At 44.9% G+C, this 144,179-nt stretch overlaps 4 protein-coding genes across 22 annotated transcripts in view; 2 read left to right on the forward strand and 2 right to left on the reverse strand.

Annotated features, from left to right (window-relative positions):
• Positions 1–518, reverse strand: part of PLA2G2F (phospholipase A2 group IIF) — a 24,434-nt gene extending 23,916 nt beyond the window's left edge. The window contains exon 1 of the mRNA XM_033228017.1: positions 222–518. The gene's annotated coding sequence lies outside the window, so the exon portion shown is untranslated. The remainder of the gene's footprint in view (positions 1–221) is intronic.
• Positions 519–5,726: 5,208 nt separating this feature from the next.
• PLA2G2D (phospholipase A2 group IID) lies at positions 5,727–12,969 on the forward strand. Of its 2 annotated transcripts, XR_004441062.1 has the most exons (5): positions 5,727–5,838; positions 8,836–8,980; positions 9,699–9,805; positions 11,069–11,282; positions 11,598–12,969. XR_004441062.1 is itself a non-coding variant. In XM_033228022.1 (4 exons), exons 1-4 carry the CDS (start codon positions 5,751–5,753, stop codon positions 11,212–11,214), a joined length of 486 nt encoding a protein of 161 aa, XP_033083913.1. In that variant the 5' UTR covers positions 5,727–5,750; the 3' UTR covers positions 11,215–11,297. The 2 variants fall into 2 exon arrangements, 1 of the variants encoding a protein (XP_033083913.1); XM_033228022.1 differs by lacking the exon at positions 11,598–12,969 and having other exon boundaries at positions 11,069–11,297.
• A 24,884-nt stretch (positions 12,970–37,853) lies between these two features.
• PLA2G5 (phospholipase A2 group V) lies at positions 37,854–105,247 on the reverse strand. 18 transcript variants are annotated; one of them, XM_033228029.1, is made up of 10 exons: positions 104,952–105,247; positions 78,202–78,260; positions 75,372–75,418; positions 73,640–73,723; positions 70,652–70,712; positions 66,789–66,908; positions 44,920–44,969; positions 43,544–43,688; positions 39,904–40,010; positions 37,854–39,189 (listed from the first exon to the last, which is right to left on the reverse strand). In XM_033228029.1, exons 7-10 carry the CDS (start codon positions 44,957–44,959, stop codon positions 39,065–39,067), a joined length of 417 nt encoding a protein of 138 aa, XP_033083920.1. In that variant the 5' UTR covers positions 44,960–44,969; positions 66,789–66,908; positions 70,652–70,712; positions 73,640–73,723; positions 75,372–75,418; positions 78,202–78,260; positions 104,952–105,247; the 3' UTR covers positions 37,854–39,064. The 18 variants fall into 18 exon arrangements, with proteins under 18 accessions (XP_033083920.1, XP_033083929.1, XP_033083917.1 ...); XM_033228038.1 differs by lacking the exon at positions 73,640–73,723; XM_033228026.1 differs by lacking the exon at positions 66,789–66,908.
• Positions 105,248–141,085: 35,838 nt separating this feature from the next.
• The window catches only part of PLA2G2A (phospholipase A2 group IIA), a 4,254-nt gene continuing 1,160 nt past the window's right edge, over positions 141,086–144,179 (forward strand). Inside the window, exons 1-4 of the mRNA XM_033228044.1 lie at positions 141,086–141,214; positions 141,895–142,046; positions 142,256–142,400; positions 142,659–142,765. Of these exons, the coding sequence (XP_033083935.1) occupies positions 142,007–142,046; positions 142,256–142,400; positions 142,659–142,765 (292 nt within the window). The 5' untranslated portion in view covers positions 141,086–141,214; positions 141,895–142,006. The remainder of the gene's footprint in view (positions 141,215–141,894; positions 142,047–142,255; positions 142,401–142,658; positions 142,766–144,179) is intronic.

Genomic DNA, 144,179 nt, shown 5'->3' on the forward strand with positions numbered 1-144,179 from the left:
TGTGGGATTCATCCATGTCCTCGTGTGTCACTGTGGTTTGTTGACATGACTCTCCCGCCACAGGTCTCTCCATTCTGCTGTTGACAGGCGTTGGGGGGATTTCAGTTGTTTAACCCGCTTCCTTTGGTTCAGATGAAGAAAAGTGGGTCACTCTCCCACAAAAGTTAATCTCTCCCTCCTCCATCTTCCCTGCCCTGGGGAAGCCCTTCTCCTTTGCTTACCTCTGATCCTGCAAACCTTTGGGAACTTGGAGCTTCATACGCTCTGGCAGGCTTTCCTGGTGGATGGAATCCAGGCAATGGGACTCTTCTGGTCAATAGGGCTTTGTAGGGGAGGTCCCTTGCCATGGGCTGACAGGATATGCTGTCACCTCGTGGGGGTATTCTTAGGAAGTGAGAAAGAGGGTCCACTTTCTTCTGGTACGCAGTGAGAGTGGGGGCAGCCGATTTCTAGACTCTGCCAGCTCTTCTGGCTTCTACGACTGTCTATGCTGGGCGGGTAAGAGAATTCGTATGGCAGAGCTCCAAGATACAGTGACTCATCCGTGGAATGGAGATTATGACAGTACCTACTTAGATTTATTATATGTGGTGTTCTTAGGGCAGTACCCCCAATACAGTAAGGCGGGCTCCAGCAGAGCTGTGGTATAACCCAAACTCTGCCGTGTACCTGCTGTGTGACCCTGCTAACCTCTCTGAGCTCCAGCTTCCTCACCTGTAACATGGGAATAGCAGTGTCTTCTTCGTGGCTGTGAAAATCAAACGAGCTAAGAACTCAGGGCCTGATACACAGTAGAAACTCAGTCGGCAGTAGCTATTTTTAACAGAGTTTCCCCTCCCAGCATCTGATAGCCTTCCTGCTCCCTTCCATCCTCCACCTTGAGAGCTTGCCAGGTTGTGGCCTAACAGTATCATCAATGTTTTTCTGACTGTTGCCAGGGAAGTAAAAACACACAGACTTGCTGATGTCCCAAGAAACAACCAGGCCCAATAGATACTAAGACCTGCTGATGGGCAGAAGCAAGGGGGTTTCAAATTCACATAGATTTTCAGAGAAAGAAAAAGGCATGAAAACCTTTATATATTCATACTCATTGTTAATTATTCAAACGCAAATTATATAACGCCTTTTTTTCTTGAGACAGGGTATCGCTCTGTCACCTAGGCCGAACGAAGTGCAGTGGCATGATCGTGGCTCACTACAGCCTCAAACTCCTGGGATCAAGCAATCCTTCCGCCTTAGCCTCCTGAGTAGCTGAGGCTACAAACCCACATCACCATTCTCCTCCTCCTCCTCCTCCTCCTCCTCCTCCTTCTTCTTCTTCTTCCTCTTCCTCTTCTTCTTCTTCTTCTTCCTCTTCCTCTTCCTCTTCTTCTTCTTCTTCTTCTAGAGATAGGGTGTCACTCTGTCACCTAGGCTGGAGTGCAATGATTCGATCTTGGCTCACTAAAGCCTTGACCTCCAAGTGATCCACCCACCTCAGCCTCTCAAGTAGCTGGGATTACAGGCACACAAGACCATGCCTGGCTAATTTTTGTACTTTCGTAGAAACAGGTTTCACCATATTGGCCAGGCTGGTCTCGAATTCCTGGTCTCAAACAATCTGCCCACCTCGGTTTCCCAAAGTTCTGGGATTATAGGCATGAACCACCACGTCCGACCTCCCAGCTAACTTTTAAATTTTTAGTGGAAATGGGGTTTCACCACGTTGCCCAGGCTGGTCTTGAACTCCTGGGCTCAAGATCCACCCATCTCAGCCTCCTAAAGTGCTGGGATTACAGGTGTGAGCCACCACACCCAGACTCCAAAAATCTTTATGTCTTCTGATCCAGAAATTTCACTTCTGGAAATCTATACTAAAGAAACCATCAAACAATAGAAAAATGCCCAGTAATGACACAAATGATGGAAGTAGTAGATGGAGGACATTGAAAGTTAAAACTACAGTTGTTCTCCTTTATCTTCAGGGGGTACGTTCTAAGACCCCCAGTGGCTGTCTGAAAGAATGGATAGGACCCAACCCTATATAGACTATGCTTTTTCATATATGAGCCATACAAATCTATGGTAAAGTTTAATTTATAAATTAGGCATGGTAAGAGATTAACAACAACGACTAATGATAAAATAGAACAATTATGACAATATGCTATAATAAAAGTTACGTGAATGTGGTCTCTCTTTCTCTCTTGCAAAATATCTCAGTGTCATGGCTGGGCGCGGTGGCTCATGCCTGTAATCCCAGCACTTTGGGAGATCAAGGTGGGCAGATCATGAGGTCAGGAGTTCGAGACCATCCTGACCAACATGGTGAGACCCTGTCTCTACTAAAAATACAAAAATTAGCTGGGCGTGATGGCGCGTGCCTGTAGTCCCAGCTACTCAGGGGACTGAGGCAGAAGAATTGCTTGAACCTGGGAGGCGGAGGTTGCAGTGAGCCAAGACTGCACCACTGCACTCCAGCCTGGTGACAGAGAGAGACTCCATTTCAAACAAACACACACACACACACACACAAAACCTCAGTGACCTGTACACCATAGGTCACTGAAACCGTGGAAAGAGAAACTGCCAGGAAACTGATAAGGGGGAACTACTGTAGATTCTCTATGTTTAAGGATATAAAAGAAGCCAGGGACAGTGGCTGACGCCTGTAATTTCAGCACTTTGGGAGGCCAAGGTGGGTTGATACCTGAGGTCAGGAGTTCGAGATCAGCCTGGCCAACACAATAAAACCCCCGTCTCTACTAAAAATACAAAAATTAGCCAGGCATAGTGGTGCATGCCTATAGTCTCAGCTACTCAGGAGGCTGAGGCAGGAGGATTGCTTGAACCTGGGAGGTGGAGGTGCAGTGAGCCGAGATCGCACCACTGCACTCCAGCCTGGGTGACAGAGCAAGACTCCATCTCAAAAAAAAATTTAAAAATTTAAAAAAAAGAAAGAAAGATTAAGCATGTTAAGTAGAAGCACGGAAAATACTTAAAAGACCCAGATCTAATTTATAGAGGGACCAAATGCACTGAGATGGGAAAAAAACAATGGATAGGATGAACAGCAGATCGGAGAATACAGAAGAAAAGGTTAATTACTCCACTTATTTTAAGCAGTGATGATGAGGATGATCATAAGGAGGAGGAGGAGAATGATGGGGGTCACTGCAGCTGACATTTATTGGTCTCTAGCTGTGGACCAAACCCTGTTCATCTTTTCATCCTCACAGTAACCCTGTGAAGTAGGTACTGTCATCAGCCCTGTCTTACACAGGAGCAAGAGGAAGACACAGAGCTAATAATCAGCTTGCTCCAAGTTAAGCAGCCAGATGTCAGGGAGGCCAGGCTGTTAACATAGGCAGTCTGGGTTTGAATCCCATCTCCCCAGTCCTCTTAACCTCCAGGCGTGTTGTGGTTACTGTAATGGCATTCCCTGGATCGGTGAGACTTGGTGCTATGTGCTTTATGGACGTTATCTCTAAATCTCACAGCCATCAGGAAGGGAGATGCTGACCCCATTTTTCAGATGAAGAAACCAAGGCTCCTGGAGGTGAAGTAATTTGCCCAGGTCCCACAGTTGGTAGGAGAAGGGGCCAGGATTTGAACCAGATCTGTCTGATCCTAAACCTTGCTTGTTGGATGTGCCCTGGGGCTTCTGGAGGTGTCCGAGATAACTCTGAAGATGGGGCTTTTGAGGATGCTTTGTAGCATCAATGCCGTGCCTTCTCTCCCTTTAGGGAAAAGCCTTCTGGAATCAACAAAGGGCTTGTGGCTGCTTTTGCTCTCATCCTTCCATACCAGATGGAGGGTGGCGTGGGTTCTGACAGGCAGCCACGTGACCCACCAAGAGTCCCTGTCTAGAGGATTGTCTATAGCGTAAGATACCACACTGGTAAGTGCACAAGGGAAGGACTATTGAGCCTACATGGGAGGGGGTGCACCAAAAAATGTGCCAGAGACATCTACGTTGCTTGCTGTTGAATTATTTTGCATGTAGATTGTTGACACACATATGAGCTGGTCAGCTGGTTGACTGAGTCAAGGAACAAAGGCAATAATCAGATTTAAAAGGGAGGGAAGAGAAGAGAGAAGAGAGAGAGAGAGAGAGGGAAGCTCCTAGCAGTGGCTGTTGCTGGCATGTTCTTTCGGATGAGCTTTTATGCTGGCAGCAGAGGTCAGCCTGGGCATTCTGTCCTTAGACAGCCATCTAACAGGCATCAAAGCAAAACAGTTTCTGCTGTGTGGGAACAAGGTTCTCGGTGGAACCCTGGTGGTTGACCATCTCTGTGCAATGGCCGTGCATGTCCTCCCATCAGCTCCTCCACCCAGTTTGGGCTGGCTCCACCCCGTTTGCCTCATTAAGATTCTCACGTGTAAACTGGGGCAGACCTTCTGCAGGGTAAGTTGTCAACACACATCAATTGCCTGCCTTCAAATTGTGTGTGTGCTTTGACTCAGTGAGTCCGCATTAGGAGTAGATCCTGTGGAAGCAATTCTGGACATGAACTGACTGAAATTTGGCCTTCTTTCACTGTACAGTCTAGATTATTAAAAAAAATCAGAAGCCACCCATATATCCATCATTGGAGTTTCATTAGATAAACAGTATAGCACTATAATAATATATATAACAGTATAATGAAATAGGAACCTGCCTTTTTTTTTTTTTTTTTTTTTTTTGAGACGGAGTCTTTCTCTGTCACCCAGGCTAGAGTGCAGTGGCACAATCTTGGCTCACTGCAACTTCTGCCTCTTGAGTTCAAGTAAGTTTCTGCCTCAGCCTCCCTAGTAGCTGGGATTACAGGCACCTGCCACCACGCCCGGCTACTTTTTGTATTTTTTAGTAGAGATGGGGTTTCACCACCTTGGCCAGGCTGATCTTGAACTCCTGACCTCGTGATCCACCTGCATTCGGCTCTCAAAGTGCTAGGATTACAGGCATGAGCCACAATGCCTGGCCAGGAACCTACCTTTCACAATGTTACTAGAGAGGAATATTTAATGACATAGAAATATGTGCAAGTTATATCAGCAAGTGAAAAAATAGGCTATGAAGCACTGCATGTATAACATTTTCCTAATTTGGTGAGGGAAAAGTATGAAGAGAGAGAGAGACAGAAAGAGAGACAGGCAGCAACGGGACCACAGAAGGACGTACACCAAAATGTCAAGGGTGCTTAATAGGTTTACAGGTGATTTTAAGTTTATTATTTAGGTTTTCCAAATCTTCTACACTGAGTGTATGTTTCTTTTATCAAAAAGGGCGTGGAAGGGAAGCCAAGGCATGGTGCTCACACCTGTAATCCCAGCACTTTGGGAGACTGAGGATTGTTTGAGGCCAGGAGTTCGAGAGCAGCCTGGACAACATAGTATTGTCTTAAAAAAAAAAGAAAAAAGAAAAAGAAAAAGAAAAAAACTTGCCAGGCGTAGTGGCACACACCTGTGGTCTCAGCTACTTGGAAAGCTGAGGCAGGAGGATTGCCTGAGCCCGGGAGCTCGAGGCTACAGTGAGCTATGATCATTCTACTGCACTCCAGCCTGCGTGACAGAGTGAGACTCTATCTCAAAATATACATATATATGAATATAAATAAATAAATAAATAAAATAAATAGGAAAAAAATATGTTAAACAAAAACTCCCCAGTGCCAGAAAAGTGGAAGTGAAAGAAGCATGTGTTGCCTCCATGAGGGTGAGGGCTGGGAGGGAGGGCTGGGCAAACCTGGGTGGGGTGCATCTGATATAAGGGGGCAGCCCGCATGGAAAGAGACTTCCAGCAGCTGCCTCCACTGCTGTCTGCTGGGATCATGGAACTTGCCCTGCTGTGTGGGCTGGTGGTGATGGCTGGTGAGTTGGGGATGGGACTCAGGCTGGGAAGGGAAGGAGGGAGGACAGTGCACCCCTGTACGCTCTTTCCTAGATTAGGGGGCTGCTGCTCTGATCCCCAGGACCCTGGCCCCCACTCCCCAATCCTTCTGCCTCTCTGCAAAGAGCCTTCAGTGGCCGCCAGTCTCCTAGCATTGTAGCTTCAGCCAGAGAGCTCTGGGTGGCCAAGCTGCACTGCACGTCTCTGGACTGCTGTGAAGGTTCAAACTAGAAATCCAGAACTGAGGCCTGCTGGGCCCATGATGATGACGCCTTGGACACAGGTCACTTCACCCCTGCCTCTCCCACTGAATAAGAACAACCTGTACGAATGCATAGCACTCCATGCTTTTAGAGCCGTTTCATGTTCATGCTCTTCCTTGAACCTGGGAAGAGGGTTCCCTGGACCTTCGGTGAAGGGTGGGGCAGTTTCCATCTGATCTTAAGCAGACCAAATATAAAACGCAGTTGCTAGCAAATTGGCCTTTTTTTGTCCTTAATCCATCTCAAAATTGTGATTTGGAAAAGACTTGCATTTCAAAATATAGTTTTATATTATCTTGGGACTCTGAAATTCTCTAGAGGAACATGTCTCCAGGATTACAGCAAAAACCATTAGGAAATTTGCAATCGAGCTGCAAAAATTCATCTCTCACACGTAAGGAGGGAAGACACTGTAGAGATCAAATACACAGATGAACCTGCAGTCAAATGCAGGCCCGGCCATCTCTTGGCAGTATGACTTTAGCCAAATCGCCCCACCTTTCAATATCCTCATCTGTAAAATGGACATAACCCGCTTGGTAGGGCTGTTAGAAGGACTCTAATGAGAAAACAGATACTAAGCTTCACACACAGCACATGCATGAAAGATGGCAGTGGTACCTCCTCCTACCCGCTGTGCCCATCCCTTGGGAGAAGGAGCTTCATCCCCGTCAGTGGCAGCCAAGGGTGGGAAAAGTTACCCAGGCAAGAACTGCTGACAAGCGAAGCCAGTTCACCAACACCTCCCCAGCCACAGCTCCAGCTCTGCTTCTCAGGCTGGGTCCTCCTCACCTTAAAATTATGATAAGTAAGACCACCCGAAAGCATTCTGAATGTATTTCAAAGCTGAATATATTTCTCACATGGCAAGAAAGTGCTGCATCATTCAGGCGTGAGTTCAGTTCATGTGTTTCTGAGCCCAGATGGAAAGGGCTATATTTATGGCAATAAATAAATAAATAAATAAATAAGAGGACAGAGGTACCCTAAGAAAGGCAAGATTCTGAACACGGGGCTTTGGTTGATCTACAAGGTGGACTCTCTGTTTACAGTTGGGTTCCTTATCATGGAATCTAGGAATCTCTGATGGATTGTATACGATTCCAGAGGGCCCGGGATCCTTCACCAGTGCAGCCAAAGCTTAGCAAGGCTTCTCTTGTATATGCCTTAACAGCTAGAGCCACCATGTCAAACAGGCATGGCAACATGGACTCCCACACATCGAGGGGACACACTGGGGACACAATGGCCCAGTCACTTTCAGTTGCAGCCCAAGGCCACCGCGTGTAGTCTCACTCTTTGTCCACTGCATGAGTCCCTCCCAATCACCCTTCCCACCCCAGCGGCCCCCAGTGTGGGGCTCACTCACAGTGTACTATTGACTTCATTTGCCTGAGGTTGGGTGCAGATTCCATAACTAGGCTCACTTGAAGATTGGCTGCCCAGCCCAGTCTCCCTGAGACTCTGGGCTCTGTCTGGACGTGTGCTGCCTGCATTCTCGAATCATCTCTTGGAGTTGCACACAGGCACAGTTCCGTTCCTTTCTGTCATCTGTTTCTCCCAACCTCCCATTTGAATTCATGGACTTAATATATTTTATTTCTCCTAACTCAACATAATGCATTCCTCTCTTCCAGTAAAATAAATTACCCTTACTATCAATTCTAACCAGCAGTTATTATGAGTGAAATAAAATTATCCATGAAAAGCATTGATTTCTAAATCATGCTGCCTCCCAGGAGATCTACACACTCTATTACAGACTCAGATTTTTGTAGGGACTGGAGGTAAGAAGGGTGAGTTGGGATTATTCTTCCTGTTGTGGAGTGGGAAATCAATGCCCAGAGACAGAGAATGAAACCAGACTGTTTTAAGTGATGAGTTCTGGCTCCATTTACCAGCCCCTAAGACTTTGAGCAAGTTACTGAGCCTCAAACCGCTCATCTGTAAAATGGGGATTAAAAATAATATTCATTGTACCAATGATGGTTTTAACAAATGAATCACAAGTAAGATGATAACGTTTGAGGAAATTGACTGAGGGGTATACAGGAAACTTCTATCTTTGCAACTTTTCTGTACATCTAGAATTATTCCAAAATAAAAAGTTTATTTATTTAACAGTAATTATCTAGCCAGATGGAGTCGAGAAATCAATACACAAGAAGACCTATAGTAAGCACTCAGTAATTGTTATTTTTTCCCTTGAGACAAAGTCTCACTCTGTTGCCCAGGCTGGAGTGCAGTGGTGCAGTCTCGGCTCACTGCAGCCTCCACCTCCCTGAGCTAAGGTGACCCTACCACCTCAGCCTCCTATGTAGCTGAGACGACAGGCGTCCACCACCATGCCCAGTTAATTTTTGTATTTTTTGTAGAGACAGGGTGTCACCATGTTTCCCAAGCTAGTCTCAAACTCCTGGGTTCAAGCAATCTGCCCACCTTGGCCTCTCAAAGCCGAGATCGTGCCACTGCACTCCAGCCTGGGCAACAGAGCGAGACTTTGTCTCCCAAAGTGCTGGGATTACAGGTGTGAGCCACTGTGCCTGGCCTGTCACTATATTTCTAATAGCGGTAGTAGATGTCATTTTATTATCATCATTATTTGAGGTCACTCATTTGGTCTGGGCAGAGCAGAGTGCCATCCTGTGCCCACTGGCACGGCCCTGAAATTCATCTCCTCTCCTCTCCTCTCCTGGTTGCTGGGCTGCTTGGCAGGTGTGATTCCAATCCAGGGTGGGATCCTGAACCTGAACAAGATGATCAAGCAAGTGACTGGGAAAATGCCCATTCTCTTCTACTGGCCCTATGGCTGTTACTGCGGACTAGGAGGCAGAGGCCAGCCCAAAGATGCCACGGACTGGTAACTCCTTTCCCAGGGATGGCAATCCTATCCTGCCCCCGACTCCAGGACTCTTCTTTTCTCTCCACCCACCTATTCATTTAGTTGAGTTGAATCCATTTTGTTGAGTATCTACTATGTGCTAGAAAGTGCTGAGTGCCAATATGGTCCCAGCCCTCCCGGAGCTTGCCTTCCGGAAGGTTCCCCAGGGTCCCTGAAGGCCAGACACCCCCTTGCACTCCCATCCCCTACTCTAGTGGCAATGCCCACGTTCACTCCCCACTGCAATGGACAATGGTTTTAAAGCCCCGCCACCAACCGCCTTTTTTGCCGTTATCTCATTTGATCTTCATAATCACCCTGGGAGTCAGCTAGAGGAGCGGTGAGAGCCAGCCACGCCTGGGACACTGCCCCGATCTGCCACTTACAGGCTGTGTGACCTTGAGCAAGTGTCTTGACCTCCCCGAGTCTCAGTTTCTTCATCTCTGAAGAGGGGGTAATATGAGTACCTCCATCCCATGGTGGTTTTAAGGATTAAGAGAGAATGCATAGATAAAGCAAGTTTCTGGCACATAGGAATCGCTCAAAAAATGTTAGTCATCACAATCTTAAGGAAGACTGCAGCCCTGCAGGCCTTGACTCTTCCTAGGTGGGGACACGGGTTCTTCTCCGGTGGGGGAGCAGCCAGAGACCCCAGTAGGCTGGGGACCCATGCAGCTGTGCACCCTATCTGCTGCAGGTGCTGCCAGACCCATGACTGCTGCTATGACCACCTGAAGACCCACGGATGCTGCATCCACACGGACCATTACAGATACAGCTTTTCCCAGGGGGACATCCACTGCTGTGAGTACCCAGACCTCAGGGCTGGAGCTGGAGACCCCAGGAAGCGAGTTGTAGTCCCCTCTGCCTTCACAGTACAGCTACTTGACCTCTCTGTTTTTTCACGTGGGCCCACTGGCTGCAGTTGGGCTGTGAAGAGGCAAGAATGGGTACGGTGGTGTGGAGAGGGCCCATGGGAGGTTTGACCCCTTTAGCACCTGGAATTCAGGCCCATTACCAATCAGCTTGGTGACCGCATTGCTTAACCTCCCTGAACCTCAGTATCGTCATCTGTAATCTACCCCCATTAAGTTATTGCAAGAACTAAAATGAGACAGACAGAATGAGCCTCACAGGATGCTACACACAGGGCTACACACACAGTAAACTACACAGGGCTACCGATTGGCTATTCCTTTCTTCATTACCACATGGAATCACTCGGGCAGCCTGTCGAAGATCAGCAAAACCCTGATTATCTGCATTGTACAGACCAGGAAACCAAAACTATAGTGGGGAAGTGTCTGCCTCCAGTTGACAGAGCCTGGGCTGGAACCCAGGGCACCTGGCCTCTGCATCCTTTCCAGCATCACAAGCATAGAAATGTAGCAGGTCCTCAGGGCTGGGAATTGAAAGGTTTCATCACAGCAGCTGCTGTTCATTGAGGGCTTCATAATAATAGTAACAATAATATCCAACATTTATTGAGCACTTACTATAGGCTAAGTGCCTTGTCTTCTTACTTTAACTCTCATAGCAGCCCCCTAGGCAGCTCTTACCATGATCCCCACTGCACAGATAATGAAACTGTGATCCCTCCTGCATGGAGTCTTTGCATAGACTTTTGCCACCCCCACTCCCCAACCGCAGCTTCCTCCAGGAAGAGCAGACCCTTCCCATCTCAGCTCAAAAGGCTCTTCTACCCTGTTTTCTGATCTCCTAGCCCTGCATGGTTCCTCACTTTCACTTTGCATAGCTGTTTATTCCTCCCTGTGATGCTCTAATACCTGCCCCTCTCCCATGTCCCTATTGCTAAGTCCTCTCCTGCCAAGACACGGTAGGTGCTCAATAATTGTTTAATGAATGGGTGGATAAATAATTGAAGGTGCAATGGCACACAGGGAGGTCATGGTACGTGGCCAAGGTCATGCAGCTAGAATGGGGGTTGTTGGGACCGGTACCTGCATGGCTGAGTAGGAACTGCACTGCCTTCAGAGGCTGCTAGACCCATACCTGGCTCTGTCTTGGGAAAGGACAGACACAGAGCTCCCACTCCTCCACCCACAGCTGACAAGGGAAGCTGGTGTGAGCAGCAGCTGTGTGCCTGTGACAAGGAGGTGGCCTTCTGCCTGAAGCGTAACCTGGACACCTACAAGAAGCGACTGCATTTCTACTGGCGGCCCCACTGCCGGGGGCAGACCCCTGGGTGCTAAAACCCATACCCTCCACCCTGTTCCTCAGCATGGAGCTCCGGCATCCCCGCTTCAGTATCTAACCTGAACCAGCCTGGCTTTTCTTTTTTTTTTTTTTTTTTTGAGACGGAGTCTCGCTCTGTCACCCAGGCTGGAGTGCAGTGGCCGGATCTCAGCTCACTGCAAGCTCCGCCTCCCGGGTTTACGCCATTCTCTCGCCTCAGCCTCCCGAGTAGCTGGGACTACAGGCGCCCGCCATCTCGCCCGGCTAATTTTTTGTATATTTTAGTAGAGACGGGGTTTCACCGTGTTAGCCAGGATGGTCTCGATCTCCTGACCTCGTGATCCGCCCGTCTCGGCCTCCCAAAGTGCTGGGATTACAGGCTTGAGCCACCGCGCCCGGCCCAGCCTGGCTTTTCAAACACTCCGTGGGGAGGTAGTCCCAGCCTCCCCCGGAACCTCCTACCAATGCCTTCTAACCTTCTGAAGCTTTCCGAATCCTCCCAGTTGAGGCAGCAGCTGTGTCCTCTGGGGTGGATGGGAATCTTGGGAGAAGCCCAAGCAAGGGAGCCCTCAGAGATGGTATTTGGACCAAAGCATCGGGGTGGGGGGAGAGGTCTGCCGCTGTCCCTCACCTGCTGTCTCCCCAGTCCTTTCTCACTCCCTCCAATATAGTCTCGGAGCTACAACCGGAGCAGCCACTTTAAAGGGCAATATTGATTTTTCTGTCCATGTGACTCTCTTAAAACCTCAAGGAAAGCCTCTCACAGACGTTGGGGACCCCGCACAGTCCGGCCGTGTGACCCTCTCCCCAGGCAAGCTCTGAAGTCCCTGCAGGTGCAGGCCATGCCTGTCTTAAACTCAATTGCATCCCTGGTGCCCAAAGCAATGCTCAGAACCAAGGAGCTCCGTAAATCCCTCTTGGGTGAAGCGCTAGACAAAGCCGCCAGCTCATGCGGCTCCGGGCACCAGAGCCTTGAGTACTTTCTCCTGACTCCAGGCATTGGCTCAGGGTGAATTACAAGGGGCTACTGAATGGCTATTACTTTCATCACGACTGATCCCCACCTCCTCGGGGTCAAAGGGCTACTTTCTGGAAGTCTTCCCGGGATGAATCCTCCTCCCTGACGGCAAGGGCTCACTCCCTCCTCCAAGCTCCCACAATGCTTCATGACTCTGCCACTTACCAAGCTTGGCCTAGAGTGGCAAATGGAACTTCTCTGATCTCCCCCAACGAAACTGGAGCCCTGAAGGATGGAGGCCATGTCTGTACCATCTCTGTTTCCCCTGTTTTCCCACATACTGGGTGCTCAGTTCATGCATGTGAATGGAGTGAACCCATAATGGATACACAGAGGTTGCAGCAGATGGTGTGGGTACCCCACCCAGATTCCCTCCAGGCCCAAGGTCCCTCTTCCTGAGTGAGGCCAGGTGTTGGCAGCCAACTGCTCCAATCTGCCTCCTTCTCTTAAATATTGCCCTGGTCTACAGGGAGCTGCCTGCCCCCCGCCCCACCTCTCCCACCAAGAGGCCACCTGTCACTCATGGCCAGGAGAGTCAGACACTATGGAAGGTACAACTGCCAGCTCCCCTGCCTCTGTGCAGGATTGTGTGGGCGGAACAACACTCTCGAATTCCTCCTGGGATCGGGCTGAGGCCAGGCCTCTCCTGGAACCACCTCTCTGCTTGGTCGGACCCCATGGCCTATTCAGTTTTCCTGGTTCCCTCACAGGTTTCTCCAGAAAGTACTCCTTCAGTAAAGCGTTTGCACAAGAATCCTTGTCTAAGGCTCTGTTTCTAAGGAAAAAGACTGAAGAGGGATAACTTTTTCCTGTGAGGACTCCCAATCTGCCATTTGTGTGTGGTTAGCTGTTTCCAGCCAGGGGGCTGAGGCACCTGCCTTCGCCCACACTCTGGGCCAGTGGCACCACCTGTGCCTCAGCTGACTGAGCAGTTTCGAGATGTGGTGACTCATGTGAGGTGGTGTCATAGGAATGAAGGACTGTGGGCACCGGGTTCAAATTCCAGTTCTATGCACCACTCTGTGTGGGGATACCCATGGGGGCAGCTGTGCCTGTGTAGGGGAACAGGGTAGGGAAATCTCCGTACCTTCTCAATTTTGCTATGAACCTAAAACTGCTGTATAAAGTCTAGGCCGGGCGTGATGGCTCATGCCTGTAATCCCAGCACTTAGGGAGGCTGAGGCAGGCGGATCACCTGAGGTCAGGAGTTCTAGACCAGCCTGCCCAACATGGCAAAACCTCGTCTCTACTAAAAATACAAAAATTAGCCAGGCTTCGTGGTGGGCGCCTGTAATCCCAGCTACTCGGGAGACTGAGACAGGAGAATCACTTGAATCTGGGAGGCAGAGGTTGCAGTGAGCCAAGATCGCAACACTGCACTCCAGCCTGGGCAACAGAGTGACACTGTGTCTCAAAAAATAAAATAAAATAAAATAAAATAAAATAAAATAAAATAAAGTCTAGGTTTAAAAAAAAAATTCCACTTATATCAGTGACTAACCATGTACCTTACAGGAGTAAACATTCTCTGCTTGTAAAGTATAAATGAAAATAAGAAGAGACCAACCTGGGCAACATAGACCTCATCTCTACAAAAAATATGAATTTTTTGTTGTTGTTGTTGTTGTTGAGACAGGGTCTTGCTCTGTTGCCCAGGCTGCATGATCGTGGCTTACGGCAGCCTCGACCTCCATGGCTCCAGTGATCCTCCTGCACCAGCCTCCTGAGTAGCCAGGCACCCAAACGCCTGGGTAACTTGTGTATTTTTTGTAGAGATGGAGCCTCACTATGTTGCCTAGGCTGGCCTCAAATTCCTGGGCTCAAGTGATCCTCCTGTCTTGGCCTCCCAATGTGTTGGCATTACAGTCTTGAGCCGCTGCCCTCGATTGAAAATTTTTTAAAAAGAAGAAAATAAGAAGGTGTTTGTGTTTGAATTAAATAAGATTAGTGTAGATTAAATTCTTAGCACAGCAGGCACCTGGCACAGAGTGTTAACTTTAAATGTTAATGGCATGGTTACTGTTGTTATTTCGTAGTGACCAGATCTAAAGTCATCCCCAAGAGAAATCAGGAGGAGAAAGTGTCCTCCTCCTTCCCCACCAAGTCTTCTCCCAAGGACATTGGATGCATAATGTCCATTTATTCAAGAGACTCCATCGGGAGCTGACGACTCTTATTTGTTTATCAAATTTGGCCCAATAGCTCCCTATGGCTTTGCAGTAACATCTCTCTTAATATTAATGTGGGCCGACTTAGCCATTATGATCCCCATTTCATAATTAAGGATCCTCCTGAGGTCCCACAACCCGAGAAAGGCAGAGCCACAGCTTCGCCCCAGCCTCTTCTGGCTCCATTCCTTTGCCACATCATGTTTGTATTGGTTAAGAAGCTTCCAGCTAAAAACTGTGACTCAGTGGGCTGAAACAATGTGGGCATTTATGATCTTACACGATGAGATGATCAGAGAGCAGGTGGTTCCAAGTCTGGCTCTTCAGCGCTTGATATCATCGGGGCCTGATTTCCTTCCTGCTCCTGGCAAGCCACCCTCTGTGTGTTGGCTTTGCCCTCTGGGTGACTCCCCTCACATCTCCAAGCTGGCAACCATGATGCCAGCCTGCAGGGTGGGATGTGACAGCATCCAGCCAAGGAGATGCTGTGTCTTCCTCTCTTCCTGTGTCTTCTTTTCCTTTTCTTTTTTTTTTTTTTTTTGAGATGGAGTCTCACTCTGTCACCCAGGCTGGAGTGCAGTGGCGCAGTCTCGGCTCACTGCAAGCTCTGCCTCCTGGATTCACGCCAGTCTCCTGCCTCAGCCTCCCGAGTAGCTGGGACTACAGGTGCCCGCCACCACGCCCGGCTAATTTTTTTGTATTTTTAGTAGAGATGGGGTTTCACCGTGTTAGACAGGATAGTCTCAATCTCCTGACCTCATGATCCGCCTGCCTCGGCCTACTAAAGTGCTGGGATTACAGATGTGAGCCACTGCACCCGGCCCCCTGTGTCTTTTTAATAAGTCCCCCAGCACCACTCAGCAGACTTCCCTGTAGGGCAGGTTCCCCTAACCCAGAGGTTACCCAAGACAGTGGGATGAGACTGCTTGGTTTAGATTCGTTAGGCTTTATTTACCCCCAAGAGGGAACAGGATCAATGTCCCTGAGGGGTTGGGTAGCTGATGGAATTTGTGTTGGGTGAGCAAGCCTGGAGCCAGGGACTGCAACCCGCTCTCACTTTGGCCAGGAGCTGAGCTGTGCCTGGGGTGCTCCCATTTCTGACCACCTTACCACCAGGGCAGGCTTGATATGTAGTAGGTGATCAATAGGGATGTGTGGAGCAAATAAATGAATTATGAAAGAATGAATGAATGAATGAATGAACCTCAGACTGGCAAAGACATGGGATTTATTTAGATTAGGAGACTAGATGCACAGGTGGGACCTCAGGCAGCAGGACTTGGAACGTCCCACGCTGCAAGTTCTCGTCCTGGACCAGCGTTCAATGACTGAAACTGGACGAGAGGCAGCAAGGAAGGAGCGATTCCCAGGGGAGCCTCGGTTCTCCACCCAACCCTCTCAGTGCTCCTGGATGGCAGAGGCAGCTACTGTGCTTCCTGTTCCCTCTGAGGTTAGACTCTGCCCAGTGTGGGAGGTGGAGTGGACACTGAACAACTGTGGTGCCCATTCACCCCTCCTCTTACCTACCTTGAGGCGCTGGTACTGTTACTGCATTTGACAGCTATAGAAACTGAAACTCCAAGGCGAGTCACGGGCTGATAAGTGGCAGGGTTGGGATTCGAACCCAGGTATCTCTGGCTCCAGGGCCATGTCCCACTCTACCTCCTAGCCACATCCAGGGGCTACCAGGTGGGGGTGATGTGTGTCAAAGGCAGAAACCTACCCATTGGTGGGTGCAAGCCTCAGGCCACCTGGGATGCAGGATTCCACCTCCAGGGGGCCCAGCGCAGGACAAAGTGACAGGGACGACTTCTCCAAGCCCTGCCTGTCTTTCCAGCTGAATCCTGCTTCCAAATGCCCATGTTCCTTCCCCACATCCTCGCCTTGCTGTGATGTGCAGGAGGGGCTGGGCTCCTGCCACCCCTCCCACCCTATCTCAGTGTCCCCTTGAGGAGGACTGGGGGCATTCACACTTGGGCTTCCTGACTGAGGTCAGCCAGAGGGTCATCCTGACCTCAGGGCACCAGGCAGCTGAATAGCCCATGTCTCCCACTGGGTGACCTGGCTTGTTCTCTAGAGCTCAGAGTCCCCTGTGTGTGCGTATGTGTGTGTATATATATATATATATATTTTTTTTTAATTCAAAATAAAGACGAGATTTTTAAAGCAGTTTGTAAAAGCTCAAAGCAAAGTCAGAGAAGGCAGGCTGAGGATTCCTCTCTGGTCCCTTTCAGTTTTTGGTTCCTGGCCAAACCCTGCCCACCTTGGGGCCTCTGCTGGGGGAAGCCTCCTCTGGGTCTTGGCAAGATGGGCTCCTCCTTCACCCAGAGCTCAGCGGAACTGCTTCTCCCTCCGAAAAAATGTCCCTGCCCTCCCGACCAAAAGCAACCACCTCCCACCCTTGGTTACTCCAGTCTCCCTGCCCTGTTTTAATTCTCTGCTTTGCACTTTCTGATGGTTTTCTTAATCAGCACTCAGCAATTCACTTCTCTCACCCAACAATCGGCGAGAATATGAATGCGTTGGACACAGGAAGGACCACAACATCCCAGCGTCAAGAACAATGCTGGGGCATAGGACGTTTCTGATGAATGAATGAATGAATGAATGGGGATTGATAGGAAGGCTTCTCCTATTTCTTTCAGCTGGGCTACTTCCCAGCTGTGTGACCTTTGGGCTTGTGGTTTTGTTACAAGAAAGGGGTCTGGATCTAGACCCAAGAGAGGTTCTGGGAGCTCACGCAAGAAGAAATTCAGGGTGACCGCATAGAGGAAAGTGAAATCAAGTTCATTAAAAAAATAAAGGAATAAAAGAATGGCTTCTCCATAGGCAAAGCAGCCCGAGGGCTGCTGGTTGCCCATTTTTAGGGTTATTTCTTGATGATATGTTAAACAAGGGGTGACTTATTCATGCCTCCCCTTTTTAGACCATATAGGGTAACTTCCTGATGTTGCCATGGCATTTGTAAACTGTCAGGGTGCTAATGGGAGTGTAGCAGTGAGGACGGCCAGAGGTCACTCTCGTGGCCACTTTAGTTTTGGTGGGTTTGGCCGGCTTCTTTACTGCAACCTGTTTTATCAGCAAGGTCTTTGTGACTTGCATCTTGTGCTGACCTCCTATCTCACTCTGTGACTTAGAACACCATAAGCATCTGGGAATGCAGCCCAGTAGGTTTCAGCCTTATTTTCCCCAGCTTCTGTTCAAGATGGAGTTGCTCTGGTTCACACACCTCTGACAGTTTTACTTCTCTCATTCTCAATTTGTGATTAGTAAAATTAACCAATAACGCCTACCGTTGAAAGGGAATTTTTGGCCAAATCTTCATCTCTTTCCTACTGAGAACCTCCTACCAGGGAGAAGGTTGGGACAGGGTAGAAGGGGTGGGTGGGCAGGTAGTAAAGGCAGGGACGTTCTATCACCTCCCAGCCCTTCTCTCAAGATGATCAGAAATTAGCCCTTCACCTTCTGCCAGGAACACTCCCCCTAATTTCAGGAGGCCATTGAAGTGGGGTCAAAGTGCATTCTGCTGGTAAGCTGCCTCTGCTGGAGCCCCTTCCAGGATCCAGGGCTGGGCTGGGGTGAGAGGAAGCTGAGACTGTACCTGTTCCCTCCTCAGGATTCAGCCTTGAGATGATGCAGCAGCCAGCCCTAGCCCTGCGGTAAGCATCCCTCCCTGCCCCCAAACACCAGCCCAGGAACTGCAGAGCAGAAGGAAGGGAGGGAAATTCAGCCATAGTGGCTTCTGGCTTCCTGAGAGGGAATGGGAAAATGCCAAATTCTGGGTTCCCCTGTGCTAAGAACCTTATATACATTTTCTCACTTCCACTTCCACTTCATTCTGCACGACCCAGCAAAGTGGGTATGATTTTTTAAAAACTTAGGTGGATATGACTGGCCGCACAGTACAGATGAGGACCCAGGTTCTGATCAGTTAAACTTGCCTGCGGTAACTCACTCATGGAGAAGTGGTGGAGGCCACTTTGGGAGGCCGAGGCAGGTGGATCACTTGAGGTCAGGAGTTCAAGACCAGCCTGACCAACATGGTGAAACCCCATCTCTACTAAAAATATAAAAATTAGCTGGGCGTGGTGGCACGTGCCTATAATCCCAGCTACTTGGGAGGCTGAGACAGGAGAATTGCTTGAACCAGGGAGGCAGAGGTTGCAGTGAGCCAAGATTGCACCACTGCACTCCAGTCTGAGTAATAGAGCAAAAGTTGGTGCCCCCCCACCCACCCCCGACCCCAAAGAGAAGTGGTGGAGGCTGGGCAAAAGTGAGCAAAAGCCATGTTAAGCCCGGGGTCCTGGTGCGACCCTCACCACCCCAGGTAGTGTGCTCCCTATGCTAGAACTGTAATAAGTCTGTTGCCTGGTGCACACAGCAAGTTAATATGCTGAGACACCAGGTTGCAGCAGAGAAGGAGGTTTAAACTTAGGGTCACCAAACAAGGAGACGGGAGAGAACCTTAAATCCATCTCCCTGAGGAGTTTGGGGCTGGGGTTTTTAAGGGTTTTGGAGTGGGATGAAGTGTGGAGATCACTGAATGGTGGAAGAGTGCAGGGTGATGTCACAGGACAGGGAGAGGAAGAACATGCATTCGCATGCCGATCTCGTTCCTCTGAGAGAGGCTTCAAGCTGGTGGCTGGAATTTGGGGTTTGAAAAACACCCTAAACAATCCTTAAACAAGTTGATCTTGTGATTCTAATGTCAGAAATCCTATCTATAGGAACAATGAAAATACAAATCAATTGTAGTGTCAGGAATCTTATCTACAGTAACACGAGATGAAAGTGGGTCAGTATCTAGTGCTTTTGTGACTTTTAGCAACATGGAAGTGAGCCAACGTGCAGCCTGATTAATGCTTCATTATCACCATATTTCTGTCCAGAATTATTGAGGATGGCTTCAAAAGCAGCAGGTCTGAAACTTTATGGCAGACAAAATCACCCAGGGGAGCAAGTTTAAAATGCAGGTTCTCTGGGCCCCACACCTAAACAGTATGATTCTGCAGGTCTAGGATGGAGCCAAGGAACCTGTATTTTGTAAACTGAAAATAAAATTCCAAGGCCTAAGAAGTAAAACTGTCAGAGGTGTGTGAACCAGAGCAACTCCATCTTGAACAGAAGCTGGGGAAAATAAGGCTGAAACCTACTGGGCTGCATTCCCAGATGCTTATGGTGTTCTAAGTCACAGAGTGAGATAGGAGGTCAGCACAAGATGCAAGTCACAAAGATCTTGCTGATAAAACAGGTTGCAGTAAAGAAGCCGGCCAAACCCACCAAAACTAAAGTGGCCACGAGAGTGACCTCTGGCCGTCCTCACTGCTACACTCCCATTAGCACCCTGACAGTTTACAAATGCCATGGCAACATCAGGAAGTTACCCTATATGGTCTAAAAAGGGGAGGCATGAATAAGTCACCCCTTGTTTAACATATCATCAAGAAATAACCCTAAAAATGGGCAACCAGCAGCCCTCGGGCTGCTTTGCCTATGGAGAAGCCATTCTTTTATTCCTTTATTTTTTTAATGAACTTGATTTCACTTTCCTCTATGCGGTCACCCTGAATTTCTTCTTGCGTGAGCTCCCAGAACCCTCTCTTGGGTCTAGATCCAGACCCCTTTCTTGTAACAAAACCACAAGCCCAAAGGTCACACAGCTGGGAAGTAGCCCAGCTGAAAGAAATAGGAGAAGCCTTCCTATCAATCCCCATTCATTCATTCATTCATTCATCAGAAACGTCCTATGCCCCCAGCATTGTTCTTGACGCTGGGAATGTTGTGGTCCTTCCTGTGTCCAACGCATTCATATTCTCGCCGATTGTTGGGTGAGAGAAGTGAATTGCTGAGTGCTGATTAAGAAAACCATCAGAAAGTGCAAAGCAGAGAATTAAAACAGGGCAGGGAGACTGGGAGTAACCAAGGGTGGGAGGTGGTTGCTTTTGGTCGGGAGGGCAGGGACATTTTTTCGGAGGGAGAAGCAGTTCCGCTGAGCTCTGGGTGAAGGAGGAGCCCATCTTGCCAAGACCCAGAGGAGGCTTCCCCCAGCAGAGGCCCCAAGGTGGGCAGGGTTTGGCCAGGAACCAAAAACTGAAAGGGACCAGAGAGGAATCCTCAGCCTGCCTTCTCTGACTTTGCTTTGAGCTTTTACAAACTGCTTTAAAAATCTCGTCTTTATTTTGAATTAAAAAAAAAAAATATATATATATATATATATACACACACATACGCACACACAGGGGACTCTGAGCTCTAGAGAACAAGCCAGGTCACCCAGTGGGAGACATGGGCTATTCAGCTGCCCTGGTGCCCTGAGGTCAGGATGACCCTCTGGCTGACCTCAGTCAGGAAGCCCAAGTGTGAATGCCCCCCAGTCCTCCTCAAGGGGACACTGAGATAGGGTGGGGAGGGGGTGGCAGGAGCCCAGCCCCTCCTGCACATCACAGCAAGGCGAGGATGTGGGGAAGGAACATGGGCATTTGGAAGCAGGATTCAGCTGGAAAGACAGGCAGGGCCTTGGAGAAGTCGTCCCTGTCACTTTGTCCTGCGCTGGGCCCCCTGGAGGTGGAATCCTGCATCCCAGGTGGCCTGAGGCTTGCACCCACCAATGGGTAGGTTTCTGCCTTTGACACACGTCACCCCCACCTGGTAGCCCCTGGATGTGGCTAGGAGGTAGAGTGGGACATGGCCCTGGAGCCAGAGATACCTGGGTTCGAATCCCAACCCTGCCACTTATCAGCCCGTGACTCGCCCTTGGAGTTTCAGTTTCTATAGCTGTCAAATGCAGTAACAGTACCAGCGCCTCAAGGTAGGTAAGAGGAGGGGTGAATGGGCACCACAGTTGTTCAGTGTCCACTCCACCTCCCACACTGGGCAGAGTCTAACCTCAGAGGGAACAGGAAGCACAGTAGCTGCCTCTGCCATCCAGGAGCACTGAGAGGGTTGGGTGGAGAACCGAGGCTCCCCTGGGAATCGCTCCTTCCTTGCTGCCTCTCGTCCAGTTTCAGTCATTGAACGCTGGTCCAGGACGAGAACTTGCAGCGTGGGACGTTCCAAGTCCTGCTGCCTGAGGTCCCACCTGTGCATCTAGTCTCCTAATCTAAATAAATCCCATGTCTTTGCCAGTCTGAGGTTCATTCATTCATTCATTCATTCTTTCATAATTCATTTATTTGCTCCACACATCCCTATTGATCACCTACTACATATCAAGCCTGCCCTGGTGGTAAGGTGGTCAGAAATGGGAGCACCCCAGGCACAGCTCAGCTCCTGGCCAAAGTGAGAGCGGGTTGCAGTCCCTGGCTCCAGGCTTGCTCACCCAACACAAATTCCATCAGCTACCCAACCCCTCAGGGGCATTGATCCTGTTCCCTCTTGGGGTAAATAAATCCTAAGGAATCTATACCAAGCAGGCTCATCCATTGTCTTGGGTAACCTCTGGGTTAGGGGAGCCTGTACTGCAGGGAAGTCTGCTGAGTGGTGCTGGGGGACTTATTAAAAAGACACAGGGGGCCGGGTGCAGTGGCTCACATCTGTAATCCCAGCACTTTGGGAGGCCGAGGCAGGTGGATCACGAGGTCAGGAGATCGAGACCATCCTGTGGACCTCCTCCTCTCAGCCAGGGGCTTTCCAAAGTTAACCTGAAAAGCTATTTTCAGGCCGTGATGGGAAGGAGAAGCCAGACATGCTTCACTAAACCCTCCTCTCTTTTGGAATTGCTCATAAGACAGACTCTATTAAGCCTGATAAGAAACATTTACAGTCTATTAACTTTGATGCCTGCTATCTGGAGGCTTCATCTGCATGATAAAACCTTGGTCTCTACAACCCCTTGTCATCACCCAGATGTTCCTTTTTATTGATAATAACTTTTTCAACCAATTGCTAATCAGAAAATCTTTGAATCTGCCTATGACTTGGAAGCCTCTGTTATAAGAAAGGGGTCCAGATCCAGACCCCAAAAGAGGGTTCTTGGATCTCATGCAAGAAGGAATTCAGGGTAAGTCCACAGAGTAAAGTGAAAGTAAGTTTATTAAAAAAGTAAAGGAATAAAAGAATGGCTACTCCATAGACAGAGCAGCCCCAAGGACTGCTGGTTGCCCACTTTTGTGGTTATTTCTTTACGATATGCTAAACAAGCAGTGGATTATTTATGCCTCTCCTTTTGAGACCACATAGGGTAACTTCCTGATGTTGCCATGGCATTTGTAAACTGTCATGGTGCTGGTGGGAGTGTAGCACTGGGGGACAACCAGAGGCCACTTTTGGAGCCACCTTGCATTTGGTAGGTTTTAGCTGGCTTCTTTACTGCAAACTGTTTTATTAGCAAGGTCTTTATGTCCCGTATCTTGTGCCTATCTCCTATCTCATCCTGTGATTTAGAATGCCTTAGCCGTCTAGGAATGCAGCCCAGTGGGTCTCAGCCTCATTTTACCCAGCCCTTGATCAAGATGGAGTTGGTCTTGTTCTAATGCCTCTGACACCTCCACTTCCAGTTGTCCCGCCTTTCCAGACCGAACCGATACACATCTTACATGTATTGACTGATGTCTTATGTCTCCCTAAAATGTACAAAACCAAGCCGTACTCCCACCACCTTGGGCACATGTTCTGAGGATCTCCTGAGGGCTCTGTTATGGGCCACCAGTCATTCATATTTGGCTCAGAATAAATCCATCAAATATTTTGCAGAGTTTGACTCTTGGTCACCAATTTTTTAATTTTTATTTTATTATTATTATTATTATTATTATTAGAGATAGAGTCTCCCTCTGTCACCCAGGCTGGAGTGCAGTGGCGCGATCTCAGCTCACTGCAAGCTCTGCCTCCTGGGTTCTCCTGCCTCAGCCTCCTGAGTAGCTGGGACTACAAGCGCCTGCCACCACGCCTGGCTAATTTTTGTATTTTTAGTAGAGACAGGGTTTCACCGTGTTAGCCAGGATTGTCTCGATCTCCTGACCTCTTGATCTGCCCACTTTGGCCTCCCAAAGTGCTGGGATTACATGCATGAGCCACTGCACCCGGCCTTGGTCGACAGTTTTTAACAAGTGCTTCGCAAGATCCTGATGTACCTGGCCAGGGATTACATGCTGAAAGGCGTGTAGGCCCCCACTCCTCTATCACCCCCACTACCTCCACTTCCCCTACTCACAGCACCTGGAGCAGACAGAGACCTGTCTCCATTGCCAACCCAGTGACGGAGCAGCTGTTCACACCAAGGTTTGTCCATCCTGTGTAGACATGGCTCCTTAGGCTGCCAAACTGGAGACCACATTCCTCACCTGCGCCCGAGCCTCCGATGCTTCATCTGTCAAGTAAAATATAGGGGAGGACTATGCTCAGTGCTCAGCTTGCCACAGGCCACCTTCCTGAGGTCTGGTTGAATATTTGCTTTTGGGTTTGTTTTTCTTTTTTTTCTTTTTTTTTTCTTTGAGACGGAGTCTCGCTCTGTCGCCCAGGCTGGAGTGCCGTGGCCGGATCTCGGCTCACTGCAAGCTCCACCTCCCGGGTTTATGCCATTCTCCTGCCTCAGCCTCCCAAGTAGCTGGGACTACAGGCGCCCGCCACCTCGCTCAGCTAGTTTGTTTCTTTTTTTTGTATTTTTTAGTAGAGACGGGGTTTCACCATGTTAGCCAAGATGGTCTCGATCTCCTGACCTTGTGATCCACCCGTCTGGGCCTCCCAAAGTGCTGGGATTACAGGCTTGAGCCACCGCGCCCAGCGGGTTTTTTTTTCTTAATCTAAATTTATTTATTTATTTATTATTTTATTTTTTGAGACAGAGTCTTGCTCTGTAGCCCAGCCTGGAGTGCAGTGGCACCATCTTGGCTCACTGCAACCTCTGCCTCCAAGGTTCAAATGATTCTCCTGCCTCAGCCTCCCGGCATTCATCACCATGCTCAGATAATTTTCGTATTTTTAATAGAGACAAGGTTTCGCCATGTTGGCCAGGCTGGTCTCGAACTTCTGACCTCAGGTGATCTGCCTGCCTCGGCTTCCCAAAGTGCTGGGATTACAGGCATGAGCCACAGCACCTGGCCTAAATTTATTTATTTAAGGATTTATCTAAGAAGGAAATTTATATCCCTCTGGCATAGGGGAAACAAGTATCGCTTGTCGTAAACAGAGGGTGACCATAAAAATAAATATAATTTCCCTTCGAGAAATGTGTCCCCCACACCTTGCATCAAGGAGAGAAGTATGATTCTTATCCTTGAAGATGAGTTTGCACAAACTGACCTCACTATAGTAACCCTTATCTCACATTAGTTCCCCATGTTTTTCCTAGTGACTTCCCCACAATTCATTGTCCCTTGAAGCCCAAACCCACTTTCCTTTGTTAAAAGGCTATGGAAGCCCTGAGCCTAACCACTTCTTTGAGTTTTACTTATTTTATGTGAGCTCTCATGTGTCTAAATATTAATAGAAATTGAGTGCCCTTTCTTCTACTAATATGTCTTTTGTTAGTTTCATTCACAGGGCCCCAGTGCAGGAAAATAAGAGAATAAAGGCCAGTTGTGGTGGTCCACGCCTGTAGTTCCTGCTACTCGGGAGGCTGAGGCAGGAGGATTGCTTGAACCAGGAAGGTCAAGGCTGCAATGAGCAGTGATTGTGCCACTGCACTCCAGCCTGGGCAACTGAGTGAGACCCCATCACAAAAAGAATAAAAAAGAAAAAAAAAAAAAAGAGTAGAGGAAAAGTCTTTCTCCCTGACACTGACCTGCAATTCCCCATCAACACCAAAGTGACCAAAGTGAAAAAGCTCAGGTTACATGACAGAAAAAAAAAAAAAAAAAAAATGAGGCACAACAGTCTGTCCATCTTGACTGTCTGGGGAAAGTGTGCCATGGGAAAGTGGCAGGAGAAATACTATAGTGTAGTAGTCAAGAGTATGGGCTTAGGGTCCCACACACCAGGGTTGTCAGCTCTGGGGTCTCTTGACTCCCAGCTATGAGATCTTAGGTATAAGTCACTGAAACTCTCCGAACCTCAGTTTCTTTACCTATAAAATGGGGATTCTAGCGCTGTCTTCACACAGTGTTGTAAGGAAGGAATGACAGGAAGAGAGTACTGGGCAGCTCAGGGACCAGGGAGCTCAGGACAGCTGCTGTTGCCATTGTCGTGGTGGTCATGAGTGGTACCATTAGCAGCAGCAGTAATATTCACTGACATTTCCTTCTTTCCCTACTGGGCTTGTCCTCACCCATGGCAGCTTATTAGAGCTCTATGAAATGATCTGACAAGCCATGGGCAAGTGGCCTCTCCTCAGTTACCTCATCTGTGGCTGTCACTGTGACTTGGGGGACCGGGGCAGCCCACATTGTCACCGACTGGTAACGCTCCCCTTCTGAGACTGCAGCCAGGCTGGCTGCACTTTGAACGGAAGCCTTGCCTGGGCAGCTTTTTGAGCACGGGGAACCATGCTGGTTCAACACACATTGCCTTGGACAGAGAATCCAGGGTTCAACGCTTTCTATACAGCTTACCAGCGATGGCTCTGGGGCAAGCTCCTTAATCTCTCTGTGCCTGAGCCTCTTCATGCCTAGGATGGGGTGTTCTCAGGACCTCCCTCATAGGGTTAATGTGACAATTCAGGGGTCACAGGAATAGGTCACTGCCAGGGCATCGTGAAGGGCCCTTGGGACACTGTCCACATTGAGACCTGCTCAGTGGTATCCGGCAGTAGGAAAACCCTGGGACGCACAGAGGAGCCACAGTTCCCGTCCCACGAGAAGCTCTGTACCACGGCCGCGGGGAACCAGCTCAGGCTGGCGGGACTTGCCCCAAATGCCAGGATCTGAGAGTTTGGTTCAAGTTCTGGCTTCACTACTAACTTGGAGGCAACCTTAGGTGAGACACGTTTCTCTCTCTCTCTCGGTTTTCCACTCTGTAAGATGAGATATTGTGAGGTGCAAATTGGGTCATGGATTTGAAAACACTTTGAAAAGCATAAAATGTGAAAAGGTCTGTGTAGAAGAGAAGTCTTTAAACTGAGTCTTTAGAACTTCAACTAGATGTTCACTAGGACAGTATAGCTGTCTCTAGATAGAGTTTCTTAAGACAATCACCTGTAACCATTCTTGTAAATCCGTACAGAAGATGTAGCAATAACTTGCTTGCAACCCACGAGTTTATTTGAAACCTGAGTACTCTCAGCGTCCAGCAGCTGGTTCACTTTGATTTATGGGAAAACAATTATGCAACATTCTGAATTTACTGGATCAACAGTTTAGAACTGATGACTCAAAGAGACATGGTAACTAAAGAATTGTCAGGTTCTCTGAATCAGACTTGCCCTGATTTGACGAATGAGTTGTTCACTGATTCTCAGAACCGACCATTTTGGAATCGATGCATAAGTTACCTTGAGTTCCAACTTTTCTTTCTATAAGGTTTATCTCACTATCCCCCCAACTCTTTGCTGGGCCAGGAATAGGTCACTGCCAGGGCATTAACACAATGACCCCAAATTATTTTTAAAAGGTTAACCAAATTATAGGGGTTGTTTTCAGTTCAAAAAGGCAAAGAGGTGCATAACACATTGAAAGAAAACGTTCTATCAAAAGATGAAAATGTTTTAAATACATTTTTATTATTTAATTTTATATGCAGCAAGGTCTTCCTCTGTTGCCCAGGCTAGAGAGCAGTGCATATCTCACTGTAGCCTTGATCTCCTGGGCTCAAGCGGTCCTCCCACCTCAGTCTCCAGAATAGCTGGGACTACAGGTGCACACAACTAATTAAAAATTAAAATTAGCCTGGCTAATTTTTAATTTCTTTTTTTGTAGAGATGGGGTCTCACTATGTTGGCCAGGCCAGTCTTGAACTCCTGGCCTTAAGTGATTCTTCTCACTTGGCCTCTCAAAGTGTTGGGATTGCAGGTGTGAGCCACTGTGCCGAGCTTCAGTACATTTTTAAAGGAGAAAGCTATAAAATGTCCACGTTAGGGGGATGATGATGGTGATGTTTTGTTCTTTACTCATTAGGAAGGTGCACCTCTACCCCTCTGCCCCTGAGTGGTGCACAGTCCCACATTTAGAAACCTAAAAACTTAGTACCAGGACCAAAGCTTGTCTCAGTCTCTGGGGATGTCATCAAGTATACCTGCAGATATGTATGAATAGATCAAGTAAGCTTTGCTCATCTCTTGGCACAAAATAACAAAATAGTATGTGTGAGTGACCCATACGGCTCTCCAGGGATTGCACCCCTTCCCAGTGTCCCACACCTGACCATCGGTTGCATCACTGGGGAGCTGGTTGACAGATACAGATGTCCAGGCCCTAGACCATCTGTGTTGATTCCTTTCGGAGCTCTGGTCATTCTGATGCAGCCCTTCTACCTGTCAGTCCCTGGGACAGCCTCAGAATCCACCAGGTCCCAGCCAGGCAGAGCTTTCTCCTCTCCCCTAGGCCTGGATTCCTTCTGTCTCAGGGGAGGCTGTGCCGTGCCACTGGGGAGAGGTGCTCACTGAACAGGAGTCACGAGGTTCCCCCTGTGGGAGGACGAGGCTGAGTGATGGTAAATCAGACCCTTTACACACAGCACATGCCAATCTCTGCTGGCTTTGGTGGAGATGGAGCTGAGGGGCTCATGGCAAACTGCCACCTTCCTGCTTAGACATAGCTGCTTTCATTTTTGTTTTTGAGACAGGTCCTCGCTCTGTCACCCAGGCTGGAGTGCAGTGGCATGATTACAGCTCACTGCAGCCTCAACCTCCTGGGTCAAGCAATCCTCCCACCTCAGTTTCCTGAGTAGTTGGGATTACAGGTGTGGACCACCACATCCAGATAATTTTTAAATATTTTGTAGAGATGGAATCTCACTGTATTGCCCAGGCTGGTCTCAAACTCCTGGGCTCAAGCAATCTGCCCGCTTTGGCCTACCACAGTGCTGGAATTACAGGTGTGAGTCACTACAGCCTCTTGGTTCAACTCAAAATGCTTTCACCAGCTTCCTGTTCTCATCACAATGTGGAGTTCTTGCTTGTTGCATGTCAGTCCCTGGGAAACTAACAGGTGGTGGTGGTTGGGGAGTGAGGGTGGGGGATGTGGTGGTCTCAGTGCCTAGCCCAGGCCTGGCACAATAAATGTGTGTTGAAGCAGTAACCGCGGGTGTTTGAGCAGATGAATGAACAGGACAGTGTGGGAGCCAGAAGAGAAAGGAGGACCTCTGCTGGGGAAGCAGGGGAAGTGCATGAGGCAGCCTCCATGGAGGGAGGGATTTTGCCGGTGGGGTAGGAGAACAGGCGTTCCAGACAGAGGGCATCACCCAGGCAAAGGCTGGAAGTGTTAAGATGTGCCACTTTGGGACCGGCTGCAGGGCTGTGTGCCCTGGACCCAGCTTGGATCTCTCCACAGGTGCTGTCTCCCTGATGATTGCTGCTACTCCCTCTTGACAGCTCACCAGCGCTCCCTTAAGTGGGACTGATGCAATTCCAGCGTCACCAGTGGCCACATCCAATGTAGTCAGTGTTTCATGGGGCAGCCTGGGAAGACGAGATGAGGGGCCACCTTCTGCCCCAGACACCTGCCTTGGCCCCTAGGACTTGGGTTTAGGTTCGATGGTTGGAGTCAAAACTCTTGGGCTGGGGTTTGGTGGTCCTCTTCCATGACAAGTGTCATTGATTGAGCACCTACTGTATATCGGGCCCTGTACTGGGTGCTTTGTGTGCATTGTCTCATCAAATACTCCCAGCAACCTAGTGAGGAAAGTGTCATTAGCCCACTTGACAGCAGAGACCACTGAGACTTAGATAATTGAAATCACGTGTCTGAGCTCACACGGTGAGGAAACACACAGAATCAAGAGATGAGCCCTGATCTGATTTTAAGGCCCTTACAACACAAGCTCTGCGTGATTTAAACCCAGTGGCTTGGATGTCTGTCCCACATCCAATACCTGTGCTTGTGTGGCTAGTTCCTGCGCTGGCCGGTCAGTGAACGCCTTGGGACTGATGCCGTCAGAGCCTTGGAGATTCCAGGCCAGAAGCCCAGTTCCGTTTGTTTGTTTGTTTTGGGATTTTGTGTGTGTGTGTTTGTTTGTTTGTTTGTTTGTTTTTTGAGACAGAGTCTTGCTCTGTCACCCAGGCTGTAGTGCAGTGGCACAATCTTGGCTCACTGCAACCTCCGTCTCCTGGGTTCAAGTGACTCTACTGCCTCGGCCTCCCAAGTAGCTGGGACTACAGGCACCCACCACCATGTCTGGCTAATTTTTGTATTTTTGGTAGAGACCGTGTTTCACCATGTTGGCTAGGCTGGTCTCGAACTCTTGACCTCAGGTGATCTACCTGCCTCAGCCTCCCAAAGTGCTGGGATTACAGGTGTGAGCCACCACACCCAACCTCAAGGCCAGTTCTGATCTAATGTTTGAAGACAAAAGAGAAGGATGAGGGGGAGTCCAGGGACACTGAGCCCCAGGGGAGCCTTTGGGGGTTTGTTTAATTAAGGCTAAGACACTAAAGTCACTCAGACCCCTGCAACTTCAGAGCCAGAAGGGCCCTGAAAGGTTATGGGAATGAGGGTTTCTCAGATCCTTTTGAAGGCAAACCACGAAATGTATTAAAATTGACATCTGGACCCAGTCAACCCACACATACACAGCCAGCATAGACACATAATGTGCTGAAGCAGCACTTTATTACTTGTGATATATTAACACACACGTGCACACACACTGGATGCAACCCTCTAAACTGATTTCATGACCCACTAGTGGACGGGGACTGCAGTTTTTCAAACAAGATCTATCAATTCTTCTGTAAAGATGAAAAGCCAAGGCCCATGACAGGTAAGAAGGCTGCCCAAAGTCAGGACATATGCAAAGTCATGACTAGAGCCTGGTGTTCAGTTTCTTTTTACTTTTCTTTTCTTTTGATTTTATTTATTATTATTATTTTTTGAGATGGAGTCTTGCTCTGTTGCCCAGGCTAGAGTGCAGTGGCACAATCTCGGCTCGTTGCAAGCTCCGCCTCCTGGGTCCACTCCATTCTCCTGCCTCAGCCTCCCGAGTAGCTGGGACTACAGGCACCCACCACCACACCTGGTTACTTTTTTGTGTTTTTAGTAGAGATGGGGTTTCACTGTGTTAGCCAGGATATTCTTGATCTCCTGACCTTGTGATCTGCCTGCCTCGGCCTCCCAAAGTGCTGGGATTACAGGCGTGAGCCACCATGCCCGGCCCCGAGCCCGGTTTTTAGTTTCTAATACTTCTAGTTACCCAAAACTGTGGTTAATAGAATGTTAGCCCATCTTAGTATGTATGAGGTACTTGGATAATTTGGGGTACAAGACACTGGACTGGACCTCACAGCTACAGAGGGTCTAATTCTGTGCTTCTGAGGGAGTTCAGAAGGTGCTTGAAATGCCTCTGGCCAGTAAGAGACCCAGTGGGAGTCCTGGGGGCCAGACTTCCCCCAGACCAGGTTTTCTGTGTTAAGTTCCTGTTGACTTCTGCCTCTCATGTTGTGAAATCTGACTCCTGGGTGTGGTTCCCCAGAAGACACAGCTGTGACCCCTGCCCTCTGGGCATTCCTGATGGCAGTCATCATGTAGAGGCATGCATGGGATTTAACTCATGGACATTTACTGGGTGCTCCCTCTGTGCCAGACCCTGTGCCAAGCAGAGTGGAGAGTGGTGAGAGCACCGAGGCCTAGGCTCTGTGCCAGTGGGCCCAGCCTTGGGATTTGCAGGGACCCAGGCTCAAATCCCCACTCTGCCCATATCTGATTGCATGGCCTAGGGCACACGTTCAGCCTCAAATTGAAAGTTACTCCCTCATTAAGTGGGATGATTACATGTAGTTGTTGGACTGTTGGAAAGATTCAATGAGATAACCCGTAGGAAAGTCCCTGGCACCTGGTAGACAATCAGCAGGTGGTAGCTCTTATTATTGTTACTGATTTTAAAAATGCAATTAATAGCTAGAGATAGGGGATGAACATTCCAGAGGGGGAAGAAACAGCAAGAGCAAGGGCAGAAAGGTGGGAAAACCAGGGCAAGAGCAGAGGAGTGGAGGTTTGGGAGGTGGGGAATAATTGGGAATTCAAACTGGAAAGGCAGTGCAGCCACAGTGAAGAACCTTAATGTCAGGCTGAGGAACTTGGCAATGGGGAGCCATTGAAGGCCTTAGAGGAAGGGAGTGATGCAACTGGAGTTCATGAAAGAGAAGGTGGTCAGCAGACCCTTGATTGATAATATCAAACCCTTGCCAGGGAATACACTGTATAGTTGTGGGTTTTCTAAATTCAGCAAGGAAAGGGACTCTGGCACCATCCTGGGAAGGTCTTGACACCTGGGTCAGGGTAGAGGTGGGATGGTCTGTCTGGCCAGAAGTGAGAACTCCAGATTTCTTCCCTGGCTGGTCCAGGTTCCGGGAGCAAGTGCCAGAAGCAGATCTGCAAGTGTGACCTGAATTTGGCTTCGTGTGTGCAGCAGCACCCGGATATGTACAATGGTTGGAAGCTCATTTTCAGCAGGAAGCTATGCTGGAAGACACTTTCCTGTGGGATACTGGGGGACTGAGTTAAAGACTCTCAGCCCCCTGAGGACACCACCTAGCATGCCAGTCCTAATGCAATGCCCATCCCCTTACCCAGCCAAGCCCAGCCCAGGGAGACCTTAGGGGCAGGGAGGTCACCGGTGAGCCCAGCTCTCATCCAGACTGCCCACTGCAGATGTCAAAATCCCACAATCACTGTGTTGTCTGCTCGACTCATTGGTTTTCTCTGTTTCCACACCGGTATGTGAGTTCCCCGAGGAGCTGCGTCTCAGTCATTTACTTATTTATTCAGTCACTCATTCATTCAACAAATATTTTCCTAGTACCTGCTATGGTCCAAGCATCTTGGCATGTTGATACAGGCACTGGGAAGCCTGTATCAACCAGGATTTGATATAAGCAACAGAACTACTAGGAGATACCTATATATAAAATAAGGGATGTATTATAGGGATTTAGCTTGCTATGATTATGGGAGCCAGTAAAACAGTGTGGGTGGGGCTGTTTCTGTTTCATGTGGCCTGCAGTCCCATGTCCCAAGTGGCAAGGCAGAGTGGAACTACAAGGATGAGTAGAGCCCCACGAGGACAGACAATGACACCCTTCAGCCTCTGGCTACCCCCACGTCTTCCATGTTGATGATGCAGTGTCTTCCAAGGGAAGCCAGTGCCCTTCATCATGGAACCATGTATGCTCCTGGCTCCGAAGTAAGAGGATCTGAAGATGCTGTGCCAGGACCTGGAGTTGCTGCAGCTCCCAGTGCTTCCCCGCACCAACGCCATGAGCCAGCACATAAAGGCCAGCATGCGTTGGCTGCAACAGCATTTCATGCCCTGTTCCAACTATGAAATTGTAAAAATTAAGTTACTCCATACCAGTTTCCAAATCTTATGCAAGACATCTCTTGAGACCTATGCTAACCTGGAACTCCTCAGGGAAGGGAATTCTAGGAAATGGAACTTCGGCTTAATTAAGTGAAATAATACAAACCCCCGAGACTTGTTGACTTGGCACCTATATGCACCTCTTCCAGACAAAGGCAATAGCAAGATCATCTTCCTGCCAAGCATAATGCGATTTTCCCTGTATACAATCTAAAACAAGCTAACCTCTCCCCAAAGTGGATAGAGGATACAAAGTCCTTTTATCCATCTTTAGGCAATGTTCATTTCTATTCTAGTTGAGTGACAATACCTTTTGATATCCTCTGACCTGAATATTGAGATATAAGGTTAACAACACTAATACACCCTATGTAAACAGCAGCACCCCAGATGAGGCTGCAATGCTACAGCTGTCCACTGTCAGGGAATGGTAGCATATGTGGAGAGCCATCTGTAAAACAGGCCTGGGTCTTTTTCCTTCTCCTGCATCTGGCCACAGGGAACTTGCCATGAACTCATAGGTACAGGTGAAGAAGGAGGCTTGTGGCAGGCACTGGGGCCACAGGGATGCTCACACAACTTACTTGGGCCTTCAGAGGCTATTCAAGCCCGATTTCACACAGACCATTTCCATTTGACTTGCAATTGCTGCTATCTATGCTGAACTTTGTCTTGATGGGCCTGTTAACACCCAGTTCATGATAGGCAGCTCAGGACTCATGATAACTTGGTAACCTGAGGTCAAGCATTCAGTGTCTACCAAGACCTGCTGGCAAGCCAGATACTGTTTCTCAAAAGGAGAGTAGTCCTCTGCAGTTGACGGCATGGCTTTGCTCCAAAACCCTTAAGGTCTGCCCTATGCTTTACCCACAGAGGCCCCTCTGAGCTTCCATGGAGCATCTCTATGTGCATATACACGTCAAGCACCATTGCATCTTCTGGGTCATACCACCCAAGTGGCAGAGCCACTTGCATGGCAGCCTGGACCTTTTGGTTCTAGGCCCCACTCAAAACAAGCAACTGTTCAGGTCGATTGGTAAGTGGGTTGAAGTGGTACTTCATTGGTACCATTTGTAAATGGTACTTCAGTGGTACTTTAACCTGAAACATTAGCTATATCTCTAAAACCTGAAGTGCCCACAAGGCACTGTGCTTCCTTCTCAATAGATGGGAGGGCCAGATGCTGTGACTTGTCCTACCTTTTGAAAGGGATATCTCAACATGCCCCAGACTGAAGGACCCCCTGGAAAATGCCACTGCAGTAGCAGGCTCCTGAATTCTTGTGGGATTTTCCCCCCTAAGGCACACACATGTCATACATGTCATCACCAACACTGATGTCCTGTGGGATGCAAAGATAATCAAGGTCCCTCTGGACTAGATGATGGCATAGAGCTGGAGAGTCAATGTAGTCCTGCAGTTGGAAAGTGTAAGTGTATTGCTGTCCCTTCAAGCTGAGAGCAAATGCTTCTGACAGTTTTACTAATAGGTATAAGGAAAAAGTCATTCTGCAGTGGAATAATTATAAAACAGGTGCCAGGGGATGTGTTGATTGGCTGCAGCAACAAAACTACAGCAGCTGTGATTGGAGGCATTGCTTGATTAAGTTTGCAGTACTCCACTGTCTTTCTTTAACAGGCATCTGTCTTCCATACAGGTAGACAAAGAAGCATTCATGTCCTGTATGCCAATTTTATTTTGTAGAGGCAGGGCCTCACTATGTTGCCCAGGCTAATCTCAAACTCCTGGGCTCAATGAATCCTCCCACTACAGCCTCCCAAAGCATGAGGATTATAAATGTAATCCATCATGCCTGGCCCTGTCTGTGGATCTTGAGTGAGATTTTAAAGCCTTGAGACCATCACTTCCTTTTTCCAAGTTCTCCAACCCATAATAATTTTTCTGTTTCCACTAAAGCACTCTGTGCCATCAACGACTTGGTCACCCTTGAACAGGTGTGTACAGAGGTGATCATTTAAGCAGCTGTTTTATCTCTTCAGGCTGTGGTCAATCAATGTTCCCCTTACCACTAAAAACCAGTTGTTTATGCCTTTAATTCTAATCAAATAAGAAAACCAATTCCAGATGACCCAGAAGCAATTCAAAGAGCCCATCCTTCTGGCTCTGTTCCTCAGAAAACTCTCCTAGTACCAAATTCTGAAGAGGTTAAGGAGTTTAGGCAGAAAGGCAAAAGTACTCTCATACAAGAATATTTTTTTGGTAGAGATTTGACCTGGTACAGATGGGACTGCTGGCTTAGTCCTTCATAGGAGGCTGTTTCTCCTGTGCCAGGTGCTACAGCTTGAAGTTAGCAAGGCACACAGTCTGAAATGGAAGATGGGTGTGAAGGGGCAGGAGACAGCAAGGACAGATTGGAACCTGGGAGGATGCACGGAACCCAAAAGAACAAACAAGCACCAGATGGGTCGCAATACCGTCCAGCCTAGCTTCATTGCCTATGCACCCTGCAGGGGAAGCTGGTTCCCTTACTTACAGAGCTAAACACATATCTGGACCAAGAGTCAGAGAAGTTAAACAAAGAAATCCAGCAGGCTCGCCCCAGCAAGGCGAGCCAGCAGATCCATGATCCATGGGCCTGAGCCACAAACACATCATGCCCTGCTCCCAAGTGTAAAGAGAATATGACTGCACTTCCCATCTGCCTTCCAAATCTCAACAAAACATCTCTTTGGGCCCTAAACTACAGCAACTAACCAGAACCTAACCCAGAACTCTACAGGGAAAGGAATTCTGGGAAACATAGCTTAGCTAAAGTTACACAATCCAAACTTGCCACACCCACCCTGAACAAAACAAAATATGTTTTCCCTGGTGCCTGTTGCAAGACCTGGCCCCAGCTCCAAGCTTCCCCTGTGTGATGTTCTACTAAAAACACAGTTTTAGGCTGAGGTGGGAGGATTGCTTGAGGCCAGGAGTTCGAGACCAGCCGGGGCAACATAACAAAAGCCTCAGCTCTACAAAAAAATAAAATTAGCAAGGTGTAGTGGTGCATGCCTGTAGTCCTAGCAACTCTGGAGGCTGAAGTGGGAGGATCACTTGAGCCCAGGGGTTTGCGGCTGTAGTGAGTTATGATCGTGCCACTGCACTCCAGCTTAGGTGACAAAGTGAGATCCTTTTCCTGGAAAAAAAAAGAGACCACAAAACATGGCTTTGAGATTGACAGACTGCTTCCTTCCCACCTCTCTTCCTTATTACCTGTGCAGTCTCAAGCAAAACACTTCACGTCCCTGGGTGTCAGGTCCCACCCCTCACATGGGAATGAAAACAGCAGCCTCACTGGGCAGTTAATAATGTCTACATGGTGTCCCGCACAAAGAAGAAACTCCAGTCAGACTCGGTGGCTCAAACCTATAATCCCAGCACTTTGAGAGGCCGAAGCAGGCGGATCACCTGATGTTAGGAGTTCGAGACCAGCCTGGTCAACATCCACCTGGTTCACCAGCCTGGTGAAACCCTGTCTCCACCAAAACCACAAAATTAGCTGGGCATGGTGGTGCATGCCTGTAATCCTAACTACTCAGGAGGCTGAGGCAGGAGAATCGCTTGAACCTGGGAGGCGGAGGTGGCAGTGAGCCAAGACTACGCCATTGCACTCTAGCCTGGGTGACAAAATCAAAACTCCATCTCAAAAAAGAAGAAGAAGAAGAAAGAAAAGAAGAAGAAGGAGGAACAGGAGGAGGAGGAGAAGGAGAAGAAGGAGAAGAAGAGGAAGAAGGAAGAAGGAAGAAGAAGAAGAAGAAGAAGAAGAAGAAGAAGAAGAAGAAGGAGGAGGAGGAGGAGGAGGAGGAGGAGGAAGAAGAAGAAGAAGAAGAAACTGCATACACCTCCTACTTCCTCAGCCCACCTTAGCTCCGTCCTCCTCCCTTCCATCCTGATCAGTGGGCTTTACCTTTGAGGCCTTTTCAGTTTGGTAACAACTACAAGGGAGCTCCCGCTGCCCAATCCCTCTGTACATATGCTTATAGAGATCATTTTACTTATGTTTGGAGGCTCACATTTGTGCCTGAAGCCCAATTCAGATGACAGAAAAGGATCTGTTATGTACAGGGCAATCTGTCCATTAAGGATGTATAAAGATCTAGCTAGGGAGGCACTGCGATCTGGTCTGTATGTTTCACTAGCTCTCTTAAAAGGGTATGACCTCCCTGATGGTTCTCCTGCCAGCCAAGGGATCAGCAAATGCAATAGTCAAGGAGAACGCCTTTCCCCAAGTTTTGAGGCTCCCTTAGCTCTCATGTCCCCAGAACTATTCACAGCAGCCAAGGTGGAAGACAGCAATGGGATCTCCTCCACTGAGGATGAAGCCCAGAGCCATAGACTGACTGGCCACCTGGGGACAGCCTCCAGAATCCAAAGAGGCAGTTGGAGCAGAGAAGACATGGAGCTGGTCCTCAGCTGGAATCCAGGGACTCCCCCGATGAACCCCTAATGTGGATGAGTCCCTGAACTGCTTCTTTTGTGGGCTGGGATTGAAGGCAATGTGGGACAGTGGCCAGAGCCCAGGGTTCAGGGTTTAAAGCTAGGATCTGAGGTCGAATCCTACTTCTGTGTTGATGTGCTGTGTGACTTTTGGAGGGTCTCCTAACCTTTCTGTACCTCAATTTCTTGGTAGATAAATGAAGGTTCTCCATGATTCCTTCCAGCTCAAACCCATGACAGCCTATAGTGTTGCCTTCATAACCTCGTGGCATCCCGCTCCTGTGTGGATGCTGGGACTCTGAGCTGGGATGTGCCAATGAGAAGGGCCTGCCCACAGCCACCTCCTGCAGAACTTACCAGCAAAACACTGCCCTGCCTCCTACCTGACTCTCATGGGAGATGGGAGAGGTCTGGACTGGGTTCTCTTCTCTGTCATCCAGAATATCACGACTGAAGGAAAATGGAATTAGAGTGAAGCCTTCAATTTCCCCCACATACCCATTCAAAATTGGATCTGGGAAATGGCTTTGATTTTAAATATTTCATGAGCAAATTCGGCATTTAAGTCCCTCCCTGTGTGGCATTGTCAAATATAGACACCGAGTCTAAATCAAACTTTTCTAAAGCACTGGTGCATTCAGGGTAATCTCATAAAATTAAATTTTATTTTGAAAACATTCAACACTAGAGCTTTTTAAATATAGACCCTATTTATCATGCAGTTATTTTGGGGTATGTCGGAATAAAGAAGCCATAGGTACTTTCTTGGAAGGACGTTCCTTTGTTTTGGAATACATCCTTTCTTCTTGCAGTCTTGCTATCAGAACAAACATCCTTTCTTTTATGAATTGATAGACGGGTTGGTTTTTTAAATGTCCTTCCTTTGTAAAAAATGAACCCCATAGCTGACACCTGTTTCAAAAAAATTCCTGCTGTGTGAAATCCTAGAATCTTAGCATCCCCCATATCAGTATCAAGGTGGGCTTTAGAAGTCTCATTTTACATTGCAAGGAACAAGACAGTTTCTTTCTCAAATAGACTGAAAGTCAGAGAGGTTCAGTAACGGGTCCAAGGCCACACAGCTGAAGAAACCAGCACTGGGATCTCAATGCCACCCTCTCTGGCCTGGAAGCTGAAGCTGGCATCATCACCAGTTATCTTCCCCCCACCCCATCCAGGAAGAATGAGACCAACACTGGAGAGGACCCCAAGGTTTAAGGAAATAAGCCCAAGAGAAAGCCTGAAGCTCATCCCAGAAAACCCTGCATTTACTAATCTTCCTTTCTGTCTCTGAGATAACATAGATAACTTTGGGTTTATTACCCCAGCGGCAGAGAAGGAGGCACCAGCGATCCCCCACAGCAGAGGAAAATGTCTATGTGGTTTTTATTAGCCTTGAGAATGAATTTTATTTAATATCCATACACCAGATTTAGAGAGTCAATTTGGCTCTTCCTGTGTAAAAATTCTCTGGAGGGTGGCGGTGGTGATAATCTGATCGCAGAAGCTGAGAAGTAAGTGCATCTCAGGAAAGTGTTCCAACTGGAGCCAGGACGCTGTCTTCAGAGAAGAAAGGAGACGTGGCCAACCCTGAGTTGGGGGAGAGCTCTTGGCACCAGAGGGGCTGCCCTCGGAAGTAGAGGCCTAGGGACCCTGGGACCCTACCAAGTCCTATGACCAGAGTCACTCTCCTGGGACTTGCTAAAGGGTACAGTGTGGCCCTGGGGGTCCTCCAAGCTTCAAGAAAGACTGAGGTCTGTAACTTAGGAGCCTCTCTCAGGAACCCAGCAGTCGGAACTCTGTGTTGTAGAAAAACAGAGCAAAAGTCTTGGTCTGGGAGGAGCTCGCTGGGGAGGCCTAGGAGCAGAGGATGTTGGGAAAGTATTGGTACTGCGGGTTGTAGCTCCATAGGTTTCTCTTGAGGCAGTAGACAAGCTTCCGGTCACAGGCACAGAGCTGCACATGGCAGAAGGGCCCCGGCTCTGCAACAGGACACCAAGAGCAGAATGAGGGTGGGAAGAGCATGCTCCAGTCTCAGCAGAGACCCCATGGACTTCCTGCTCCAAGGAGCTTTCAGCCTGATGAAAGAGGCATGGCTCCTAAATCAGGGGAATAGAAAATCTGATGGAAGGGGCGCAGCTGCTGCTCAGGGTGAGGTTTCAGTCCAGGAGACAGTTCCTGCCCTCAGGGAGTTCCCAGTCTGATAGAGGAAGCACCCAGTCTGATAGAGGAAGTCTGATAGAGGAAGCACCTTCCTTCCTCTGGGGGACTCCCAGTCTGATGATGGAGGCAGCTGCTGCTCTGGAGGAACTCTCATTCTCACAGAGCAGAACCATCCCCAGACTTAGCCTTGAACTCAGAGGCCTTGAGCCTGAATCCTGCTCTGTGCACTGGCAGGCCTTCAAGCTTCTGTTTCCTGATGTCTAAAACGGAGGAGACTAAAACCTACTCTACAGGTATATTTGGGGGGAATCAAGGAAAAGGAAGCATGTCAAGCATTTGCACCCGGTGGATGCTAAGATGTATTCAGCCCTACCCCGGGGGCTGATACAGCTGCAGTAATCCTGCTCCTCTCATCCCAGTTTTGTACCCAACCCCTCCTCCCTCAGCAAGATACAGGCTGGCTGTCCTCTAGGGCAGCTGAACTTAAAGTCAGGTGCTCTTCCAATGGCCTGAACGGGAAGCCCCAGCCTTACCGCAGGTGACCAGGCCCCACGCAAATCTGTATTTGTAGGACTGTGTCCGAATGTTGCAGCCCTTCTCCTCCAGCCGCCCATAGCAGTGGTCATGCACCCAACAGCACCTGTCCATGCAAGAGACTGAGATCCTGAGTGGGAGGGATGCCCTCCTGACCCCCGTCCCTAATAGGAGCAAAAATTCAACCATGTCACTTTAGCAGAGGCCACCTTGGTGGACGCGATATGGCAGAGAGGATCTTGTAGTGTGACTGAGTAATTTCCTGTTCCTCATTTCGAGCCAGCAGGTCATGGACCCTCGTTTTCCTCCTGGTCTCACTATTAGACTACATTTCCCAGCCTCCCTTGCAGGTATGTGTGGCCACATGACTTGGTCCCAGCCAGGGGAGGTAGGTGGAAGTAATGCACTGAATCTCCAGACCTGCCCAGACAAACCTCCCACACTTTACTCCACTGTCCCTCTGCCTCCATCCTTTGGCTGGATGGAGATGACCCAGCATTCTGAGGATTCTGAAGCCATAGGTGATGGCAGAACTATAAGATGGGAGGAGCCAACGTGTGATTCATACTGAACTGTTATGTGAGCCAGAAATAAACCTCTCATATCACAGGTCCCGCATCTGTGGATCAACCAATATGGATGGAAAATGTAAGCAGGCCTATTTTCTTGTGTCTGTACTAAACATGTACATACTTTTTTCTTGTCATTATTCCCAAACAATATGACAACAACTTCCATAGCATTTACATTGTATCAGCTATGACAAGTAGTCTAGAAATGATTTAAAGTATATGATCACAGCCGAGTGTGGTGGCTCATGCCTATAATCTCAGCAGTTTGGGAGGCCAAGGCAGGCAGACTACTAAAGTCCAGGAGTTTGAGACCAGCCTGGGCAACATGGTGAAACCCTGTCTCTATTTAAAAATATACAAAAAATCAGCCAGGCATGCTGGCACATGCCTGTAGTCCCAGCTACTCAGGAGGCTGGGGTGGGAGAATCACCTGAGCACAGAAGGTTGAGGATGCAGTGAGCTGAGATCGCACCATTGCCCTCCAGCTTGGGTAACCAGTGAGACCCTGTCTCAAAGGAAAAAAAAAAAAAAAAAGCTTGGGGGGATACAATCACATAGGTTATATGCAAATACGATGCCATTTTATATCAGGGACTAGAGCATCTGCAGATTTTGGTATCCACGGGGATCCTGGAACCAGTCCACAGGATGACTGTATGTTAGGTGTAGCACACTGCATTTAAAAGGTTTTCTTGGTTTACAGAAAAACTGAGATCTTACAGAGGAAACACCTAGTTCCTCCTATTACTAACATCTTATATTAGTGTGATACCCTTGTTAGAATTAGTGAACCAATATTGATACATTATTAATGAAAATTATTCACTAAATAATAGTACATCATTATTATCTTACTAATTGTAAAAAAAAAAAAAAAAAAAAAAAAGCCGTAATCAGAGTTCCCTAGTTTTTACCTAATGTCATTTTTCTGTCCCAGGTTCCCACTGGGGATGCCATGTTACATTTCATTGTTTTGTTCCTTTTTTTTTGAGATGGAGTTTTGCTCTCATTGCCCAGGTGGGAGTGCAATGGCGCGATCTCAGCTTCCCACCGCAACCTCTGCCTCCCAGGTTCAAGCAATTCTCCTGCCTCAGCCTTCTGAGTAGCTGGGATTACAGGCATGCGCCACCACGCCCAGAAAATTTTGTATTTTTAGTAGACATGGGGTTTTTCCACGTTGGTCAGGCTGGTCTCGAACTTCTGACCTCAGGTGATCAGGTGATCCACCCCCCTCAGCCTCCCAAAGTGCTGGGATTACAGGCGTGAGCCCACCGCGCCTGGCCCATTGCCTTGTCTCTTTAGGCCCCTCTTGGCTGTGGCAGTTCCTCACGCTTTCCTTGTTTTTGACTGTTTTGAGGGGTACTGGTTAGATATTTTATAACATGCCCACTATTGGGACTTGTCTGATATTCTTTTTTCTCCTAAGACTGGAGTTTGGGGTTATTTTGTTGCTAAATTGTTCCAGTGTTGGCCACTGTGGGGGGGGGGGGGGGGGGGGCTCTGTCAATCGACACAGGTGCCCCTTGTCACATCACCATCAATGTGGGCTTTCGTTTTGTTTGTGTTTATTTAAGCACTTCCTTACTTTTTGGCACTAAAAGAAGTTCCAGGTTCATCTTGTATATTTCCTGCCTTGGTCCTAGAATTGGCCATTTCTTCAAGGAACCCTGGCGCTATATATATTTTATATATATATATATGAATATGTATATATATAATTTATATTATATATAATATATATATATATGACTTGGCAGGGGCCTTCTATTGAAGAATGATATTGGAAACTAGATCTAGGCATTCAGTGTGCTTGTTGCTACTGGGGTGTCATTTCTTTTAGACCCTCTCCACTGATAGCAAAAGAATGTTTCTATCTGCCCATGTGTATAAAAAAATTATATGATCACACAGGTTATATGCACATACTGTGCCATTTTATATCAGGGACTAGAGCATCTGCAGATTTTGATATTCACAGGGGTCCTGGAACCAGTCCGAGGGATGACTGTATGTTAGGTGTAGCAGATTGCACATAAAAAGTATTCTTGGTTTACAGAAAAACTGAGAAGATCTAACAGAGAAAACACCATTTTCTCCTATTACTTACATCTTATATTAGTATGATACTAATATATCCACGATAGCTATGCATACTGCTACCTATGCATACTTCCACATGTAAACATCTGCATCTACAAGAAGCTAAACAGGAGTCCATACTGATGTCTCCAACTCGAGTCCTTTTGCACATGGATCATTCTGGCTTCCTGCCCTGGCTTATCCCACTCCAACAGTGAGAAACTTGGCCCCAACCATCTGTCCTTCATTTGCTTAATCATCCCTTTCCTTTATATATGTCTAGCAGTATCGGAATTGTTAACCCAGCTGGGTATGCTTTCCAAGGAACAAAATCTCCCATTTCACACGTTCTTCTAGAACTTTAGCACTTCCCAATCAAGAGGTGGACTCTAGATCCCCTCCCTCTTAAAGCCTTTGTGACTGTCTTGACCAAGAGGACAGTGTAAGTGACACAATGGGATTTCTGAGGCTGACGATGAAACAGCATACTCTTTGGTCTTGCGGTTTGGGGACACTCACTCTTGCAACCCAAGAGTCACCATGCTGGGAGGAATCCTGAACATCCTTGGAGAGGCCTAAGTGACAGGAATTGAGGCCTCTGACCCGCTCCTAGGCCAGGAGATGCTGACCACTTGCCAGCCATAGAAGTGAGCCATCTGGAAGGTGGATTGTCCAGCCCCAGTTGTCCAAGCTGAAGCTGAGACAAGCCACCCCACAAGCCCTACCCAAATGGCAGATTCATAAGCAAAGTAAATGACCAGTGCTGTATAAGCTACTACATTGAGGACCACTTGTTATGCCACAGTCGACCAACTGAAACCTTAGGCCACTGAGATCTTGGGATTGCCAGCTAACTTCTTTCAGACTCAGTTTTCTTATTTGTAAAATGGTACTTTAATACTCATCTTCCAGAACTGATATGTATTTGAACAAGAAAACATGGGTGCAGAGCCTGGAGCCCAAAGGGCAGTTATAGCAATCAGCTCACCAATCGGTACCATCCTTGGGGGTTCCTCGGCCGCCCCAGCCGCAGTAACAGCCGTAGAAGCCATAGTTTGTCAGGGCATTCTTCCCTGTCACCTTCTCGATCATTGATTTTAGGTCCAGCAAGCCTCCTTGCACAGCAGGCACACCTGGAAGATAGCCCATGTCCCCAGGTGACACCCAGGCAGCTCAGCCCTGCTTTAGGCCCACTGCCCAACATCTCCTACCTTTTCTCCCACCCAGGGCTTGGAGGGACCGGTGTGTCTCTTTTTTATTCTCTCAATTAGTGGGAAGGGAGGTGCAAGCAGTATGGAGAATTGGTTCAGAGTTTGGAATTGAAAAATGAGCAGACCTGGGTTCAAATCCTGGCTCTGCCACTAATTCAAAGTATGGTATTGAATGAAGTCAGAGCCTCAGTTTAATCATCTGGAAAACAGTGACCCAAAATTAGCAGCTGCATCTTGGAGTTATCACGAGGGTTAAAATAAGATTAAGTATGTAAATTTTGAGCACGGTAGCAGACACAAAGTAAGTGACCATGACATATAAGGTGTAATTCATAATGTATCTGCTTGAAGCAGGCAGACAGGAGTTTCCTGTCTCTCTTGGCAATACATCCCTCTTCCCCACCACTCCCTCCCCTCACACCCTTTAGAACATAAGGCAGAGAATCTAAAAGCAGGATAGGACTCTTAAAAATCGCTGAAGCCAGTTCCCTCATCTTACAAATGGGAAACTGAGGCATGGAGGGAAAAGGTGCCCTGTCCAGGGTTTCACAGCGAGCCCAAGGCTCTCTCCTGCACCAGGCCTCCAGCTCCTCCTGGGATCTCCAGGAATCTCCAGGGATCTGGCAAGACATCAAAGAGCAGGACAGCCTGTCAGGGGGTTGTTGTATATACGGTCACAGGGCTGCAGGATGGGACTAAAGCCAACTGTACAGTCACTTCCCAGCTGGACAAGCCTGAGCTGAGAATGACCCAGGAATCATAGGCTGGGATATTTAGATAAGAGTTTTGATTTTTATTTGGATTGATTTGGGGATTTTTAAAATCTTATTTTATTTGCATACAAGGAAAAAATCTGCCTTGTACATTTGCCAGCCACGTAACTTCCATGTCCAAAACCTTTACACAGCTGAGGTACAATATCTCCTAGGACCCTGCCACAGCCTTATGCCTTAAGCATGGACTGCATTAGCCCATGCCAGACGAGGAAGCAGAGGCTCGGAGGCGTGAAGGTTCCTGCTGACGTCTATGAAGTCAGTGCAGAGCCAAGATTCAAACCCAAGTCTCTACAACCTCAATGGCTGGTGTCCTTTTCACTACCCTGTTACTCCCATGGGGTAGAAGTTCATTCGGAGGTCATGGGGCCAGCACTTACTACAAGCCAGGAACCAAGCCAGTGGGAGGAAGCCCTTCATCTCTAGGGTTCTGGAAAAGAAAACACATCCCACAACAGGTCTATCAGGCAATGCCCCTGTGGCCCATTCAGATCCCACCCCAGCTCCCCATCAAGCCCTGCCTATTCCACTCCCCATCATGGTGGGCAATAAACGAGGTGAGTCCAGCCAGAAAAGACGAGGCAAAAAAACTATAGGTCCAGTGAGGGCCCTGGAGGCAGAGGGGATAATGGAAGCATTTGCAGGTACACTGTCCCTGCTACCAGTGCACTCTTAGCCACACACACCCCAGACATACTCACCCTGTTGGCAACATGGCTAAAAGGGACCAGAGAATGGGCAGGATTCTTAAATGGAGATTTGGTGGCATATGTGGAGAAGCAGGACTTGATATAACCTAAACATGGCCTTTGATGAAAGATGCAAGATGGAAGAAACATTCCTGGACAGACAGCACTTGACGCCCACAGCAGGAGGGCAGGAGGAAAGCCGATGCTTCTATGTCTCATACTCCTTTTAGCTCACGGTGCTGTAGTTGCCTGTTTTCAAGGATGTTTACCCAGATGGTTCTTTGCAGGCAGAGGCTGGGCAGATGCACCCCTCTATTCTAACACTGAGAATAGTGCCTGGCCCAGAGTAGGTGCTCAGCAGTGAAGCCTGGGCACCCACAATGTGCCAGTGGCTTTCAAGGCCTGGTTATGGCTCTTAGGGGCCCCAAGCGCTTTTGCCTTTGTAGCTATCTTTCTGCTGTATCTTTATATTTATCTCTATATTCACATGATTATTTTTGACAACTATGCTGGTATAAAGAAAAACATAATCCAAGCTGGATTTATTATTATATGTTCATTATTATTATGTTCATTTCTTTCCTCTTGATTTAAAAGAATTTATAAAATTAAGACACTGTCCTGGGACCCAGGCACTATGTCTCCCTAAAGAATAAGTCAACCCTGGGGGCTCATGAGAGTGCTGCAGGGTAGGTATCACTGTCTTCATTTTGCCCCTGGGAAAATTGAGGCTCAGAAAGCTCTGGGACCTTGCCAGAGGTCACACAGCCATTAAGCAGTGGAGGCCGGATCTGAGCCCCATCCTTCTGTGCCCCTCACTGCACTACACAGCCTCCCTTCCCAGGGGCATGAATCCTTTGAGGGGTCTGTGCTTGTTCCTTCTCGTGCTCTACCTCTCAGGCCAGAGCCCTTGGCTTCACTCCTTAGAATCTGTCTTTGGTAAAAACAGCCATTGCCAGCCTAGAGTCCAGGAAATTCCATGTGTCTCAGGCCAGCACCTGATTCTAATTTGGCTTCTCAGCGGTTCCCTACCGGCAGCTGCCTGATTCCCTTCCTCCCAGGATCCAAAGTCCTTGTTTATCCACAGCTGGGAAGGCCTGGGGCTCTCCCCTTCAGTGCTCTGTTGTCTCAAGTCCCTGAGTTGAATGGTCGCTTGTGCCAGAGCTCTGCCTGAACTCCTGGCACCTCCCAAGACCTGGCCTCCAATATGCCTCAGACTCCCTGGGGCTCCCGCCATTGTCCAGTAGCAACTCTGAGTTCCAAGAACATTCCTGAGGGTTCTGTCCACAGCTGGCCTCCACGACAACCCTTGTCCGGCAGTAACTCTGAATCCCAAGAACATTCCTGAGGGTTCTGTCCACCCATAGCCTCTGCTCCAAGGGCTCCAAACAGGCAAAGAAATGGCCCCTGACACCATCATTCCACACCAATCTTTCTCTGCCGCTCCCTGGAGCCTGCAGCACAAGGACACCAACTGCCACTTGCTGGGCATTTCTGGTGTGCCAAACACTATGCATTATCTCTCTAAACCCATCAATGACCTTGGCAGGCCTGGTGTCTGTCCTTTTAAACAGCCACTTGTTGAATGAATAACAGTTGTTGATTTTACAGATAAGGAAATTGAGGCTCAGGCAGATTAAGTGACCAGGACTGTCCATCTATTTCCTTGACTGACTCTACTCCACTGCCTCTTAGCATCCTTGGGCACTAAACATGCTTTTGATTTTCTGTATTTTAGGAAGCTTTGACATCTTGGAGGCCAGAGACAGCCTGCTCCTTCCAGGGCTAGTTAATTCCTAGACACCTCACATGGCTTCTCTGTGAGCATGCCTTTCACGTGCAGACCGACTGTGACAGTAGGTAGCTGGTCAGACAGGAGCGGGACAGGAATGTCAGGCAACCATCAGGTGATGGGCAGGCAGTTGTTAACTGTCTCTCTAAAATAATAACTGGTCACAGCCAGCACCAGGGAAAGGCAGTCTCCCAATAAACAGGAACAGCTGAAGCTGGTGGTCAGCAGCTTCCAGTCAGATCTCAGGAGTTGGGTGAGTGGGCTCACACATGCGCATGAAGAGGCAAAATGGCAGAGTTTAACTGGTATATGACCTGCTAGGGATGTTCGGCTGGTAAGGGAAGAACGCCTCAAGGGAGCACGCGTACAACACCAGTAAACACACTGCGCATGCTCCCTCCCAAGTGCTAGCAGGTCGGTGGATAAGGAAAACAAGACCCCGGAAGTATGCCAATGTATAAAACCCCAAGTCAAAGGTCAAACAGAACCCCTGAATCTCTCAAGTTGCCTGGTTGGCCCCCCTTCCAACTTTACTTCCCTTCATCCCTGCTCTAAGGCTTTTTAATAAGCTTTCACTTCTGCTGTGAAACTTGCCTCAGTCTCTCCTTCTGCCTTATGCCCCTCAGTCAAATTCTTTCTTTTGTCTCACTCTGTTGCCCAGGCTGGAGTACAGTGGCACCATCTCGGCTCACTGCAACCTCTGCCTCCCGGGTTCAAGCGATTCTCCTGCCTCAGCCTCCCAAGTAGCTGGGATTACAGGCGCCCGCCACCATGCCCAGCTAATTTTTTGTATTTTTAATAGAGACAGGGTTTCACCATGTTTGCCAGGATCTCCTCCTGCCAGGATCTCGATCTCCTGACCTCATGATCCACCCACCTCGGCCTCCCAAAGTGCTGGGATTACACGCATCAGAATTCTTTCTTCTGAGGAGGCAAGAACTGAGGATGCTGAGGCCTGTATGGATACACCCCACTGCTGACACAGCCAGTCCCTTGGCACACCCAGGCCACCTTTCCCTCACCCTCACACTCTAAGCCAAGGTTTCTCCTGCCCTAAATCACCCCAGGGCCAGACACAGGACAACTAGAGAAGCCTGGAGTCCCGCTGACCTGATTCAAACTGGCCAGTCCTAAACTGTGTCTCCTGCCCTACCAGCCTTCCCCAAAGATCACAGCAAAGGCCCTGGGCGATGCTTCCCATGGCTCCTCCTGACCTGCCAACCTGTCACTTCCTGCGTGTCCCTGGGTGGGGATCACACCCTCTTCTGGGAGCTGTAAATAACAAGCTATCTTTTAAATGGCAATCATTTCTTGATCTGTTGGCCTTCCCACACATGGAGAAAACCAACCTCCCAGGTGCATTTGAGAACACCCTGGAAAGAGTAAAAAAGCAGTTTCATGGTGGTGGTGGTGGCAGAGGCGTGGAGTGGCTGCCCTGAAGAGTGGACAGCCATTCCACTCAGTCGAGCCCAAAGTGGGCCCCAGGAGGAGGACGTGGGCTCAGCTATTTTAATCAAACCACCACAGAGAGGAAGTGCATAGCCGCGAGAGAATTTCGGAGGAGGGCAGCGGTTGCAGTAATGAGAGGGGAGAAAATACAGACGGACAGCCCAAAGGAAGATGTGGAGGCTGGGACATGGCCAGGTCGCCAAGGGACGGGTCCCCCAAGTCCACATGCAGCAGCTCCAGGACCTCCCAGTTCACGTCTCCTGGCTGGAAAGAAGGCACAGTGCGGAGCCTCACAGCACAGACACCTCCTGCTGTCTGTGAGGGAGGTGATGGGGGTTCACCCCTCTCCAGGCCCTGCTCCCCTGACCAAGTGGGACAGGTGTTTCCTCTCATAGCCCCTCTCTCGGCCCTGCTCTCTGCCTCCCTCAGACAAAGCAACCCCAAAGATGAGATTCCTCACCAGTGAGACCTTTTCTCCGTCCTCAGGCCCACGGAAGAGGCCGAGGCTGGGCCCGCCTGGTTTTAAGGACCGCTCTGTCACCTCCCACACTCCTGCATGGGCCAGCTCCAAGATTCCTGGTAACTCGCATAGGAAGCTCTACTTCCCCTCACCTTGGCACGACCCCTGGGGAATTGTTTCCACTGCGTATTCAGAAGTTGTTTCTTTTGGTTGTTTTTTTTTTTTTTTGAGACAAAGTCTCGCTCTTTCGCCCAGACTAGAGGGCAGTAGCCCTATCTTAGCTCACTGCAGCCTCTGCCTCCCTGGTTCAAACAATTGTCCTGCCTCAACCTCCTAAGTATCTAGGATTACAGGCGCATGCCACTACGCCTGGCTAATTTCTGTATTTTTAGTAGAGACGGGGTTTTACCATGTTGGTCAGGCTGGCCTCGAACTCCTGACCTCAAGTGATCCACCCACCTCAGCCTCCCGAAGTGCTGGGATTACCGCCACAGAAGCAGCTGGTTTCTGAAGCAGGTCACAGTGCCCAGGTGGCTATCAGAGAGATGGTGATCAGTCGGGCTTGGGCCACCCATGATCCAGGGCTCTTCCCCGCCAAGAACAGGAACCCTGGAATCCCCCTCCAGGGCACGGCCTCCCTCCCACCCACCACACTAGGTCTTTGCCAAGTCCCCAAGCCCTGGGCTCCTGCTCAGATTTCATCCTGTCTCGCTCAGCCTCAACCCAGGAACGGCCAGGGAAGACAGGCAGCCCGGCTCCGGCTCCCGGACTTGAAGCTTTGTCCCCGTCCTCTTCCTGTTGTTCCTAACTTGCCAACCCCCAACTTTTTCTGCCCCATTCCTGAGCTGGGGTGACTCAGGTGATGCCTGTAGAAGCACCACAGAACGTTGCCTGCCACGTCCAGGTGGTAGCCCTTTTTTGGCACCTGATTCCGTTTCAACTTCCTACAGGTCTTCCCTCAGGGAAGGGAAAAGTGCCAGGCTTGCAGTTAGATGCAAGCTGGAGTCCCAGCTCAGCCACTTAGTATCTGTGTGAGCCTGGGCGAGTCACTACATTTCTCTATTCTTCATGTAAAGCATGAGAATTATGAGCCCCACCAGCCGCAGAGGCTCCTGGTGAGGAATGTACCATGTAAAACAAGGCACAGGTGGGTCAGGCACAACGGCTCACCCTGGGAGGCTCAGGTGGGAGGATGGCCCAAGCCCAGGAGGTCAAGGTTACTGTGAACGATGATCACACCACTGCACTCTAGTCTGAGCAACACAGCAAACCCCTGTCTCTATTAATGAATAAATGAATACATAAAATAAAAAAAGGTATATAAACTAATGTCAGTTGGGGAAGTGTGTGGCCCAGTGGGTAACATTACAGGTTCTGTATCAGCTCCAAGTCCTGGGTTCAAATCCTGGCTTCCTCACCACTGGCCACATTGCCTCAGGACTGACTGAAGCTCACCTGCCTCAAAGAGCTGTTGTTAGTATTAATTGAATTTATACATGTATAACTTAGAGCCATAGCAAATGCAGAGTAATGCTAATAAACCAATGACAGCTCACCTTCTAGAGTGTTTTCACAAGACATAGGTAGCTACTAGTATTCTCCATTTTCTACTTCTGTTAATTCCGCCCCTCACCCCACCACCCCACACACACTTTTTTGAGAAGACTTGGACTTTTTTTTTTTTTTTTTTTGAGACAGGGTCTGTCTCTGTCCCCCAGGCTGGAGTGCAAAGGCACAATCACAACTCACTGCAGCCTCCACCTCCTGGGCTCAAGCCATCCTTCCTCCTGCCTCTGCCTCTCAAGTAGCTGAGACTACAGTGGGCACCACCATGCCTGGCTAATTTCTTTGTTTTTGTTTGTTTGTTTGTTTGTTTTTTTTGTGAGATGAAGTCTCAGTCTGTCGCCCAGGCTGGAGTCTAGTGGCGCGATCTCGGCTCACTGCAAGCTCTGCCTCCCGGGTTCACACCATTCTCCTGCCTCACCCTCCCAAGTAGCTGGGACTACAGGGGCCCACCACCACGCCTGGCTAATTTTTTGTATTTTTAGTAGAGACGGGGTTTCACCATGTTAGCCAGGATGGTCTCGATCTCCTGACCTCGTGATCTGCCCACCTCGACCTCCCAAAGTGCTAGGATTACAGGTGTGAGCCACCACGCCCAGTCTCTTTGTGCATTTTTTATAGGGTTAGGGTCCCACCATGTTGCCCAGGCTAGTCTCGAATACCTGGGGTCAAGTGATCCTCTCACCCGTGCTTCCCAGAGTGCTGGGATGACAGGCATAAGCCACTGTACCCCGCCAAAGACTTAGATTTTTGGGTCCTGCCTCTCCTTACTGTTCTCTTCTTTTTCTCTCCCTCTCTCTTGTCCTGGTAGCATCAGAGAGGAGTCCTTCCTTAAGGCCCCCATGAATCCTTCTCTTCCTAGGACTAACAACTGGGCTCCCAGAAGAACCCTGTGAATTCAAGTCAATACCAAAAATATTTATGAAGTATCTCCTGCGTGCCAGGCACTGGGATCCCACGGTGAATGAGACAGAACTTGTGCTTTCACAGAGCTGCCCTCGTGGCTGGTGGGAAACAGATAGTGAAGACAGAAGTAAACATAGATGACGTCTGGCGGTGATCGGAGCCGTGGGGAAGCATCCTTTCCCCATCCTGTATTTTCATTTCTCCTTCTCAACCAGTGTCCTCCCCCACCTACGAACACACACCTGCCCCGCCATTCTCAACCAAACAAAACCAAGCCACAAAAAGGAAAAAAATAACCCCTTGCCTCTGGTGACAATTCTACCTCTTTTTTTTCTCTAAAAGCCAAATTTCTAAACAGAGAAGCCTGCCCTTTATCATCCCCCACTCTGAACGCTTCGATGCCTGGCATCTGCTGCATCCTTGAGCTTGCTCTCAGGGACCCCCAAAGCCTGGCATAGCCCAAGCTTGGAGGTCACCCCCTCGGTCCCTCAGGACACTCATCTCGAAGTCCATCTCCTCCTTCTCAAAACTCTCTCTCCCTCTGGGCTTCACAAGGCTGCACTGTGCCAGCTGACCTCCCGTGGCTAATCCCCCCCTCCCATCTCTGTTGGCCCCCCAAATGCAGGTGTGTTTGTGGGACTTGACCTTTGGAGTTGCACTTCTCTGTCTCAGCCACTCTCTGGCTGAGCTCATCTGAGTTCAGGGATTTAGCTCTTATTTCTATGCAGGCATCCAGGGGTGTCCCGGACAGAGCAGTTTGACCCTAGCTTTGACTCAGTAAACAATGCTTAATGAAGGAATGACTGAATACAGGAACCAGGAGAAAGCACAATGTCAGATCCAAGATCCAACGTTGGAGAGACGTGTATTCAAATCTGCGTCTCAGCTGTGACCACCTGTGTCCACTTGAACCAGCTTTTTCACCTCTTTGGGTCTCAGTTTTATCTGAGTAAAATAGGATAATCATAGAACCAGCCTCGCTTAGTAACGCTGATAAATCAATGAGATAAGTCAGGCAGAGGGGCCCAGGACAGTGCCTGGCACCCTGTAGGTGCTCAATAAGTCGTAACTACCATAAATATCATTGTGATTATGTCTTTCCAGTAAACTGAGAACTCCATGACGGTAGGCTCTGTGTCTGCTTCACCTCTGTAACCCAGCACTTGGCACATAGTAGGTGCTCAGTAAGAGTTTGCTGAGTGAATGCATGACTCCTCTGGCTCCAGCTCCATTCTAACCCCATTGCCCAGTCCACACGTTAAATATGATTACACAGAAATAGATATATAGATCGATAGGTAGATAGATAGGTAGATGATAGATAGACAGACAGATAGATAGATAGGTAGATGATAGATAGAGTCTGATATTCTATCCCAATAACCCTTGGGAACCTCAGAACTAAACTCACTGTCCCCTCAAAACTCAGTCCTTCCCAGTTCCCCTTTCTTGGTAATGGATTCAACCATTCACACTTCAGTGATTAAAGATGCCCCAGCCACTTCCACCTCCAATTGAATGGAAGCTTCTTGAGGGCAAAATTCTCCTCTGATCCATTTCTGATCCCAGCACCTAGAACAATGTCTGACCCATTATAGATCCCCAAGAAGTATTTGTAGAACAAATTAAACATCACATAAACACACTTGTTCTCTGTCATTTGCTGGGTCTATCACGTGCAGGCTCGCCCCAGGGCTAAAGCCCTGCCAAGGGTAGCCATGGAAACCTGGACACTCCCTCACCCTGAGAATCCTAGCTGCTGAGATATCCCTGGCCTTGTCAAATGGTTTGCTGGCACATGGAACAGGATTACCCAGGGCTCACTGGCAGAAAGTCTACATCAAGTCCTCCTCCTTCAGGAAGTCTTCCATGATCCCTCCTTCCACAGGGAGCTTACCTGTCTGTGGAATGTTATAGAACTCATCCGATATGCTGTCCACTCTGGCATTTCCTGTTGGAGGGGATTACAAGGCTGATGGCTCAGAAAGGAATGAGGGAAGAACTCGGTCTTTAAAGAACATTTGCTATGCCACAAGTGCAAGGCAAGTTCAGCATTCATGGTATTCCTTAATTCTCACAAAATCTCCTGGGGCATTATGATCCCAGTGTGTGAGCAAGGAAACAGAGGAGTAGATGTTATGTAGCTCGTCCAAGGTCACACAGCTAGTAAAAGGAGGACCCAGAATCATACACCTGACCTGTCTGTCTGTCAAATCCGTGTTCTTTACAAAAAAGGGTTGAGACGCAATAAGGATATAATGATTGGGATTTTCACAAGACCTCTAACCAGAGAGTCACGTGGTTTCCTCGTAAACAAGGCGGAAAAGTGAGAGCTGAGGTACAGTTGGTTAAGTGGGTTCAATGTTCCAATAACTGCTGATGAGTAAAACTGGATTTTTGGTTATAAACTTTCAGGCCAGGGCTCCATACAGCCCCAGGAAATGCTTTGCTTGGTCTACACGGTGCTTTAAAAAGACAAAATGGAATTAGCTGCCAATGTATAAATGCTAAGAGATCTTAGACAGAAATCCACATTTCTAGGCCAGGCACAGTGGCTCACGCCTGTAATCCCAGCACTTTGGGAGGCCAAGGCAGGCCTGAATTGAGGTCAGGAGTTCGAAACCAGCCTGGCCAATGTGGTGAAACCCTGTCTCTACTAAAAAGTACAAAAATTAGCTGGGTGTGGTGGCAAGTACCTGTAATCCCAGCTACTTGGGAGGCTGAGGCAGGAGAATCGCTTGAACCTGGGAGACGGAGGTTGCAGTGAGCCGAGATGGCGCCACTGCACACCAGCCTAGCGGAGAGAGTGGGTCTCAAAAAAAAAAAGAGAGAGTGAGAGAGAAAGAAATCCGCATTTCTACATTTCCATATTTCCATTTCCAGCTTCTCTTTAAAAGATCTAGCAATCCTTGCTCTGGACCCCTACATGGCAACAAAACTAGCCATTGCCGAGAAGTAGCTGTCCCCATATACAGGGTGTGTGTTTTGCTCTGCCCTAGTCCTCAACCACTCTTTCCAGTCTTAGGTCCAGTCTGCCTCACAATCGCTCTCTGCTGGAGGAATCTCTGGTCAGCCCTCATAAACCAATACAAGCTACACACCATGGACTGAGGCTGAATGCATGGTGCTGGTGCCCTGGAACCACCACTTATTAGCTGTGTGACCTTTGGCAAGTGTCTTAACTGCTCTGTGCCTTAGTTCACCCTCATGAATAATAGGGTAAATAATTTGGCCTGTCTCATCTCTATGTTCTGAGTTGATACACAGCAGGTATTTAGGCACATAGCAAGGTCTCAATAAATGTTGGGGTTTTTTTTTTTTTCATTTTGTTTTGTTTTGTTTTTTGAAACACCCAGGCTGGAGTGCAGTGGCACCATCTTGGCTCACTGCAAGCTCCACCTCCTGGGTTCACGCCATTCTTCTGTCTCATCCTCCCAAGTAGCTGGGACTACAGGTGCCCGCCACCACACCCGGCTAATTTTGTGTGTGTGTGTGTGTGTGTGTGTGTGTATTTTTAGTAGAGACGGGGTTTCACCATGTTAGCCAGGATGGTCTCAATCTCCTGACCTCGTGATCCACCCGTCTCGGCCTCCCGTAGTGCTGGGATTACAGGCGTGAGCCACTGCGCCCAGCCAAATGTTGGTTATTTTTAATGGGATGGTGGGACATGCCCCCAAGTGACTGCTCGGAAACTTTCTTCAAGTGTTTAGTAGGAATTCAGGAATGGTGGGAAGGACTGGCCAAAGACATGGAGCTGGGTAGGTCATAAAGGCCCTTGGGTGTCAGGCTAAGGAGGTTGGATCTTGATCTTGTCCTGATCTTGATCAAGAGCAAGATAACCTGAGTTCAGTAAGAAGAGAGTGAACAGGCCCTGTCCAAAGACCCCCAAAGCTGAAATGCACAAGGAGAGGGTGGGTAACACAGTTCAGCAATCACATGCGTGACCCCCAAACCCAGTACCTGTCACATCACAGAAGCAGTGGTTGTCTTTGGCAGTGATGGCAGAAGTGTGGTGCCCAGAACAAGGGCTCCTAGCAGCCCACACCCAGAGGGATGTGCCTGGTCCTGGCCCTGCATGTGAGCAGGCTTAGGAGGTGTCTGGATCATAGGAGACAGAAGAGAGGGAATTGGGGCTGACTTGGGTTTGGAAGGTAGCTGGGGGTACCCAGTCTGTCTCCAAATCTCTGAAGGGCTGTGGGGAGTAGGAGGAATCAGAAACTGTCCCATGTGGCTCCAGATTGCGGAATAAACACCCACCAGGCACGGACGCACTAAGCAGTCAGATTTTGGCTCAATGCAAGAACGTTTTTCTAACAGCTCATGTGTCCTGGGAATTGAATGAGCTGTCTTGGGAGTGGTGAGTTTCCTCTCCCCGGAAGGCACTTTTTATTTGCCACTTTTTAGGAAAAGAAATGTCGCATGGGAGGTGGGCACTGAGTGGGTGGGATATGCCCCCGCTCGACTTCTCAGGAAAAGGAATTTAATCTTTAAGTGCTGGAAACACCCAAAATGCAAACGAGATCTGTCAAAGCTCATGAAGTCAGCTTTGTCAGTTACAAAGCCTCGGTTCTATCCTGTAAAAAATGTTTTTAAAATTACATTTTGTCAAGGTTCAAAAAGAAAGAAAACTCATGAGCCCTTCAGTTGCTCCATAACGTGGAGACAGCTGTCCACTATTCTGTGCTCCCTGCCCTGTAGGGTCCCCTCCCTGCAACATTTTATGCAGGTCGGAGTCTTGTGCAGATATGTTGCCAAAGCAATGACCAGTATGAGAGAAGTGGATGGGCTCCAGGATGCCCGTGGGGTCTGACATTTTGTGCTCTGGAATTGACTTATTCTTGAACTCTCTGAGCTTTTCCAGCAACAGCTGTTGCATTTCCTGCTCCCCCGCCTAGAACACTTAGTCCTTGATTCTTTATCCTCCAGGTCTCGCCTTAAACGTCACCTTCTCCAGGAGGCCTCCCCTGACTACCTACCCAAGGTCACCCTGTTTTTCCCCTTCATGGCACCGACCATCATCGTTAACTCTCTTTAACTTACTTGTTTATGGCTCATGTACCTTATGCCTTCCCCTAGAATACAGGTATCTGAGGGCAGGAAACATGTTCATCTTGTTCTTTGTGATATTATCAGCAGGTAGCAGAGGGCCTAATATATATATACATATATGTGTGTGTGTATATATAAAAAATATTTATATATAAATTTTTATTTTATATAATTATATATAAATACATATGTATAAATATATACATATATATTTTAGATGGAATCTCCCTCTGTCGCCCAGGGAGTGCAGTGGTGTGATCTTGGCTCACTGCAACCTCCGCCTCCCTGGTTCAAGTGATTCTGCTGCCTCAGCCTCCTGAGTAGCTGGGATTACCACGCTGGGCTAATATTTGTATTTTTCATAGAGATGGGTTCACCATGTTGGCCAGGCTAGTCTCGAACTCCCGACCTCAAGTGATCCGCCCGCCTCGGCCTCCCAAAATGCTGGGATTACAGGCGTGAGCCACCACACCCGACCCCTAATGCATATCTGGTGGCTGATAATTATTTGTGGAATAAAAGAATGATGGGATGGATGAACCAATGAAATCTGGAAGTAGAAGCAGCCCCATGTGGGTTTCAGCCAGGCCATAAATTGGCGGCTTCCTGTAAAGATACACACAGCTAGTTCCATCTGTGTGTCAGCCTAGGATGCACATGCAGCTTATACATATGTTACAGCTGTTGGTTAATAACAGGCTCAATTTCAACTTTCACCATAACTTTGGCTAAGAAGGCAATCCACACACCAACTTCATAGCAAATACATGTTTTATCTTTGAAAAATGTAATCCATTAAACTATTCACTCTTAAGACATCTACCATGAACTAACCTTCCTTTCTGTCTCCGTTTCTGTTATTTTCCCTCCACCTAAAATTCTCTCCACTCTCTTTTTCTAACTGGTTAAAGCCTACTTGTTTTTCCACATGGTAATGTCCCTTCTTTTTCTGAGGGAGAAACCCTAGGAAAAGCTGTCACTCTGCCTGGCAAGATCACAGATGGTGCCCAAAGTTCCAGGCTCACGAGCTTGAATCATCTGCAATTCAAGGCCACTCCACCTGTCTCAATCCCAATCCAACCCAGCAAATGTTTCTTGAGCAATTTTGTGGGCAGAGGTCCCATTAGGCAGTACGAGGACCAAATGCAAAGTGAAATCCACCAGTGCAAGCACCGAAGAGTTTCTAACCTAGTTTCTGTCTGTTAGGACAGGGGACATGGGAACAGGCCTTCAGAATGTCCGTCACGTCTAGAATAACATTGAAACTCTTTCCCTGGACCTAAGAGGAGGTGCCTCCTCTTTTGAGACACCTTCCCTGATACCTCCCCAGCAGAGTTCATGGCTTCCTCCTTTTCTCCTGGGTCAATCTTCCTAACCTCTGTAACAGCACATAGCACATCCACCCAAGTCAGAGGCACCTGTCTCCCTTCACAGAACATGGCCCCGCACCTACTCCAGCCTTGCCTTATACCACCCCTAAAGCATTCTTGGGAAGAAGCCAGATGTGAAGGCTTTTAGTTCCTTAAACCCACTAATTTCAATCTCTCTCTTTCTCTTTCTCTGTCTCTCTTTCTCCCTCCCCCTCTTCCCTTTTCATCTGTTATTCCCTCCCTTTCTTCTCTTACTCAACTCCTACTCATCTTTGTAAACTTAACATACTTATCATTCGATAACTATTTAGCAAGCGCCTATTATGCGCCAGGTGCTGTTCTAGACCCTGGGGATACAGCAAAGAGCAACACAGCTGAGAACCCTGCCCTCATGGCAGAGCTTGCATTCTGGAGGGAGAAGACAGAAATAGACAAGCAAATAAGTAAAATGTACAGCTTGTTAGGTGGTGATCGATGCAATGGAGAAAAATAAAGCAGGGAGCAGGGTAGAGTGCTGAGTGTGTGTGTTTGGGGATGGGGACGAGGACTGTTGATGGTAGGAGTGGTTACTTTATTTATTTATTTATTTAGATAGTCTTGCTCTGTCGCCCAGGCTGGAATGCAGTGGCGTAATCTCAACTCACTGCAACCTCTGCCTCCCAGGTTCAAGCAATTCTCCTGCCTCAGCCTCCTGAGTAGGTGGGACTACAGCCATGCACCATCATGCCCAGCTAAGTTCTGCATTTTTAGTAGAGAGAGGGTTTCACCATGTTGGCCAGGTTGGTCTCGAACTCCTGGCCTCAAGTGATCCACCCACCTTGGCCTCCCAAAGTACTGGGATTACAGGCATGAGCCATCGCACTGGCCTGGAGTGGCCACTTTAAACAGAGTGACCGAGAAAGGTCTTGCTGGGGAGGTGACACTTGAGTAAAGCCATGAAGGAGGTGAAGGAGCAAGTCATGGGGACATCCTAGGGGAAGAAAGCTCCAGGCAGAGGGAAGAGCAAATACAAAGGCCCCAGTGTAGGAGCGCACCTGTGAGCTGGGAAACATGGAAGCTGGGTCTACCTTTGCCAAAATGTCTTGTGAATCCATCGCTCTGCCCTGAACTGGATCAACCCCCGTTCTGAGCTCTCCCAGTACCATGTGCTCTCTCTCTTCACAGCACCAATCATTGTGTTGCAATGTCTCTCCCACCAGGCTGTGAGCCACCTGTGGACAGGGGTAGTGTCTTTTATTAATACTTTGACATCTCCAGTGCTCAGCGTAGGGCATGATACATATTTATTGATGAAATCAATCAACGAATGAACAAACTAGACTGTGAATCCTTGAGAGTGTCTCATTTATCTCTCCCTGGCAGCATCTGGCACTCTCTGTGTCCTAGGAAATGGCACAGATTGTGTCCTAGGAAAAAAATGTTTGCTGAATGGCTAATAAAAATAGCTGATGCCTTATTGAGCCCAGATACCACACTAAGTTCTTTATGGGGCTTCTCTCATTTTATCCCTAAGGTGGCCCTATGAGGTAGATATTACTACCATATGCGCTTTGTGGATTAGGACACTGAGGCTTGAAAAAAAGAAATGGCTCGAACCTGTACTGAGCTGGTCAGTGACAAAGCTCGGAGTTGTCCTGATCCGTTTGACTCCCAAGGCCACGTATACTTAGCCCAAAGCTAAACCGCCTTCAGAGAGGGGAGCGAGAGAGAGACAGAGAGACTGAGGGAGGGAGGAGGAAGATCTCCCTATAAGGGCATCTCACCCATCTCGGTTTCTTTCTGTGTGTACCGAAGTGTCTGGCACACAGTGGATTCTCTCAACAGTTAAGGGATGTTAAATAGATGTTGGCGAGTTCTCTCCCTAAAGGGGAATATTTGCCTGTGGTTTAGGTTAAAAAGAAATCCAAGCAAGGCCTCAGATTAACGTAAACACAAGCCCTAACTCAGCCTATTCATAGCTCTCCCTGCTTTTGCCCGTAATTTTAGGTATGACCTTCTGGTAACCTCCATCTTCCCTTGAGGTGTGGCCTGGCTTCCTTAAGAGCCAGCTCTCCAGGCCTGACAATGACAGGTGAAAGACCCAGCAGCCCTAGAGAAACTCCTTCAACAGAGGCTGTGCCTGCCCACCTCCCCCTGGGCCTCCTCTTGGGCTCTCCACACACCCCCTTCTCCAGTCTCTCCCTCCCAGCTGGCGTCCCTCCACAACCCCCAATTTATGCAGCCCCCATCAGTAACTAACCTCTTTGGCCTGGCCTCAAATCCTGCTCTAGAGGTCTGCCCCCATGCAACCTCCTTGGGCAGACCCTGGAGCCCCAGGTCTCGCTGGCTCCCCGTCTCCAGTCGGAACATTGGGATCCACAAACCATGGATCCAGGGAGAATCAATTCTTGGGCGCCAGAATCTTAAAGCTGTGAGTGGGAGTGACCGATGATGAGGACAAACTCGGAGGAGGGGAGGAAAAACTTCTGCCTGGACCCAGCCGGGTAGAACCCTACTCAGCCCCCCACTGCCTTTGCAGAGGCAGGAAGTCCTGCACAATCAGGGCCTGTGACTGGCTGTCCTGCCAAAGGGGCTGGGCAGTCACCCAGAGAATTCCAATGACGGTGGATTTGAGTCTTGAAATATCCAGGTCACAGCTTTAGCCACTTCACAAGCCTCTGCTAATCCCCTCAGCCAGAAGTAACCCCTACCTCAGTCCTGGGCTCAGAACCTTCTTAAGGCTCTGACAACCTGCTAAGTATCTTGACTATCTGAGTCCCTGGGAGCTCATCAGTCTTGGCGGGGACAAGAACACAAACACAATACTGTTTCTAGTATACAGTAAATCTATCTAATATGCAAATTTCCCCTATTGTCCCAATAATGGTTTTTATATCCAATATGTTGACTTTTTTCCGATCCAGAATCCAAACAAAAATCAGACATTGCATCTAATTATTGTGGCTCTTTGGAGTCCTTTAATCTAGAAAGTTCTTTAATCTGGTTTGTTTATTTATTTATTTATTTGAGCTGAGGTCTCACTCTGTCACCCAGGCAGGAGTGCAGTGGTGCAATCTCAGCTCACTGCAGCCTCAGCTTCCTGGGCTTAAGCGATCCTCCCAGTAGCTGGGACCACAGGCACATGCCACCATGCCTGGCTAATTTTTTGAATTTTTTGTAGAAACGGGGTTTCACCATGTTGCCCAGTCTGGTCTCAAACTCCTGAGTTCAAGTGATCCATCTGCCTCAGCCTTCCAAAGTGCTGGGATTACAGGGGTGAGCCACCATGCCCAGACTTAATCTGGTCTGTTTTTTAAAATAACATTGAGGCTCTTGAATCCAGACCATTTGTCTTGCAGAATACTCACCAATTTGGATTTGCCTATTGCTTCCTCATGATTATCAGGTTAAATGTTTTTTGTAAGAATACTACATAGGCCAGATAAGGGGCGTGCACATTTTCAGCTTTACTAGTCATTCCCCAAATACTCTCTTCAATGGATGTGCCAGTTTACACTCCTAGTGGCACCATAGCCAGCACTCGATAATATCACATCTGTCGGTTCTTCTCTATCTGATGAGTATAAAATTGTGTATCATTGTTTTCACTTGCTTCCCCTGGCTGTTGGTGCAACTGAGCATTTTTACATACACCTTATGGCCACTTGGATTTCTTCTTCAACGAATGGTCTGTTGGTATCTGTGCCAATTCTGGGTCTCTTTGTCCTAACTTCCATCCGGGTCTTTCCTGGCTCTGCTCTGTTGGAGAAGGAGGTAGGGCGAGTGAGTTCCCTCAGGCTTCTGTATCAGCAGCTTCCAGGAGGCAGGACATTGGAGAACAAGACAAGTGTTTGCTATATATGTTGCAAATACATGCTGTAAGCATGCCAGTTGTCTTTTATTTATGGCATTTTTATAACATAAAAACTTTTGGCTGGGCTTGGTGGCTCACTCCTGTAATCCCAGCGCTTTGGGAGGCTGAGGTAGGCGGATCAGCTGAGATTGGGAGTTCGAGACCAGCCTGACCAACATGGAGAAACCCCGTCTCTACTGAAAATATAAAATCAGCCGAATGTGGTGGCACAAGCCTGTAATCCCAGCTACTCCGGAGGCTGAGGTAGGAGAATTGCTTGAACCCAGGAAGCGGAGGTTACGGTGAGCAGAGATCATGCCATTGCACTCCAGCTTGGGCAACAGAGTGAGACCCCATCTCAAAAAAAAAAACGACAAAAAAAACCACTTTTAACTTTCATGTCACACAAGTTATCAATCTGTGATGTTTAGTACCTTGTTTGCAAAGTCCTGCATGACTCTCTGATTGTGAGGTTAACAATATTTTTCTGAATATCTTTCTTCTATTGGTTCTAAATTTGGGGGTTTTACACTTAGGGCTTTAATCCTTTAATCCATTTGGAGTTTATTTTCATGTGTAGTATGAGGCTGAAATTTAGTTTTATTTACCCATAAGGAAAGTCAATGATTCCAACACCTTTTCTTGAACAGACCAATTTTTCCCCTCTGACTTTATTTTATTTTTATGTATTTATTTGTTATTATTATTATTTTTTTTGAGATGGAGTCTCACTCTTGTCGCCTAGGCTGGAGTGTAATGGCACGATCTTGGTTCACTGCAACCTCCACCTCCCCGTTTCAAGCGATTCTCCTGCCTTAGCCTCCGGAGTAGCTGGGATTACAGGTGCCTGCCACCACGCCCTGCTAATTTTTGCATTTTTAGAAAAGATGAGGTTTCATCATGTTGGCCAGGCTGGTCACGAACTCCTTACCTCTGCGATCCACCCATCTCGGCCTCCCAAAGTGCTGGGATTACAGGCGTGAGCCACCACACCTGTTTTTTTTGTTTTTGTTTTTGAAACAGAGTCTCGCTCTGTCGCCCAGGCTGGAGTGCAATGGTGCAATCTCAGCTCACTGCAACTTCCACTTCCCAGGTTCAAGGAATTCTCCTGTATCAGCCTCCCAAGTAGCTGGGACTACAAGTGTACACCACAATACCCAGCTACTTTTTTGTATTTTTGTAAAGATGGGGTTTCACCGTGTTGCCCAGACTGGTCTCGAACTCCTGAGCTTAGGCAATCTGCCCACCTCGGCCTCCCAAAGTGCTGGAATTACAGGTGTGAGCCACCATACCTGGCCTAATTACTATAATTTTTTTTAAGTCTTCATATATACTAAGGAAAATCCCTCTTCTCTCTTCTTTAGACATGTTTTGATTATTCTTTTTTTCCAAGAGATAGGGTCTTGCTGGATGGGATGGCTCACATCTGTAATCTCAATACTTCATTTCAGTACTTTGGGAGACTGAGGTGGGATCACTTGAGACCAGGATTTTGAGATTAGCCTGGGCAACACAGGGAGACTCCATTTCTACCCAAAATTCAAAAATTACTTGGGCATGGTGGTGTGCACGTGTACTCCCAGCTACTTGGGAGGCTAAGGTGGGAGGATCACTTGAGCCTCACTGGTAGAGGCTGCAGTGAGCCATGAACACGCTACTGCACTCCAGCCTGGGTGAAAGAGTGTGACCCTGTCTCAAAAAAAAAAAAAAAGAAAACAAAAAAAAGACAAGGTCTCACTCCGTCACTCAGGCTGGAATGCAGTGGTGTGATAATGGCTCACTACTGTCTCGAACTACTGGGCTTAAAAGATCCTTGCACCCAGCCTCCTAAGTAGCTGGGACTACAGGCACGTGCCACCACAGCTGACTAAATTTTTTTTTTTTTTTTTTAAGAGTTGAGGTCTTGCTATGTTACTCTGTCTGCTCTGGACCTCCTGGCCTCAAGCAGTCCTCCTGTCTCTGCCTCCCAAAGTGCTGGAATTATAGGCATGAGCTACCATGCCTTGCCAAGAGCAATTAGATCAAAATAAAATAAAATAAAATGCCAATATCTTACACATGTATACAAAACAAAAAGCTTCTCTGGTACATAAAAAAACTTATAACTAAAGTAATAGTCAGACCAACAGGAATGATTCAATAGAAAGTTCGTAGGAGGCAGTCATGTGCTATAAAATGGTTTAACAATCACCTCTTGTAAGGAAGAGGGAAATCCCTGGTTTGTAGAGTCTGCCAGTTTCTTCAGTATAAATGCCCCCAATATGGCCTATTCCAAGTTACCAACATGATAACACTAAATGTGGAGCTGGGAAAGTAAATGTTAAGTTGGGCTTTATTAAAATATGAAACTTCTGCTTTGTGAACAATACAAAAGTCACAGACTAAGAGAAATGCTTCCAAAACACATATATGATAAAGGACTTGTATCCAAAATATACAGTGAACTCCTAAAACTCAAAAATAAGAAATGAATAATTCAATTAAAAAATGAGTGAAAGATCTGAACAGACACTTCGCCAAAGAAGACACACAGAGGACAGGTAAGCATATGAAAAAGCACTCAACATCATGTATCATTAGAAATTGCAAATCAAAATAACCATGACCTACCTATGAGGATGACTAAGATCCAAAACGTTAACACCACAAAATGCTGCCAAGGATGTGGAACAGGGACTCTCATTCAATGCCAGTAGAAATTCAAAATGGCACAGCCACTTTGGAAGACAGTTTGACAGTTTATTTTGTGCGTGTGTGCAGTGGCTATTCACAAGTGTGATTATAGCATACTCCAGTCTCAAACTCCTAGACCCAAGAAATCCCTCCTGCCTCAGCCTCCTGAGTAGCTGGGACTACAGGTGCATGCCACCACACCCTGCTCCAATTTGACAGTTTCTTTCAAAGCTAAATATAGTGTTACCATTCGATCCAGCAATTGTAAGTTATTTACCCAATAGAGCTGAAAACTTATGTTCACTCAAACACCTGCACACAAATGTTTACAGCAGCCTTATTCATCATTTCCCCAAACTGCAGGCAACTAAAATGTTTCTCAATAGGTGAATGTATAAACAAACTGTGATACGGCCATACAATGGGATGCTATTTAGCAATAGTGTAAGAAATAAGCTATCAAAAAGAAATAAGATATCAAATCACAAAAAGATATGGAGGAACATAAAGGCATAAATGAATTCAATCTGAAAAGGATATATGCTGTATAACTCCAGCTACATGACATTCTGGAATAAGCAAAACTACGGAGACAATAGAAAGATCCGTGGTTGCCAGGGGGTTGGGAGGACAGAGGGATAAACAGGCAGAGCACAGAGAATTTTCAGGGCAGTGAAACTGTTCTGTAGGATATGGTGATGGTGGATACATGACATTATGTATTTGTCAAAACCCATAGAACTGTACATCACAAAGGTGAACCTTAATGTACACTAGGGGCTTTAATAATAATATATCAATATTGAGTCATTGATTTTAATAAGTGCACTACACTAATTCATGATACTAATAGGAGGAAAATCTATGCATGTGTTGGGATAAGGGGGCGGTATATGGGAACTCTATACAATTCTTCTGTAAATCTAAAGCTGTTCTAAAAAGAACCATCTATTAATTTAAAAAGAAATCCTATTGCCGTAAATGTCCTGAAGTTATTGCATGCATTCTCATTACATTGCAAGCATGGTAAATACTTTACTTTCTTCCTTTGTTTCAGGTCCATTTTTTGTTTGACATGTTTTGGTGCTCTCGGGCAGTACATCTCAAATTTTCCTGTGTCTACAAGTCAACTGGGGGATTTTGCTAAGATGTAGATTGTGATCTACCAGGTCTGGGGGAAAAGCCTGAGATTTTTACATTTTTAACAAGCTCCCTGGTGATTCTGATGGGGCAGGTACGACCACACTTGGAATAGCAGGACCTGCAAACAGATGAATAAGATTGGAGACCCAGACTCCACCCTTTGTACTCTTTTCTTTCTTTTTATTTTATTGTAGAGACAGGGTCTTACTATGTTGGCCAGGCTGGCCTTGAACTCCTGGCCTCAAGCAATCCTCCCACCTTGGCCTCCCAAAGTGCTGGGATTATAGGTGTGAGTTACCACTCCTGACCTTGTATTCAGTTTTCTTTTTTTTCCTTTTTTTTTTTTTTCCTTTTTTGACATGGAGTTTTGCTCTGTCACCCAGGCTAAAGTACAGTGGCACGATCTCAGTTCGCTGCAACCTCTGCCTCCCAGGTTCAAGCGATCCACCCACCTCAGCCTCCCATGTAGCTGGGACTACAGCTATGCACCACCATGCCCAGCTAATTTTTTGTATTTTTAGTAGAGATGGGGTTTCACCATGTTGGTTAGGCTGGTCTCAAACTTCTGACCTCAAATCATCTGCCCGCCTCAGCCTCCCAAAGTGCTGGGATTATAGGCGTGAGCCACCACACCCGGTCTGTATTCTGTTTTCTAAATAAGGAGGAAGAACTATCTAATTTTATGACTATGCTAACCAGTAGTTATTTTTTTTAAATCAATTTTGAAAGGTCTGTTTCCACTGATGTTTCATCCTGAGTCATATTCATTTTCTATTTCTAAAGGCATTGGGATTCCCTGCTCCAACTAAATGAGTCAGTTGAGATCAGAAGTTCATATGTCCAAGTGAAACTCAACCAAGGGTCCATAATGCTCCCTGGCAGTCAAAGGGCCACCAAGTAGTGTTTGTATTTGCATAAGTCAAGTGCATTTTGCATTCTAGAGGCTATCAAGGTCACTGCCAGAGTCGCCCCGACAGTGGCTACTTTGTGGTCAGTAAGAACACGCTGCTTACTTGAAGGAGAGTCTTAAGCGGGTGGCAGACATGATGAGAGAAGGTGGTTGCACTGGACAGATTTCATGTTCCCTGATAGCTATGGCTCCGGGCAAAGCCTTACAGAGGATTAGAGCCCCATTTCTGCCATGAACTTGCTGAGCCTGTTTCTCCATCAATACATTGGGATGATTGAGCTCCATCTGTGTTAAAAGCTCCTCCAACTCTGCATAATTATTTTTATTTTAAGCATATTCATTCCAAATCAGAGCCTGGCTCTTCATTTTCCAGGCAAGGGTTTCAAGCTTCCAACTGCAGCCTTTGCACCCACCATGTTCATCCTGCCTTTGGTCCATAGAACAGCGATCAGATGAGGTGTCTGTCCTTCCAGCTGCCTGACTTCACATCTTAAAGCCAAGGAAGTGTCCAGTTCCAGGGTGGGCAGCCTCTCCTGGGCAGGACAGAAATAACTCCAGGATGTGAGCCAAGATAGAACCCGCTCTTCCCCATCCCTCTCGCCAGTTTCCACTGACCCCAGCTGGCCTCAGAGACATTTGACTAAAGAAGATCCTGGCTCCATCCCGGAGCCAAAGGAGACTTTACTGCAGTTTGATAGTCTCAGAAAGTCAACTGAAAAAATGATGGAATGGGTGGCCAGCACTAACCAGGGCACTTATGTGTTGTGAGAAAATCAAATTCTTTTAGTTTTCTTCATTTTCATCTCCATTTTTATTTTTTTAGGGAGGTGGTCTCACTCTGTTGCCCAGGCTGGAGTACAGTGGTGTGATCATAGCTCACTGCAGCCTTGAACTCCCGGGTTCCCATCCTCCCACCTCAGCCTCCAGAGTAGCTAGAACTACAGGCACATGGCGCTATGCCTGGCTTCAATGTAAACCAAACACAGACTCTCTGAGGGAGCATGAGTAGGTGCTTCCCCACGTCCATGGATCTTCTCAGTAGTAAGGCTTGGGCTCTGGAAACTTTAGGCCACAGATCTCTCAGAGATCTGTCCAGTGACGAGTTGACTAAGGCCAGACAAGCAACTTGTCCATCAGCTCAGAGTCTCTCAAAGGCCAGGCCTAGAACTCATCTGCCTGCCTTACTACCTGGTGTCTGGAATGGGGCCCCTAGGCACACAGATGTACCATTTGTTCATCCAGTCCATCACCCAGCACACATTGACAGAGCTCCTTTCATTCCACAGGCCCTGTGCTACATGGTAGGGGAACAGGAAGGACAGCGGTGTGCCACCTCCCCTGTCCCCTCTGAATTTGGTTTTTTTGTTTTGTTTGTTTTAATACAAGTTTCACTGTGTTGCCCAGGCTGGTCTCAAACTCCTGAGCTCAATTCATCCTCCCACTTTGGCCTCCCAAAGTACTAGAATTATAGGCATGAGCCACCATGCCCAGTCTGCTCTGAGTTTTCAGCACAGGAGAGGAGTAGGGACTTGCTTTGATCCCCCTAAAGCCACCAGAGTTTTCCTCTCAGAGGCTGTCCCTGCTCATCTTCTGTGTCTGGGAACCCCCCATTTGTTGTAAAATGAAGGACAAGTTTCTTGCATCTTTCTGGCGTGTGATGGAGAGAGACAGAGGAGTATGAGGTGCAGGGAGTTTCCTGTCTGATGGGAAAGATCATTTCATATTCTCCAGGGATTCTCAGTCTGAAGGAAGAGACGGCCTCTGTATTAGGCCGTTCCTGCACTGCTATAAGGAAATACCTGAGACTGGGTAGTTTATAAAGAAAAGAGGTTTAACGGCCTCATGGTTCTGCAGGCTTTACAGAAAGCATGGCGCCAGCATATGCTCGGCTTCTAGGGAGGCTTCAGGAAGCTTACAGTCATGGCAGAAAGTGGAGACAGAGCAGGCACGTCACATGGAGAAAACAGGAACAAACAAGAGATCTCAGAGTGAGAGCTCACCTATCACCAAAGGGATGGCCCAAGCCATTCATGAGAGATCTGCCTCCTTGATCCAAACACCTCCCACCAGGCTCCACCTCCAATACTAGGAATTACATTTCTACATGAGATCTAGGTGGGGACAAACATCTGAACTGTGTTAGCCTCTATCCTTAGAGACACCCAGGCTTTGAGAAGCCCCTTGCGTGGGGGACAGATCAGATACACAAATAAGAATATGCAAAGAGGTACAATACTTTATAAAAAGGCAGAGGACTGGATTATTGCTGAAGGAAGGATAGGAGGTGGGTTACCCACAGGGAAGGCCTTTGGAGTAAGATATATGGAAAGAGGGATTCTTGTAGGCCTTGTTTAATTCAACCACAAAGGAGAAATTTGCTTTCATAATCGTGCTTAGAGATTTTTTTTTTTTTTTGGAGACAGGGTCTTACTCTGTTGCCCAGGCTGGAGTGCAGTGGTGCAATCACAGCTCACTGCAGTCTCAACCTCCTAGGCTCAAGCAATCCTCCGACCTCAGCCTCCTGAGTAGCTGGGACTACAGATGTGTGCCATCATGTCCAGCTTATTTTTAAAATTTTTTCTACAGATGGGGTCTCCCTGTGTTGCCCAAGCTGATCTTGAACTCCTGAGCTCAAGTGATCCTCCTGCCTCAGCCTCCCAAAGTGCTGAGATTACAGGTGTGAGCCACCACGCCTGGTATATGCTGAGAGATTTATCATATGAGTGGGGCAGTCAGGCCAGGGTGAGGTGGATGTGAGATGGCTATTCTGGAGCAACAATTCTTAAAGTAGAAAACAGCATGAAGTATGCTCTCTGGAAAAGATGAAGAGGTGGATTCATTTGTATCCCTGGGTCAAATCCCACAGAGAGGTGAGCACAATGGAGAGATGAGGCCAATCTGGGGAGGAGGTCCGGAATCACCAGGCTGCCTAGTCCATGAAGGGCCATCCAGTTCAGTTTCCTGCTGCAACGAAAGACTTGCTCTAGGCTGGGTGCAGTGGCTCACACCTGTAATCCAAGCACTTTGGGAGGCCGAGGTGGGTGGATCACCTGAGGTCAGGAGTTCGAGACCAGCCTGACTAACATGGAGAAATCTCGTCTCTACTAAAAATACAAAATTTGCTGGACATGGTGGCGCATGCCTGTAATCCCAGTTACTCGGGGAGCTGAGGCAGGAGAATCACTTGAGCCCAGGAGGCAGAGGTACGCCATTGCATGCCAGCCTGGGCAACAAGACTGAAACTCCATCTCAAAAAAAAAAAAAAAAAAAGAAAAGAAAAGAAAGACTTGCTCTATGTAGCCCCTAAATGGGTTGTTGGCCTCCTCCTAAAAGTCATTCTAACACTAGCCACTCGTTTCCTTTGGGTCTTAAAACCACCTGCTAAAAGGATGTGCTCTTCACATCTAGCCTAAACTGACCACTGCAATGTAATGTCTTTCTGTTGAAAACACTGAACTGGCTGGGCATGGTGGCTCATGCCTGTAATCCCAGCACTTTGAGAGGCCGAGGTAGGCAGATCACCTGAGATCAGGAGTTTGAGACCAGCCTGGCCAACATGATGAAACCCCGTCTCTACTAAAAATACAAGAAAATAGCTGAGCATGGTGGTGCTTGCCTATAATCCCAGCTACTTAGGAGGCTGACGCAGGAAAATCGCTTGAATCCGGGAGGCAGAGGTTGCAGTGAGCCAAGATTGCACCACTGCACTCCAGCCTGGGTGACAGAGCGAGACTCCACCTCAGAAAAAGAAAGAAAGAAAGAAAGAAGATAAGTAAGTAAGTAAATAGTGAACTGACTGAAGATAAAGATAAGAGCTGATTAACAGTACTCCACCTTCAAAAGCATGGCTTTATGAAGGCTGGTGGCCTATAGCAATCCGGCCCCTGCTGACCTCCAACCTACGTTTCACCCTTTGTGCTCCATTGGGCTGGGTTTTTCTCATTCCTCCAACATCGCATTTCCTCCTTGTGTGCAGCCCTAGTGGTTACAGTATTCTCCAGAATCCTTGGGTGTGCCGGAAAAGCAGGCCCTAGACTGAGTTTCCAGAAAAGACTCCCAGAGTCACGTCCCAGAACTGATCTGTTAAGGGAACGGCTTGCTTCTACCACAACAAGGAGCTGCTCATCAAATCATGAAGCTGTTGTTACCACTTCTATGCCCAGAGTCACACCTCCACTATGACAACCTATACCCGCAAATCCATGCTTTACGTCCTGCCTCTTTTCCCACTCACTCAATTCCGATAGGCAGAATCTTAAAATGGATGAAAGCTTACCTGCAAGGAAGTCTTAGTCATCATTTTTGGCTTTCCAGCCTCTGCAGAGTAGAAAGGTACACTAGAAGGAGATGAAATAGGTGTTGAGCAAGCCAGTTCATTGATAACCTCCACAGTTAGTAATCCCTTCATTTATCTGACTGATATGCATAACCCTCTTCCCATATTTGTACTTCACTTCCAACTAAGTGGTCCTCCTTTGAGCCTATTTTCCAGTAGCATGAAGACCCCAAAATGGCCATACGGTCTTTCTCTTTTTTTTTTTTTTTACAGGGCCTCACTCTGTCACCCAGGCTGGAGTGAGGCAATCAAGGCTCACTGCAGCCATGATTTCCTAGGCTCAAGCTATCCTCCCACCTGAGCTTCCTATGTAGCTGTCACTACAGGCATGTGCTACCACACCCGGCTAATATTTTTTAGTAGAGAAAAGGTCTTGCTATGTTGACCAGGCTTGAGTTGAACTCCTGAGCTCAAGCGATCCTCCTGCCTTGGCCTCTCAAAGTGCTAGGATTATAGGCATGAGCCACCACACTCGGCCATGTGATCACCTTTGTTGTTGTTGTTGTTGTTTAGACAGAGTCTCGCTCTGTCACCCAATCTGGGTGATTCTCTCACCTCAGCCTCCCGAGTAGCTGGGATTACAGGTGCATACCACCATGCCTAGCTAATTTTTGTATTTTTAGTAGAGACGGGGTTTCGCCATGTTGGCCAGGCTGGTCTTGAACTCCCGAGTTCAAGTGATCCTCCCACCTGGGCCTCCCAAAGTGTTGGGATTACAGGCGTGAGTCACTGCACCTGGCCCATGTGATCATCTTTAACATTTAGTTTAGTTGAACCAATTTTGCGTACCCTAGTAAAGGCATTCCTCACTTGGCTACTAATATCTTCAACCTCATGACTGGGCTGCAGAGGAAGCTGTTGGCCCTGATACAATCAAGAAACCAACTTGTCAAACCGAGAAGTTGCTGCTGGAGCTGCAGCTCCAGAATCTAACACCCCTCCTACACACCGTACTGGCAAAACCACTTCCTCCAGCCTTGACTCACTCGGCCGTTAAATCAGTTCTGAATTCAAGGCTCATATGATTGTGTCTTATTTACAAATCCTGACTCTCATTCAGAAACCTAGCTGCATGTTGTCTACAAGAAGTTCACTTTACATATAAAGACATATATAGATTAAAAGTAAAAGGAAGGAGAAAGATATACCATGCTAATACTAATCAAAAGAAAGCTGGAATAGCTCTGTTAATTTCTGCAAAGCAGATTTCAGAGTAAGGAAAATTATCCGGAATAAAGAGGGGCATTTACATAATGATGAAGGGGTCGATTCTTCAAGAAGATGTAACAGTCCTTAATGTGTATGCCACTCACAACAGAGTGTCAAAACACGTGAAGCAAAAATGGACTGCAGGAGAAATAGACAAAGCCACTATTATAGTTGGAGACATAACAGCCCTCTCAGCAACGAACAGAGCCAGCAGGCAGAAAGTCATTAAGGACATAGTTGAATTGAACAGCACCATCTAACAGCTGGATCTAAATGACATTTATAGAATACTTCTCCCAAACAACAGTAGAATACACATTCTTCGCAAGCTCATGTGGAACACTCACCAAGATAGACCATATTCCAGTCCATTAAACATACCCTAACAAGTGTAAAAGAAGAGAAATCATACAATATATGCTTTTAGACCACAACGAAATTAAACTAGAAATCAATAACATAAGATAGCTAGAAAATCTCAGAATAATTGGAGATTAAACAACATACTTCTAAATAACACGTGGGTCAAAAAAGAAATCTCAAGAGGAATTTAAAAATATTTTGAACTAAATGAAAAATGAAAATACAACATCAACATTTGTAAGATGCAGTCGGGTGCAGTGGCTCATGTCTGTAATCCCCACACTTTGAGAGGTCAAGGCAGGTGAATCACGTGAGGTCAGGAGTTTGAGACCTGCCTGGCCAACATAGTGAAATACCATCTCTACTAAAAATACAAAAATTAGCTGTGTGTGGTGGCACATACGTGTGTGCCCAGCTACTCAGGAGGCTGAGGCAGGAAAATCGCTTGAACCCAGGAGGTGGAGGTTGCAGTGAGCCAAGATTGTGCCACTGCACTCCAGCCTGGGTGACAGAGCGAGACTCTGTCTCCCCTCCCCGCCGCCCCATCCCTTTAAAACGGTATTTAAAGGAAAATGTATAACATTGAACACACACATTAGAAAAAACAAAAAAAGGACCTAAAATCAATAATCTAAGCTTCTACTTTAGGAAACAAAAAAAGGAGAGCAAATTAAGTCCAAAGTAAGTAGAAGAAAAGAAATAACAAAAATTAGAGTAGAAATAAATGAAATTGAAAATAGGACATCAATAGAGAAAAGCAATGACACCAAAAGCTGATTCTTTGAAAAGATCAACAAAATTAATAAATCTCTAGCCAGGCAACTAAGAAAAAGGACAGAATACACAAAAAACTAATATTATAAATAAATGAGGGGCCATCACCACTGATTCCATGGACATTAAAGGAATAAAAGGAATATTATAAACAACTGCATGCTCAGAAATTTGATAACCTAGATGAAATGGACCAATTCTTTGAAAGACACAATTAGCCAAAACTCACATAAGAAGAAATAGATCATTTGAATAGTCCAGCATCTATTAAATAAATTGAATCAATAATTAATAACCTTCTAAAATAGAAACTATTAGGCCCAGATGGTTTCACTGGTAAATTTCACCAACATTTAAGGAAAAAATCATATTAATTTTCTACAATCTCTTCCAGAAGGTAGAAGCAGAAGGAATACTCCCTAACTCATTCTATGAGGCCAGTATTATTCTAACACCAAACTAGACAAAGACATTATAAGAAAGGAGAATTACACACCACTATATCTTAAAAACATAAATGCAAAAATCCTCAACAAAACATTAGCAAACTGAATCCAATAATACATAAAAAGAATTACATACCACAACGAAGTTGGATTTATTCCACATATACAAGGCTGATCCAACATTTTAAAATCAATTATTGTATTCTATCACATCAACAGCCTAAAGAAGAAAAACAACACAATCGTAGCAATAGATACAGAAAAGACATTTTACAAAGTCCAGCATTTATTCATGATTTAAAACTCTCAGCAAACTAGAAATAAAAAGGAACTTTCATTGAGTTCCAAAGACTGAACCTAGGATAGAGGGACAAGATGGCTGACTAGATGCAGTCAGGAGGAACATCTGCCCCTGAGGGAGTGGGATATTGGGAAGACTGCCACACTCTGAGTAGATCTTTAGAGGGAAGGCATTGGGAGCTACTGCACTGGGGCAGGATGCTGATGATGCAAGAGGATGTGTATTTTGTGCAGAAGGGGTATGTGGGAACCCTTTGTACTTTCAGCTCAATTTTTCTTTGAACCTAGCGGTTCTAAAAATAAAATCTTTTAAAAGAAGGGGAAAGAGGGAAAAGGAAATGCAGTGTTTAGCCTTTTAGCCTCTGGAATTCAGGAAGAGATATCAGGTGGCTGGAATAAATGTTGAGTGAGCCCAGATGCAGCAAATACCCAGATAACTCCTAAACTCCCTGCAGACCTCAGATAAAATGTCATCTTCCCAGAGAACTTTATCTGATCCCCAGATTAGTTGAAGACCTTCTGTTCAACATGCTGTTGTAGCACTTGGTTCTCCACCACACGTGCTGCATGTATCGGTCAGGGTTCAGTGAGGAAAGCAGAAACATTATGAGCATTAAAGAATGAGAGATTTATTATGGGAAATAGACCCCCTGCAACTTTAAGAGGAGCTAGGGTAGCAAACGTCTAAAAGAGCGAGTGAGACAACCAAAGAAGGGTCACTGCTAGTCCCAAAGCACTGGGTAGATGGACAAGTTGGATCTGCAGGGAAATCTGAGAAACTGTCTCCAACTGCCAGATTAAGATGGCAAATGGAAGCTTCTGGAGAGGTCTACTAGAAGGGGTTATCCCAATGCAGCTACCAGCTCTACGGTTCTGCAGCCTAACATCAGGTAGTGGACCAGAGCTGTAGTTGGTCATCAAGACCAGTGGGCAGTAAGAAAAGCTGGGCGCAAAGCAGAGGAGAACGGGAACAATTGAAACCACCCCAGAAACCCAAGCACCAGTCCATCCAGAATTCTGGCTACAAGGACTTGCAGAGAATAAAGGTCACTGATTTATTTCCACCCCTAAAAGTCTTGGGCAGATTTACCTGTTGGCCCACTCTAATCTAGAACAATACAGGAAAGAGGATTGTGGGAGACACAGTTCCCAGATTAACTGAATGGATCATGGAACAATCCAGCATACAACATTCTGTGACTGTGTGGGGTTTCATCATCTGGCATACATTTCTCTGTGTTGCCAGATTGAAATGCCATCAGGGAAGAGACTGTTTTTGTTTTGCTCACAGCTGCATTCCCACATAGTACCTAGATTATTGAATAGGTCCTCAATAAGTATTTGTTGGAGGAACAGTGATTTTTCACCAGGATTTCAGCAATGACTTGGAAAAATTATTTTTTCATTAAAAGAGGGATGCCTGCAAAATGGAAAGTCTAATAAAACATTTTGTTGGGGAAGGCATAGTGGAAAAGGCAGTCTCGTACATTACTAGTGAGAATGTGAGCTAGTTCAACCATTCTGTAGGGGAATTTGGTATCACTTAACAAAACTACATATGCACTTACCTTTAAGCCAGTAATCCCATGTCTAGAAATCTGTCCAGAAGATACAACTGCAATATTATGAAAACACATATGTACAGGTCACTGACTAAAGCAATATTTGTAATTGCAAAACAGCAGAGAAACCCTAAATGTCTATCCTGGGAGAATGGTTGGAAAAATTATAGTACATCCCAACAATGGAGGACTGTAAAAATGAAAGAGGGGCTTAGACCCCACCGAGACAGCCACCAGAAAAGACCTCTCCAAGTTGGGAGGAAAACAGTAAACATATTTTGAAAAAAAAGAAAAAAGATTTCTATCTGCTTGTATGAAATGATTTCCCACATCTACTCCTAGGTGAAAACAGCAGAGTACAAAATGATCAATCATCTCCTATTCATCATATAAGAAAGAAGAGGCTAAAAGAAAATATATGTGTATCTACACATTTATGCAAAAGAATTTCAGGAAGAACCAATCAAAAACAAATGCAGCTAGTATGATAGACACACCCTAGAGGGACCTCCACTGAGTTCACCTTTGAATAATCCTTCCTCCTTGAGTATAGGAAGAACCTCTGAATTGCTTCTAACTAATGAAATACAGCAAAGGATGTGGGGTCGTCAGTCACTTGATTATATTACATTATAGAAGACTCTGGCTTAGTGGATTGAATTGGGAAATTCTCCTGGTGGCCTTGAAGAAGGTAGCTGTCTTGTAACTGTCTATGGAGAGGACCTTTAGGAGTTGAGGCCATGGAGGAGCATGGGGGAGGACCAAGCAGAGGGTTATGATCTTTACATAAGAACATAGCCCAAACAACATCTTGTTTGCAGTCTTGTGAGATAACAAATCTATGTGGTTTTAAGCTGCTTGATTTGTATTACATTGTAAGTTTCTGAAAACTTATTACGCAGCAATAGATAACTAATAGTGTAAATTAGTTTGTACGGTATGGTACTATAAAGGTGGAAACACATCCATATACATTTGACAAAATCCATGGAATATACAACACAAAGAGTCAACCCTAATGTAAACTGTGAACTTTGTTTGATAATGTGTCAACATTGCGGCATTAATGGTAACAGAGGTACCGCACAGAGGTGCCATTAACAAAAGATAACTAAATCTGCAGGAGGAGAAGGGAATTAGGTGGAAAGAAGAAGAAAGTGGAAAGAGAATAGTAGAGACAAGTGAGAAGCAACACTCTTCTGAGTATTCCTTTTAGTATGACTTTCATCTTTCACAAGGAAAAGTTTTACATAGTGCCCCCCCCAAAGTAATACATAATTAAAATCAACTAGGAGGTGAATGAAACCCAAAATAGAATACAATCACAAATAAATATAACTATATGAAAAATAAATTTCATAATCACACTTCAGGGAGGCAGGAAAAAAACTAAAAGACTGACCTAAATAACTTCAGAAAACAGTACTTTGATGGTATACTATAAGGCTAAAGATAAAAAGAAATGTACACAAACACTACCTGCTAGTTAGTAAAATTTTTTTCTCACAGAGGTATGGGTTATCAGTTTTGAAACTTCTTTATTTGTACTACAATTGAACAAATAGGTAAAAATATTGTAAATAAAAAAATTACTGTCAGATAAAAGAGTTATAAATTGAAAAAGGGAAGGTTTGGAATTGTGAACCCTGAATATCGGAGACAGGTCTCAGTTAATTTAGAAAGTTTATTTTGCCAAGATTGAGGACACACACCCATGACACAGCCTCAGTAGGTCCTGATGACATGAGGCCAAGGTGGTTAGAGCACAGTTTGGTTGCACACATTTTAGGGAGACATGAGACATCGATCAACATATGTAAGATGAACACTGGTTTGGTCCAGAAGGGTGGGACAACTCGAAGAAAAGGCGGGACAACTCAAAGCTGGGAGGGGACTTCCAGGTCACAGGTAGATAAGAGACAGATGGCTGCATTCTTTTGAGTTTTGGTTTAGCCACTCCAAAGGAGGCAATCAGATATGCATTTATCTTAGTGAGCAGGGGTGACTGAACAGAATGGGAGGCAAGTTTGCCCTGAGCATTTCCTAGCTTGACTTTTCCCTTTAGCTTAGTGATTTGAAGGCCACAAGATCTATTTTCCTCTCACATTTACCGCCTTTTCTTTTTTAAAATATTTTGGAGAAAGAATTTCAGAAGAAAATGAGTCTCTAGTCTCAGGTTTTGTCTGATTACTCATGGATTCCTAGATGAGTAGGCCCAGAGTTATTATGAAAGTTCATTTTTAGCAGGTTGTGAAATCTCATGTCCTCTGAAGAGAACATAGGGAGAGGAAAGGAGAAAAACAACAACAAATGAAAGAACAATCCTGGAAAATAGACATAGGCCACATTACTCTGAAGTCCATACATCAGTAGGCAGTATGAAAGTTGCTTATGTATGTAAATATGTTGCTGCTATTTTCTTATGAAATTTGAGTTGTCTAGCTTCAGTTCACAGAGCTTTACAAAAGCACAGCTTAGTTTTCAGTGACTCCAAATTAGGAAAAATGGGGAAATAAAGAAAGAAAAAAATGGAAAACATTATTTGAAAGACTTGTAGCCAAGAAAAGTTATAATTCAATCCAAGCTAACAATAGGTGTATGATATTTTTTTAAACATAATTTTTCAATCTCCAGTTTCTCATTTTTACTAAAGACTAATTGTGGTAGGACTGATTTGCTTTATTATACTTGGACTGATTTGTACACAGTACAGCAAGAATAATGATTTTTTACATAGGCTTTTAAATTGGCTTTGATGGAACTTTGTTTCATAGAAGGAATCTCAGATAAAACTTTGTTAAAGCCAAGCCAGACACAGATTTGTACCATCAAATACCTGAGTTGGGTGAATTCCTCTCCTCTTGAGGTTCCAAGATAAACTTGGGGCTCCTGGACCTGTCAGAAAGTGACATTCTTTACTTAGCACAGGTCAGGAACCGTATACAGGGACTGTACAGACAAGGTATTGACTCCATAACTCAAGTTTGATTCCTTAAAGGAAAGCATGCCATTCCAGTCAAAGCCTTGGTAAAATAATCAGTTTCTCCAATTGTGTCCTGTTATAAATGAAAATAGATTCTTATTGCACTTATGCAATAAATTGTAGGGCCATAAGTTATGAATACTCACAAATAGTTTCCAAATTCTGGAGGAATCAGGTGGAGATAAACAAATATGTTCTAAATTTTGTTCCATAGGCATATACTAAACTGTTAAAAGCTGTTAATAGCTCAAAAGAAAATTTTCCTTGACTCTGAAAAAACAAAGGATCAGCAACATTTTAAGCACAAAGTCAAAAAGATTACTTCAGTCTTCTATTAGTTCAGTCCATGTAGTTAATTCCTGTTCTGCTTCATATTCATGAATATTTCAGTTCTCCATGAGTCATGAAAGTTTTTCTTCTATTCTAATGTCACAATCTCCAAAGTTATCAGAAACTTGTATTTAAGAGCACCTGTTAGAGTTTCATAACTGATTATAATACCACCTTCTAAAGAGGACCAAAACAAGACAATTGTCTGTGGATGACAAAAAGTTTAGGGCAGCCATAGTCAAAGACACAATTGACAAGGAAATTTGTTACCTCTGTGGCACATGATAATTTAACATAATTATGTTAAATTACCATAATTAATTAACAACATAACTAATTAACATAATTACTACTGATAATGTACACTAAGTCAATCAGAATTATAGAAGTTTTCCATGATTTTGGAACACATACCATAACATATTTACATAAATATAACCCAAAGAAAAGCAAACACTTGGCCGGGCGCGGTGGCTCAAGCCTGTAATCCCAGCACTTTGGAGGCCGAGACGGGCGGATCACGAGGTCAGGAGATCGAGACCATCCTGGCTAACAAGGTGAAACCCCGTCTCTACTAAAAATACAAAAACTAGCCGGGCGAGGTGGCAGGCGCCTGTAGTCCCAGCTACTCGGGAGGCTGAGGCAGGAGAATGGCGTAAACCTGAGAGACGGAGCTTGCAGTGAGCTGAGATCCGGCCACTGCACTCCAGTCTGGGCGACAGAGCGAGACTCCGCCTCAAAAAAAAAAAAAAAAAAAAAAGAAAAGCAAACACTATTTCATATTTGACAATGTTCCTGTATAATTTTTATACCAAATAAGCCAAATTATGTCATCTTTGGACTTCAGGGAAACTAACATCTTAAAGGATTAATTAGGTCAGAAAAATACATAATTTATAATTTGATTTTGGAAAGTTTATAAAATATCAAAGGTTTAAAACACTTGACATCAGAGGTCATTGTAAAATAAGTCATTCATTTGACCAAAGTGATAACTCAAGTTATTTCCCAAAAAAAGACAAAAACCTTCATTCTTTGAGAAAGGAGACTTAACTTTCCAAACTATAAGCCCAAATAAAATAGCACAAAGCCAATTAAATTTGTTTTTCAAAATTTTATGAACAATCTATAAAGTGTTAATCTTGACCATAAGATATAACTTCCATAAGCCTTTTATAACCTTTACTTAAAAGTCAGTTAATGCTTCAAGAAAACCTTATTAATCTGACACAGGGCCCCATATGCTGGTCTTGCATCAGTGTGCCTTTGACATTATTGATTAACTTATAGAGAAACGGAACTTATTTTATCTCTCAAAATTGGCCCTTACAATCTCACATGCCCACCTCTTCCATGATAGCCCCTGGGCCTTAAGGCGTTGAATAGCTTTAATTTCTAGCCCTGTGTCTAAGAATGCAGTTTATTTTGATTGGCATCTTCTACCAGGCCTGAAGATGAGGCTTTAATTGCTGACACTGTTTAAGATCTAGCAGGATTTGGTGTCCTTTTTAGACCCAGGAGTCAAAGCCCTGTAACTCAATGTCACAAATACTTTAAAAGCACATACAGAAAGATACATGAATGTAATAATCTCAATTTAAAAAATTTTTTCTTTTTTTTCCTAAGCAAACTAAAACTTAATAATAATGACATAAGAATTGTTTCAATAAACCATAAAATCTGTTAGGCCAGTTACCAAAAGGCAAAAGAAAATACCTTCTGCACTGCACAGAATATTATGTCAGAAGACAACATTTCCTTTAGATCTTTAAGAAAACATTGTTAGCATTAGGCCACAACAAATAAAACTTGAGGAAAAAACTTATATGAGCTGAAAATAAGTTAAAGGAGAGTGTTACTACTTCATGCTCTTTAAAGGAGGAGAGAAAACTGAGAATGGTGAGATGTAATAACAGTTGAACTTTGGGTTTGTATTCATCTGTTCTCATGCTGGCAATAAAGACATACCTGAGACTGGATAATTTATAAAGGAAAGAGGTTTAATGGACTCACTCTTCCATATGGCTGGGAAGGCCTCACAATCATGGCAGAAGACCAAGAAAGAGCAAAGGAACATCTTACATGTCACCAGGCAAGAGCGCATAGCATGTGCAGGGCAACTTCCCTTTGTAAAACCATCAGATTTTGTGAGACTTATTCACTATCATGAGAATAGCATGGGAAAAATCCACCTTCATGATTCAATTACCTCCCACTGGCTCCTTCCCATGACATGTGGGATCATTACAATTCAAGGTGAGATTTGGGTGGGGACACAGAGCCAAATCATATCAGGGTTAAAAAAAAAAAAAAGCTCTTATAATTTATTAAGAGTAAATCAATTCCTTAAGAAAATTTCATTGTTCTAACCAATTTAGTGTGTAAGATTTTTTACATCAAGCCCAATCTCTAGAAAGACCATTATAATGTACCTTTAATTACAGATAACTTGATTGTATAAAAGCTTTTTTAAATAAATCCTCTTATTGTGACTTACACAGATCATTCATGATATGCTTGAGCTTTCTGGTTTGTCCTGAACATCCCTGTTTCTTAAATAACCAGTCATTTTATTCTAGGACTAAATTTACCATACAAGATTCTTTCTCGTATAAAATTATTTATCTAAGCTTTTTTTTTTTTTTTACCAAAAAAAGCCTCTTTATTTTTATAACTTTCTTTCCACCTCTCTTATTTCCTTGTTCCTTTTACTTTGTTTTATATATAACCTTTAAATAAGCTTTGAATTAGACAAAAATTGTTCAACTTTTTAAAAAGAACACAATTTTTTTAAAAAGAATGTTTTCCTACAAATGTATTTTTATTGCAAAATACCCAAATAATGAAATATCTATTACTTAATTTAATATAACTTTAGATTCTAAATTGCGACATTTGTCTACAAGTATTTATGCCATTACATTTACCTAATTATTTTATTTTAATCATTTACCTAGATTATTTATGAAAACTGTCATAGTCATCATTTAAAGTTATGGAACCACCATTGCAAAATTACAACAGAGACAGCAAATAAGATCTGACCTGACTCCATCTTGTTTTTACCCTCCAAACTCTTCTTGTCCATACGTGGGCATAGGCCAAACTAACTTTTGGAGGAACTTAGTTTATACTTTAGCTTTGAAACAAAGATGATAACGGTCCTCTCTCAAAACAAACTTTACTGCCTGTGGACTAGACTGCCTAAAGCCACAAGATTAGAAGTTATGGTAATCTTACTAAATTCAAGATGTAGCTAGTTTCATTAAACAAATATCAATGTCTTATTTATTAGAAATTACACAAGCAAAGATCATTCTGTTTGGGGCTTGGTTTAGAGTTTTGTAATCCCTATTCCAAATTTTGATGCCTTATAGTATTTGGCAGGGATATGCATAAATTTCTTGATTAATAAGTGCAAACAAAAATGTATGCTGGAAATTCTTAAGACATGTCTAATATTATTATGCTTTACCAATAATTTTAAAGTTATCTTATTTATTAAAGATTTTACTTAAGTTACATAAACCTGAAAAAGCATTTGACTACTCTTTTCTTTTTTCCTGACAAAGTATTTGATTCAAGAGCTTTTATAGTCTTAAGCCAATTAATTAGAGCTCTTTTATATATTTTCAGTAGTGAAACATTGTGTACACAACACATAAATAGATAGATGTATTAGGCATGCCAATAGAAGTACATCTTATAGAGTCATAAAAAACTCTTTTCTCCCCTCTCAGACTTTAAAATTCTTGAAAACCTGTTTCAATAACCTGTATCAATTATTGGCAACCCTAGGTAGTTGTCAGCTAAGTCGTCTTAAATTTGCATATTAAAGGAAATTAATCAGGTGAAAATCAAATAGTAAAATTTACATCATTAGGTACAGAGAGAAAAGGTCCAGTGAACTAGAGGGAAATTAAAATGGATTGAATTGCCAATGAAACATCAAATTATAAGGCCTTTTAAATATATACACATGGCCGGGCGCGGTGGCTCAAGCCTGTATCCCAGCACTTTGGAGGCCGAGACGGCGGATCACAAGGTCGGGAGATCGAGACCATCCTGGCTAATACGGTGAAACCCCGTCTCTACTAAAAATACAAAAACTAGCCGGGCGAGGTGGCAGGCGCCTGTAGTCCCAGCTACTGGGGAGGCTGAGGCAGGAGAATGGCGGAAACCCGGGAGGCGGAGCTTGCAGTGAGCTGAGATCCGGCCACTGCACTCCAGTCCGGGCGACAGAGCGAGACTCCGCCTCAAAAAAAAAAAAATAAAATAAAATAAAATAAAATAAAATAAAATAAATATATACACATGTACACATACACACACAGCCACACACACACAAAGATCCTATAGCTTTTACTTCAGAATTTTAGCCATGAGATAAATACAAATTCACCAGCATGCAAACAAAAAACCTGTTGGATCCAAACAGTGATTTTTACCTTAATAGAAAAATAACAGCAGACTCAAAGCAGGCAGAAAATAAAACAGAGGAAAAAAGAGAACTTAGGAACTCTATACTTTGCAGGTTGACCTTACAGCTCTTTTTCCTTAATGTAAATGTGCAAAAAGACCACACTACTTCCATTTTACATAAACTCTCCCAAGTAGAGATGCCGTAAAATTTACAGAGTACTCACAGAGCAGTCATTCTCTTTGTTTGCTCCTCATTCTTACATCATTTATTTCCCGCTTTTTTTATTCCTAAAAGGAGGAACTGGGCTGTGGCCTAGGGTTTTTGGGTGGTGGATCAATGTGTGCTTGCTTGTGGGCAGGACTCCACAGTGTGTCACTACTGAGTTGTTTCCACCCTCCTACATGTCTCAGTTTCTCTCTCCAGAGGTCTATGACCTCAGAGAGGTCTCAAAACGCTGGGCCATCAGCCCTTATATGAGTTTCCTGGATAAGCCCTATTCTTTCAAATGAATTGTTGTTGAGGATTTCCCCACAAGGCTGCTGCAAATCACAGGGCTCAAACCCCCAGACGCTCCCACAAGGCCCCTGGTCACCCAGGGGCACCTTTTGGCTGGGAGGAGCAAAATGACCATTCTCTTCAGAGCTGAGAAAACTCAGTCTCTCATTTACCTATGAAAACAACAGTTCCTCACACAAATGCACACAGACAAGCTCAATCAAGATGAATTTTGGGAGAAAAAATAAATAGAGAAGACCCTTTAGAATGCATCTCCAAACTAGAATTAGGGTCCTTAAACAACAACTTCCTAGGAGAAAATAAGAAACAACAGCCAAGACCACTTTATGTAAACTGTGCCCAGCCACCCCTACTTTGTAGCTCCCGTTTGCCATTACACATGCCAAGGTCAAATCCTCTCACAGTACAAGGTAATCACTGGTATCCCCAAAGCCAAAGAGGTCAGGTCATTCAATACAGGAAACCAGAGCTTTAGACCTAAGAAGAATCTGCCCATGACTGCCCAAAATTCCACAAAGAAAGAAGAACATCCCAAAAGGGGTGATTGGTACCTTTGTTCCGAATTCTTTAAAGGGATTCAAGTCATTAGAAGCCTTTTCTAGATTTTTGGTGTTGCAGATGGCAAGAGAGGGAAGGAGATAAAGGGTGGAAAAAAAGTAAAAGAACTTTTTTTTTAAGACAGGAAGTAAACACAGAAACCAAGCACATGGTTTTGTTTCTTTGTTTGTTTGTTTGCTTTTTCCTCTTTTGCAGTTGCAAGGAATTTTAACCAAATTAGAGAGGTTTTGTTACCCATAATTTGGAATTCTCACTTGGATTTAACCAAGTCAGGTAGAGTTGGTCAAATCTGATTGGCAAAAGACCGGAAGAAACAACAACAAAAAAAACCAACAACATGATCGCTGAGCACTCTAGTGGTAAAAAGAAATTGAGACAAGCTGGTTGTTAGACTTTAGACAAGACAAAATCCAAATTCAGCTACTTACCTAGGGATGGGTCTCAGGCTGAAGACTGTCCTCTACTATCCTAGAAGCAGGAAAAAACTCAAACTCATCCTCCCTGCTGGGAGTGAGCTCAAATTCCATAAAGGAGTTACCTGCCTTCCAACATCATGGAAACAGGAAATCTTGCTTTCCTTGTTGGAAGCAAGTAAAACTCAAAAAAGGGGGCGGGGACGGGGAGAGTTGTACGGCAAAATAAACTTTGGATCTCAACCAAATATTGGGACATCAGGGATTCTCTGTGTCATGCGTATCAGTGTGAAGAGACCACCAGACAGGTTTTGTGTGAGCAATAAAGCTGTTTATTTCACCTGGGTGCAGCCTGCGCATGGAGGTGCGTGACATTTGCTGCTGTGACTCCGATAGGGGGATCTCCCTTGGGAGATCACTCCCCTATCCTCCTGCTCTTTGCTCCCTGAGAAAGATCCACCTATGACCTCTGGTCCTCAGACCAACCAGTCCAAGGAACATCTCACCAATTTTAAATCGGGTAAGTGGCCTCTTTTTACTCTTCTCCAACCTCTCTCACCATCCCTCCACCTCTTTCTCCTTTCAATTTTGGCACCACCCTTCAACCTCTCCCTTCTCTTAATTTCAGTTCCATTCCTTTTCTGGTAGAGACAGAGGAGACACGTTTTATCCATGAACTCAAAACTCCAGCGCCGGTCACAGACTCGGGAAGACAGTCTTCCCTTGGTGTTTAATCACTGCGGGGATGACTGCCTGATTATTCACCCACATTTCAGAGGTGTCTGATCACTGCAGGGATGCCTGCCTTGATCCTTCACCTTGTTGGCAAGCTCACCTCCCCGAGGGGGGCAAGTAAGCCCCCAATCCTTCTTTCTGTGTCTCTACCTTCTCTTTTCTCTGGGCTTGCCTCCTTCACTATGGGCAACCTTCCACCCTCCATTCCTTCTTCTTCTCCCTTAGCCTGTGTTCTCAGCAACTTAGAACCTCTTCAACTCACACCTGACCTAAAACCTAAATGCCGGCCAGACACGGTGGCTCATGCCTGTAATCCCAGCACTTTGGGAGGCTGAGGTGGGTGCGTCATGAGGTCAGGAGATCGAGACCATCCTGGCTAACACAGTGAAACCCCGTCTCTACTAAAAATACAAAAAATTAGCTGGGCATGGTGGTGGGTGCCTGTAAGACCAGCTATTCAGGAGGCTGAGGCAGGAGAATGGCGTGAATCCAGGAAGTGGAGTTTGCAGTGAGCCGAGATTGCACCACTGCACACTCCAGCCTGGGCGACAGAGCGAGACTCCATCTCAAAAAAAAACCAAAACACAAAAAAACAAAAACAAAAACAAAAAATCACCTAGATGCCTTATATGCCTTATTTGCTTCTGCAATACTGCTTGACCCCAATACAAACTTGACAATGGTTCCAAATAGCCAGAAAATGGCACTTTCAATTTCTCCATCCTACAAGATCTAGATAATTCTTGTCATAAAATGGGCAAATGGTCTAAGATGCCTGATGTCTAGGCATTCTTTTACACATTGGTCCCCTCTTAGTCTCTGTTCCCAATGCAACTCATCCCAAATCCTCCTTCTTTCCCTCCCACCTGTCCCCTCAGTCCCAACCCCAAGCGTTGCTGAGTCTTTTCAATCTTCCTTTTCTACCAACCCATCTGACCTCTCCCCTCCTCCCTAGACTGCTCCTCCTCAGGTCACTCCCGGTCAGGCTGAATCAGGCTCCAATTCTTCCTCAGCCTCCGCTCCTCCACCCTATAATCCTTCTATCAACTCCCCTCCTCACACCCAGTCTGGCTTTCAGTTTCATTCCATGATTAGCCGTCCCCGACCTGCCCAACAATTTCCTGTTAAAGAGGTGGCTGGAGCTAAAGGCGTAGTCAAGGTTAACGCTCCTTTTTCTTTATCTAACCTCTCCTAAATCAGTTAGCATTTAGGCTCTTTTTTATCAACTATAAAACCCAGCCCAGTCCATGGCTTGTTTAGCAACAACCCTTAGACACTTTACAGTCTTGGACCTGGAGGTACCAGAAGGCTGTCTTATTCTCAATATGTATTTTATTACCTAATCTGCTCCAGACATTAAATAAAGCTTCAAAAATTAGAATCTGGCCCTCAAACCCTACAACAGGAATTAATCAACCTTGCCTTCAAGGTGTGCAATAATAGAGAGAAGGCAGGCAGACAGCAACGTGTTTCTGAGTTACAATTACTTGCCTCTGCTGTGAGACAAAACCCAGCCACACCTCCACCATGCAAGAACTTCAAAATACCTAAGCTGCACATGCCTAAGCCACAGTGGTCAAGCATTCCTACAGGACCTCCTCCATCAGGATCTTGCTTCAAGTGCCAGAAATCTGGCCACTGGGCCAAGGAATGCCCACAGTCCAGGATTCCTCCCAAGCCATGTCCCATCTGTGCAGGGAGCCACTGGAAATCACACTACCCAGCTTGCCTGGCAGCCACTCCTGGAGCCCCTAACGCTCTGGCCCAAGGCTCTCTGACTCCTTCCCAGATCTGCTCAGCTTAGTGGCTGAAGACTGACAATGCCCAATCACCTCGGAAGCCCCCTAAACCATCACAGACGCCGAGCTTTGGGTAACTCTCACAGTGGAGGGTAAGTCCATCCCCTGTTTAATTGATAGGGGCTACCCACTCCACATTATCTTCTTTTCAAGGGTCTGTTTCCCTTGCCTCCATAACTCTCATGGGTTATGACAGCCAAGCTTCAAAACCCCTTAAAACTCCCCCACTCCGGTGCCAACTTGGACAACCTCCTTTTATGCACTCTTTTTTAGTTATCCCCACCTGCCCAGTTCCCTTATTAGGCTGAGACATTTTAACCAAATTATCTGCTTCCCTGACTAATCCTGGACTACAGCCACAGCTCCTTGCTGCCCTTCTTCCCAACCTAAAGCCTCCTTCGCATCTTCCTCTCATATCCGCCTACCTTAACCCACAGGTGTGGGACACCTCTACTCCCTCCCTGGCAACTGATCACACACCCATTACTATCCCATTAAAACCTAATCACCCCCTTAACCCACTCAAAGCCAATATCCCATCCCACAGCAGGCTTTAAAATGATTAAAACCTGTTATCACTCGCCTGTTATAGCATGGCCTTCTAAAACCTATAAACTCTCGTTACAATTCCCCATTTTACCTGTCCAAAAACTGGACAAGTCTTACACGTTAGTTCAGGATCTGCACCTTATCAACCAAACTGTTTTGCCTGTACACCCCGTGATGCCCAACCGGTATACTCTTTGTCCTCAATACCTCCCTCCACAACTCACTATTCCATTCTTGATCTTAAAGATGCTTTTTCCATTATTCCCCTACACCCTTTGTCCCAGCCCCTTTTTGCTTTTACTTGGACTGACCCTGACACCCATCAGTCTCAGCAACTTACCTAGGCTGTACTGCCACAAGACTTCAGGAACAGCCCCCATTACTTCAGTCAAGCCTTTTCTCATGATTTACTTGCTTTCCATCCATCTGCTTCTCATCTTATTGAATATTTTGACAATCTTCTACTTTATAGCCTCTCGTACAAATCTTCCCAACAGGATACCCTCCTGCTCCTCCAACATCTATTCTCAAAAGAATATCACGTATCCCTCTCCAAAGCCCAAATTTCTTCCTTATCCATTACCTATCTCGGCATAATTCTTAATAAAAACACACACGTTCTCCCTGCTGATCATGTCTGGCTAATCTCCCAAACCCCAACCCCTTCTACAAAGTAACAACCCCTTTCCTTCCTAGGCATAGTTAGGTATTTTTGCCTTTGGATACCTGGTTTTGCCATCCTGACTAAACCATTATATAAACTCACAAAAGCAAACCTCGCTGACCCTATAGATCCCAAATCCTTTCACCACTCCTCTTTCTGTTCCTTAAAAACAGCCCTAAAATCTGCTCCCACACTAGCTCTCCTTAACTCATCCCTACCCTTTTCATTACACACAGTCAACATACAGGGCTATGAGGTCAAAATTCTTACACAAGAGCCAGGACCACACCATGTAGCCTTTCTGCCGGAACAACTTGACCTTACTGTTTTAGGCTGGCCCCACATTATTCCTAATACCACACCTGACCCCCATGACTGTATCTCTCTGATCCATCTGACATTCACTCCATTTCCACATATTTCCTTCTTTCCTGTTCCTCACCCTGATCACACTTGGTTTACTAATGGCAGTTCCACCAGGCCTAATCACCACTCACCGGCAAAGGCAGGTTATGCTACAGTATCTTTCACATCTATCATTGAGGCTACCATTCTGCCCCCCTCCACTACCTCTCAGCAAGCCAAACTCATTGCCTTAACTCAGGCCCTCACTCTTGCAAAAGGACTACCTGTCAATATTTATACTGACTCTAAATATGCCTTCCATAGCCTACACCACCATGCTGTTATATGGGCTGAAAGAGGTTTCCTCATTATGCAAGGGTCTTCTATCTTGAATGCCTCTTTAACAAAAATTCTTCTCAAGGCCACTTTATTTCCAAAGGAAGATGGAGTCATTCACTGCAAGGGCCATCAAAAGGCATCCGATCCCATCACTCAGGGCAACACTTATGCTGATAAGGTAGCTAAAGAAGCAGCCAGCATTCTAATTTCTGTCCCTCACTGCCAGGTTTTCTCATTCTCATCAGTCACTCCCACCTACTCCCCCACTGAAACTTCCACCTATCAATCTCTTCCCACACAAGGCAAATGGTTCTTAGACCAAGGAAAATATCTCCTTCCAGCCTCACAGGTCCATTCTATTCTGTCATCATTTCATAACCTCTTCCATGTAGGTTACAAGCCACTAGCCTGTCTCTTAGAACTTCTCATTTCCTTTCCATCACAGAAATCTATCCCCATGGAAATCACATCTCAGTGTTCCATCTGCTATTCTACTACTCCTCAGGGATTGTTCAGGCCCCCTCCCTTCCCTAAACATCAAGCTCGGGGATTTGCCCCTGCCCAGGACTGGCAAATTGACTTTACTCACATGCCCCAAGTCAGGAAACTAAAATATCTCTTGGTCTAGGTAGACACTTTTACTGGATGGGTATAGGTCTTTCCCACAAAATCTGAGAAGGCCACCACGGTCATTTTTTCCCTTCTGTCAGACATAATTCCTCTGTTTGGCCTTCCCACCTCTATACAGTCTAATAACAGACCGACCTTTGTCAGTCAAATCACCCAAGCAGTTTCTCAGGCTCTTGGTATTCAGTGGAACCTTCATACCCCTTACCATCCTCAATCTTCAGGAAAGGTAAAACAGACTAATGGTCTTTTAAAGACACACCTCACCAAGCTCAGCCACCAACTTAAAAAAATCTGGACAGTACTTTTACCACTTGCACTTCTCAGAATTCAGGCCTGTTCTCAGGATGCTACAGGGTACAGCCCATTTGAGCTCCTGTATAGACACCCCTTTTTATTAGGCCCCAGTCTCATTCCAGACACCAGCCCAACTTGGACTGCACCCCAAAAATCTGTCATCCCTACTATCTTCTGTCTAGTCATACTCCTATTCACCATTCTCAGTTACTCATAAATGCCCTGCCCTTGTTTACACTGCTGGTTTACACTTTTCCTCCAAATCATCTTAACGGATATCTCCTGATTTGACTTCAAACCATCACCCTTAAGTCTCTCTTAAAGTGGATAGAAGATCTTCAGTGGAAAGGTACACTCCAATTCTTTCACCTTGATAAAGTCATATTCTTTACTTTTATATTTACTCGTATTCTCGTTCCCATTCTTATGCCGCCCTCTACCTCTCCCCAGCTATCTCCACCATACTATCAATCTCACTCACTCTCTCCTAGCTATTTCTAATCCTTTTTTAACAAACAATTGCTGGCTTTGCATTTCTCTTTCCTCCAAAATCACCGAGGCCTTGATTTACTAAAAAAAAAAAAAAAAAAAAAAAATTCCATATATTTTTAAATAAAGAGTGTTGTTTTTACCCAAATCAATCTGGCCTGGTATATGACAACATAAAAAAACTCAAGGTTAGAACCCAAAAACTCACCAACTAAGCAAATAATTACACTGAACCCCCTTAGGCACTCTCTAATTGGATGTCCCAGGTCCTCCCAATTCTTAGTCCTATAATACCTGTTTTTCTCCTTCTCTTATTTGGACCTTGTGTCTTCTGTTTAGTTTCTCAACTGATACAAAACCATATCCAGGCCATCACCAATCATTTTATACAACAACTGTTCCTTCTAACAACCCCACAGTACCACCCCTTACCACAAAATCTTCCTTCAGCTTAATCTCTCCCACACTAGGTTCCCACACTGCCCCTAATTCTTCTTGAAGTAAGGGAGGAGACCACCCCTCATATTGTCTTATGTTCAATTTCTGCCTCCAAAGAAAGAAAGAAGTAAAAACTAAAAGGCAGAAATGAAATCCACAGGCAGACAGTCTGGCACTCCACCCTGGGCCTGGTAGTTAAAGACTGACCACTGATATAACCGGTTGTGTTATCTATAGATTCTAGACATTGTATGGAAAAGCACTGTGAAAAATCCCTGTCCTTTTCTGTTCCATTCTGATTACTGGTGAATGCAGCCCCCAGTCACATACTCCCAGCTTGCTCAATCATCACTACCCTCTCATGTGGACCCCCTTAGAGTTGTAAGCCCTTAAAAGGGACCAAAATTGTTCACTTGGGGAGCTCGGCTTTTGAGACTTAAGTCTGCCAAAGTTCCCGGCCGAATAAAGTTCCTTCCTTCTTTAACTCAGTGTCTAAGGAATTTTGTCTGTGGCTTTTTCTGCTACATTTCTTGGTTCCCTGACTGGAAAGCCAGGTAATTGGCAGACGATCTAGGCAGCCCCTTAAGCAACTTAGGCTTGCCCTGTGGAGCATCCCTGCAGGGGACTCCAACTAGTCTGAGTGATGCAGATCCAAAGAGCACTCCCGGCTAGGCAATTGCCCTGATGGGATGCCTCACCAGAGCAGCATGTGGCAGGCCTCCACGGAGGATCAACGTGGTGGCTGAACACCAGGAAGGAACTGGCACTTGGGGTCTGGACATCTGAAGCTTGGTAAGACTGGTCTTTGGAACTTGCCCACTCCATTTGAGTGGAATCGTGGCCTGATCACCCACAGCATGATCTAATTGGATGTCACTATCAATCTGTCTTGCAAGAAGACATGGGCAGTGAGGATGAAAGTGAGAACTCCCACTAATGAGTGAGGTTCCCAAAGGGGAGGAATAAGTGAGGGACCACCCCTCATATTATCTTATGCCCAATTTCTGCCTCCAAAGAAAGAAGAAGCAAAAGCTAAAAGGTGAAAGTGAAATCCACAGGCAGACAGCCCGGCCCCACACCCTGGCCCTGGTAGTTAAAGATCGACCCCTGGCCTAACCGGTTCTGTTATCTACAGATTCCAGACATTGTATAGAAAAGCACTGTGAAAATCTCTGTCCTGTTCTGTTCCGATCTGATTACCGGTGCATGCAGCCCCCAGTCACTTACCCACTGCTTCCTCAATCGATCACGACCCTCTCACGCAGACCACCTTAGAGTTGGAAGCCCTTGAAAGGGACAGGAATTGCTCACTCAGGGAGCTCAGCTTTTGAGATGCAAGTCTGGGGAAGTTCCGAGCCAAATAAATCTCCTTCCTTCTTTAACCTGGTGTCTGAGGAGTTTTGTCTGCAGTTCGTCCTGTGGCCCTGAGAAATATCGCCCATTATCTCTCCATATCATCCCCCAAAATTTTTGCTGCCCCAACACTTTACCACTATTTCATTTTATTTTTCTTATATAGAAGACAGGAATATCAGGCCTCTGAGCCCAATCCTGCACATATACATCCAGATGGTCTGAAGTAACTGAAGAATCACAAAAGAAATGCCTTAACCGATGACATTATCTTGTGAAATTCCTTCTCCTGGCTCAGAAGCTCCCCCACTGAGCACCTTGTGACCCCTGCTCCTGCCTGTCAGAGAACAACCCCTTTGACTGCAATTTTCCACTACCTACCCAATTCCTACAAAACTGCCCCACCCCATCTCCCTTTACTGACTCTTTTCAGACTCAGCCCACCTGCACCCAGGTGATCAAAAAGCTTTATTACTCACACAAAGTCTGTTTGGTGGTCTCTTCACTCGGACGTGCGTGACACTCTGGAGGGGGTGTCCCCTCCTATAAAACTGCCCCACCTCATCTCCCTTTACTGACTCTTTTCGGACACAGTCTGCCTGCACCTAGGTGATTAAAAAGCTTTATTGCTCACACAAAGCCTGTTTGGTGGTCTCTTCACACAGACATGCGTGACACTCTGGAGGGGGTGCTCCCAGACCTCAGCAAATTGTCCTAGTGATTTGAGCTATAAATTTAGCTTATGCTGGTACCAAGCACCTATAGGAGATTTGTCAAAGGTCAGGGGTACCTCCACTCAGAATCCCTTTGTGGTTGCCAAAATGTAAATGCTGAATATCTGAGACAGGTTTCAGTTAATTTAGAAAGTTTATTTTGTCAAGTTTGAGGACACACACCCATGACACAGCCCCAGGAGGTACGGACGATATGTGCCCAAGGTAGTCAGAGCAGTTTGTTTTTATACATTTTAGGGAGACATGAGACATCAATCAACACATGTAAGATGAACATTGGTTTGGTCCGGAAAGGCAGGACAATTTGAAGCTGGTAGGGGGCTTCCAGGTCTGAAGTAGATGAGGGACAAATTGTTGTATTCCTTGGAGCTTCTCATTAGCTGCTCCAAAGGATGCAATCAGATACACATTTATCTCAGTGAGCAGAGGAGTGACTTTGAATAGAATGGGAGGCAAGTTTGCCCTGAGCAGTTCCCATCTTAACTTTTCCCTTTAGCTTAGTGATTTGGGGGCCCCAAGATTTATTTTCTTTTTACAGAATAATTGTTGATGTCTTTGATTGGAATTTGAGGTATCAGTATGAATTCATCATGTGAGTAAATGAGTGTGAGTGTGTGTGTGTGTGTTTGCCAGCTTTGAAGCAATGACATCCCACTAGCGGTGAGCACTCTCAGTTCCCAGATATTTGTTTCTAAGTGCCATTTTGAAAAAAAATAAAAAGAAAAGAACCATGATATCTCAGAAAACAAATGACTAATTCCAGGGCTTTGAAAGACAGAAGATAAGTTTGGGGCATTTTGTGGTGTCAGAAAGTAGGATGTGCTAAAACAAAGCAAAAACAAAAACAAAATGATGGGGAGATGCACATAAGTAAGATGGCTGAATAGGACTCCCCATTGCATCCCTTTGCATCATCTTGAACAGCTATCCATGTACAAAAATACCTTCACAAAAGTTAAGGAAACCAGGTGAAAGATTACAGCGCCTGGGTATAGCAAAGGACATATAGTATTGCTTTATTATACTGTAGCAAAGGGTATAGTAAAGCAAAATAAACTTTCTAAATAACAAATGACACACTGAAGAGTGTAGGAAGGACAGTTTTTTTGTTTGTGTGTTTGTTTAATTATGTTGTTGTCTATTGAACAAAATCATTAAGGGCAGAAAATGTGAATACAAGAGTAGAAAGAAGACTCAAAACAAAACCCATTCCAGTCCATTGTGGTTCTTTGTGAGTAGTGTATGGTAGTGAGAATGCATTCCACAATATCTAGTTTATAAATTTTGTTTTACGGCCCACAGGGTCAAATGAGAGATATATTACAGATGGTTATATTATAAACCTAAGTTTAGGCTGGGCGCAGTGGCTCAAGCCTGTAATCCCAGCACTTTGGGAGGCCGAGACGGGCGGATCATGAGGTCAGGAGATCGAGACCATCCTGGCTAACACGGTGAAACCCCATCTCTACTAAAAACTACAAAAAACTAGCCGGGCGAGGTGGCGGTGCCTGTAGTCCCAGCTACTCGGGAGGCTGAGGCAGGAGAATGGTGTGAAGCCGGGAGGCGGAGCTTGCAGTGAGCTGAGATCCAGCCACAGCACTCCAGCCTGGGTGACAGAGCAAGACTCCGTCTCAAAAAAAAAAAAAAAAAAAACCTAAGTTTAGGAAACCTGACCAAGCTTATGCTTAAGGTCTGTTCTTTTTGTGATCTGATTAAAAGCCTGCCAATCTTGAATTATCTAAAAACTGTACATCCAGACAGTGAACCTGTAACTCAAGACTCAAGTGCTACAATAGGTTCACAAGACCCTAATTGAGCTTAGGAACCCAGTCCCACAGCCTCTGCAAGCACCTACACCTGGAACCCAGCACCACTGCAGCTGACTGTAGACAATGTCAGATCTGATGCCAAGAGATATGTATATCCTCAGCTGTGTCTCCACTGTGGGGAAAATGAGAATAGGAGGACTCCAAAAGCCCTTGACGCTGAGGACATCAACAACAACAGGACTGTTGTTGTTGCCAAAGCTTCTACAGTCTAGGCCACTTAGTTGCCCACTATTATTACTTATCCTTTTTTGCTTTTTTTGAGACAGGGTCTCAGTCTGCCACCCAGAGTGCAGTGTCCAATCACAGTCTACTGCAACTTCAAACTCCTGGGTACAAGTGATCCTCCTCCCTCAGCCTCCTGAGTATCAGGGACTACAGGCAATTACCACCATGCCCAGTTAATTTATTTCTTGTAGAGATGGGGTCTTGTTATGTTGTTGTCTCAAACTCCTGGACTTGAGCAATCCTCCTGCCTTGGCCTCTCAAAGTGCTGGGATTACAGAAGGATTTAACCTTATCTAGAGCTGAAACGAATTTAGAGAGCAGAGCAAAATATAAAAGTAGAAGAAGCAGCAGGAAGAGTCCTGTGGGCATTCCTGGTCCCCAGGAAAGCCATTTCTGACTTTGTCTCACATGGGTCCTTGGGGAGGGCTCCTAGAGTAACTGGGGAAAGATCACAGGGAGGAGGAAACTTCCAGTTGAATCTTGTAATAATTTTGACTGGCTGTGAACTTTCCTGAGCAGAATTTGTTTTGGGCAGCGGAGCAGGGGGTGGTGGGGACAGGAAACAGAAAGTGTAGATATGACCACAGAATCCACCGCAGGCAGGGAGGGACAGGGCCTAAAAGTCCTGCTTGCTTTCTCCGCAGGGAGGCTTGTAGCCTGGGGCAAAATCTCAGCCCTGCTCTCCAGCTGCCTGGATATAAACTCAGGGCTGATGGTGGAGCACAGTGGGAATGAGACTAGTCTTGCTGGCTGCATGGGAACTGGGTGAAGCCTGTCATTGCCAGCTTTCCCCTACTTCCCTGGTGACCTGTATGACACAGCAAAAGCAGCCCTGGGAACATAATGTCATTGGCCTGAGAACCACATCCCTATCCCCCACAGCCACTGCAGCAAGCCCCATCCAAGGAGAGTCTGAGCTCAGACATGCCTAACCCGGCTCACACCTGATGGTGCATCTCTATCAGCCCTGGCAGCCAAAGACAAAAAACATAATCTCTTGGGAGCTCTATGATCCCACCCATTGCCTGAAAAACCTGAATACTTACTTAGGCAACCTTAGGGCAGACTTGTATTCCCCCATACTACCACAGCTGATAGTCTCTTGAAAGCATCAGCCGCTAGTTGGAGGCCAGCCAACGCAAGCCATTACAGCAACTCATAACAGTTCAACCCTGCTCCAAGAAAGGAGAAAACAACAGCTAATTCCACTGCCTGTAACATCCAGGCCAACTAGACATCCTGAGTCTGTCCATGTGACAATTTCACTGCTAGCACAACCAGCATTCAAGAAAACCAGCACACCAAATAAAACTACAACCAAGGACCCTCACAGAGTCCTCTTCACTTCCCTGCTACCTCCACTGAAGCAGGTGCTGGTATCCATGGCTGAGAGACCTGAAGACGGATCACATCACGGGACTCTTTGAAGGCATTCCCCAGTATCAGTCCAGAGCCCAGTAGCTCTGCTGGGTGGCTAGACCCAGAAGAACAATAATGATCACTGCAGTCCGGCTGTCAGGAAGCCCCATCCCTAAAGGGAGGGGGAGAGCACCACATCAAGGGATCACTCATGGAACAAAAGAATCTGAATAGCAGCCCTTGAACCCCAGATCTTTCCTCTGACACAGTCTACTCAAATGAGAAGGAACCAAAAAAAAACCAATTCTGGTAATAAGACAGAGCAAGGTTCTTTAACACCCCCATAAGATCACACTAGCTCACCAGCAATGAATCCAAACCAAGAAGAAATCTCTGGATTGCCAGATAAATAATTCAGAAGGTCAATTATTAAGCTACTCAAGGAGGCACCAGAGAAAGGTGAAAACCAACTTAAATAAATTTTTAAAAGGCCAGGTGCGGTGGCTCATGCCTGTAATCCCAGCACTTTGGGAGGCCAAAGCAGGCAGATCATCTGAGGTCAGGAGTTCAAGACCAGCCTGACCAACATGGAGAAACCTCATCTCCACTAAAAATACAAAATTAGCCAGGTGTGGTGGCACATGCCTATAATCCCAGCTACTCCAGAGGCTGAGGCAGGAAAATCATTTGAACCCAGGAGGCAGAGGTTGCAGTGAGTCGAGATCATGCCATTCTCCAGCCTGGGCAACAAGAGCAAAACTGTGTCTCAAACAAAAAAAAAAAAGAAAGAAGAAAGAAAGAAAGAAAGAAATTTAAAAAAGAATACAGGATATGGACAAAGAAGTCTCTAGAGAAATGGAGAGCATAAATAAAAAAAATTGCAACTTCAGGAAATAAAAGACACACAGAAATGCAAAATACACTGGAAATTTCAACAATAGAAGAAAACAAGTAGAAGAAATAACTTCAGAGCTTGAAAACAAGGCTTTCTAATTAATCCAATCTGACAAGCAGAAAAGAAAAAAGAATTTTAAAAAAATGAACAAAGCCTCCAATAAGTTTGAAATTATGTTAAATGACCAAATATAAGAATGAATAATTGGTGTTCCCAAAGAAGAAATCTAAAAGTTTGGAAAGTATATTTTAGGAAATAATTGAGGAAAAATTATCTGGCCTCGCTAGAGATCTAGACATCCAAATACAAAAAGCTCAAAGAACACCAAGGAAATTCATCACAAAAAGATCATCACCTAGACACATAGTTATCAGGTTATCTAAAGTCAAGACAAAGGAAAGAATCTTAAGAGTTGTGAAGCAAAGGTGTCAGGTAACCTATAAAGGAAAACCTATCAGATTAACAGCAGATCTCTCAGCAGAAACCCTATAAGCTAGAAGCGATTGGGGTTGTATCTTTAGTCTCCTTAAATTAAACAATTATCAACCAAGAATCTTTTATCCAGCAAAACTAAGTTTCAGAAATGAAAGAAAGATAAAGTCCTTTTCAGACAAACAAATGCTGAGAGAATTCACCACTACCAAGCCAGCACTACAAGAACTACAAAAAAGGAGTTCTAAATCTTCAAACAAAACCTTGAAATACACCAAAATGCACCTTCTTAAAGCATAAATCCCACAGGACCTATAAACAGTAACACCATGAAATAAAAAAACAAAACAAAAACAAGGTGTTCAGGCAACAACTAGCACAATAAACTGAATAATACCTCACATCTCAATACTCACATCGAATGTTTAAATGACCTATATGCCCTACTTAAAAGATACAGAATGGCAGAATAGATAAGAATTCACCAACCAAGTATCTGCTGTCTTCAAGAAACTCATCTAACACATAAGGACTCACATAAACTTAAGATATGGGGGTGGAAAAAGATATTCCATAAAAATGGACACCAAAAGCAAGCAGGAGTAGCTATTCTTACATCAGATTGTTAGTCCAAACTGCACCATTTTGTAAGATGCCCACTATTTTGCAGACCTTGGTCAAAGTGAAACATTCCACAGAGGTTCAGGCTGTGAGAAATAGCCTGTCTCTTATATTCTGCTGGGAGAAAATGCAAGGAACACCACATTCTGCCAGAAAAGGGCCAGAACTGTCTCATCCTGGGAACACGTTATCAACATTTTCCCAGGCAGCAGGCCATGCCCCGCAACACCCCTCCCACCCGGGCCTATCAATTGCCCCAGCCTGTAAGTAGTGGTGGGAACTGGCATTAAGTTGGTCTCCCATCTCTATAGGTCATATTCTGGACATAAAGCCTGGATTTGCTTTTAAGCTGCTCTCTCTCTCTCTCTTTCTTTGTCTTTCTTTAACCCTCACTTTCCCTTCAAAACCTAACATTTTGGGTGCCAAAACCTGGAACAGGGATTTTCTAAATTGGTAAGTCTTCTCCTGCAATCTCGAAAGCAGCAAGCAGCAAAAACTAGACCCAGGCCTGCTTCCAGATCCTGAGTGGACTCCCTGTTCCCAGCCCCCTTCCCTCATTCTCTCTTCTTCTCCAGCCCTGGGCTGATCTCCAGATCCTGATCAAACCCTCCATCCTCTTTTTCCTTCCTTCCTATTTCTGGGTGACTCTGGCAAGGATCAACCCCATTGCTGGACAACACATCCAACACCTGTCTCCAATTAGTGGGTGAACCTCCCTTTTCCTCCTTTCATCAGTCTCAATATCCCCTTAACCCAGCCAGCCTCAGGGACCTCAAACCTACTATCTGTAAACTTTTACAAGCTCAAGTTCTCAAGCCTGTCAACTCTCCCCAAAACACCCCTATCCTGGCTGACAAGAAAACCAGATGGGTCTTAACACTTTGTCCAGGATCTCTGAGTTAATAACCAGGCGGTGGTTTCAATCCATCCAGTGGTCCCCAACCCACATACTCTACTCTCCCATATTCCCCTATCTACCGCACACTTCTCTGTATTGGATCCAAAGAATGCCTTTTTTTTTTTTACTGTTCCCTTGGATCTGGCTTCCCAAAGTTTTTTTACTTTCACTGGGTCAGATCCTGATACTCACACATCCACTCAACTAATATGGACTTCCACAGGGGTTCCGGAATAGCCCCTTCCTATTCGAACAGGCCTTCACCAAGGACCTAGCTGAACTTCCCCTTGCTCCTAACACTCTCCTCCAATACATCAATAACTTCCTTCTCTGTAGCCCCTCCTTTGACCTGTCCATCCAACACACCACTCAGCTTTTAAACTTCCCCCATAGTTGAAGATATCAGATCTCACCCACAAAGGCTCAGGTAGCCTAAACCCAGGTCACTTACCTTGGGATTGCTCTAACCCCTAATTCTTCGGCCATCCCAACCCAACAAAAGGAGCTAATTAGGGACAAACCCCTTCCCCACACAAAGAAGGGCTTCCTCTCCTTCTTGGGCCTTGTGGGATACTTCCAACTGTGAATTCCCAACTTCAGCTTGCTGGCCAAGCTGCTCTACATGAATTCACAGCCAGAAGTATCTCACAAGGCCCATCCTAGAACCCCTGAACCCAGCTCACCCCATCAACTACCTCTTTAAAAACAAAACAAAACAAAGCAAAATGCCCTTTTAATGACGCCAGCACTGGGACTGCCCAACCCCACCAAGCCCTTTACTCTGTAGGTACATTCTAACCAAGGCCTTGCTCTTGGACTACTCTGCCAAACATCCAGCAACACCCCCACAAACTACTGCATACCTCTCAAAACAACTGGACTCTGTCATCCAAGGCTGGCAACTCTGCCTAAAAATCTTGGGTGTGACCACATTGCTGGCCTCAGAGGCACAGAAACTCACTCTCTAACCAACACACTACTATTGCATCTTCCCATAACCTACAGGACCTCATAAGCCATCAATTCCTTCTATCCCCCCTGCTATCTTGCTTACGGCAGGTTTACGTCTTATTCATAGGTAACCCTCTAGTCACTTTCCAGAGATTAAAGCCGCCCTCCTCTCTGTAAACACCTGAGCTCTCTCACTCCTGCCTGGACCTCTTAGATTCCCTCTCCTCCTGCTTCCAACACATTTTGCAAGCCCTTTTGCAGCGAACACCTACATGGTTCATTAACAGAAGCTCTTTTAGGGAGCTATGTTCAGCAGCTGGCTATGTCATCATTGCCAAAAACAAACTCCTAGAATCCAATGCTCTCCCACCCCATACTACCTCTCAACAGGTAGAACTACCTCTCAACAAGCGGAGCTAGTTGCCCATCCTAGCAAAGGGAAAAAGGAAAGCGTTAACCAATTTACACCAATTCCAAATATGCACACCATATCCTACATGCTCACGTCTTAATCTAACAGAAAAGGGGTTTCTAACTACAAAAAGGAATCCCCATAGGAAATGGCAAACTCATACACAAACTGTTGGAGGTGGCTAAACCACCACTAAAGGCCACCATTATCTATTGCAAGGAACACTGAAAGGCTACAAATGCCATAACCAAGGAAAATGTCTTAGCAAATTTGGCAGCCTGGCAGGCAGCCCTTAAAACCCCATCATTACTGCCCATTTTTCCCAATATACACCCTGATATACCTAGGAACAACAAACCTCACTCGTCCAGGCTGACGCTGTTCAGGAAGGAGGATGGTTTTACCTCAGTAATAAAATTGTCCTGCCCAAGTCCCAGGAACCTTCTGTACTTTCACACGTACACAACCATTTCCATACTGGTTACCGCCCCCTACGCCAACTCTTATACGCATTTTCCCACCATGACTGCCAATCTACTAAGGCATGTTCCCTTTGCACTCAAATTCCCCCTCAGGGAGCTATCAAACCACCTCCTTTCCCCACACACCAGGCCTGAGGACAACTGCCAGGGCAAGAACGATTGGCAAATCAACTTCACCCACATGACCCCCCGTAAAACGAGTCCAATACCTTTTGACAATAATAGATACATTCTCTGGATGGATAGAAACTTTTCCTATCACCACCAAGAAAACACACATACCGTCGCTTCTATTCTCTGTATTACCCGCATTATTCTCCCGTTTGGACTCCCCTCTTCCATCCAGTCAGACAACAGGCTGGCATTTGTTTCACAGGTTAACCAACAGCTAGTGAAGACTCTAAACATTAAATGGGCATTCCATATTCCTTATCGCCACCAATCTTCAGGTAAAATTAAACAGACCAATGCCCTTTTAAAACAAATAACCAAACAGTCCCTAGAGGTTAAGATGGCATGAACTTCACTTCTCTCCTTGGCCATCATGGTTTATGAGTCATGCCCTAAAAGCCCCTCAGCCTAAGCCCATTTAAACTCATGTACAATGCCCTTTTATCCTCCAGAATCTCCCTGTATCTCCTCCCACTTCTATACTAGATACTTGGCCTGCATGACGCCTCACTCAACATCTAATAAGAGAGTATGCAAACACTTAACTGCCCCAGCCTAAAAATCCATCATCAAAACACTCCTCCCTGTCCCTACAACCAGTGGACTGGATCTGGATCACAGACTTCTCCTCCTCCCCTCTCCAACCTAAGTGGAAGAGTGCTCACCAGGTTATCCTAACTACTCCCACATCAGGAAAGCTAACATCCTTTCCACACCAGATACACCATTCCAAATGAAAAAGAGCACCAAATTTACATCCAGAAATTCCCTCCCCCACAAAAAAAAAAAAAAAATTCTTCCTTCCTTACAGGACTAACCTAGCTGCACTTAACAAAAATTCCAGAAGTTGCCAATCCAGAAGGCCCTGGTCCATAACACTCTCCACCTCCAATTTCAAATCTTTTATCTTGTCCATTGTTTCAGATCTTTCCTGGTATTCCTTCCCCACGTCCCTGGATAATCCACTCCAATTTCCTACACTAATCCAGGAGCTGTGGCTGCAGGGTATCTTCCAAAATTTCACTACCACTCAAATCTCCTTTTGTCTTCTTTGTGAGATACTCTAAGTCCCCGCCCCCAGCATCTGGCAGTAGGGCCCCCTTTGTCAACTTCAGACATTACCTCTTAAATCAGTCACACTCCCCGGTTTCTTCCAACTGTTAGATTTCTTTGTCCACACAAATCCAGCAGTTCACAGCCCTTCCTGTTAATCTAACCACATAAACCCGGTCCAAACTAAACCTACCTCTCACCTAGTCAGCCAATCCATTCTCTCGACTGCAACCTACACCCTTCGGCACTATCGGAACCACAATGGCTATTAATTACAAAAACCCATCTCTCTCTCTCTCTCTCTCTCTCTCTCTCTCTCTCTCTCTCTCTAACCAAACAGCCTTCGTCTCCTCCCTGACCAACATTCCCTATCAAGCCTTCGTAGGGGCAACCCTTACTAACAACTGTGGGGGAAAGAAAGAGAGTTCAGACTGTTACTGTGTCTATGTAGAAAGAAGAAGACATAAGAAACTCCATTTGGTTTTTGTACTAAGATAAATTCCTCTGATTTGAGATGCTGTTCATCTGTAACTTTAGCCCCAATCCTGTGCTCACAGAAACATGTGCTGTGTTGACTCAAAATTTAATGGATTTAAGGTTGTGCAGGATGTGCTTTGTTAAAAATGTGTTTGCAGGCAGTATGCTTGGGAAAAGTCATTGCCATTCTCCAGTCTCGAGTACCCAGGGACACAATGCACTGCGGAAGGCCGCAGGGACCTCTGCCCAAGAAAGCCTGGGTATTGTCCAAGGTTTCTCCTCACTGAGACAGCCTGAGCTATGGCCTCATGGGAAGGGAAAGACTTGACCATCCCCCAGCCTGACATCCATAAATGGTCTGTGCTGAGGAGGATTAGTGAAAGAGGAAGGCCTCTTTGCAATTGAGATAAGAGGAAGGCATCTGTCTCCTGCTCGTCCCTGGGAATGGAACATCTTGGTGTAAAACCCAATCATACATTCTATTTACTGAGATAGGAGAAAACTGCCTTATGGCTGGAGGTGAGACATGCTGGTGGCAGTACTGCTCTTTACTGCACTGAGATGCTTGTGTAAAGTCAAAGGTAAATCTGGCCTACATGCACATCAAGGCACAGCACCTTTCCTTAAATTTATTTATGACACAGAGGCCTTTGCTTACACGTTTCGTTTCTCTGCTGACCCTCTCGCCACCATTACCCTATAGTCCTGCCACATCCCCTTTATCGAGATAGTAGAGCTAGTGATCAATAAATACTGAGGGAACTCAGAGACCAGTGCCGATGCGGGTCCTCTGTATGCTGAGCGCCGGTCCCCTGGGCCCACTGTTCTCTCTCTATACTTTGTGTCTGTGTCTTATTTCTTTTCTGTCTCTCTTCCCACCTGACGAGAAATACCCACAGGTGTGGAGGGGCTGGCCCCCTTCAACAACTATTCAACTTTGAAAAACAAAAAGTTGGAACAAAAACTTTATCCAGGATTCAACCCCCACCTTCTCATGGTTTGCCACCATAACCTACAAATTTTGTCTGTCCACCCCTATTGTTTTCTTTCTGTGTAGCACAAACTCTTATCTTTGCCTGCTGGCAAGTTGGTCAGTAATATACACACTGGTGTTTCAATCACCAGACATTAACATTTTGCCTAACAACCAAACTATTCAGGTTCCTTTCCTAATCTCTATTTCCTCCTCCTCCACACACACCACACTAACTATACACATCATTCCCCTATTAGCAGGACTGATACGTAAGTGCTGGGAACAGAAGACTGTGGTCCCTTTAAATGATACGGAAGTGGGGAAGAGAAGTGCTGGATAGAGGAGGGCATGGCCCCTGGTAGGGCTCCATCCTCATAAACCTAGGTGAGGACAGGCATTTGCTGCCCAAATGTTGCATTTCCCAAGACCAACCTGGCCTGCCAGGCCGCCATCCTGTGCCTATAAAAACCCGAGAGGCTAGCAGGCAGACACACAAGCGCCTGGACGTCAAGAGGAGCAGATCAGCGGAAGAACACACAGGCAGCTGCAAGTTGAGAGGCGCATATCAGCGGAGGAACACACGGGTGGCTGGACGTCCAGAGGCAGGAACCAACAGGCAATAGCATGCTGGCAGGCCACCGACCGGCCTAACCACATGGAGTTTGGCAGGAGCAGTTAGAGGAGAGCCCAGGGTGCCAAGTGACCTGACTCCAGGGGAAAACCATCTCCCTTCTGGCTCCCACATCTGCTGAGAGCTTCCACTTAATAAAACCTTGCATTCATTCTCCAAGCCCATGTGTGATCCAATTCTTGTGGTACCCCAAGGCAATAATCCAGGATACAGAAAGCCCTCTGTCCTTGCAACAAGGTAGAGGGTCTAATTGAACTGGTTAACACAAGTCGCCCATAAATGGCTAAAAGAGCACACTGTAACACATGCCCACTGGGGCCTCAGCTGTAAACACTCACCCCTAGACACTGTCGTGGGGTCGGAGCCCCACAGCCGCCCATCTGTATTCTCCCCTAGAAGTTTGAGCAGCAGGGCACTGAAGAAGCAGTCACAATCAAATCGCACACCCTGCGAGGAGTACAAGGGAACCTTTCTTGTTTCAGACTAAACATCTCTGCTGCACTCAAAACCGGGATAGCAGGTTACCCCTTTCTTAGGGCCCTTAATCGTCCTCCTCTTAACAGTTGGCCTATATATACTCACCTTCATAGCCCAGTCAGTCTCCCAAAAGCTGAACTCCCTTGTCCAGGCAGCCATCCAGAAACACATTGACACCGTCCCTTCTCCTCCACCAAGTCCAGTATCAGCGCTTCCAGGGAAACAACTCTAAAGTCAAACACCCACCACTTCAAAACCCAAACCTTGGTTAGAGTGCCCCTAATTCAACAGGAAACAGCCAGATAATCAACAACTCCCCTTTTCCTTTTATATTAAAGTAGAAGACAAGAAAGTCCAAACTGCACCATTTTGTAAGTCCCCCGCCATTTCACAGACCTTGCTCAAAGTGAAATATTCCACAGGGATTCAGGCCATGAGAAACAGCCTGCCTCTTATCATAGTCTGCTGGGAGAAAGTACAAGGAACACCACATTCCACCACAACAAGGGCCAGAACTGCCTCATCCTGGGAACATGTTGTCAATATTTTCCCAGACAGCAGGCCATGTCTCCCCAGATCCCTCCTGTCCAGGCCTACAGATGGCCCCAGCCTGTAAGCAGGGATGGGCACTGACGTTAAGCTGGTCTCCCACCTCTATAGGTCTTATGCTGGGCATAAAGCCCGCACTTGCTGTTAAGCTGCCCTCTGTGTGTGTGTGTATTTTTCTGTAACCCTCATCTTCCCTTCAAAACCTAACATAGACAAAACAGGCTTTAAAGCAACAATAGTTTAAAGGAAAAAGAGGGACATTATATAATGATAAAAGGACGAATCCAACAGGAAAATATCACAATCCTAAATATACATCCACCTGACACTGGAGCTCCCAAATTTATAAAACAATTACTACTAGACCTAAAAAATGAGATAGACAGCAACACATTAATAGTGGGGGACTTCACTACTCCATTGATAGCACTAAACAGGTCATCAAGACAGAAAGTCAACAAAGACACAATGGACTTAAACTATACCCTAGAACAAATGGACCAACAGATCTTTACAGAACACTCTACCCAACAGCTGCAGAATATACATTATATTCATCAGCAAATGGAACATTTTTCAAGATAGACTGTATGATAGACCACAAAACAAGTCTCAACAAATTTAAGAAAATCAAAATTGTATCAAGTGCTCTCAGACCACTGTGGAATAAAATTGGAAATTAATTCCAAAAGAAACCCTCAAAACCATGCAAATACATGAAAATTAAATAATCTGCTCCTGAATGATCAGTGGGTCAACAATGAAACCAAGATGAAAATTTAAAAATTCCTTGAACTGAATGACAGTAACACAATTTATCAAAACCTCTGGGATACAGCAAAAGCAGTGTTAAGAGGAAAGTTCATAGTATTAAATGCCTACATCAAAAAGCCTAAAGGGGCACAAATAGACCTAAGGTCACATCTCAAGGAAATAGAGAAACAAGAAGAAACCAACCCAAACCCAGCAGAAGAAAAGAAATAACAAAGAACAGAACAGAATTAAATAAAATTGAAACAAAAAATACAAAAGATAAATAAAACAAAAAGCTTGTTCTTCGAAAAGATGAACAATATTGATAGGCCATTACCAAGATTAACCAAGAAAAGAAGACAGAAGATCCAAATAAGCTCAATTAGAAACAAAATGGGAGACATTATAACCAATACCATAGACATACAAAAGATCATTCAAGGCTACTATGAATACCTTTGTGTGCACAAACTAGAAAACTTAGAGGAGACTGAAAAATTCCTGGACATACACAACCCTCCTAGATTAAACTAGGAAGAAATAGAAACTTTGAACTGACCAATAACAAGCAGAGAGATAGAAATGGTAATTTTTTCAAAACCCAGAAATAAACCCAAATACCTACAGTCAACTGACCTTTGACAAAGCAAACAAAAACATAAAATAGGGAAAGGACACTCTATTCAACAAATGATGCTGGGATAATTGGCAAGCCACATTTAGGAGAATAAATCTGGATCTTTATCAGTCACCTTATACAAAAATCAACTCAAAATGGATCAAGGACTTACATCTAAGACCTGAAACTATAAAAATTCTAGAAGATTCTTGAGGAATTGCCATACTGTTTTCCATAATGGTTGAACTAGTTTACAATCCCACCAACAGTGTAAAAGTGTTCCTATTTCTCCACATCCTCTCCAACACCTGTTGTTTCCTGACTTCTTAATGATTGCCAATCTAACTGGTGTGAGATGGTATCTCAACAGTATGGCAATTCCTCTAGGATCTAGAACTAAATGTACCATATGACCCAGCCATCCCACTACTGGGTATATACCCAAAGGATTATAAATTATTCTACTACAAAGACACATGCACACGTATGTTTATTGCGGCACTATTCACAATAGCAAAGACTTGGAATCAACCCAAATGTCCATCTGTGACAGACTGGATTAAGAAAATGTGGCACATATACACCATGGAATACTATGCAGCCATAAAAAAGGATGAGTTTGCGTCCTTTTTAGGGACATGGATGCAGCTGGAAACCATCATTCTTAGCAAACTATCACAAGAACAGAAAACCAAACACCGCATGTTCTCACTCATAGGTGGGAACTGAACAATGAGATCACTTGGACTCGGGAAGGGGAACATCACACACTGGGGCCTATCATGGGGAGGGGGGAGGAGGGAGGGATTGCATTGGGGAGTTATACATGATATAAATGATGAATTGATGGGTGCTGACGAGTTGATGGGTGCAGCACACCAACATGGTATAAGTATACATATGTAACAAACCTGCACGTTATGCACATGTACCCTAGAACTTAAAGTATAATAAAAAAAAAAAAATTCTAGAAGATAACATTGGAAGAACTCTTGTAGACATTAGCTTAGACAAGGATTTCATGACCAAGTACCCAAAAGAAAATTCAATAAAAACAAAGATAAATAGATGGGACTTCATTAAACTAAAGAGCTTTCACACAGCAAAGGAGCAGTCAGCAGAGTAAACAGATAACCCACAAAGTGGGAGAAAATCTTCACAATCTATACATCTGACAAAGGATTAATATCCAGAATCTACAATGAACACAAATAAATTAGCAAGAAAAAAACAAACAATCCCATCAAAAAGTGGGCTAAGGACATGAATAGACAATTCTCAAAACAAGATATACAAATGGCCAACAAACATGAAAAAATGTTCAACATCACCAATGATCAGGGAAATGCAAATGCAAATCAAAACCACAGTGTGATACCACCTTACTCCTGAAAGAATGGCCATAATCCAAAAATCAAAAAATAATAGATGATGGCATTATCTATTATTGTGGTGAACAGGGAACACTTCTACACTGCTGGTGGAAAATGTAAACTAGTACAACCACTATGGAAAACAATGTAGAGATTCCTTGAAGAACTAAAAGTAGAACTACCATTTGATCCAGCAATCCCACTACAGGATATCTACCCAGAGGAAAAGAAGTCATTATACAAAAAACATACTTGCACACTCATGTTTATAACAGCACAATTTCTAATTGCAAAAATGTGGAACCAACCCAAATGCCCATCAATCAATGAGTGTATAAAAAACTGGTGTATATATATATATACGATGGAATACTACTCAGCCATAAAAAGGAATGAGTTATTAGCATTCACAGCAACCTGGATAAGATTGGAGACTATTATTCTAAGTGAAGTAACTCAGGAATGGAAAACCAAAAATTGTATGTCCTTACTCCTAAGTGGGAGCTAAGCTATGAGGATGCAAAGGCATAAGAATGACATGGTGGACTTTGGGGACTCAGGGGAAAGGAGTGAGAAGGGGTAGGGGATAAAAGACTACAAAGTGGGTACAGTGTATACTACTTGGGTGATGGGTACACCAAAATCTCACAAATCACCACTAAAGAACTTACTCACAGCTGGGTGTGGTGACTCACACCTGTAATCCCAGCACTTACAGAGGCCAAGGTGGGTGGATCATGAGGTCAGGAGACCGAGACCATCCTGGCTAACATGGTGAAACCCCGTCTCTACTAAAAATACAAAAAATTAGCCAGGCGTGGTGGTGGATGCCTGTAGTCCCAGCTACTCAGGAGGCTGAGGCAGGAGAATGGCGTGAACAAGGGAGGTGGAGCTTGCAGTGAGCCAAGACTGAGCCACTGCACTCCAGTCTGGGCGACAGAGCGAGATTCCATCTCAAAACAAAAAGGAACTTATATAGCCAAACACCACCTGTTACCCAATAACCTGTGGAATTAAAACAAAATTTAAATAACATAAAATACCAACAAAAAAAAGTCCAGGACCACATGGATTCACAGCTGAATTCTATCAGACATTCAAATAAGAATTGGTATTTCTCTATCTTTTGGAATTGAAACTATTCCAAATAATGGAGAAAGAGGGAATCCTCTCTAAATCATTCTATGCAGCCAGTATCACCCTAATAACAAAACCAGGAAAGGACATAAAAACAACAGTAATAAAAACTACAGCTAATATCCCTGATGAACATAGATGCAAAAATCCTCAACAAAATACTAGCTAACTGAATCCAACAGCACAGGTGGATTCACCATGACCAGGTGGATTTCATACCAGTGATGTAGGGATGTTTTAATACACACAAGTCAATAGATGTGATACACCACATAAACAGAATCAAAAACAAAAACCACACGATCATCTCAAGAGATGCAGAAAACGCATTTGACAAAATCAAGAATCATAAAGATTAAAACCTTCAGAAAAATCAGCATAGAAGGGGCATATCTTAAAATAATAAAAGCCATCTATGACAAACCACAGCCAACATTATACTGAACAAGGAAAAGTTCAAAGCATTCCTTCTGAGAACTGGAACAAGACAAGGATGCCCACTTTTACCACTTCTAGTCAACATAGTTCTGCAAGTACTAGCCAGAGCAATCAGATAAGAGAAAAAATAAAGGGCATCCAAATTGGTAAAGGGGAAGTCAAACTGTCACTGTTCACTGATGATATGATCATACATCTTGAAAACCCTAAAGACTCATCCAAAAAGCTCCTAGATTTGATAAATGAATTAAGTAAAGTTTCAGGATACAAAATCAATGTACACAAATCAGTAGCACTGTTAGACACCAATAATGACCAAGCTGAGACTCAAGTCAAGAACTCAATCCCTTTTACAACAGTTGCACATACACAGACACATAAAATACTTAAGAATATATCTTTTTATTTTATTTTATTTTATTTTTGAGACGGAGTCTCGCTCTGTCGCCCAGGCTGGAGTGCAGTGGCGCGATCTCGGCTCACTGCAAGCTCCGCCTCCTGGGCTTACGCCATTCTCCTGCCTCAGCCTCCCGAGTAGCTGGGACTACAGGCGCCCGCCATCTCGCCCGGCTAGTTTTTTGTATTTTTTAGTAGAGACGGGGTTTCACCGTGTAGACCAGGATGGTCTCGATCTCCTGACCTCGTGATCCACCCGTCTCGGCCTCCCAAAGTGCTGGGATTTAAGAATATATCTAACCAAGGAGGTGAAAGACTTCTACAAGCAAAACTACAAAACACTGCTGAAAGTATCATAGATGACACAAACAAATGGAAATACATCCCATGCTCATGAATGGGTAGAATCAATATTGTGAAAATGACCACACATCCAAAAGCAATCTACAAATTCAATGTAATTCCCATGAAAATACCATCATAATGTTTCACAGAACTAGAAAAAACAATCCTTAAATTCATATGGATCCAAAACAAACAAACAAACAACAACAACAACAACAACAAAAGGCCACATAGCCAAAGTAAGACTAAGCAAAAAGAACAAATCTGGAAGCATCACATGACCCAACTTCAATCTATACTATAAGACTATACTCACCAAAACAGCATGATACTGGTACAGAAATAAGTACACAGACCAATGGAACAGAATAGAGAACACAGAAATAAAGCCAACTTACAGTCAACTGATCTTAGACAAAGCAAACAAAAACATGAAGTAAGGAAAGGATACCCTATCCAACAAATTGTTCTGGGTAACTGGCAAGCCACAAGTAGAAGAATGAAACTGGATCTTCATTTCTCCCTTTATACAAAAGTGAACTCAAGATGGATCAAAAGGCTGGGTGTGGTGGCTCATGCCTGTAATCCCAGCACTTTGGAAGGCCAAGGTGGACAGATCACTTGAGGTCAAGAGTTCAAGACCAACCAGTCTGGCCAACATGGCAAAACCCTATCTGTACCAAAAAATACAAAAATTAGCCAGGCATGGTGGTGCATGCCTGTGGTCCCTGCTACTCAGGAGACTCAGGTGGGAGAATTCCTTGAACCCAGAGACAGAGGTTGCAGTGAGCCAAGATCACACCACTGCACTCCAGTCTGGGTGACAGAGTGAGACCCTGTCTCAAAAAAAAAAAAAAAAAATCAAAGACTTAAATCTAAGACATGAAATCATTAAAATTCTAGAAGATAACATCAGAAATACCCTTCTAGACATTGGCTTAGGCAAAGAATTCATGACCAAGGACCCAAAAGCAAATACAACAAAAACAAAGATAAACAGATAGGACTTCATTAAACTAAGAAGCTTCCGTACAGCAAAAGAAATAATCAGCAGAGTAAACAGACAACCCACAAAGTGGGAGAAAATCTTCACAAGCTATGCATCTGACAAAGGACTAATATCCAGAATCTACAAGGAACTCAAACAAATCAGCAAGAGAAAAACAAATCATCCCATCAAAAAATGAGTTAAGGACATGAATAGACAATTCTCAAAAAAGATATGCAAATGGTCAACAAACATATGAAAAAATGCTCAATATCACTATTCTCAGGGAAATGCAAATCAAAACCACAGTGCAATACCACCTTACTCCTACAAGAATGGCTGTGATTTAAAAATAAAAAAAAAATAGATGTTGGCATAGATGTGAAAAGGGAACAATTTTACACTGCTGATGGGAATGTAAACTAGTCCAACCTTTATGAAAAACAGTATGAATATTCCTTAAAGAACTAAAAGTAGATCGATTATTTGATCCAGCAATGCCACTACTGGGTATCCACCCAGAGGAAAAGAAGTATTTATATGAAAAAGACACTTGCACACGTATGTATATAGCAGCACAATTCACAATTGCAAAATATGGGACCAGCCCAAATGCCAATCAATGAGTAGATAAAATGTGGTAAATATACATATATAATATAAATATATTATATATATATATACACACACACCATGGAACACTACTCATCCATAAAAAAGAATGACATAATGGCATTTGCAGCAACCTAGATGGAGTTGGAGATCATTATTCTAAGTGAAGTAACTCAGGAATTCAGGAATAGAAAAACAAACATCATATGTTCTCATTTATAAGTGAGAGCTAAGCTATGGGGACACAAAGGCATAAGAATGATATAATGGACTTTGGAGACTCGGGGGGGAAGGGCAGGAGGGGACTTAGGAATAAAAGATTGCATATTGGGTACAGTGCACACTGCTTGGGTGATGGATACACCAAAATCTCAGAATTCACCACTAAAGAATTTATCCATGTAACCAAACACCACCTGTTCCCCAAAAAGCTATTGAAATAAAACAATAAATAAAATAAAATGCTATATGCAATGTAGGTGACAACATTTTTGATACACTATCACTAGCAAATAAATTACCATTCAACTTTTGTTTTGTTAATACATACGATATGTATGCTAGTGTTTGTTTAATTTGCATTACTTTTATAATTGACTGTTGTTTTATGTTTATAAATTTTATTATCGGCCGGGCGCGGTGGCTCAAGCCTGTAATCCCAGCACTCTGGGAGGCCGAGACGGGCGGATCACGAGGTCAGGAGATCGAGACCATCCTGGCTAACACTGTGAAACCCCGTCTCGACTAAAAAATACAAAAAAAACTAGCCGGGCGAGGTGGCGGGCGCCTGTAGTCCCAGCTACTCGGGAGGCTGAGGCTGGAGAATGGCGTGAACCCGGGAGGCGGAGCTTGCAGTGAGCTGAGATCCGGCCACTGCACTCCAGCCCAGGCGACAGAGCGAGACTCCGTCTCAAAAAAAAAAAAAAAAATTTTTTTATTATCTTATTATCTTCTGGTTTATTTACTCAGGTCTTAGCGTTTATTGCAAATTCCGTTAACCTTCTTCCCCTCCCCCCAAGAATTCTAAAGACATTCAAAGTAATAACTTTTATGTGCCAAAAATATCAATCCCTTCTATATCACATTTACTTTATGTTTTCCTTTTGTTAATAATGCTTCTTGTGGTGTAGGTATTTAAAATATTTTTCTATCATATCTGTTTATTGTTCTTTTTAATTTTAAAAATCACATAAATACTACTTAGGAAGTCTTTCTTCTTCAAACTTACCAGATGTACTAAACTATCAACTACATGAGTGTCTATAATTATATTTTCATGATTGGAGCTTACTTTTAAATTCTTTATTCATGTAAAGGTATTTTACATGAATAAAGAAAGTTATTCTTTCCCTAATGTTAATCAGCAAAACCAACATTATTAATTATTTCTTCTACCTTCAAAAAAATACTAGCAAAATTAATTCAGCAGCACATTACAAAGATCATTCACTGTGGTCAAGTGAGATTTATTCCAGGAATGCAATAATGGTTCAACATATACAAAGCAATAAATGTACAACATATCAACAGAACAAAGGACAAAAACCATATGACCATTTCAATAGAAGCAGAAAAACCATTTGATAAAATTCAACATCTCCTCATGATTAAAAAAAAACAAAAACTCCCAACAAGTTGGGTATATAAAAGCAATATATCTCAGCACAATAAAATACATATATTTCAAACCCACAGCCTAACTCATACTGAACAGTGAAAAGTTGCCACTTACTGTTTTAAGGTCTGGAACAAGACAAGAATGCCCATTTTTACCACTTTTATTCGACATAGTACTGGAAGTCCTAGCCAGAGCAACTATGCAACAAAATGAAATAAAGGAATTGGAAAGAAGGAAGTCAAATTTTCCCTGTTTGCAAATGACATAATCTTTTTTCTTTTTTTTTTCTTTTTTTTTGAGACGGAGTCTCACTCTGTCACCCAGACTGGAGTGCAGTGGCACTATCTTGGCTCACTGCAACCTCCACCCCCCAGGTTCCAGCGATTCTCCTGCCTCAGCCTCCTGAGTAACTGGGACTACAGGCACATGCCACCACGTCCAGCTAATTTTTTTGTATTTTTAGTAGAGACGGGGTTTCACCATATTGGCCAGGGTAGTCTCAATCTCCTGACCTCGTGATCCACCCACCTTGGCCTCCCACAGTGCTGGGATTACAGGGACATAATCTTATATAGAGAAAAACCTAAAAACTTCACAGGAAAGAACCTTAGACCTGACAAGTCAGTAAAGTCACAGGATACAAAATCAAATGCAAAAATTAGTATTATTTCTATGTACCAACAACTAACTAGTGGGAAAACGTCAAGAAAGCAATCCCATTCATAATGGCTTAAAAAAAAAAAAAAACCCAGGAATAAATTTAAACAAGGGGGTGAAAGATGTCTCCAAGGAAAACTATAAGACATTGATTAAAGAAATTGAAGAGGACACACACATACACACACAAAAAAGACATCCCATGTTCATGGATTGGAAGAATTGATACTGCGAAAATGACCACACTACCAAAAATGATCTACAGATTCAATAAAATGCCTATAAAAATACCAATTGCATTCTTCACAGAAATAGAAAAAAAAACACTATAGATTTTATGGAACCACAAAAGACCCTGAATAGTCAAATCAATTCTCAGCTAAAAGAACAGGGCTAGAGGCATCATACCACCAAATGACAAAATATACTACAAACCTGTATTAACCAAAACACTATGGTGGCTAGGTACAGTGGTTCATGCCTGTAATTCCAGCACTTTAAAAGGCTGAGATGGGAAGATTGCTTAAGGCCAGGAGTTCAAGATCAGCCTGGGCAACAAAGAGAGAGCTGTCTCTGTCAAAAATAAAAATAAATTTAAAAATAAAACAGGATAGTATTGGCATGAAAACAGACATGTAGACCACTGAAAAAGAATAGATAACCCAGAAATAAATCCATGTATTTACAGCCTATTCATTTTCAACATAGCCTCAAAGACCATTCATGGAGGAAGTGACAGTCTCTCCAATAAATGGTGCTGGGAAAACTGGATATCCATATGCAGGCAAAAACCAACCAACCAACCAAACAACAAAAAACAAACTAGACCACTATCTCTTACTGTATAAAAAAATCAACTCTAGACTGAGCATCGTGGCTCACATCTATAATCCTAGCACTTCGGGAGGCTGAGGCAGAAAGATCGTTTGAGTCCATGAGCTTGAGACCAGCCATGGACAACATGGCAAAACCCCACCTTTACAAAAAATACAAAAATTAGCTGGGCATGGTGGTGCATGTCTGTAGTCCCAGCTACTTGGAGGGCTGAGGTGGGAAGATCACTTGAGTCTGGGAAGTTGAGGCTGCAGTGAACTGAGATCATGCCACTGCCCTACAGCCTGGGCAATAGAGTGAGACTTGTCAAATAAATAAATAAAGGAATAAATAAACTCTAAATGGATTAAATATTTAAACATAAGACTCCAAACTATGAAGTACAAGGAAAAAAACAAACATAATAGGAGGAACACTTTAGGACACTGATCTGGACACAGGTATTATGGAGAACACCTCAAAGCACAAACACAAAAACAAAAATAGACAAACGATATTACATTAAACTAAAAGCCTTCTGTATAGCAAAGGAAACAAACGGAATGAAGAGACAACCTGAAAAATGGGAGAAAATATTTGCAAACTATTCATCTGACAACGGATTAATACTAGAATATACAAGTAACTGAAACAACTGAAATAATCCAATTTAAAAATGGGCAAATGATTGAATAGACATCTCTCAAAAGACCACATGCAGATGCCCAAGTCTGTGAAAAAAATGCTATATATCACTAATCATCATGGAAATGCAAATCAAAACCACAATGAGGTATTATCTCACCCTGGTTAAAATGACTGTTACCAAAAAGACAAGAATATAACAAATGCTGGTAAGGAAGTAGGGAAAGGGAAACTCATACACGATTGGTGGGAATGTAAATTAGTACAGCCATTGTGGAAACTAATATGGAAGTTTCTCAAAAAACTAAAACTACCAATGATCTAGCAATCCCACTAATGAGTATATACCTCCAAAGGAAAGGAAATCAGTATAACAAAGAGATATCTGTGTGCCAATGTTTATTGCAGTACTATTCACAATAGCTAAGATATGAAATCAACCTGAGTGTCTATAAACACATGAATGAAGAAAATGAGGTATATATACATAATGGAATGCTGTTTATCCATTAAAAGAATGAAATTCTGTAATTCTCAACAATATGGGTAAGCTTGGAGGACATTATGTTAAATGAAAAATTTAGGCACAGAAAGGCAAATACTCTATGTTTTCACTAACATATGGAAACTTAAAAAGTTGATCTCACAGACTTGGAGAGTAGAATGGTGGCACTAGAGGCAGAGAAGGGAAGAGAAGAGAGGACACTCTCAAGGGCTGGTTTATGGATACAAAAGTACAGCCATATAGGAAGAATAGGTCCCAGTGTTCTATAGCACTATAGTGTGACTATAATTAACAACGAAGTATTGTATATTTTCAAATAGCTAGAAGAGTGGATTTTAAATGTTCTCAATACAAATAAATGATAAATGTTTGAGGTGATGGATATGCCCATTACCCTGATTTGATCATTACACATATTATATACCTGTACCAAAATATCACACTGAACCCCACAAATAAATACAATTATTATATGTCAATTTAAAAAGTCATAATAAAAGCAAAAAAGCAAACAGAAATTCTGGAACTAAAAAACACAATGAATGAAATGAAAAATGTAATACACAGTATCAACAGTAGACACAAGCAGAAAAAAAGTCTATAAACTTGAAGTCAGGTTATTTGGAAATGCAGTTAGAAGAGAAAAAGGAATAAAAATAAATGAATAAAGTTTATAGAATTGATGGGCAGTATCTAAAAAGCAAATGTTTCAGTTAGAGGAGAGAAACACAAAGGGATAGAAGGTGTATATCAAGAAATAATAACAGACAACTTTCCAAATTTTTTAAAAGATATAAATATCCAGGTATAGAAAGGTCAAAAGTCTCCAATCAGATTCAATCCAAGCATAACTACATCAAGACATAAAATCAAACTCTCAAAAATCAAGGACAAAGAAAAGATACTGAAAACAGTAAGAGGAAAGAAGCAAGTAACATAGCAGAGTTCTAAGAAGGCTAGCAGCAAACTTCTCAGCAGAAACCTTACAGGCCAAAAGATAGTGTGATGATATTTTCAAAGTTGCTAAAGGAAAAAAAAAAAATCTGTCAATCAAAAATATAATATCCAGGCCAGGCACAGCCACGGGTGCAGTGTTTTACACCAGTAATCCCAGCACTTTGGGAGGCCGAGGCGAGTGGATCATTTGAAGTCAGAGTTCAAGACCAGTCTGGCGAACATGATGAAACCCCATCTCTATTAAAAATACAAAAATTAGCTGGGTGTGGCCTTGTGTCAATGTCTTCATGTTTTGTGGAGGGCAGAATTTGCAAGCAATGAAAGAGGATTTTGGTGGAAGAAATATCTACAAGAAGTATTGAAGGAGCAGCATGACTTCTTTGGACTGTTTATAGCAAAATGTGAGAAGAGAGAAACAAATTAAAGACAGAATTTATAATCAAAAGGGAAGCATAACTTAAAGATTTGGAAAATTCTCAGCCTTCCTGTAAAGAATAAAAAGTCATGTTTGGGAGAAAATATCAAAAGAGTGACCAAGTGAACATTTGAAAGAGATTAGTATGGACAGAAGAAAGTTAGATGCTATTTATCAAGACAATGAAAAAATGACCCTGAAGACATTTTGCAGATCTTCAGGGCTGCCACTCAAGGCCCGAGTGCCAGAGCTTTGGAGGCAGAATGGTTTCAAGGGAGGGGCCCAGGGTGCCCATAGGACCTTAGAGCTTGCTTCCCTGTGCCACCTCATGTCTCTGCTCCCCACAGTATGGCCTAGATTTCTCAGCTACCCAACTCAGGCCATCCCTTTGGATTGCATGGGGTAACCTTTGGCAGCCTGCACATGATGCTAATTCTGATGGTGTGCACAATGCAAGAGGTGCAGAAGCATGGATGGATGCCTCTATCTAGAATTCAAAGGATGTCCCAGAGAGCCTTAGGGCCCAGGCAGAGAACTGCCACAGGGGTGGGGCCACTGCAGACAGCCTCCACTAAGGCAATGCCCAGAGGAGCCATGGGGTCAGAACCGCCACAGAGAGACTCCACAAAGATGTCTGGTGGAACCATGAGAGTGGGGTCACCCTGAAGACCCCAAAACTGTAGAGCCACCAACGTGCAACTGCCGTTAAGGAGAGTCTTAGACACTAGACTCCAACCCACGAAAGCTGTAATGTAGGCTTCACCAGGCAAAGTCATGGGGCTCAGCCCCCCAGAGCCTTGGGGACACAACCTCTACCCCAGTGTGTCTAGAAGGCAGGACATGGTGTCAAAGATTATTCTCAGGCCTCAAGATTTAATGTTTTTTGTCTTGTTGAGTTTGGGACTTACTTGGGATCTGTTACCTTTTTCATCTTTCCTATTTCTTCTTTTCAAAATGAGAATGTCTGTCCCACCACTGTATTTTGGAAGCACACAACTTGTTTGATTTCACATCTAAAGAGGCTCACATCTAAATATTATCTGCATCAAGGAGAATTTGCAGTTTTCCTCCTTGGTTTAAATGATATTTAGATGAGATTTCTGACTAGTCTGTAAAGTTGATGCTGGAATGAGTTAGGATTTTTTGGTTTACTAGGGTGGAATAAGTGTATTTGGTATATAAGAAAGATATGAACTGTTGGCAGGCAGAGGCAGAGTGCTATAGTCTGAGTGTTTGTGTCCCCCTTGAAAATTCATGTTGAAATATAATCCCCAATGCAAAAGTATTAAGAGGTGGGGACTTTAGAAGGTGATTAGGTCATGAGGGCTCCTCCTTCATAAATGAGATTAAAGCCCTTATAAAAGAGACTTCATATAACATTTGGCTCTTTTTGCCCTTCTGACCCTTGCCATGTGAAGACACAGCACCCATTCCCCACCAACCCCCAGAGGACACAGCAATGAGGCACCATCCTGGTAGCAGAGACGAGGCTCTCAGCAGACACTGAACTTGTAGGCAACTTGATCTTGAACTTAGCATTCATAAGTGAGAAATAAATTTCTGTTGTTTATAAATTACCTGGTTGCTGGTATTTTATTGTAGCAGCACAAATGAACTAAGACAAATGCACAATGAGGAAAAGACAATGTCTTCATAAATGATGTTGGGACTAGATATCCACATACAGAAGAATGGAATTAGACCCTTATCTCACACCATATACAAAAATCAACTCAAAATGGATTGAAGTCTTAAATGTAAGACTGAAAAATGTAAAACTACTAGAATAAAACAGAGCGGGAAAGTTCCATGACATTGGTGGCCAAAAATTTTTTGGATATGAACCCAAAAGCACAGACAACAAAACCAAAAGTAGTAGACAAATAGGATTCTATCAAAGAAAGAAGCTTCTGCACAGTCAAGGAAACAACATGAATGAACTTCATCATTATTATGTTGAATGGAAGAAACCACACATAAAAGAGTACACACAATACATGATTCCATTTATGGGAAGTTCTAAAGTAGGCTAAGGTGAAAATGATGAGATCAGCGCTTTTCCTAATGTATAACTGTGTCCCTCCAAAATTTCTATGTTGATGCCCTAACCCCAGTACCTCAGAATGTGACTGTGTTTAGAAATAGTGCTCTTAAAAGGGCGATTAAGTTAAAATAAGGTCATGAGGGTGGGCCCTAATCCAATATGACTGGTGTTTTCATAGGAAGAGGAGATAGGACACAGACATATACAGAGGGATGACCATGTGAGGACATAAGGCAAAGACAGACATCTGCAAGCCAAAAGAAAGGCCTCAGAAGAAATACCCTGCTGATGCCTTGATCTCAGACCAGACATCTAGACTCTATTTTCCACAGTGAATAAATTTCTTTTTCTTTTTTTGAGATGGAGTCTCACTCTGTTGCCAGGCCAGAGTGCAGTGGAGCAATCTTGGCTCACTGCAACCTCCGCCTCCTGGGTTCAAGCTATTCTCCTGCTTCAGCCTCCCAGGCAGCAGGGACTACAGACGTGTACAATGCCCAGCTAATTTTTGTATTTTTAGTAGAGGCAGTGTTTCACCATGTTGGCCAGGATGGTCTCAATCTCTTGACCTCGTGATCCCCCCACGTCAGCCTCCCAAAGTGCTAGGATTACAGGCATGAGCCACCGTGTCTGGCCTGCAGTGAATAAATTTCTGTTAAGACCCCCAGTCTGTGGTACTTTTCTGTTTTTTTTCTTTGGTTGGTTGGTTGGTTGGTTTTTTGTTTTGTTTTGTTTTTGAGATGGAGTCTCACTCTGTCACCCAGGCTGGAGTACAGTAGCTCGATCTTGGCTCACTGCAACCTCTACCTCCTGGGTTAAAGTGATTCTCCTGCCTCAGCCTCCTGAGTAGCTGGGATTACAGGCATATGCCACCACGTCTGTCTAATTTTTGTATTTTTAGTAGAGACCATGTTGGTCAGGCTGGTCTCAAACTCCTGACTTCATAATCTGCCTGCCTTGGCCTCCCAAAGTGCTGGGATTACAGGCATGAACCACCATGCCTGGCCTTTGTGGGACTTGTCTATGGCAGCCTGTAATAAATTCTCATAATTGTATGTTTCCTTGGCATCCATTTTAATATAAGCTGAACTTTCTCATACTAGAAGCAGGGTGCAGTCACCATTGACAGTTTCTGGTTCTATACTTCATCCCAGTTCCTCGATGGTCAGTCCAGATATCTGCCTTAAACCTCTGCCACTGGTGACCACCTCCCCAACCTCCTTGTGGGACAGCTAGGTACAACATACTTGGCTCACTCCTCTTGTTCCCTACACCCTTCAAGGATGGCTCAGATACGCCATAGGGACCACCTCTCAGCCACAGCATGACCCCATGGAACTTGGCCTACTTGCTCTAAACCTACCAGAGAGAACTCCCCACAGGAATATGCTTGAGTAATGCACTGGACCCCAGTAAAGGCTTTGACCTACAGGTCCCTCACTCTCTCTCTCTTGCTGTCTAAACACTGGCTGAGAGGAGCATGCATGTTCTGAATCCCTCTTCTTGTTGGCCCTATGAGGCATGCTGTCCTCTTCTTTCTGGGACATGTAAGTAACAAAACTGCTTCTGTTATTCCATGTGCTTTGTTGTGCTGCCTCCTTTGTGTCTCACCTGACCAACACACCTGAACCTAACTGCTTTCCTGGTCAGCCTATATTTATAGTCACCATCAAGAGAGGTGGCTCAACAGGCTCACATCTAAATATCATCATCTCAATATCATCAAAATCAAGGAGAAGAATTTGTAATTATCCTCCTTGGTTTAGATGATAGTTAGATGAAATTTCAACTTAGACTCTAAAGTTGATGCTGGAATGAGTTAAGATTTTTGGGGTTACTAGGGTGGAATAAATGTATTTTGTATATGAGAAAGATATAAACTGTTAGCAAGCAGAGGCAGAGTGCTATAGTTTGAATGTGTCTCCTTGAAAATTCATGTTGAAACTTAATCCCCAATGCAAAGGTATTAAGAGGTGGGGACCTCAAGACCAAATTATGAAGAATTGATATTTACCAAACACAGCCCAAGCAAGCTAATGTACCCAGAGAAAGGAATTGACTGGGAAGGGACACAAAGAAACTTTCTGGTAGATGGAAATGTTCTATATTGTGATCAGATGGGGATGACCTGGGTGTATCCCTTTGGCAAACTTGCTATATATCAGTAATTTGTTCTTCTTTATTGCTGAGTAGGTTACTACAGCATGCACATGCTACAATTTGTTTATAATTCTCCTGATAATGGACATTTTTGCTATTTCCAGTACTGGGATACTTTGAATAAAATTGTGATTGAGCATTCTTTGATAAAGTATCTGTGTGAAAATTAAGTTTTCATTTCTCTTGAATAAATACCTAGGACTGGAAATGTTTGCTCAACAGATAAGGTTATGTTTAATGTTACAAAGTAGGTCAAATTTCTTTCCAAAGTGCCTGTCCCATTTTACATTCCCACCAGCAAGGTGTGAGTGTTCCGGTTGTTCTACCTTCTGCACTTAAGCTTTTAATGCTCGACGAACCATCTAACAGAAAAAAAAAAAAAAAAAGGCTCAGTGTCCTCAAGTCCAACCAATCCAGAGTAACCCTTCCTGTGACAACCTTTGACAGCACCACTCAGCTCTCCCCTCAAATGAGATTCTGCTCAAGGAGTGTGCTTAGTGGACAGCCCCAAGCCCATGCTCCTTTGGGATCTGCCACAGTATTCATGACAAAGCCATGTTCTCCAGTGCCATTCCCCTGATGGTGATGAGAAGGGACTAGAGCCAGGCAATTATTTCCCAGTGCAGGACCCCTCTAATGGGCACTGTTCACATGAGAACGCCTCATCAGATTGCTGAGACATTCTCAGAGCTGTGCCACAGTTTGAGCTTCTTCCTACCCAATGTTCCTTCATTTTCTCTCTCCTTTTGAAGTAGGAGGTGGGAGTTGACTCTAAATATGGGGCTTGGACACCAGACCAAACTGAGGACTAAAACAGAATCAGGGTAGAAGTGATACAGACCTGCTGAGCTCCCAGCTAAACCCCACCCTCAAGCTTGGAATCTTGGCCCTAAGTGAAACAGCTGACCCTTCAGGGCTGGGCTAAATGTCCACTGTTTTCACTTAGGGCCAAGATTCCAAGCTTGAGGGTGGGGTTTAGCTGGGAGCCCAGCCATTCTGTATCAGAAGCAGCTTCCCATAAGACACATCCACCAGTGTGCTGTGTCAGTTTACTATTACCACAGCAACACCTGGAAGTTATCGCTCCTTTCCATGGCAACTTGATGACCAAGAAGTTATCAACCTTTTCCCAGAAATGGCTGCATAATCCATCCCTTAATTTACATGTAGTTAAAAGCGGGTGTAACTATGACTACAGAACTGCCTCTGAGCTGCTACTCTGAGCACACTGCCTGTGGAGTAGCCCTGGTCTTCAAGGAGCAGTACCTCTGCTGCTGCATACTGTTTCTTCAATCAAAGTTGCTAACACCACCAACTCAGTGTTGAATTCTTTCCTGGGTGAAGCCAAGAACCCTCACAGGCTAAGTCCCAATTTTGGGGTTTGCCTGCCCTGCATCACCTTACTCTCTCTCCCTACTCCTTTCTCAATTCCCCCCATTAGTTTTCATGGCTGTTTTGCCCCGTACATGTCTCACATTTCCAACTACATCTTGGCATCTGCTTCCAGAGGATGAGAACTCACACATCATCTCTCAGGGAGAAAACAAGTAGAGAAGTGGAGAAAACAAGAAAAGTCTTAAGTCTCCCCTACCTAAGAAGCCTAGAGATCTCCACTTCTCATCCATCTTTTAGTTAATAAGAAAAAAAAAAAAAACACCTAAATAAATAGGTACTTGAGATTGAGATAACTGCCAAGAAGGAAATAGATAGGATTATGTGGAAAAGAGTAAAGAGATGAGGGAGGAAGCTACTTGTTGTAAAAGACATATATGATAAAGAACTACTCTCCAAAATACACAAAGAATTCTTGAAACTCAATAATGAAAAAAAGAACAGTAGATCGGGCAAGATGGCTGAAAAGGAACAGCTCTGATCTGCAGCTCCCAGTGAGACCAACAGAAGACAGGTGATTTCTGCATTTCCTTTTTTTTTTTTTTAAGTTATACTTTAAGTTCTAGGGTACATGTGCCCATCATGCAGGTTTGTTACATAGGTATACATGTGCCAAGTTGGTGTGCTGCACCCATTAACTCATCATTTACATTAGGTATTTCTCCTTATGCTATCCCTCCCCCTGCCCCTCAACCCACGACAGGCCCCTGTGTGTGATGTTCCCCACCCTGTGTCCAAGTGTTCTCATTGTTCAATTCCCACCTATGAATGAGAACAGGTAGTGTTTGGTTTTCTCTTCTTGTGATAGTCTGCTCAGAATGATGGTTTCCAGTTTCATCTATGTCCCTGCAAAAGTCATGAACTCATCCTTTTTTTATGGCTGCATAGTATATTCCATGGTGTATATGTGCCACATTTTCTTAATCCAGTCTATCATTGATGGACATTCGGGTTTGTTCCAAGTTTTTGCTACTGTGAATAGTGCTGCAATAAACATACATGTGCATGTGTCTTTATAGCAGCATGATTTATAACCCTTTGGGTATATACCCAGCAATAGGATTACTGGGTCAAATGGTATTTCTAGTTCTAGATCCTTGAGGAGTCATCACATTGTCTTCCATAATTGTTGAACTAGTTTACACTCCCACCAACAGTGTAAAAGCATTCCTATTTCTCCACATCCTCTCCAGCATCTGTTGTTTCCTGACTTTTTTTTTTTTTTTTTTTGAGACATATGGTGTTATTTCTGAGGCCTCTGTTCTATTCCATTGGTCTATCTCTCTGTTTTGGTACCAGTACCATGCTGTTTTGGTTACTATAGCCTTGTAGTATAGTTTGAAGTCAGGTAGCCTGATGCCTCCAGCTTTGTTCTTTTGGCTTAGGACTGTCTTGGCAATGCAGGCTCTTTTTTGTTCCATATGAGCTTTAAAGTATTTTCCCCAATTCTGTTAAGAAAATCATTGGTAGCTTGACGGGGATGGCATTGAATCTATAAATTACCTTGGGCAGTATGGCCATTTTCATGATATTGATTATTCCTATCCACGAGCATGGAATGTTCTTCCATTTGTTTGTGTCCTCTTTTATTTTGTTGAGCAGTGGTTTGTAGTTCTCCTTGAAGAGGTCATTCACATCCCTTGTAAGTTGGATTCTAGGTATTTTAATCTCTTTGTAGCAGTTGTGAATGAGAGTTCACTCATGATTTGGCTCTCTGTTTGTCTGTTATTGGTGTATAAGAATGCTTGTGATTTTCGCGCATTGATTTTGTGTCCTGAGACTTTGCTGAAGTTGCTTATCAGCTTAAGGAGATTTTGGGCTGAGACGATGGGGTTTTCTAAATATACAATCATGTCATCTGCAAACTAGGACAATTTGACGTCCTCTTTTCCTAATTGAATACCTTTTATTTCTTTCTCTTGCCTGATTGCTCTGGCCAGAACTTCCAACACTGTGTTGAATAGGAGTGGTGAGAGAGGGCATCCCTGTCTTGTGCCAGTTTTCAAAGGGAATGCTTTCAGTTTTTTTCCCATTCAGTATGCTATTGGGTGTGGGTTTGTCATAAATAGCTCTCATTATTTTGAGATACGTTCCATCAATACCTAGTTTATTGAAAGCTTTTAGCATGAAGGACTGTTGAATGTTGTCAAAGGTCTTTTCTGCATCTATTGATATAGTCATGTGGTTTCTGTCATTGCTTTTGTTTATGTGATGGATTACATTGATTGATTTGTGTATGTGGAACCAGCCTTGCATCCCAGGGATGAAGCTGACTTGATCATGGTGGATAAGCTTTTAGATGTGCTGCTGGATTTGGTTTGCCAGTATTTTATTGAGGATTTTTGCATCAATGCTCATCAGGGATATTGGTCTAAAATTATCTTTTTTTGTTGTGTCTCTGTCAGGCTTTGGTATCAGGATGATGCAGCCTCATAAAATGAGTTAGGGAGGACTGCCTGTTTTTCTATTGATTGAAATAGTTTCAGAAGGAATGGTACCATTTCCTCTTTGTACCTCTGGTAGAATTTGGCTGTGAATCCGTCTGGTCCTGGAGTTTTTTGGTTGGTAGGCTATTCATTATTGCCTCAATTTCAGAGCCTGTTATTGGTCTATTCAGAGATTCAGCTTCCTCCTGGTTTAGTCTTGGGAGGGTGTATGTGTCCAGGAATTTATCCATTTCTTCTAGATTTTCTAGTTTATTTGCATAGAGGTGTTTATAGTATTCTCTAATGGTAGTTTGTATTTCTGTGGGGTCGCTGGTGATATCCCCTCTATCATTTTTTTATTGCATCTATTTGATTCTTCTCTCTTTTCTTCTTTATTATTCTTGCTAGTGGTCTGTCAATTTTGTTGATCTTTTAAAAAAAACCAGCTCCTGGATTCACTGATTTTTTTGAAGGGATTTTGTGTCTCTATCTCCTTCAGTTCTGCTCTGATCTTAGTTATTTCTTGCCTTCTGCTAGCTTTTGAATTTGTTTGCTATTGCTTCTCTGGTTCTTCTAATTGTGATGTTAGGGTGTTGATTTTAGATCTTTCCTGCTTTCTCTTGTGGTCATTTAGTGCTATAAATTTCACTCTACACACTGCTTTAGATGTGTCCCAGAGATTCTGGTACGTTGTGTCTTTGCTCTCCTTGGTTTCAAAAAAGTCTTTATTTCTGCCTTCATTTCGTTTTTTACCCAGTAGTCATTCAGGAGCACGTTGTTCAATTTCCATGTCGTTGTGCAGTTTTGAGTGAGTTTCTTAATCCTCAGTTCTAATTTGATGGCACTGTGGTCTGAGACACAGTTTGTTATAATTTCTGTTCTTTTACATTTGTTAGAAGTGCTTTAGTTCCAACTATGTGGTCAATTTTGGAATAAGTACGATGTGGTACCGAGAAGAATGTATATTCTGTTGATTTGTGGTGGAGAGTTCTGTAGATATCATTAGATCCGCTTGGTGCAGAGCTGTGTTTAATTCCTGGATATTCTTGTTAACCTTCTGTCTTGTTGATCTGTCTAATATTGACTGTGGGGTGTTAAAGTCTCCCACTATTATTCTGTGGGAGTCTAAGTCTCTTTGTAGGTCTCTAAAGACTTGCTCTATGAATCTGGGTGCTCTTGTGTTGGGTGCATATATATTTAGGATAGTTAGCTCTTTTTCTTTTTTTTTTTTTTGTTTGTTTTAATGATGTCTTTAATTACTTATTGTGCAAGAAGTCTAGAGGAAGGGGATTACAGGTGCGGTTCTCAGTGGTTCATTAGTATCTCCCAAGAATCCAAGGGTGTCCTTGTTTCTGTTCTGTCATAATGGTGGTGGGATAGTTAGCTCTTCTTGTTGAATTGATCCCTTTACCATTATGCAATGACCTTGTCTCTTTTGATCTTTGTTGGTTTAAAGTCTGTTTATGAGAGACTAGGATTGCAATCCCTGCTTTTTTTGCTTTCCATTTGCTTGGTAGATCTTCCTCCATCCCTTTATTTTGAGCCTATCTGTGTCTCTGCACATGAAAGGGGTCTCCTGAATACAGCACACTGATGGGTCTGGACTCTTTATCCAATTTGCCAGTGTATGTCTTTTAATTGGGGCTTTTGGTCCATTTACATTTACGGTTAATATTGTTATGTGTGAATTTGATCCTGCCATTATGATGTTAGCTGGTTATTTTGCTTCTTAGTTAATGCAGTTTCTTCCTAGCATTGGTTTTCTTTACAATCTGGCATGTTTTTGCAGTGACTGGTACCGGTTGTTCCTTTCCAAGTTTAGTGCTTCCTTCAGGAGCTCTTGTAAGGCAGGCCTGATGGTGGCAAAATCTCTCAGCATTTGCTTGTCTATAAAGGATTTTATTTCTCTTTCACTTATGAAACTTAGTTTGGCTGGATATGAAATCTGGGTTGAAAATTCTTTTCTTTAAGAATGTTGAATATTGGCCCCACTCTCTTGTGGCTTGTAGAGTTTCTGCTGAGAGATCCACTGTTAGTCTGATGGAATTCACTTTGTGAGTAACCTAAGCTTTCTCTCTGGCTGCCCTTAACAATTTTTCCTTTATTTCAATCTTAGTGAATCTGACAATTATGTGTCTTGGGGTTGCTCTCAAGGAGTACCTTAGTGAAGTTCTCTGTATTTCCAGAATTTGAATGCTGGCCTGCTTTGCTAGGTTGGGGAAGTTCTCCTGGATAATATGCTGAAGACTGTTTTCCATGCTTGGTTCCATTTTCCCCATCACTTTCAGGTACACCAATCAAACATAGAGTTGGTCTTTTCACATAGTCCCATATATCTTGGAAGCTTTGTTCACTTCTTTTTACTCTTTTTTCTCTAAACTTCTCCTCTTGCTTTATTTCATTAATTTGAATTTCAAATTTATTTCATTAATTTGAATTTCAAATTTATTTCATTAATTTGAATTTCAAATTTATTTCATTAATTTGAATTTCAAATTTATTTCATTAATTTGAATCACTGATACCCTTTCTTCCACTTGATTGAATCAGCTATTGAAGCTTGTGCAGGCGTCACGAAGTTCTTGTGCCATGGTTTTCAGGTCCATCAGGTCATTTAAGATCTTCTCTACACTGTTTATTCTAGTTAGCCACTTGTCTAATCTTTTTTTCAAGGTTTTTAGCTTCCTTGCAATGGGTTTGAACATCTTCCTTTAGCTTGGAGAAGTTTGTTATTACTGACCTTCTGAAGCCTACTTCTGTCAGCTTGTCAAAGTTATTCTCCGTCCAGCTTTGTCCCATTCCTGGTGAGGAGCTGCAATCCTTTGGAGGAGAAGAGGCACTCTGGTTTTTAGAATTTTTAGCTTTTCTGCTCTGGTTTCTCCCCAACTTTGTGATTTTATCTACCTCTGGTCTTTGATGCTGGTGATCTAGAGATGGGGTTTTGGTGTGGATGTCCTTTTTGTTGATGTTGATGCTATTCCTTTCTGTTTGTTAGTTTTCCTTCTTAGAGTCAGGTCGCTCAGCTGCATGCAGGTCTGTTGGAGTTTGCTGGAGGTCCACTCCAGACCCTGTTTGCCTGGGTATCACCAGCAGAGGCTGCAGAACAGCAGATATTGCTGCCTGATCCTTCCTCTGGAGGCTTCATCCCAGAGGGGCACCTGCCTGTATGAGGTGTCAGTTGGCCCCTACTGGGAGGTGTCTCCCAGTTAGGCTTCATGGGGCTCCGGGACCCACTTGAGGAGGCAGTCTGTCCGTTCTCAGAGCTCAAACACCATGCTGGGAGAACCATTGCTCTCTTCAGAACTGTCAGACAGGGACGTTTAAGCCTGCAGAAGTTTCTGCTGCCTTTTGCTCAGCTATGCCCTGCCCCCAGAGGTGGGGTCTGCAGAGGCAGCAGGCCTTGCAGAGCTGCGGCGAGTTCTACCCAGTTTGAGCTTCCCCAGCCACTTTGTTTACCTACTCAAGCCTCAGCAATGGTGTAAGCCCCTCCCCCTACCAGGCTGCTGCCTCGCAGGTCAATCTCAGACTGCTGTGCTAGCAGTCAGCAAGGTTCCATGAGCATGGGACCCACTGATCCAGGCACAGGATATAATCTCCTGGTGTCCTGTTTGCTAAAACCATTGGAAAAGCACAGTATTAGGGTGGGAGTGTCCTGATTTTCCAGGTACAGTCTGTCCCGGCTTCCCTTGGCTAGGAAAGGGAAATCCCCGACCCCCTTGTGCTTCCTGGGTGAGGCAATGCCCTGCCCTGCTTCAGCTCACCCTCCGTGGGCTGCACCCACTCTCCAACCAGTCCCAATGAGATGAACCAAGTACCTCAGTTGGAAATGAAGAAATCACCATCTTCTGCATTGATCACACTGGGAGCTGCAGACCAGAGCTATTCCTATTTGGCCATCTTGGAACGGACTGCTTTCTGCATTTCCAACTGAGGTACCCTGCTCATCTCATTGGGTCCAGCCCACAGAGAGTGAGCAAAAGCAGGGTGGGGAGTTGCCTCACCCAGGAAGTATGAGGAGCCAGGGGCCTCCTTTTCCCAGCCAAGGGAAGCTGTGAGAAACTGTGCTACCTGGCGCAGATACTATGCTTTTCTCTTGATTTTTGCAATCTGCAGACCAGGAGATTCCCTCATGTGCCTACACTACCAGGGCCCTGGGTTTCAAGCACAAAACTAGGCAGCTGTTCGGGCAGACACCAAGCTAGCTGCAGGATTTTATTCTTTGTACCCCAGTGGTACCTGGAACCCCAGTGAGACAGAACCATTCACTGCCCTGGAAAGGGAGTTGAAGCCAGGGAGCCAAGTGGTCTCGCTCAGTCGGTCCCACTCCCACAGAGCCCAGCAAGCTAAGAGCCACTGACTTGAAATTCTTGCTGCCAGCACAGCAGTTTGAAGTCAACCTGAAATGATCCAGCTTGGTGCAGGGAGGGGTGTCCACCATTACTGAGGCTTGAGTAGGCAGTTTTCCCCAGACAGTGTGAAGGAGGCCTGGAAGTTCAGACTGGGTGGAACTCAACACAGCATGGCAAAGTGGCTGTGGCCAGACTGCCTCTCTAGATTCCTCTTCATTGGGCAGGGCATCTCTGAAAGAAAGGCAACAACCCCAGTCAAGGGCTTATGAATAAAACTCCCATCTCCCTGGAACAGAGTACCTGGGGGAAATGGCAGCTGTGGGCACAGCTTCAGCAGACTTAAACGTTTCTGCTTGCCAGCTCTGAAGAGAGCAGTGGACCCTGACAAGGAGGGTTCTCCCAGCACAGCACTCAAGCTCTGTTAAGGAACAGACTGCCTTCTCAAGTGGGTCCCTGAACCTCCTGCCTCCTGACTAGGAGAAACCTCCCAACAGGTGTTGAGAGACACTTCATACGCTAGAGCTCTGCCTGGCATCAGGCCAGTGCCCCTGTGGGACAAAACTTCCAGGGGAAGGAGCAGACAGCAATCTTTGCTGTTCTGCAATCTCCGCTGGTGATATCCAGGCAAATAGGATCTACAGTGGACCTCCAGCAAACTGCAGCTGACCTGCAGAAGAGGGGCTGACTCTTAGAAAAAAACACATCCCAGCACTTTGGGAGGCCGAGACGGGCGGATCATGAGGTCAGGAGATCGAGACCATCCTGGCTAACACGGTGAAACCCCATCTCTACTAAAAAATACAAAAAACTAGCCGGGCGAGGTGGCGGGCGCCTGTAGTCCTAGCTGCTCGGGAGGCTGAGGCAGGAGAATGGCGTGAACCCAGGAGGCCGAGCTTGCAGTGAGCCGAGATCCGGCCACTGCACTCCAGCCTGGGCGACAGAGCGAGACTCCGTCTCAAAAAAAAGAAAAAAACACTAACAAAGAGAAAACAATAACATCATCATCAACAAAAAGGACTCTCACATAGAAACCCCAAATAAAGCTCATCGGCCTCAAAGACCAAACGTAGATAAATCCACAAAGATGAGGAAAAAGCAGAGTGAAAAATGCTTAAAATTCCAGAAACCAGAATGCCTCTTCCCCTTCATATGATTGCAACTTCTCTCCAGCTAAGGCACAAAACTGGACAGAGAATGAATTTGACAAATTGACAGAAGTAGGCTTCAGAAGATGGGTAATAACAAACTCCTCTGAGCTAATGGAGCATGTTCTAACCCAATGCGGGGAAGCTAAAAACCTTGACAGAATGTTACAAAAACTGCTAACTAGAATAACCAGTTCAGAAAAGAACATAAATGGAGCTGAAAAACACAGCATGAGAACTTCGTGAAGCATACACAAGTACCAATAACTGAATCAATCAAGCTATTGATACTTGAAGAAATGATATCAGACATTGAAGAACAACTTACTCAAATAAGATGTGAAGACAATATTAGAGAAAAAAGAATGAAAAGAAACGAAAAAATCCTCCAAGAAATATGGGACTATGCAAAAAGACCAAACCTACGATTGTTTGGGGTCCCTGAAAGTGACAGGGAGAATGAAACCAAGCTGGAAAACACACTTCAGGATATTATCCAGGAGAATTTCCCCAACCTAGCAAGGCAGGCCAACATTCAAATTTAGGAAATACAGAGAACATCACTAAGATACTCCTCGAGAAGAGCAACCCCAAGACACAAAATTGTCAGATTCTCCAAGGTTGAAACAAAAGAAAACATATTAAGGGCAGCCAGAGAGAAAGGTCAGGTTACCTACAAAGGGAAGCCCATCAGATTAACAGGTGATCTCTCTGCAGAAACTCTACAAGCCAGAAGAAAGTGGAGGCCAATATTCAACATTCTTAAAGAAAATAATTTTCAATCCAGAATTTCATATCCAGCCAAACTAAGTTACATAAGTGAAAGAGAAATAAAATCCTTTATAGACAAGCAAATGCTGAGAGATTTTTGTCACCACCAGGCCTGCCTTACAAGAGTTCCTTAAGGAAGCACTAAATACGGAAAGGAACAACTGGTACCAGTCACTGCAAAAACACACTAAAATATAAAGACCAATGACACTATGAAGAAACTGCATCAACTAATGTGCAAAATAACCAGCTGGCATCATGATGACAGGATCAAATTCACACATAACAGTATTAACCTTAAATGTAAATGGGCTAAATGCCCCAATTAAAAGACACAGACTGGCAAAAAAGAGTCAAGACCCATCAGTGTGCTGTGTTCAGGAGACCCATCTCATGTGCAGAGACACACACAGGCTCAAAATAAAGGGAAGGAGGAATATTTACCAAGCAAATGGGAAAAAAAAAAAAAAAAAGCAGGGATTGCAATCCTAGTCTCTGATAAAACAGACTTTAAACCAACAAAGATTAAAAAGAAAAAGAAGGGCATTACATAACGGTAAAGGGATCAATTCAACACAAAGAGCTAACTATCCTAAACATATATGCACCCAATACAGGAGCACCCAGATTCATAAAGGAAGTTCTTAGACACCTACACAGAGACTTATACTACAATACAGTAATAGTGGAAGACTTTAACATCTCACTGTCAATATTAGACAGATCAATGAGACAGAAAATTAACAGGGACATTCAGGACTTGAACTCAGCTCTGGACCAAGCAGACGTAATAGACATCTATAGAACCCTCTACCACAAATCAAGAGACTATACATTCTTCTCAGCACCACATAGCACTTATTCTAAAATCGACCACATAATTGGAAATAAAACACTCCTCAGCAAATGTGAAATAATGGACGTGATAACAATCAGCCTCTCAGACCACAGTGCAATCAAATTAGAAGTCAGGATTAAGAAACTCAGTCAAAACGGCACAACTATATGGAAACTGAACAACCTGCTCCTGAATGACTACTGGGTAACCAACAAAAGTAAGGCAGAAATAACGAAGTTCTTTGAAACCAGTGAGAACAAAGAGACAACATACCAGAATCTCTGGGGCATATTTAAAGCAGTGTGTAGAGGGAAATTTGTAGCACTAAATGCCTACATCAGAAAGCAGGAAAGATCTAAAACTGATACCCTTATATCACAACCAAAAGAACTAGAGAAGCAATAGCAAACAAATTCAAAATCTAGCAGAAAGCAAGAAATAACTAAGATCAGAGCAGAACTGAAGGGGATAGAGACATGAAAAACCCTTCCAAAAATCAATGAATACAGAAGCTGGTTTTTTGAAAAGATTAACAAAATAGATAGACCACTAGCCCAAATGACAAAGAAGGAAAGAGAGAAGAATCAAATAGATACAATAAAAAATGATAAAGGGGATATCACCACTGATCCTACACAAACTACCATCAGAGAATACTATAAACACCTCTATGCAAATAAACTAGAAAATCTAGAAGAAACGGATCAATTTCTGAACACGTACCCCCTCCCAAGACTAAACCAAGAAGAAGTTGAATCCCTGAATAGACCAATAACAAGTTCTGAAATTGAGGCAGTAATTAATAGCCTACCAACCAAATAAAAGCCCAGGACCAAATGGATTCATAGCCAAATTCTACCAGAGGTACAAAGAGGAGCTAGTATTATTCCTTCTGAAAGTATTCCACACAATAGAAAAAAATCCTAATTCCAAAACCTGGCAGAGACAACAAAAAAGAGAATTTCAGGCCAATATCCCTGATGAAAATCAATGCAAAAACCCTCAATAAAACATTGGCAAAACTGAATCCAGCAGCATATCAAAAAGCTTCTCCACCACAATCAAGTCAGCTTCATCCCTGAGATGCAAGGCTGGTTCAACATATGCACAGCAGTAAATGTAATCCATCACATAAACAGAACCAATGACAAAAACTACATGATTATTTCAATAGGTGCAGAAAAGACCTTCAATAAAATTCAACACTCCTTCATGATAAAAACTCTCAATAAACTAGGTATTGATGGAACATATCTCAAAATAATAAAAGCTTTTATGACAAACCCACAACCACACACCGGGGCCTTTTGGGGGTTGGGGGAAAAGGGGAGGGAGAGCATTAGGACAAATACCTAATGCATGTGGGGCTTAAAACCTAGACAACAAGTTGATAGGTGCAGCAAACCACCATGACACATGTATACCTATGTAACAAACATGCACATTCAGCGCATGTATCCCAGAATTTTAACTAAAATTTTAAAAAAAGAACAATCCAATTAAAAAACTGGCAAGAGACATGACCAGATAACTCACCAAAAGTACACAGATGGCAAATAAGCACATGAAAAGATGCTGAACATGATACGTCATTAGAATTACAAATTAAGGCTGGGCACAGTGGCTCAAACCTGTAATCCCAGCCCTTTGGGATGTACCTGTAATCCCAGCCCTTTGGGATGCACCTGTAATCCCAGCCCTTTGGCAGATCACTTGAGGTCAGGAGTTCGAGACAAGCCTGGCCAATATGGTGAAACCCCATCTCTACCAAAAAATACAAAAATTAGCAGGGCATGGTGGTACATGCCTGTAATCCCAACTACTCATGAGGCTGAGGCAGGAAAATCACTTGAACCCAGGAGGCAGAAGTTGCAGTGAACTGACATCGCACCACTGCACTCCAGCCTGGGTGACAGAGCTAGACTCTGTCTCAAAAAATTAAAAAAAAAAAAAAATTACAAATTAAAACTATGAGATACCATTACACACATATTAGAATGGCTAATGTCCAAAATACTGACAATAGCAAATTGTTACTGCAGTGTCAGGGGTTTGGTCTAGGTCCTGTTGCTTACGGCACAGAAAGTCCATCACTGAGACAACGAGTACTGCCAGGGAAGAAGGCTTTGATCAGATTCTGCAGCTGAGACTATGGGAGATCAGTCTCAAAACCAACTCCCCAACCAGTTAAAACTGGGAAGTTTTATAGCAGGGAAGAAATGTATCCATGTGTAGGAAAACAGCAATTAGGAAGGGATAAGGAAGAGGAGGTGGTCAACAGGAAGCAGGTAGTCAGGCCGTTATGACAGGTGAGGGATCTGGTGTCTTATTGTCCAGATGCAGTTATCTGGTAAGTTTCAATTCCTTGATACTATCTCAGAGGACTGCTGGTTGGTTTCCTGAAAAAGGAAGTCAGATAAGACAAATGTAACTTTCTCAAGTTTTAAGACTGGGAGAGTCAATTTCCATGTTTATTCAAAGAAACCATAAACATCAGTTCTACAGGACAATTGGGCTAGTCTCAAAATGGCTGGTGAAGATGTGGAGTAACAGAAATTCTCATTCATTGTTGGAGGGAATGCAAAATGGTACAGCCATTTGGAAGAGAGTTTGGTATTTTCTTACAAAAATACACATTGAATTCTTGTTGTATGATCCAGCAGTTGGGCTCCTTGATATTTACCCAAACAAGATGAAAACCTATTTCCACACGAAGACCTGCACATGAAATGTTTCAAATCTTTATAGCAGCTTTAGCCATCATTGCCAAAACTTGGAAGCAACCAAGATGTCCTTCAGTAGGTAAATAGGTAAATAAATTGTGGTACACATGACAATGTAATATTATTCAATAATAAAAATAAATGAGCCATCAAGTCATCAAAAGACATAATGGAAACTTAAGGGTATATTACGAAGTGAAAGAAATCAATTTGAAAGGCTACATACTGTATGACTCAACTACATAACATTCGGAAAACGTTAAACTATGGAGACAGTAAAAAGATCATGGTTGTCAGGGTGATGTTTGGGGGAAGGAGGATTAAGTAGGTAGAGCATAGAGAATTTTTAAGGTAGTGAAACTACTCTGTCTCACAGTGTAAGAGTGGACACATGTTACATTACAGTTGCTAAAACCCATAGAGTGTATAATACCAAGAATGAGCCCTAATATGAACTATGGACTTCCTTTGATGTGTCAGCGTTGGCTCATGGATTCTAACGTAGGTACCACAATGGTAGGGGATGTTGATGGTGAAGGAAGACGTGTGTTTGAGGAAGAGGGGATATGTGGGGACTCTCTCTACTCTCAGATCAAGTTTACTTTGAATATCACTGCTCTTTCAAAAAGCCTTTTAAAATAAGGAGAGGGAGAGAGAAGGAAATGCAGTGTTTAGCCTTCTAGGCTCTGCAATACAGAGAGACATACCAGAAGGCTGGAATAAATGTTAAGTGAGCTAAACCACAGAAACCACTTACCCAGATAACTCCTAAACTCCCTCCAGACCTCTGGTAAAGTACCATCTCCTTAGAAAACCTTCTCTGGTCCCCAGACTAGTTGAGGGCTCTCTGCCTCATGCTGTCCCAATGGATCATTGAACAACACAGCACATGACATTCTATAATTGTGTGTGTGTGTGTGCATGTGTGTGTGTGTGTGTGATCATCTGACTGATGTCTGTCTCTGTTGCCAGATTGAAAAATGCTTTCAGGGAAGAAATTGTTTGTTTTGCCCACCATTGCATTACCACACAGTGTTTGGATTATTGAGTAGGTCCTCAATAAATATTTATTGAAGGAACAGTGATATTTTTAGAACTATAAGAAGAATGAATGCAAAAAGAAAAGTCTAACGGAACATTCTGTTGCTGAGGCCATGGAGGAAAAGTCAGTCTCAAACATTACTACTGAGAATGTGAGCTAGTTCAACCATTCTGTAGGAGAGTTCAGCATTACCTAACAAAATTTACACATGTACTTACCTTTTGACCCAGTAATCCCACTTCTAGGAATCTGTCCAGAAGATACACCTACAATGTTATGAAAATACACATGCACAGGTCGCTGACTGAATCAATGTTTGTAATTACGAAACACTAGAAAAAACCTAAATGCCTATTCTCGGAGAATGGTTGGAAAAATTATAGTACATTCCCGCAATGAAGGACTATAGAAATGCAAGAGGGGCTTCAACCCTGTCAGGGAAGCCACCAGGAAAGACTCCCCTGAGTTAGGAGGAAAAAAAATGAAACTTTTTTTTTTAAAAAAGAAAGAAGATCTCTAGCTGCTTATATGAAGTGATGTCCTAGATATACTGTTGGGTTAAAATAGCAAAGTACAAAATGATCTATGGTATGCTACCCTTTGTGTAAGAAAGCGGTGGTTAAAAGAAAACAAACATGCACCTACACATTTATGCAAAAGAATTTCAGGAAGAATCAACCAAAAATGAATGAGATTGGCTACTAGGAGAAACACACCCCAGAATGACCTCCAGTGAGTTTACCTTTGTATAATCCTTTCCCTTTGACTAATACAAAGTCATACAAACTAATACAGTTTGTGTATTACTCATCTATTACGCAGCAATAGATAACTAATACACCTACCTATAGGCCATGGGGAGAGAATGAGGTGGGAAGAAGAGGAAAATGAGAAGATAGTAGGCATGAGTGAGAAGCAACACCTCTGAGTGTACTTTTTAGTATGGCTTTCACCTTGTTTCACATGGGAAGGCTTCACATACCCTCAAAAGCAACAAATAATTAAAATCAACCAGGAAAAAGGCAGAAATCAAAATGGAATACAAATGATAACAAATAAACATATAACTATATGACAAATCAATATAATATATTATAATCAATATAATTTACTACGCTTAAGGTAGGCTACAAGAAAACAGATAACCTATGTAACTTCAGAAAAGAGTATTATGATGGTATACCAAAAGGCTAAAGATAAAGAAACTATACACTAACACGGTACTGTAGTTGGTAAATTGATTTCTCACAGAGTTATGGGTTAATAATTCTGAAACTACTTCAATTGTACTACAATTGAACAAATAAGTAAATATATTGTGAAAAATAAACCTGTCAGAGAAAGGAGTTATAAATAAGGAAGGGGAAGGCTGAGTGCAGTGGCTCATGCCTGTAATCCCAGCACTTTGGGAGGCTGAGGCAGGCAGATCGTGAGGTCAGGAGATCAAGACCATCCTGGCTAACATGGTGAAACCCCGTCTGTACTAAAAATACTAAAAATTAGCTGGGCGTGGTGGCGGGTGCCTGTAGTCCCTGGTACTCAGGAGGCTGAGGCAGGAGAATCTCTTGAACCCAGGAGGTGGAGGTTGCAGTGAGCCAAGATCTCACCACTGCACTCCAGCCTGGCAACAAAGCGAGACTCCTTCTCAAATGCTGATTCTTTTAGTTACTAATAATGCAAGGAAAGTGTTCTGAGCACTGACTAAACTCAAAGCACCTCTCTTTGAGCACTCCAATCTTGTGTAAAATTGCCACCCACCTACTCCAGATACCCCTCCTCCATCCCTACTGTAAGAATTAAGGAAAGAGGAAAGAAACATGGAAGGCGGCTTGGCAGTCAAGAACAGGTTTAATTTAGAGAGGGGCAGCTGGCTGAGTTAGGTCAGAGGCACACTCTTACATGCTAAGAGTTTTTAAGGATTCAGGGTGGGAGAGTTTCACAGAGGCTTGGACTGCTTCTGTGTCTTTTTGTTACGCTTATCTGGAAGGAAGAGTTGTGTGTCTGTTCGCATACCTCTTTCTGCAGCTGCAGGCATACCCACTGAGTCTGCTTTTAGCTTTCCTATCTTAGTGCACCTGAAGGGAAAAGAATGTGCTTATGAAGGCCCACTGTTTTACTGGGGCCCATTGTATGAGGGTGACTTTCCCCACACCTCCCTCTGTGCCCGAGCTGTCTTACCTGTGTTTTACTGTCTGCTCTTTCTGACTGTTTGTAGTTACAAGAGAAATGATTTCCTTGAAATGCATGAGGTTAGAAAGAGAGCTGGAACTTAAAGTGGTGGTGTTTGTCTGAGATGATGGTGCTCCTGCTCTGTCACCTACTGCCTCTCTCCCCATTGCAGTGTCACCACCTAACATATGATGTCATTTACTAGTATGTCTTTTGCTGATTATCTGTCCCTTTCTGCTAAAGTGGAAGCCCCATGAAAGTAGAGATTTCTGTTTGGCTCACTGAGTCCAAGGGCTTGGATTAGGTCCGGGATGGAAGATGAACAAGAGGCCAATTCATGGACTTTGAATTCCTGAAAAACATCCTGAAGTGATGGGAAAAGGAGAGGCGCTATCTGACGTCACCAGAGTCCTTGATCGTTAGAGTATTTCTTCCGCCTGAAGCCTGGACCAGGGCTATCCAGATATACAGAGAGGAAGGCGGTTCTGCCTGTTGGAGGAACTGCAGTTTCCAAAAGTGCAATGTTTAACAAAGGCAGTGGTCTGCGCTGGGGGGTGAGACCTCTGAACCCTGACATGGCCATAAAGCCAACTGCTATAGGAGTGGCAACCCAGAGTAAGAATGAAAGAAGTCAAAAGAGATCCCTGGAGGTTGCGTTAGTTTGCTTCAGCTTTGTATTAGGTACTTTGTGGCTTACACAACAGACGTTTTATTGTCTAACAGTTCCAGCGGCAGACATCAAAGAGCCCAACAGGGTTGATTCCTTCTGAGGGCTGTGAGGGAGAATCTGCTCCATCCCTCTCTCCTAGCTTCCAGTGTTTTCTGGTAATCTTTGCCATTCCTTGGTTTGTAGAAGCTTCACCCTGATCTCTGCCTTCATCATTGCATGACTTTCTCCCAGTGTGCCTTCCTGTCTCCAAATTTCCCCTTTTTGTAATGACATCTGTCATCATGGATGAGGGCCCATCCTAGCTGCCCTAGTGAACTCATCTTAACTAATTATATCTGCAATGACCCTATTTCTAAATAAGATCACATTCTAAGGTGCTGGGACTCCAACACATGAGGACAGGAAGACCAGAGTCCAACCCCTTACACAGTCGAGCGCTGGAGGTAAATGGTATTTTTGAGAGGAAAGCTGTCTGATGGCTCTTGGGATAGACTAGGTTATGCGGCAGTAGCTGCCCATCTCAACTATCAGCAGCTTAATACAACAAAAGTCTATTTCTCACTCACGCTAAGACCACTGTGCACTGCAGGACTTTCTAGGACAACTGTCTTCCATGCTATGATTCTACACCCCAGATTGCTTTCATCTTCTGGTTCTACCGGTGGGGCAGGGAAGGGCTGGGGAGTTGCATCTCATAGTCCCCCTGCTGGAGAAACCTGGAAGTAAGCCTTAATACCAATGCTCATGTTTTACCAGCCAGCAGCAGGGCCCTAGGTCTCCATCCCTGCAAGGGGCTCTAGAGTGTATGGAACAGATGGAATGTTCACAAGCACGACAACCTCTGCCACAGTGACTTTTTAAGCACTGGAATCGCAGAGTGTTTACTTAAGGCCGTGGAAGCTAAATTCTTAGCATGTGCTGGAGAGCAATGAAAAAGATATTTACTTTATGAATTAAAGCTGCAGTCAGTGTGAGCCTGAAGCCTGAAGGGAAAAGAGCAACAGATCCAGGGAGCATTCACCTCCCCTGTCTCCAAAGAGGTGAGGATGGGGAATAAAGTGAAGGCAGTGCTTTGGTGGGAACTTCAAGGATAGCCTCTGGCTTTTTCCAGGTTTGGAAGCTCATATGGGACAGGGGCAGAGGAAAAGAAGAAAGAGAAGGAAGAAGAGAAGGTTGAGGCCCTGGCCCAAGTTAGTGGGAAGGGAAATCCACCCCCATTAAACCCTCTCCCTGGTGGACTGTGGGGTGCACAAGTGAGGCCTGCACAGGTGCTGGAACATGCTAGAGGCCCAGTACATACCTCCTGCGAATGAATGACTGAGCGGCTGAATGAATGAGTACCACTAAAAGCCCTCTTTCCTATTCCCAAATGCCACATTGAGCAGAAGGGAGCCATCCTTGCTCAGCAATTGGTGGTCCCTTTGGGTGTGCAAATGAGTCCACAGCCGGCAACAGCAGACAGTCCCTGCCCCCCTTAGAGGCGTCTGCAGGGAGGTGGCTGACCGTTGATCACACCCAGAGCTGGTTATGGGAATTTACTCCGTGGAAAGACTGCAAAACGGCCTGAAATGTGTTTTGGCATCAGCTACGGACACGTAAGGTTTCTCAATCCTCAACTCTGTCCTGCCAGCTGATGAGGGGAAGGAAAGGGATTACCTAGGGGTATGGGCGGCCAATCCTGAGTCCACCAACTGACCACGCCCATCCCCAGCCTCGTGCCTCACCTACCCCCAACCTCCCAGAAGGAGCGGCTATTTAAGGGGAGCAGGAGTGCAGAACAAACAAGACAGCCTGGGGATACAACGCTGAGGTCCTCTGAGAGGTAAACAGCCAGTGAAGCTGATGTCCTGTCAAGAGCAGAATTCCTGCTCATTCGCTGCCTTTGAGAGTGGCTGTGTTGTCCATGCATGTGCATGATTTGATACGCACAAGAGGGTGTGTGTGCATGAGTAAGTTGAGTGGGTATGTGACTGTAGTGTATGAGAGGATGTTTGCACTAGCAGGTAAGTACAAGAGTGTGTGTATGTGGGCATAGGTGTGTGAGCATGTATGTGTTTGGGAACGTGTGTATGTGGAAGGAGTTAGAAAGCCTTGCAGGGATAGGTTGATGCTTTCATTCTGGAGGAAAATACTGAGGCTGAGACTCCATGGGTGCCTTGGAGACTCTCAGCCTTGAATCCAGTTTGGAGATGTGCAAGCTATGTCTTACACATCCTCTGACCTCAGGAACCTCCCAGTTAGTTGGGAGGAACTTGGTTCCAACCTCCCAAGAACTCTCAGTCTGATGAGGCACAGGGGAGGTCTCACTAGTGTATCATGGGGTTCTCCACAGGTCTGAGGGCCTGATGTGTGTGAAACCATTCTGCAGAGCTGAGAACGGGTCAGGAGGTGGTGTGTGTGTCTGTGTGTATTGCTGGAGGGCACTCCTTGTGTGCTCTGAGTGTGACAGAGGAAGTCACCCTGGATTTAGGTTGGATGGGAGAGTATGTCTGTGTGTCTCAGAGCCACCAAGGAGGAGCAGGGGAGCAACGGCCAGGGCAGAAGCTGAGACCACCCAGCGGAGGAGCTAGGCCAGTCCATCTGCATTTGCATTTGTCACCTAAGAACTCTTACCATGAAGACCCTCCTATTGTTGGCAGTGATCATGATCTTTGGTAAGTGCTGACCCTGACCTCTGAGCATGGGGGGACAGCCCCAGAAGGGAAGCACTCTTGTCCCTTAGTTTTCTCTCCCACTGCAGCAATCCTCTCTCAGGGGAAGAAGAGAAGCCATTTGGGAAGAAGGAGAGTAGCAGAGAGGGGCAGAGAGGGAGGGCACAGAACCCCATGCCACATCATCAGACAACTCCCAAATTTCCTTCCAGGCCTTCTGCAGGCCCATGGGAATTTGGTGGATTTCCGGAAAATGATCAAGTTGACGACAGGAAAGGAAGCTGCACTCAGTTATGGCTTCTACGGCTGCCACTGTGGCGTGGGTGGCAAAGGATCCCCCAAGGATGCAACGGATCGGTGAGGCCACCCATCCCTCCCTACCCTCCTAGACTCTGGCCCAGGCAGGGCTGGGAGCTGCAAAGACAGTGCCGGTTCCTGATGGGCACAGAGGTCTCAGGATGGCCTGGTTGGAAAAGCAGCCAGCATGTTGGAACTTCTGCTCTAGACCGTTGCAAAGTCACTGGGTCTCTGCCCAGGGTCCAAGGGGGTGAGACCACAGGCACCAGGCCTCCTGGAGCTGTGGGACAACAGCCCCAATAGGGTGTCTCCTTGCAGCTGCTGTGTCATTCATGACTGTTGCTACAAACGTCTGGAGAAACGTGGATGCGGCACCAAATTTCTGAGCTACAAGTTTAGCAATAAGGGGAGCACAATCACCTGTGGTAAGAGTCCTACATCACCATTGAGTGGCCCTCATTTGTTTAGACAGTGCTGAGGACTGTGCTGAGCACCAAAGATAGACACAGAGGGACATAGTTCCTGCTCCAGGAGGCTCACAGTTGAGTGGGAAGCCAGGAAAGTGAAAATCCAATGTGGTAAAGACTCCAGTGGGAAGTAAACAGATAAGGTGTTAACACAGCCTGAGGCTTGAGGAAGGCTCCTGGAAGGGGTGACCTCTAAGCTGAGTCTGAAAGGCTGTGCAGAGTCAGGGAAGAGGAGGGCTGGGAGCATGCCCAGAAGAGGACACAGCATGGTCAAAGGCACCAAAGGTAAGCCATTCTGTGCTGCCCAGCAGAAACACGAGGAAGAGAAGCAGTGCTGAGCCATGATGCTGGAGACAAAGGAAGGAGCTAGGTCAATGCGGCCGTCCAGGCCAGGCTGTATTTAGGTTTTGCCCTAAAGCAATAGGATGCTATTAAGCAGAGGAGCTACAGGGTCAGATTTGCATTTTAGAGGACTCACTGTGAGGACAGGGTCAATGGAGACAAGTGGAAGGGGGGCAGAGAAAGCGATTGCCATCCTGCAGGCAAGAGGGAGTAACATCTTGACATAAAACAATGGAGGTCAGGATGGGAAAAGTGGAGAAAACGTCAAGATGCATTTGAGGTGGAATCAGCTGAGCTGGTGACTGAGTGGGGAGGGACGGGGAGAGGGAGCTGTTGGATGGATATGTGGCTGCATGGATGGCACAACTGTGATAAAGACCATGGGAGCAGGTCGTGGTAGAGGGTGGAGAGGAGCAGTTCTATTTCCAGCATGTGGAGTTTAGGGGCCTCCAGCACCCAGGGAGGGGTCCAGCAGGCAGCTGTCTGTACAAATGCAGCTCAGGGGAGAGGTCAGGACTGGGGACACAGATTCAGAAGCCGGCAGCAGAGAGCTGAGAGGTGGGTGTGATCGCTCATTTTCTGCTTAAAGGCCTAGAAAGGAGACAGAGGAGGGATGGACAGAGAGGGAGGAGGAGAACTGAGCGAGAAGGTCAAGGAGTCGGTAAGGAGATGGTTAGCAAGGGCCAGTTGAACAGAGGGGTCCTCCGTGAAAAGGGCCAACAGTCTCCCCTGGATGTTGAGGCAGGAAGGCATGAGGGACTCAGGGGAAGCTGCTTCCATGAAGTGGGGAGGGCAAAGCCAGATTAGAGCGGGTGGGGGCTGATGGGAAGGGAAGTAGAGACAGAAAGCAAAGACAATGTCCTGGAGAAAGTTTGGCCCTGAAGGGGAGGAGAGGTGGGTGGCACTGGAAGGCTGTGCTTGCTGTACCCAGACAGCTGACGCATGAGTGGGATTTGGAGAAAGCGTGGACTCCTGCCCACGGCCTGAGTCCTTTAAGATCAGAAATTACGTCTCCTATTATGGCCTCTCC

The sequence above is a fragment of the Trachypithecus francoisi genome, unplaced genomic scaffold (assembly GCF_009764315.1).
Source record: "Trachypithecus francoisi isolate TF-2019V2 unplaced genomic scaffold, Tfra_2.0 Lachesis_group12, whole genome shotgun sequence".
Lineage (NCBI taxonomy): Eukaryota > Metazoa > Chordata > Mammalia > Primates > Cercopithecidae > Trachypithecus > Trachypithecus francoisi.

What these genes read in the sequence shown, in the direction of transcription:
- PLA2G2D (XM_033228022.1), top strand. Translation starts at nt 5,751, where the DNA reads ATGGAAAGAGACTTCCAGCAGCTGCCTCCACTGCTGTCTGCTGGGATC. An exon ending in TGGGCTGGTGGTGATGGCTG is followed by an intron (nt 5,839 to 8,835) that starts GTGAGTTGGGGA and finishes GCTGCTTGGCAG; the next exon opens with GTGTGATTCCAATCCAGGGT. An exon ending in CCAGGGGGACATCCACTGCT is followed by an intron (nt 9,806 to 11,068) that starts GTGAGTACCCAG and finishes CTCCACCCACAG; the next exon opens with CTGACAAGGGAAGCTGGTGT.
- PLA2G5 (XM_033228023.1), bottom strand. Translation starts at nt 60,166, where the DNA reads ATGTTCCGACTGGAGACGGGGAGCCAGCGAGACCTGGGGCTCCAGGGT. An exon ending in TTTGAGGCCAGGCCAAAGAG is followed by an intron (nt 44,970 to 60,056) that starts GTTAGTTACTGA and finishes TTTCTTTTCCAG; the next exon opens with AACCCTAGAGATGAAGGGCT. An exon ending in GTGGGGCCTGGTCACCTGCG is followed by an intron (nt 39,190 to 39,903) that starts GTAAGGCTGGGG and finishes GTCCTGTTGCAG; the next exon opens with AGCCGGGGCCCTTCTGCCAT.